This window comes from Cydia pomonella, chromosome 14, assembly GCF_033807575.1.
Source record: "Cydia pomonella isolate Wapato2018A chromosome 14, ilCydPomo1, whole genome shotgun sequence".
Taxonomy (NCBI): Eukaryota; Metazoa; Arthropoda; class Insecta; order Lepidoptera; family Tortricidae; genus Cydia; species Cydia pomonella.
In genome coordinates, this window is record NC_084716.1 from 13,364,914 (window position 1) to 13,500,315 (window position 135,402).

General features: G+C 35.8%; 5 protein-coding genes across 8 annotated transcripts; 2 read left to right on the forward strand and 3 right to left on the reverse strand.

Annotated features, from left to right (window-relative positions):
- Positions 1–902: 902 nt before the first annotated feature.
- LOC133524995 (uncharacterized) lies at positions 903–2,549 on the reverse strand. Its single transcript, XM_061861176.1, has 7 exons — positions 2,366–2,549; positions 2,067–2,205; positions 1,752–1,882; positions 1,534–1,594; positions 1,320–1,428; positions 1,138–1,230; positions 903–1,019 (listed from the first exon to the last, which is right to left on the reverse strand). Exons 1-7 carry the CDS (start codon positions 2,439–2,441, stop codon positions 972–974), a joined length of 657 nt encoding a protein of 218 aa, XP_061717160.1. The 5' UTR covers positions 2,442–2,549; the 3' UTR covers positions 903–971.
- A 1,448-nt stretch (positions 2,550–3,997) lies between these two features.
- Positions 3,998–5,599, forward strand: LOC133524994 (uncharacterized). Its single transcript, XM_061861175.1, has 7 exons — positions 3,998–4,174; positions 4,260–4,398; positions 4,527–4,657; positions 4,806–4,866; positions 4,974–5,082; positions 5,168–5,260; positions 5,429–5,599. The coding sequence occupies exons 1-7, from the start codon at positions 4,099–4,101 to the stop codon at positions 5,474–5,476; spliced, it is 657 nt and encodes a 218-aa protein (XP_061717159.1). The 5' UTR covers positions 3,998–4,098; the 3' UTR covers positions 5,477–5,599.
- A 6,318-nt stretch (positions 5,600–11,917) lies between these two features.
- On the forward strand, positions 11,918–21,063 carry LOC133524996 (beta-1,4-glucuronyltransferase 1-like). The gene is given in 5 exon segments (XM_061861177.1): positions 11,918–13,601; positions 13,603–14,033; positions 15,925–16,045; positions 18,375–18,500; positions 19,007–21,063. Coding segments are annotated over 5 exon segments (1,545 nt in total). The 5' UTR covers positions 11,918–12,935; the 3' UTR covers positions 19,208–21,063.
- A 19,587-nt stretch (positions 21,064–40,650) lies between these two features.
- LOC133524997 (uncharacterized) lies at positions 40,651–49,855 on the reverse strand. Of its 2 annotated transcripts, none has more exons than XM_061861178.1 (5): positions 49,744–49,855; positions 49,441–49,541; positions 45,317–45,490; positions 44,437–44,678; positions 40,651–40,738 (listed from the first exon to the last, which is right to left on the reverse strand). In XM_061861178.1, the coding sequence occupies exons 2-5, from the start codon at positions 49,531–49,533 to the stop codon at positions 40,717–40,719; spliced, it is 531 nt and encodes a 176-aa protein (XP_061717162.1). In that variant the 5' UTR covers positions 49,534–49,541; positions 49,744–49,855; the 3' UTR covers positions 40,651–40,716. The 2 variants fall into 2 exon arrangements, with proteins under 2 accessions (XP_061717162.1, XP_061717164.1); XM_061861180.1 differs by having other exon boundaries at positions 49,441–49,538; positions 49,744–49,846.
- A 16,373-nt stretch (positions 49,856–66,228) lies between these two features.
- On the reverse strand, positions 66,229–80,527 carry LOC133524998 (uncharacterized). 3 transcript variants are annotated; one of them, XM_061861183.1, is made up of 3 exons: positions 80,288–80,527; positions 67,671–67,896; positions 66,229–66,412 (listed from the first exon to the last, which is right to left on the reverse strand). In XM_061861183.1, the coding sequence occupies exons 2-3, from the start codon at positions 67,853–67,855 to the stop codon at positions 66,250–66,252; spliced, it is 348 nt and encodes a 115-aa protein (XP_061717167.1). In that variant the 5' UTR covers positions 67,856–67,896; positions 80,288–80,527; the 3' UTR covers positions 66,229–66,249. The 3 variants fall into 3 exon arrangements, with proteins under 3 accessions (XP_061717167.1, XP_061717166.1, XP_061717165.1); XM_061861182.1 differs by lacking the exon at positions 80,288–80,527 and adding an exon at positions 70,492–70,610; XM_061861181.1 differs by lacking the exons at positions 66,229–66,412; positions 67,671–67,896; positions 80,288–80,527 and adding exons at positions 69,072–69,647; positions 70,492–70,984.
- Between the last annotated feature and the right edge of the window lie 54,875 nt (positions 80,528–135,402).

Consider the following 135,402-nt stretch of genomic DNA (forward strand, 5'->3'; position numbering starts at 1 on the left):
CTGTATCGTAAATAACTATTTCTTATAAAAAACACGATGTATAAAGGACCAGAACGTTAGACATACAACACAATTTAGTTAATTGCTTAAGGGTTATTTATTTATAACTATGTAAAATATGAAGAAAATAATAACATGAAAATTAGAAACGTTTTACATACTTGGTGTTTCAGGTTCACATTGTGTTCTCCATCAGCTTACAGACTCCTCCCATGACAAAAATAAACTCCCACATCATTTCATTACCAATATGTAATACGTACGTGTAATCAGTGTGGTAAAAGCCAAACAAGTCGTATGACTTGTGGGAAGTTGAAAGAGGGATGATTTGTTGGATAAAATCGTCCGTCGAATTTCGATTGTTTCAAATCGACCGATTGTGTCCGACGAACGATTTTATCCAACAAATCATCCCTCTTTCAACTTCCCTTTCAACAGCTTTTGTTTTTTTAATGTACTTTATTATCCTGGAAGTTTAAAATCAAATGCAAAGGAATCATAAGGTTCTCCGCACACCTTTTTAAGATATACGCCGGCACGTTATCGGGCCCGACTGAAGAGTTAGCCTTCATTCGTTTAATATACAGCATATTTATTATTATTTAGTCAATATTTAGGGCTTAATTACCAACTTTTATTATGGGGCCAACCCCGAAAACACGAAAAAACAAACTATATTTGTTAACTGTATTATGACAGTTTTGGCTGGTCTGGTGTGGCGTTGAAGTTTTCTATGGGAGAGACATTTATTTTCATGATTTAGGTTGGCCCCATAATAAAAGTTGCTTAGTATGACCTGACCTAACCACGTTACTTAATATACTGTATACAGACAAAGGAAATTTAAGCTTTAAAAAAATCATTAATTGCTTCCGAGTTTATTTATTTATCGGTATAATAATAAAAAGCATACATGTCGGAATGATTAACATAGAAATACAATTTTCGAGGTAGTCCCTGGTATGTCAGATTCACGTTGCCTGCTCCAACAGCTTGCACAACTGGACCCCAAACTCCTCCTATGACAAAAAGTCATTTACATTAATTATACTGATTCTAACAAAAGTCAATTGTCCTACGAACTTCGATAAGTCTAAAATAAAATAAAATATATTAGGAATTTTTATTTTTATGTACCTTATTGTCCTGGATTTGCTTGTTCAAGGCTTCCACCACCCCGTTCACCTTGTAGGAGATATCGCGTCCATGCCACACCACTTTCAGGTCGGACTGAAACAAGAAATGTGTTTAAGTATTTCAAACTTGCATAATACTTATATTATGTTAGAAAGCCAGATCAGTGCAGCCATCATGCGTACCTCGATGTTTGTGCTCAAGAGTAATGAGCAGTCGATTATGCTGATGCCACTGATGGGTCTCGCGCGGACGCGCACGCTGCCCTCTATGCGGGTGTCAGTCATCTCCAGGCTATAAGTAGGACGGAAGCACGATATCATTTACTGACAGTACTGATATGTTTAGGGGTTTATTGTCATTGGACAATCATCAGCTATTAGTGACAGTCTAACTTACATTCCAGAATTTGATACTTCGAATTCGCGCCCGAGGACAGCTGCTTTAGCACCCTGCGATTCTGAAAAGATACAACTATTTTAAGAGAGTAATCATGAGAACGAGGCTCGAGGTAGATACCTACATTCTTATCCACAACTATAGTTATTGGTTTCAAGATATGCAAACAGTTTAGTTAACCCGCTCACTTAGTTAAAATAGTATAACCAAAAACTTACTGACGATACAGGCAATCCTTGGCCACACTAGGTCGAAGTTAAGGCGCATGGTGACCGTGTTGAAGCTGAGCCGGTCGAACTTATTATGGGAGGTCCCCGTGCACTCCATGCCCTCCACGTGTGCGTAGGCCCTGCGGCAGATCGAATATTAATCAGCATTTTACCTATAGTCGTATCCAGCTTTAAATATAATACTTATTTTATTGAGGAACGTCACAAAATAATATTTATCCAGACAAACATTCGTGTCCTAGATTTTTTTTATTACTGTCGTTTGTTTTCTAGTCTGTAACTGAGATGCTGTCATTTACTTACCATCCTAAGGGCGTGTTTATGCCGGTGGACCTGTAGGGTATGACCAGCGGGTCATACCCGGCGTCCACGATGCGCCGGTTCATCTCGTTGACGGCTCGCTGGATCCTGTTCGTGACGGTGATGAACGCCTGGCCTCCATCTGTCATCACAATTCTGTGATATATTATCTTCGATTTACAACTTTCTATAGTCGTGTTACATTAATGGGAGATATTTCGCACTCACTGAGAACACCGGTACCTTCCACTTACTACTTTACAAACTTAGTCAATTCATTACGAGTGAAATCCTGTACTTACCGAGTTCAAATTCATCCTGGGGCAGAGCACAGATACCGGCCAGCAGGAGGACAAATGCGACCGCGGTGAACTTCATTTTGGTATTGCAATGAAATAAAGAGTTAGTTAAGCACGTTAAGCAGCAAATATTTTTGTTAACAGCTGTACTGCTATGCTGGAAATACAAAGTTCTGATATGACGATGTCGCCAATGTAAGTGATATTTATACTCAAATATTATGAGATTGTGAGTGCATTTCCGATTCTTATCTTAAATAAATCGGATCTTGACCTGTGTTATCAAGGACCTTTAATGATTTATATATATATATCATAACGTATTCATTAAAGAATGTTTATGATTATTACGGAGTACGATAAAATATAGACCTTTGTAGGTGACATGTATTATAAATAAATATTATAGGACATTATTAGGCAAATTGATTAAGTCCCACAGTAAGCTCAATAAGGCTTGTGTTGAGGGTACTTAGACAACGATATATATAATATATAAATATTTAGAAATACTTAAATAAGTAGAAAACACCCATGACTCAGGAACAAATATCCATGCTCATAACACGAATAAATGCCCTTACCAGGATTTGAACCCAGGACCATCGGATTCATAGGCAGGGTCACTACCCATTAGGCCAAACCGGTCGTCGTATTATATAGGCACTGACTTCATATCTATATTATATCATTTCCAAATGTTGCATTTATCCTTCGTGTTCTAATATATATTTTTGACTTGGGACATAAATAATTGCTCTAATCTTTAACTTAAAACCAATATTAGACAAAATAAATATTCTACAGTTACAGGAAAGTAGCAAACAGCAGTGTAGGTACTTATTATAGTTTTTTAATCAAGAATTTACCTGTATCAGCTTTTTTTACTTAGGGTTTTAATTTTAATTTACTTAGTGTCAGCTTATTAATCTAACTAGACTAGTTCATAGACAAAAAAATCTAGTTACCTTTCTGTCCCCAGTTACCCCACGTAATGGTACGACACGTATCGTTAAAATCCGAAAGCATAGACTAGTTCATAGACAAAAAAATCTAGTTATCTTTCTGTTCCCAGTTACCCCACTTAATGGTACCACACGTATCGTTAAAATCCGAAAGAAATCCGAAACATTCGCAACGTTAAAATCCGAAAGCTGTTTTGTAACCAGTAGTAACTAAATAATCAGTTTATACTTACATTTAAAATATCACTTGTGAGTTATCGAAGCTTAAAATAATTCACGTACGTTACTAAAATACTAACAGCAAATAAGTAGTCTTAGTGACAACACAGGTAATCTGAGATTTACAAGTCTTCAGATACTCGTAGGTTAGGGTAGGTGGGTTAGGTAGGTATTATATCTGTTCAACAAATCTAAGAAAGAAGATGGCCATTGTAGTCTGACTTCAGATTCATATGAAGTAGGTATATGTAGCTACTTATCGTAATTAAAATCTGTCTCAATATTGTCTACCCGGCGACACATCATTAAGATTAAATTAGATCACAATTTTGCGATAAATGGTAAAGGATTCCCTGTCTTTGCCTATCATGTTTATTTTGATATAACTACAGCTATCTAAGATTATAATCTCAGATGAGTTTCATATAAATATCTTGTATTGTAGAGCCATACATCATTACTTGACGGCATTTTCTACGTGCATCATAGGAAGACAGAAATATTTGTTTCGCAATAAATTACCTACTTTATTCGAGCATTAAGAATAGTAAGATGAAGTTCATCGCAGTTGCTTTTGTCCTCCTTCTTGCAGGAATCTGGGCTCTGCCCCAGGATGAATTTGAACTCGGTAAGTCCGGGAGGTCGCCCATAATTAATTGTCTTAGTATTTAAAGTAGTAAGTGGAAGGTATCATGTGCATTATGTGCCGACAGATGGAGGTCAGACATTCATCACCGTTACAAACAGGATCCAGCGAGCCGTCAACGAGATGAACAGACGTATAGTGGACGCCGGGTATGACCCGCTGGTCATTCCCTACAGGTCCACCGGCATAGACACGCCCTTAGGATGGTGAGAAATAGGCAACATATCAATTAATAGAGTCGAAAACAAAATACAGTAAACCGACTTTATTCTAGAAACAAGTGTCTATGACTTAAAAGATGCTAATTGCTTATATAATATTCGATCTGCCGTAGGGCCTACGCACACGTGGAGGGCCTGGAGTGCACGGGGACCTCCCATAACAAGTTTGACCGGCTCAGCTTTAACTCGGTCACCATGCGGCTTAACTTCGACCTAGTGTGGCCAAGGATTGCCTGTGTCGTCAGTACGTATTTCAATGTACTATTTTAAGTAAGAGATCAGGATAGCTTAAAATTTATATATACATCTATTGAAACCAGATGACGATTGATGCCCTCAACGGCGAACCTCCTACAGTATCGTTCCTTCTTAACTTGGTTATATTTTTCCAGAGTCGCAGGGTGCTAAAGCAGAAATCCTTGGACGCGAATTCGAAGCTTCAAATTCGGGGATGTAAGTGAATTACACTGTTACCGACAGCTGACGCTTGGCTAATGAAAGTGAACCCCTAAAAATATCATGTGGCAGTAAATGATATCGTGCCTCTGTTCCACTTACAGGCTGGAGATGACAGATACCCGTGTGGAAGGCAGCGTGCGCGTCCGCGCGAGACCCATCAGTGGCGTCAGCATAATCGACTGCCTTTTACTCTTGAGCACAAACATCGAGGTACGCATGATAGCTTTGCTGCAACTAGACTGCTACTACAATAAATATGCGAGTTTGAAGTCTTTAAACACGTTGCTTGTTTCAGTCCGACCTGAAAGTAGTGTGGCATGGACGCGACGTCTCCCACAAAGTGAACGGGGTGCTGGAAGCCTTGAACAAGCAAATCCAGGACAATAAGGTGCATAAAAATAAATAAAATCCGTTAAGATGGCAGGGATAGTATCTGTTGGGTATATAAGCATCTAGTACAATAATTTATGATTTTAAACTGATTGTAGTTCGTAGGCGACGTAGACGATTGACCTTTATTAGAATTAGTATTAATGTAAATTAATTTTGGTCACAGGAGGAGTTTGGGGTCCAGTTGTGCAAGCTGTTGGAGCAGGCAACGTGAATCTGACATACCAGGGACTGCCTCGACAATTGTATCTCTATGTTATTGATGCCGACATTTATGCTGTTTCAATTTATATGATATTATTCTGATATATAAATAATTACAGAGTCTATAAATGAATTTTATTTTGAACTTATTTTTCCTGGGTCTGTTTATTTCGTGCCCATTTATTCTTTAATTTGAATAAACTTGATAACACTTGACATGAATACAAAAAGTAGTAGTATATAATCAAAATGGCGTTTTTACAATATAAAAAGTAAAAAAACCATGAAAAAATACTGCTTCAGGTTCCGACTGACCTACGAAGACTTATTAAGGCGGGACCTCAAGGCCGCTTCTAGGGTCGAGTCAGAAGCATGGCTACACGCGTTGCCTTCCCCCTCGCTAGGCACACTTTTAGATAACGAATCTCTTAGAATTGCGGTTATGGTCCAAGAGCTGGTACATATTTTGGAGGTATGTAGATATTTTGGTATTGAGTAGGTTCTTGAGGCAAACTAAAAATTTGTCTAATACTTCTCTTATCCAAAAAAAAACTTAACCGACAAAATAATAGCTATCGAAACTGCTTTAAAATTTTCACAGATCAGTTCAGAAATCACAGAAGCGGCAGGGAGAACAAATAAACTTAAAAACACATTTTTGTACGAGCTGAAACTGATACGCTTAGCTCGAGCTTCACACTCGCTTATTCATTCCAAAATATGAAATTCAAGTGTAAATTATTTTTTACACTTGAATTTACAAAAAGCAATATTTGCATACACGTCCGGCGATCGAACCCGGATCGTCGCTGTTACCACCTGCTTTTAAGCGACTCTTTGCCAACTGCGCCACTCAGTCGGTCAAATTATTAGTAAATATTTTCAAGTCGAAATTTAGAAACATTGTCTGTTGTAAAATTTAAATAAGAACTATAGTCTTGAAACGTTTTCTAGAATTACTTTCAGCGGTTTATTCAGCTCAGGTTTTACGACTGAGATAAGACCTATTTTTGCTATGACATTGCAAGGTTTGTGCAGAACCGCTAATTAGCTATCGCCGCTAATTAGCGGTCCTGCACAAACCTATGTAATTTTAATGGTTTCAAAAGTCTAAGATCATGTTACCAATTTAAATTATCAACATTCATCGAATACGTGCACACCTTTAGCTAAAAAGCTTTCGCTTCGCTTGATCTATAATGTTAATTTTGGTCTATCATGTGCAGAGAGGTCTATAATGTTAATTTTGGTCTATCATGTGCAGAATTTACAGGCAGTTTTCTTTAATATAAATTAATGCGCACTTAACATTTGTGTTCAATTGATAATATATTTTAATAACTCACCAACTATCAAGATTTTCAATGTTAAAGTTCAAGAATATAAGAAGCAAAATTACGAATTCTTTGTGTTTGAAATTAGCGAAAAGTTTTAATTAGTTGAAATCTATATTTATAATAACTTGCAACTGAAGCTCTTTGGTGGTCGAATTGTCACTCAATCAGCAGACATGTTTATGTAGATTATGAAAAATGTCAAGATTTTACGACTTTCGTGAACTCAAACAGTTACCTTCTCCCAGAATTCCATTGATCGTAAAATTTTATCAAACTAAAGACTAAAAACAAAGTTTTTTTAAACTATGAAGGTCTTAAGCAGTCATTAACGAAGTATCTGGCACTTGAAATACACGTAAGTAAAAATCTCCAACTTAGGCTACCTAATTCGTAATTTTATATAATATTTCTACATTTAATTTAGTATTTTTATAACAGAAGAAGTTGAGTAATAAAGAAAGTTTACGTGATTTTGTGCTAATTTTCCTTGAATGTTTGTAGAAGTGTTCGAATAAGAAATGGACGTGCCGCCACCGGTCCCACCGAGACCTTAGCCTCTAAAGTCGATGCGATTTTAGGAAGATTACCATCTGGACAAGAGAGAAAATCTGGGCCACAGTCAAAACAGTAAGTAGAGTGTGTATTATGTAAATAATTTCGCACAATTTGAATTCAGATATGCTGAAGAAAATACCAGAAAACCTTTTGTTCAGAATTTTTGGAAGCGGTTCATTTTGCCGAAATTTTTAATTTTATGCTTGTTTAGATATGATGATTCGTTAAATCTTATCGTGGACCCCTTGCTCAAAAAAGAAACTCATAGAGATTCGGCCGTATTTTTTTTTGTGTTTTTTTAATTTGGTCAGCATGTGTACGAATGTGTCAACTTTGTCCCGCCGAATTTGGTCTAAAGATTCAAGAAAGTCGAAATTGATCAATTTTAAATAATTACAGGCCTAACATGGAAAGACCGGGTACTTTTCTTCCGCCGAAGCCCGGAAAGGACAAAACAAATATGTTCGGCTCGTCGCAGCCCCCCCGCCTTCCTTCAGCAGCGTCGGAAGAGACGCATATGTATTTATATTTTGGGAAGTCTCAACCGTCTCAAAAGCCTCCCAGGAAATGAATAATGTTAATTGTAATAAATTTTTAAATTTTTTTTTTTTGGGTATTTTGAGTTGTCATCAGTAACCATAGATATCCCCGCCTTTATCAATTGGGTCACATGTTAATTAGTTGATAACCTTTTTAATAGAAGAGATAAACTTAACCGTTGTGTATTTAATTAGTGAATACTTAGATAATGGTACTAAGTTATTTTAGGGATAATTAGCTGAGCAATTTATTTGAAACTGATTTAGAGGCACAATCACTAAAAATTATGCAATTATTTATAAATAATTAGAAGTTGACACATTCCAATTATGATAAGAAATAAGATACTTCATAACAATATTCGGACCAAAATTTGAAGCGATAATAAATACTAAGTTTTTTTTATCTCTTGCTGGTTTCCCAGGTGGCCTCTATGATATACATGTACAGCCATTGTTTGTTCAGCAATGGGACGAGTATTCCACGGGTCGAAGACAATCTGATATCTTACCTGGCGCAAATAAAGCGAAAATATTCGACCACGATGGGACTCGAACCCATGCCTGGCCAGTGCTCTAGTCCAAAGTCTAGCACGTTAGCGACTCGGCTACAGTACTGGTTATACTCGTAAACACTAAGTTCTTAATCATCTGACATCAATCCATATGCATTTGTCTCCCAGATAATTGCACAATTTTTTTATGAAACAACGATTTTTTAAGGCAATGACTTTAACTATCTTCAATCCAAATGATTTGTGATTAAGAATCAAATTGAATTCAAGTAAAATATTTTGAAGTTGTCAAGTGCTTTCAAAATTATAAATTTCGACTTCGAAACTGTTCCTGGTTAAGTTACTTATTTTCGAGAAAGAATTTAAAGAAAAGGGCCGTGACGGAAGAATCTTTCACTGTTTTTCGCCTAGCGCCCATCCGCCCACCGCCCGATAAGGAATTTCGTTCCAAAAATAAACCAGAACATTTTGGTCGGGTCTTTATCTTTAAATCGGGTCGAAGACAATCTGATGTCTTACCTGGCGCAAATAAAGCGAAAATATTCGACCACGATGGGACTCGAACCCATGCCTGGCCAGTGCTCTAGTCCAAAGTCTAGCACGTTAGCGACTCGGCTACAGTACTGGTTATACTCGTAAACACTAAGTTCTTAATCATCTGACATCAATCCATATGCATTTGTCTCCCAGATAATTGCACAATTTTTTTATGAAACAACGATTTTTTAAGGCAATGACTTTAACTATCTTCAATCCAAATGATTTGTGATTAAGAATCAAATTGAATTCAAGTAAAATATTTTGAAGTTGTCAAGTGCTTTCAAAATTATAAATTTCGACTTCGAAACTGTTCCTGGTTAAGTTACTTATTTTCGAGAAAGAATTTAAAGAAAAGGGCCGTGACGGAAGAATCTTTCACTGTTTTTCGCCTAGCGCCCATCCGCCCACCGCCCGATAAGGAATTTCGTTCCAAAAATAAACCAGAACATTTTGGTCGGGTCTTTATCTTTAACCTTGCCAGGCGATCTAAAAAGTAACGCATGGCACTTGCACGGAAAATTAAGTTTGTCTACTATATAAATTGTATGCATAGCAAAGTCATTTTTGTAGTGCAGTAAATTAAAGGTACACTAGGATGTACAATCTGATTGTGTAGATGGTGTATATTTATGATACCTATGCGTAAGAGTATTAGTAGGATTAAAATAATAACGAACGAGTACATGAACAGGATCCAGCGAGTCGAGATAAACCGACGCATCGTGGAAGCCGGGTATGACCCGCTGGTCATCCCCTACAGCTCCACGGGCATAGACACACCTTTAGGATGGTGAGAAATAGGCAACATCTCAATTCATATACTCTAAAACAAAAGATAGTACAGGTAAACTGGGTGTACCTTGAATCGCGGGAAAACAATTATTTATCAATTTTTAAACTATACGGAATTGGTGTCTGAACTGAACGCTTTCATCGTGTATTTCTGTTAAAGTTGCCAACCAGAAATCATAAAATTCTTAAACATCCGTTCAAAATTCAACTCCCTAGTTCTCAAAAATCGATGATAAAAAATACCCAGTTTACCGTAATCCAAATTTGTTCGAAACAACCTATTTTGAATATTTATTTAGTTACAATTCATGCATGCATAACCTCCCATAACGAGTTCGACCGGCTAAGCTTCAACTCGGTCACCATGCGGCTTAACTTCGACCTAGTGTGGCCAAAAAACGCCTGTGTCGTTAGTAAGTATTTAAAATAAAATAAATAAATAAATATCTTTATTCAGTAATAAAGGACAATATTTGCTTACGTTTTTGTTTACATAGATATAGTTATTAATTAACTTGGCAAGTAGATATAGTACAGTACAGTTACATGGCCAACTACAGTCCCTAAGTCAATATATTTGGTTGTACTATTTTAACTAAGTAAGCTACACCTTAAATTTTTATTCTAATAAAGCTCTTAAACAATCTATATTGACTAACTAAACTAAAATATAATATTACAAAATTCAACCTAGAAATAAAATAAAATCATCTACTATAAAATATACTTACCTACAAAAAAAAAGAACCAATTACAAAGAGAATACCCCTTCTAATACCCCAAGCTACATAGCTAAAATGTATTCATCTCTTTGGACCAAATTACAATAGTTGTGTGTAACAGTGGACCTACCTCGTACGCATGATTCCTGTCTCGTTCGCGAATTTGAAGCTTCAAATTGTGGAACGTAAGTAAATTATAATGTAACCATTTTTGTTTTAAGCTGATGATTAGCTGTTGATAGAAACCCCCCGAAACTAATCATTAAAATGATACATCGTGCTTTGTTCTACTTACAGCCTGAAGAGTCATCTACCAGTATCAGTCATGATACCCGCTTGGAGGGCAGCATGCGCGACTGCGCGAGACCCATCAGTGGCGTCAGCATAATCGACTGCCTCTTACTCTTGAGCACAAACATCGAGGTACGCCATGATGGCTGCACTGCATTATAGCCCGCTAACTTAATATGCGAGTTTAAATTTTTTAAACAGATTGCTTGGCTTGTTGCAGTCCGACCTGAAAGTTGTGTGGCATAGGTGTGACATCTCCGACAAGGTAAACGGGCTGGTGGAAGCCTTCAACAAGCCAATCCAGGACAGTAAGGTACGTTAAAATAATCAGAAGCTGTTGGAAATAAAAGCCTTTAGCGGGACGTACCGTAACTTTCCATAAAATGTCGGCTACAGGCTGTTTGGAGATCGCAGTTGTTGCCTAGGAAAATTATTCGGCACTAAAACATGTATTAATGCATGCATTGTAGATTACTTTTGTCATAGGAAGAGTAAGGGCCTCAAGTTGTGTAAGCTGCTGGAGCAGGCAATGTCCGGAATGTAAATCTACGGCACCAGCAGGCTATCTAAATTATATGTCCATGTGAATACATTGTAATATAATAGTATACATTTTTTTTTTGATAAATAAATAATAATGAACCCAATTAAGTTTGGCTTGAAGAACCCTTTTTCTATACACCGTGTTTTTTTTGATTTGCGTTAATTTCGAGGGTGCATTCCTGAGCTTAAATTAAGTAACTTTCTCAAAGATACCGATATTCTAACTAACTCCATTTCGGAGATAATCAATCATAAATTTTTATATTATAAGGCCCTTACGAGCGTGTACACTTGCTTTAGGACCTGTTTACTTATTAGTTAGTGTTTAGTGCGAGTTCATACATTTGCTACTAAACGTACGTACTATCTCGGACGATCGATGTTAGAAATGACATTGATATGTCACAGTTTTCAATTGTTTGGTTGAGTTAAATGTAATGCCCGTGTTACAACAACGCTATATGCAACATTTAGTTACTTTTTATAAAAATAAAAATAGTAAAAAAAAAACAAAAAAAAATATTTTTTTTGAAAATTAACTATGCCATTTAGTTTCCTTAAACGTACTTACCGAAACCCCGGAGTTAACGCAATTCAATAAAAACACGGTGTATAACCTGCAACAGGCAAACGTCTCAAATCGATTGCGAAAAATTATAATTTGCCTTCTGTGCTCACTCGACAAATCTAAATATTGACAAAGATAAGAAAGCATTACTGGAGTCGGACCAAGATAAGTTGACACCGAATTTGACAGCCCAGACAGTGCAAGTGTTATTTGTCTCATTATAACGTCAAACTTCCATGAAATTTTGACGTTTACTTAACACTTGCATAGGATGGGATATCAAAATCATTGCTAAATTAGCTTGGTCTGATTCTAAGAATTTTGTATTATTTGTAATAGAAAACAATTTCGTGACATTCATTCTTCGCATAGAAAACCCACTCCTGAATAGCAACATGGCGGAGATATTGATTTCACAGCGTGCGCGCGCAACATCTGTCAAAATAAGTTTTTGTGCTCCAAATAATAAATATTTCAGTAAAAAGATCTGTAATTGTGAAAAATAAACTGTGATAGTGTACCTGAAAAAAAATGTGTACTTATTGTAAATTTGTAATTAATATATTTCAATGTGTTATTGATTTTATCTCAATGCAAAACTGTAGTCATTTGTTATTCCGTAACGTATTTCCGTTAATAGCGTAGTTTTTATTTATTTATTTCATAATATGTGTCATACTGCAAGCCTGTGTTACTATGGACTAACCAAATAAAAACAAATGAGCTGAATTAAACTATGTTCGATACATTGTCTTGGCAATAGACCTGTCAAAGGTAGAACTTTAAAATTGTGATTTTTGTTGTTCTAGAAATTTTATATTAGTACAGTTACTCGTATAATTTGTGTGTGTATGTGGTCACATACAATTTGCATTCATATACATCGTCAGTTAAATAAAGAACACATTGGTGACAAATAAACGGAAGTAGATTTGCTATCATATTTTATAAACAGACACATGTAATGATAGTAGCAGTTGTTAAAATGTTGAAGTCGTTCAAGTTTATATATCCAATGGAATTATCAATTAAAGCGTCTTTCTGAATCAATACAATGATACATAAACATGTCGAGATGCCTGAGGATCTTCGGAGCGTACTTGTACCGGCTAACGAGGCGACACTCCACCCTGCTCCTCATAGCGTCGCTCATCGTGACCCTCACCGTCATCTTCCACCTCTACACGCACAGGCACCATCACCATCACCACACGCTAACAAGGATCGGTGACTTTGACTACCAACCGGGCGCTTTCCTCAAGGGACAGCAGCCTAACGAAAACAAAACTTATTGCCAATTTAATTATGGCCTACCAGACACTCTTAAATGGGGAACCTTTCGTGTAATGCCTACTCCGGAAGCTGGTCTACAGAGCCCTTATAGAGTCATTTACAATGCTGTCAAGGGCACTGCGTACTCGAACCACAGCAAATATAATGCAGTTACATACGCTACTCAAGCGACGCCGGAATACATTTATCATATAGTCGAGATAGCCAGATATTGGGACGGCCCTATCAGTCTCTCAGTTTTTGTACCTGATTACGATTTGGATATCACTATGCAGATCATGAATCAACTCTGCCATTGCTATTCCGGAATGTCAAAAGTGTCACTCCACCTTTTCTATCCTAAAAAACATCCTCCTAAATTACGAAGTAAAGAACAACGCACCACGACGACAGAAATGCCGACAACTACTTCAAACATTACTATAGAAGAAATATTACAGAAAAAAACTGGATAATTACAGGAAATTAGATAATAAGACTAGATATGAATACATTCAACGAGCGAGGAAGAGTAAAATTGAGAGAATGATGTCGCGAATGCCAGCGAAAAGAATATTTGCCCCCAATTTAATGTTCAACGATTGTTCTGGTATCGATTATGGCATAATGACATTTAAGAAGGACAACAATTTGATTTATCACATAAACGTAGGTAGAAACGTCGCCCGAAATGCGTCAAGGACAAATTATTTCATTGTTTCGGACATAGAAATGGTGCCAAGTGACGGATTGGCGCCCAAATTTTTGACCATGGTTAGAAAACTCATGGGGGACAAGAAAAGAGATGAGGGTTGCATTTTTGGAAAGACTGTGTTCGTCGTGCCATTGTTTGAGGTCGAAAAGGGAGAGCAGATTCCGCGCGATAAGGACGCGTAAGTTGACAAATGAAGCTATTTACTTCAGTCGCAACAGTTGAGCGTTACTTTCCAAGTCTCGCCCACCTGTTGGACCGCTATTGTCCTTGTTCTTGCCCTTATTTTTCCTTTGTAAGATTTACTAGGATAATATATTTATAGTGTTTCTTGTGACAAATAACACTATGATAAATCGTTCGTGAAGACAAAAGATATTTACATAGCTATTGCCAATGTATTATCTTTAAGATAAGGAATAATGTTCGCTCCCCTGGCGTGTGTATTTCTTGAACCAGTACTTAAACGGCGCTAAAAAATACATGTTAGGTTTATTCCTCAGCGCGTAAGTTAGTAAAGAACGTTTAAATCAATTTGTTTACTTTCTTTCTTTGTGCATTTATTGAACTTCTCTAAAAGCACCTTTAATTATTTCTTCATTACATTAGTTAGATAAACGGTACAGTCCCAGTGCTAAAAGTCGCCTCTAACTTTTATCCTGAACTTGAAGGTACTAGGTAAGCGTAAAGTAATCATAAAATTCATAATAAATCTTCTCGACAACTGACGATGACGCCAGTCACCCAGAAATTCACCTCAAATTGGAAAAACCGCATTCAAATATTTTCCACCAAGGATTTCGTACTTATTATTCAGTTCACACGAATCTCCATATTTTTACGTATTCCGTAATATAATTGGAGAAACCGCCTAAGCCAGCACAGCTCATACATATTCGTCGTTGTAATATCATTTAGGGAACGTGCATATACTCGTATATCATAATTCAAGAAGCGGAATTGGCGGCATAAAATTTATTTTGTGTAAAACAAACTTGTTTTAGAATTTCTGGCTCACAACGTGTGGCTTCTGCTATCTTATTTATATTTATTCACAAGCAAGTGAAGTAAGCTACCAAACTTACATCGGACATATACAAAATTTGGAAATTTCAACTTTTGTTTAGAAATCGAAATTTTCCGTTTCCATTATTACATGTGAAATTTCCTGAAATCACAAAGGAGTGTGATCCAAAAGTGTAAACGATATCTGACATCGTCTGTACTTGACCAAAATCAAACCACACGAGCACTAGTTTCGATTTAGATTTGACATTATTTGCAGTGCATTTCGCCCATATTGCTTAAATTAAATCTAAATCAATAATAGATTTTTAAAATTCGGATGCAGTTGCTCTTAGGAGGTTTTTTTTAATTAACTGACGTAGACGTAAGTCAGTTGTTTAAAAGAAGACTGATAAACGTGGCATACGTATGAGAGTATTAATACTTTAAACTTAAGGCAGGGACAAACTGAGCCCGCATACGCACCGTATGCAATTGCAATTGAACCATTGAATTGACATATATTATATGACATACATTGACTGCACGATTGGCTCGAATTCGTGTGTGTGATACCGCTGTATTGGCCCTGTTCTTATTGCCCGTAAGGCCCGTCATTAGATATATGTCAATGAATGGAATGTATTGGAAACTTACTTATCATACGCAATGCAACGCATGACGAGTAGGTACGTTTCCAAGTAAATATACAAATTTCAGAGTTCAGAGGACTTACCGCGAATACCGAAGTTCGCAAATTGCGGGCATCTTTCCCTTTTACTCCAATTAAGTCGTAATTAGAGTGACCGAGAAAAGCAGTTTGCAACGCAATCTTTTAACGCTTTAGCTGGGAAGAATTATTTGCTTAAATAAATGTAGGTAGGTAGGTTTATGTTGGCACTAAAAAGTGTGTAAAATATTATCAAACCCTTATTAATTTTATTATTTAGCTATAGGCTTGACTGTCTTATTCTACATATATGGTTCCTGGTGGTATAATATAAAACTATGTCTGTAATAAATGACAATATGTATTAATATTCGTATGTCATTTATTTTGTCCTCAGATTGGTTAAAATGGTGGCCTCGAACCGTGCTATGTATTTTCACCAGAAGTTCTGTTCACACTGCCAAAGGTTCCCTGGTTTACAAACTTGGCTCACTCGACAGTCGCCAGGAATCGTCGAGGTAAATTTATATTCGTTTCGATATTTAGTTTTTTAGCATTAGAAATAACTTCACATAAGTCACCATGAAATCAGGATATTAATTAGATATAATAATGAAATAACTTTAAGTGGCGTGATTTATTTATAATTTTACTGCGTTAAAGTACCTTACATAAAACCACATACATACTTCGCGGAGTTCTTTCTAATGCTCCTTAGCCTAGTTTAGATTGTTCCCAGAGTCTTATTTACTGCCAGGATTCTTCGAGATTGGCTTTAGGTCACCCATCATCAAGTTGATAGCCTCCAACCATGCCCAAATTCCCACAAATTTTGCTTATATATCTGATAGAGGTTTCTGAGTTTCAATACCTGACTGCCCCTCTCTCTACTCCGTATCTTTAGGTATTTAAATAAAAGTAAACAAAATCTACCCTCAAATGGCTCCTTAAGCCAGTTGAGGGTAGATGAAAACATTACATGATCAAATAGTAAAATGTGAGTTAAAATCAGGTCGTTCAGTCAGATCTAGACGGTTTTGTACTTGGTTGGTTGACCACTAAAAGTTATAACTACCCGAAAATGTATATAATAGCTTTATAAGATTCCTCGCTTCAACAGACCTTACAATAAGTTTAAACTGTGAGGAAAATAATGTTTACTTTTCTAAACAACTGCAAATCAATATTCGAATGGTAGTATTATGGAAATTTCTAGTCATGATTGCTGTAAGATACTCTATAACCGTTACGTGACCGTCTCTTCCATTATTCCTTTTAACGTTTCTTTCAGACATTCGTGGGCGTCTTAGTAGCATTTGTAGCGTATATTTCAAAGCAATACTCCTACATACTTTCTAAAAGCATCATTCTTTTCACTGTCAAACTTGTATGACGTAAATGCGAGGGTTAAATATGAGCTATTAGTTACAAAACCCGTTTCTTTTATTATCAAATAATATATAACACCCTTAAGTATACGATGTATTATTGTGAGTTAATTGAAGGTTTACTGTGTAAAAAATTCAATATTTTCAACACACGTTACACCATTATATTTACACACGCTCTTGTGATCCCGTAGACCGAACATACGCAAAGTGCGCAGTGATGCGTGCCTTGTCGAACCATATTTCATAATTTTAATAACAAAACTTCCGTGAGACACAGACATATTAAAGCGGACTCACGTATTTTAAGTCGATAATCGCTCGACAAGGTTGGAGTGAAACATGTCGAGCGTTCGTTTTGATACGTATTTTATAACTCGTTACTTGACATTTATTATCTTACTAAGTACGTATAATTTTCATACAAGAATGATACGCGCCCTGAAACCTCAACTTTCTTCAACCAGATGAACAGATAACAATTCGGAACTCGCAAACTTTCATTAGCGCCTTGTTACACAAACCCCGCTCCAAATTTAAAAGACCATCAGTCCCCTTTCGCAAAGTATTCGCCGCGTAATTTTCCAAAGTGGCCCAGTTAGGCGCCCCCCATAATTACTAACCGATTAGAGGGGGGTTAAATTCGTTAAAACCTCGGCTGTCACACGCGCGGATCTCACTGTCGTTTGAAATTGGAACAGCAAAGTTGGTGCAGCGCTGGGTGCATGTAGAAACTTTGTAACAAGACTGACGTTTAAGTTTCTGTTGTATCACGGTTTTCGTAAGTTGGCCCTGAAGTTGTACGCTCACATATGATTCTAGAATATTAAATGAATGTCAAATGCTTTTTTTTCGACATGACGCATTGAATTTATACAAAATACTCATAAGACATTGTTACTCATTGTAGCTGCAGAATGTACATTCCTATATATATGGGTCACATACCTACATCGTTTCTTGTAATTTATTTCCCTCTTAGAGAAAGGCGTTATTGGACTCGAAACAAATTATCTGCGTCTGTTTCAGTAAGCAAGGCGCGAATTGAGTTTAGCGCCAATTTGCATGTGACAATGAGGCCTAAACGGAACGAGATCTTGCTCAAACGTTCTGGCTCTGTATTCCTAGTGCTGGTACGATATGAGAAAGCAATGTAATTACATAAAAGTACCAGTATCATAATACCATCGTTGATCGTGGATTTATATCCGTGTTCTTCTTATAAAATATGTGTACTCATGTATTTTTGCTAAGCTGGTTCCCGAGGAACAAATGTTGGCTGGTTAAGATCTTAATGTAGTGATGTGGTCGGAGTTTGATCAAGAAATATCAGAATTCGTATAAATGCACAGAGGTAAAACTTGTTACCAATCTCAATTTCCGAAAATACCATAGAATAAATAGGTACACCTTTCTTTTGAAATATGTTGTACGATGGTAAATTAACATTTTGTTTCAGCCCATGCTGATAGCACGGCGAGAGTACCCTTTCCACAGATGGGAGCCGCTGTACTTCGGCACTCGGAAGGAGCCGTGGTACAGCGAGTCACTCTCGTGGGAGGGACGGCAAGACAAAATGACACAGGTATTTGATACTGATACTGATCGCATTTTGCTGGTTTAGTCCAGGGTAACATCTCATACAACGGAACATTTTGCCGACTAGACATGGTCACACTTGCCACTTACGTATAATGACATAAAGTATAGGTACTAAACAAAACAGTTAATGTCTTATTAACGCGAGGTAGTATTCGCTTTTTTATTTAGTCTACATAAGTAGGCCTACATACGTCCCGCTCTGCAGGTGAAGGCATAAGATGGGTGACTTAGAATTTAGTAGGTATCACATGACTGTAATTTATTACCGACCCAAATCACAGGACAGGGACAATGTCAGTAATTTATCTCCGGCCGTTTACGGATTCTCGAAGCGAACGTTTGCCTTATACATTTCGATTGCAACGGTGCTTTTCACAACTAATCCAGATAAATAAATGTGCTTTGCTCTTGTAGCGTGTATCTAAACTTGTATTATGCTGTACCTTCGTACGAAGACAGACTAATCTATAAAAAATCAATTTTGCCTAGATGCTGGAGCTCTGTCTGCAAGAGTACCGGCTGGTTGTACTTGATGGAGGGTTCCTCTGCCACGCGGCGGCTCGCGCGCCGGCGCGTCATACCCGCGCCGAGCGCGCCAACACGCAACAATACCTTAAGATCATCGCCGCGCTTAAGGCTCAGTACCCCGATCGGCCTGCTTGTAAGCTGATGTGGGGCTGTAATACTTGAGCATCTTGCTCTGGGAAGAGTACCGTCTGGCGGTGCTTGACGACATTTTTTTTTTAACAAAGGGCACCAACTAGCATCACTTTTCATGATCTTCGCTGGTGCGCTATTCATGATGAAAATTCATGTGGAGCTGCGACTCCTGTTGACATGTTGATCTGACTGATTGTGCTGGACTGTGGGTAAAGTCAACGACGTCGACGTTATTAACTGGTGGTATAACAACAGAGTACAGTAACCTTTTTTCATATCGCTGACTAGTGAATCACGAAACCGTGATTTCAGTGTTGCTATTACACTGTATAAATAAGTGTAGTATATAGGTATTTACATCTTTATAATATTGAAATGTGTATATCTTTGCCTAAATAAATTTGATAAGAATGCCGGTGCCATTAAGTAGCCGGATTGTCACGTCTGCATTGTATTTGTCGACCAATCTGTTTTTATAAGCCCGCAGACCTACAATTAGAAAATTGCTACTAATCAAAAATGCGTGCATTGTTTACGATTGTTACAGTAGTTTGAAGTGTTATCATTGAAATTGTCTAATTAATAAGTTTTATTATGTTTAATATTGCACCGGTCACCCTCTTGTCCAACTGATAGCGGACTATTAGAAGGATAATTATGGGGCATCCCATAAAACAGTCAACTTCATCTACCTTAATAAACTTCAGATATGTGTATGTCGTTGAATTTAAAGCTAGGTTATCAATCGTTATCATGCCGAATATCGTCTTCTTAGCTTTATCAGAAGTTTAGCACTAACGATCACGGAGCTTATCCTCGAACGGACAGACAGACATGGCGAAACTATAAGGATTCCTTGCTGACCATGAAACCCTAAAAATAACGTCACATACCTACCAGACACTTTTCTAGTATGCCCCTTTTACGGTGCTTTAAGTTATACATTTGATCACTATCGCCTCTCGCCACTTCGTGTCTTGTACCACCTGTTTTTCTCACACTGGAATACGTAAATAGAAATAAATCGATAGCGTTTGTGGCGTACCGGTGCTGTACATTTTCGTTAACTAGCTTAGTTTTAGTTTTGACACAATAGTAAATACGTATATTTGTAGGGTAAATCGTGTAGTATTTATAAAATATATTTTATGATTTAATATGATTGCGTATACCTTGTATGTATTTGTAAATTAATTGTTTTAGAGTTCTTGTGTTCACCTGACAACCCTAATGAAAGATCAGCATTGTTCAAGAGGCCCTCATTTATCCTACGTCTCTATTGCGGTGTATTTGGATTTAAACGTAAATATTATGGAATTATCTTTGCACGATTCGAATTATTCTCACTAAGTAAACTCTATCTTACATAATAATATGTAAGATAGAGTTAAATCCGAAAAGTACAAAGAAAACATCTGTTTCCCAGGGAAAAATACAAATCAGCCTACTTTGTTGGCATTGAACAAACACATAAACAAAAATAAGTCATGTTCATTATAAATACCGGTACTAAATATGGAGAAGCATGTTTGATTGAACCTCACTGTACCGGAAATTTATAAGGGCCGCGAGAAATCTCGTTGGCTCTCGAAATTAACGGAAATGACTCTCTGATGGCGCCGCGCGGGGGACACAACCTACCTACAACCCTTTACGTATCAGCTTAGCAAAAAGAAAAAAGTGTGTGTGTTGTGAAACACTGGGATGGAACTAAGTTTTTATTGATAAACGTAGTATATTACTGATTATAAAATACAAATCAATTTAATCGATAAAATAATAATTATCGAAACTGCTCAATAAATTTCACAAATCAGTTCAGAAATGGGTAATTCCACGAGATTGTAACGTCAGTTATCAATTCTTTCGTGTGTTCTTACATTAATTAAGCATTCTACATATATATATATATATATATATATAGGTCTATAACGAAATCAATCCATAGCTATTAGCTAAGTTGCTCATATGTTTATTTTAAGACTGTCTGTTTCTCAATAAAATTAAAAAAAAACAGGTAGATCTACAGGTAGATATCTGGATACTTAAATTTGCTTAATTAATGTAAGGACACACGAAAGAATTGGTAACTGACGTTACAGTCTCGTGGAATTACCCAAATGCGATTTACAGGCAGGGAGAACAACTATAAACACTAGAAAACATTTTTGTACAAGCTGAAACTGATACGCTTCGCTCGAGACTCACACTGGCTTAGTCAATCAAAAATATGAAATTCAAATGCAAAAAAAAATACAAATAGTAATATCTGCATACACGTCCGGGGATCGAACCCGGATCGTCGCTGTTACCACCTGTTTTTAAGCGGTTGTTTGCCAACTGCGCCACTATAGGAAATAGTGTTAGTCGGTGAAATTAGGCTTATTCTCGAGAAAAAAATTAAATAAAAGAGGGCCGTGACAGAAAAATATAACATTTTTTTCGCGATTTCCGATAAGGAACTTCGTCGATTAAAATGTTGTATACTGCTCACTTTCTATACTGCACTTGCTACTCACTTAGCGCTCATCTCCAATAATCGGACAGCTTCCTAACAAATACCGGCTTAAGCCAGCTCATATCTCAGGGTCGGTTTTATAAGTTATTAAGGCCTGGGCACAACGGATGCGCGTGCGTAGACGTGTAAGTACATGTGGGCGTTGTAATATACAGATCATTATGAGAGACGGCACACCGTTAGCGTGAAGTGTGCGTGCAAGGCTCAAACATTTTAGCGCACGTGCACATCTACGCTCACGCAGCCGGTGTGCCCTGTAGGGCTAAGATGGTCGGCTCTTTATCATTTGTCACCATGCCTGTCACGTTCTAACAAGTATGTAAGTGCGAAAATGACGGACATGATATAGGTTTTTAAGAGTTACCGCTTATTAGCAGTTAACAGCTGTCGATATTTCACTATTAGGCATTAGTTCATCTAAAATGAAAAAAATGTGTCTTACTTAACCCGTGACCCAGCGTATTTACATATTTAACAGTCGTATATAAATATAAAGTTATGTGTCGATATAAAACAGTTATTAAAATCAGTTAGAAATGGTATAATTTGGTCCACTTCTAGTTTGCAATGTTTCGAAAATGTTCTAGATACCACTTTGAATGGGTTGACATAAAGGTATCTTCATAATGTATACAACTTTTGTCTGAACATCTAGATTTACCAATGCTGGCATGAATCAAATGAAAGAACAAATGACCTTTATCAACTTCTACATTTTTTCAATACTTTGACGTAACTCACGTCACGTAATAATCTCACGTCAGCTTTGGTCGTCATCGACATAAAATGGACCTGTAATAGTAATAAATGGAAGCTGACAAACTATTTTTGAAAATATAACTGTGATTATGCTGTTGTGAAACTTTATACGCATGTTAATATCAGATTAGTTTAAATGATTATTATGTTAATTTTAATAATATCAGATTTTGTTGAATTACTTAATATTATTAGTCAAAAAACATTTATTTGATAATTATGTGGTTTTTTAGCAATTTAAAACTGCTGTTCCATTTCAAACTGAATACGTAATTAACTAAATAATAATTATTAGATATAGGTATTATGCCTCAACTTTATATCATACTTGTAATAGTTAGTTATACGCTGTTATTGGTGGCGCTAGTGTGCTAAGTTTGCTTTCGGCATTAATGTTATTGTAAAAAAGAGAACTTCTAATACGAAATTAACCAAATAGTAAATTTATAAAATTGCGGGAAGTTTCATATTCGATTTTTAATGTGAAAAATAATTACGTTTTATGAAGTCACAACACACTATTACTACATAAATTTGTGCGCATGCTACTTTCGAATACTCGTTTGCGCTAATTTGATAGAAAAACTTTGTTTCATACAGAAATCACGCAGAAAACGTTATTTTGGTGTTACATTGATAAAAATTCGAAAGTATTCGAAAATAGATAGATGCGCACATATTTATGTATAATAGTGTGTAATGACTTCATAAAACGCAATTGTTTTTTGTATGGAAAGCGAACCACCATAAAATATTCTAGACTCAAGAATTCAAAATTGTATTGCGTTTCAAATGTCATTTTTATCAATTCGTTTTAATCCGTTTCTTTATTTCTGTAGCAATTGTAAATATTTTTTTTTATATGGCCCTTCATTTCTCTCGGCGGCCAATAAGTCACCATCAGAGCTTTTGTAAAAAGGTTAGTGCTGAAAGAATTTAGGGCAGCAGCGAAACCAAGTTAGTAAGTTAAATGTTCACAATAAAAATATTCTAACATCGTAAACTATATTATATATGGCAACTCGATATATTAATGTAGTATTTATATTTTAAAGAACGTTTGATTTCGATAAGTACTTATATACCGCAGAAGGGGTAACCATTTTAACAGTTATGTATAACAATGTAAATTATGTAATAAGTATCTTCTTCTTCCTCGATTCCCCATGACTGAGGGTCGTGACCACATGAGATCATTATTTTGTGCACCAAGGCTCTCCATTCTGCACGATTTTCCGCCTTCCTAATAATAGACGCCTGTGACGCAGGCCTTCTTTATAATGTCCACCCAGCGGGTTGGTGGATGCACAAAACAGATAGGTACAGAAATCAATCTGTTCAGTGGACGATTGTCGTTTTTTAAGCTACCAGTGGTTTTATTTTAGAGAGGTTAGTAGGTATCTGCTTGTATTTCGATGATTCGTTTTAACGTTCAAAGGAACAGTAGGTGGGTAAGCGCCCCGCCCCGGCCCCCGAAGAATATATCTAAGATCGTTTTATATAATAGTTTCTTATTTTTAATCAGTGTAAACGAAGTATCTGAATTTTTGTTAGGTCATGGCACCTTCTGTAAGTACGAAAACATGTTTTTTTGTTTGTGTAGATATTGTGTTGTTTTTAGTGCTATTTGATAGGTTTAGATCTAAAACGGATAGGACAATGAAAATTGTGTAACGTTTAGAAGTTATTAGGGATTTTCGATAGTGAACATTGACAAAAGTATATGTATGTATGTATGTCACGTAACAGTCACAACAGGTTAACATAAAACAGACAAAACAAAACAAAAAAAAATAGTATAATTTTGTATGTTTCTGTACCGTAAACTTTATGTATTGTAATAGTAGGCAGGTTTATTGTTTTGTTTTGTAGGATAATTGTACATGAGAATTCGTATTTATTACACTTTAAAATATAATAATCGTGCATTTTCTGTGACAAATTTGTAAACATTCAACAAGTAACAATTACATTAAAATAAAAATACTTTAGTTATTATTAATTTATATTTCCATTCATCCCATTTTATTCTCAGCAATAAAGTAAACAATTAGATATGAGTGCAACTACCACGATAGTTTTTTGTGCATAAGCCATAGTCGACAACCCTATAGCGACCGCCGAGCGTAGGTATGAAAAGTGAAGTACATACATGTGATTGACTTCTGTACCTATCTGTTTTGTGGTGGATGTCCACTACCCCGTCCTCCATCCACCATGCCAAACATAATGCGCTTTTCTAAGATGTCCGGCTACGTGTCTAAAGTAACTAAGGATCCGCTGGAGACAAATGGATGACAACCGGCACTGGATTTTTAATTCCGTCAGGATAGACGCATTAGTCCGGTGCGCCGTCCAAGAAATCCCCAACATCTTGCGCCAACACCACATCTCAAATGCGTCAATTCTACTACTCTTCAGAGTATTTTATTTTATTTTATTTAAGGCATTTAATTCCTTAATAATGGGTACATTTCATAATTAAATTTCGGGGTATACTTACCTATGTTTAATTCCAACAGATAGCTTGGTATTTAAGTGTTCTAACTATAATAACATATTTTTAGACCTATTTTGCCCAAATTCGATTTTATTCGATATAAATATTACATGTAGGTATCCGTAATACAATCGTCTGCCACTAGCTTCATATTTCTCGACGTCCTTTAACAATGTCCTCGAGAAATGTATTCCATACCTAAAAGGCACACAATGACATGACAGTTCTATTAACGTATAGAATGGATACTGCCAAGCGTATAAAGGGACATCAAAGTACCTCATATAGGTACGCAACATTGGACGATATTTACGTAGGCGAGGGCAGTCTTGAAATGCCACGAATATAAGTTGATATTGAGACCTATAATCATGCCTTTGAATTTTCGATTTGGATTCCCTAGACAGCAAAAGTATCTAGACAGTTCGAAATTGAAAAAGACCAAGTTTTGTTGACAAAGGTCTGCGTGTCTGACGTATTATTTGCTGTGCGTAGGCATGTGAAAAGGCAAAAATGATTTATTAATATGTATTTTACTGACAAGGGTGCTCTGCAACTTTACATAAAACATAGCTTTAAATATTTGAGTAGCATTAATAAAAATAATGGTTAAGAAGAGCGCTGGTAGCCTAGCGGTAAGAGCGACTTTCAATAAGGTTGCGGGTTCAAACCCCCGCGTACCAATTACTTTCGGAACTTATTTATCTACATAAGTTCGGACATCTGTACGATAATATCATTTGATATTTACCAATCGCTTTTCGGTGAAGGAAAACATCCTGAGGAAATCGGACAATTTCAATAAGGCCTAGTTCTCCTCTGGGTCGGAAGGTCAGATGGCAGTCACTTTTGTAAAAAAATAGTGTTTACGCCAATTCTTGGCAGTAGTGGCCAAGCGGACTCCAGGCTCTCATGAACAGTGGCAAAAAGACACCAACGCGAGGAAGACGATGACCAATAAAAAGAAATCTTAAAGCAGACGTTTAAACTTTTAAATCGTTGTTAACGATACAAATTAGATACCGCACTAAGGTCCTTATTCTAAAAGACCAATCCTTATTAGCGTAGGTACCCCGGATAGACGGGGGCAATTTAGGTTTGACAATATTGCCAAGGCAAATGAAAGTTGAAAATCAAGAAGATATGTCTGCATTATTATTTAACTTATTGTTATTTATTTAATTTGAGCGTAACTTCGATTGTATGGAATCGGCTTTTTGGTGGCGGGTTCGTGTGACTCATGAGTACTCGGGGTGGTCCTGGTTCATCTAAGCCCTAAGGGCTTAAGTAGTAAGGGTTGCGGGTAAAGCCTTCATCGAGACTAATAAATGCTCATTAGTCGATATTCTTAGCCTATTCTCGAGCTAATGGAATATACCTACCGCCTGTTTAGACACAAGACATTCGTCAGCGCTAGTTGCGAGTTATCGAAGTGAGTTACAAGTTGCGGAAAACTAATTCACAACTTGCCTAGTCGCTTATGCTGCACTGTATTAGTTTATTTAGTTACCGAAGCAATTATGGCAATGTATGACTAACCTAAATTTAATGGCGGGAATGATTATCAACCGCTAATTATACTTCAATTCTCGCAGTGCGGGACTGTGATTGTCCTAGATAACTCATTACTTGTTTATAAGTTTTTAAAAATATTATGCTTTTGATGAATTTGTAAAATTTTGGCATGAAATTAATGTATCATTTCTACTGACCGGAGCACATTTTCAATATGCCTATACATTATGTATGGCAGAAGCGATGGCGTCTTTCCGGAGTCTGTCGCTTCCGCGAGGAGCCGACCGGCTTGCGGCCGTATAATGTGAAATGCGCGCCGACTCCGCCTGTTTGTTGGGAATCACACTTATATGTAAATATTGTAAAACTTTTGAATAAACTTAAGCTTACTTACTTTTTAATAAACTTTTGTAGGTATAAAGGATTTGATCGTACTTATTGTCCATTATGTAACTAAAAAATGATCTTGAAAATTAGCTACTCAGTACTCGGTAATACCTATTACCAGATAACTTAATTGTGCACAACTATGATATGGTGGTTAACACATTCACTGCTAGTCACCAGGCGGGTTCCCTTTTCGTAGGCGCTTTTCGCTGCATACGGTTTTCCCGTGTTACCGGCTACGCTCGTTGCGCGTAGCTCGCGCTGGTAGTGAATGGTTTAACTCATCATTCACCGACAATTATGACACGTTGTAGTTTTGCCTTGATTCAAACTTTAAGATACGATAAATATTAGGTATATATACGTCAGTGATGTGTGTGACGTTTTTGTTTGAAGAAACGTCACTTTTGACACTAACATATCGGATCCATATCATATCTAGACCTAATAGACCTAATATTTGACGCATTTTGAAGTTCGAATCGCGCCGACATACCGGGAAACTCATGTACGACTACTACGACGTAGCGCTACAACCATACCTCAGCGGTGAATGTGCTAATCGCTACGCCAAGGGGAAGAATATTTACTTACCCGTACAACGTACTACGGCGTAGCACTACGATTGGAATCATGTTTTAAAAGCTTTCGTAGCTAAACAAGTGCCATAGCACATAGAGTAGGACCGAATTTTGTGTCGAGTGCCGATGATGTCAAACTACACATAGAATCATTTCAAATCAGAACAAAGCTTGCTTCAACAGATTATGTTTGTCAGAATTCGCGAATTTGCGTAGTCACATGTTCGTTTTAGGCTTGATTTGTTTTGGACACCTGCCACAATTTTGCTTAATGAATAAATGAAATTTTAATATATATATATATATATATAATGAAACAAATATTACATGGTTGAGAACTTTAATTGGTCTTAATTTTAATTGTTTCCATTATGTTACTAAAATTAGTCTTTAAGACTCTTAATTTATACCGGTAATTTTGGTAACACATATTAACGCTTAATTAAGGTCTGTACTATGTACCAAAATTTTGAAATTCACCCTTATATTTCTTGTTAGACCTAAATCTGTTTAAAGGATGACTCACGCTAGACCGGGCTGGGCCCGAGCCGAGACGTCCGACATGTCATTTTCTATGACGGCTGATCGGTGATCACATGGTACCAGTGTTAGCCAAACGTGAATTAGAATTGAAAATATTGAAAATTAACCATTAAAATTTGAACCGTAAACTGTAACGGACGGTTACAGTCAAAAGATTTAATTTGTGACCCATTTCGTACTTTGTCACAGTGACAATAGTATGAAGTCGCTAGCGAATTTCATGTTGTTTGTCACTGTGACAAGGTACGAAATGGGTCACAAATTAAATCTTTTGAGAGTACTATCAATAGAAAACGAAGCGCCGGAAGCTTCGGCGTGAATCATCCTTAAGAGGGAAGAATAGCTTTGCGATCCTTTTCAACTAACTAAATATTAACAAATCACTTTCGGCCCGATTGGAAAAATTATTAAGACACGTTTAAGATCTTTAAAAGATCGATAGCTAAACGACTTTTTAAAATTGATGTTTATTTCGATTCCGCTGTGATCCCAATAAGATCTATATACGATATTTCTAACGTCAAAGTGACATTGGTTGCCCGAATCGAGCTGCTTCTGTCAATTATACGACATACAACCGATATCTAAATGAGAACTTATCTAAAATAGAACTTATCGTTATCGTATTTCATTGTTCAAATCGAGCCGCTAGATTTTGATGTCGATCGCTTCAGCATAATATATTCTAGGTTTATAATTTCGATTTTTTTTAATATACTTTAATAAATGTATTGCAAATTTAAAAAAGAAATCCTATAAACTTAGTTTTTCATTGTGTCAATAACATACTAAAAAATCACAGAGAATGGAAAATATTTAGAAGTGGAAAAACGTTTTCTCAACGATCACGTTGTATACTGCCCTCTTAAAAGGGTAACTTTTGTCAGTTGTAATAAGCCTCGAAACACTTTTTACAATAAATGTATCAATATCATCGATATGTTATTTCGTTCAGATCCCAAAACGACCTTCGTGGTCAGACCAGAAAAAATAGAAAAATATTACAATAGAAATAGCTTTAAGTGGCATTATTATATTCAAAGATGGGCATTTAAGCAGAACAGTGAGAGATAAATATTCGTATACCGACCTTATTTTCCACGCATTTAACATCCAACGCAAAAATAGAGATAAATGTTTTAAGCAAAATCCTTATCGCAAGAAATGAAACAAGTAAGTTTTTCACTTTCATGTTTTTTCGTCCATAGAAGTAAAGTAGTATTTTCTGTAAAAGGTACATAATAAGGTTTCTTAAATCTTGTTAAAATTCAATGGCCAAAGTTACAAAACGAAGCGAAGTTGAGTTTTGTAAAGGCAGGTCCGAGAATTTTACATTATGTAGCGTTATTTTACACTATATTTTTTATAAGACAGCCTAAAATTATAAATGAAATCAAAGTAAATATTGGTTTCTGTGGATCTTGTCTAGAAGTCAGAATTAAAAAAAAACAAACAGTTGCATAATATTGTACGAATATTAAAATAAAAAATGCTTTTAGGACCTTTACAACATTTAAGAGTGCTGGAGTAGAAAATAGTAATTTGTTTTACAAGGGGGCAAAGTTGTCTAACCGTTCGTGCTAATATATATTGATAACCGAGCAAGCGAAAGATTCCAAGAGAGGTTTCAAGGCACGAGGGTTAAAAACAACTTTGCCTCCGAGTGACACAAAAAAATTCAATACAACAATCGAGCGCATCTTGGACCCTTCTTGGAGTCTGTTTCGTAAAATATAACTTGACTGAATACACCAATTAGCCACGGTCCTTTGCTCATAATCTTTTTGCGACTTAGTATTTAGACGACACCTTTCCGATGGGCGTTCAGATGCAGCACATTTGAAAGGTATGTGGAAATAGCGGGACGAGCGCCGTTGGCTAACACTACCGCAGTGTTTTACCTATACCAAAGCGAATTTTAGTAACTCACGGCATAGATAAATAAGTAATCTTACACAGAGACCATAGAGTGCTCACTCCATTTACAGATAAAAACCCTTTTATAATAAGTTTTATGCAAGCTTTGCGAAAATGTATTTGTAGTTATTTTTGAGCTAAGTATTAACTTTAAGGCAAGTTTAAAAATTATTAGTAATACGTTTTACCTAGGGCAAAGTGCAGGGACAAAGCGAGGAAGAAGACATTACAACAAATCAAACCAAGTACAAACATACATTTTGGTACTATTCATTTTAGTTCAAAGTATATTATTTTACTTTGAACTAACCTTTGTATAAACCTGTACACGTGATTCGTTTCATCCGAATCACTATCTCCGTATCAAAGGTTGTATTTCAGCTAACAAATACAGTACAAGCATTCCCTAGGCATTTACTGTAATGTCTTCATCAAAACGGACCTAGACAGAATGGCCCTTTGCAGCTGTTTCGTTCCCACAGACAATAACAATATGAAATGGAGGAAATACCTCCCACGGAATAATGCTGGTAACAAATAGTCTGCGACTATTATTAAATCTGTCTCTGGGCTACTATTTATTGCTAAAATATTTATCTTGACGTCATATTTATACAAGTACGAGTATCTTTTTTGTTTTAATTCAGTAATAACTTACCTACTTAAGGCAGTAAATAATGTCTGAAAGGAATTCGTAGCAGGTCTCGGAAATCGTTTTAATTTTCAAAGCGGTTTCTTTCATTCACTCTGGAATGAAAAGGATTTTGTTACCGTTTGCGAGTATCAGTTAAATAACTGTTCTATTAAAATACTGGTTTATGACAAATTAACCGGTTAAATTGAGAATATTGAAGCGACATAGAACAAGTAAGTATTGCCATATCTGTCACCTATAATAACGAGTTTTACTGAGTCTCCGAAAGCCGAGAGTAACCGGTATTATATTGTTCCCCGCGAACCATAACATTCTGTGCACTATTCTTACCGGTTAGGAAAGAGAATGGATTTTTTTAGTTTGCTTTCCATCAATTAATCAGTTTAAAAAAATAAAAAATAATATAACGGTTTTGCAACGATAATAACAGGTATTTCAATACCGGTTCCGAGCCCTGTTTCATAGATAATTGAGCTAAAGTTATTCTTTATACAACTATCATCAATTTTGGAGCTGTAGCTCTGTAGTTCTGTAGAACGCTCAAGAATATTTGAACACGCGTTACTAACGCCTTGACAATAGAGTTCCTCCGTGCCTACTGGCCTTTATGTAACTACAATTTTATGCTTTCTCCTAGAGGCTGAAGTGGTCAATCCCAAAATGTTAAGTAAAGTCAAAGCTGAACCAGATTATTTTTAAGGTTTCGAACCGAAATGCTCTAAACCCGACGCTCATGATACATACTAAGACAGCTAAAATGTTTACAGAGACTGTCTATATGTATTACCAATAATACAACAAAATTAAAAAGAGATCTCCAAACAAAAAACTCGACTCTCTCGGCATTTTGTTGCATGAAAATCAATAAAGTGCCCGGTTTTTTTATTGAACCTTTTAACCGCTTAGAATTTTTCATCGAGCGTGCTCGTGTCGCCGCCGGTTACGAAGTTACACAAAATTTTATCTTATATATCAAACTACGGCGGTTAAAAGGTTAAATACCGACTCAGATAAAAGTACTGTTAACTTTGTGGACTACAAACTTTTTGTACAACGACTGTTTTAAACAACACTCGTAATAACTGAAATACACCTCCAGGTACAATAAAATTGAATAGGTACTTCAAGTTATCATTAGTCAAGGTACTTCAAGTTACCAAGTCCTTTTTTCGGAGCAATGAGGTATACAATAGGTTATTTTAAGTGGGTGTTTCGAATTAAGAAGAAAGCCAAGAGAGTCACAAGTGCAAGTTAGGTCTCGAGACAATTTTCTTTTAAATGTCAAGTGATATCGTCATTTTTGCGTTGAAAAATTATTAGGGTCGGACGCTCCAAATCTTCTGCTACCGTAAAAGCGTTCGCTAATTATTATTCTAAAGGTAATTAAAAGATTTTAGCGTTGATCAGTCCGTTAGGTAATTGTGGTCGGTACAAACTGCCCTTTAGGGTCAGTTTCACCAAACCATCTGTCATCGTTAAAACGTTTGCTAGTTTATATTGTATGGGCAATGATTTTTTACATGTGTTCATCCTAAACGCAAAACCTAATGTGTGATTTGCTGAGTTGATTTTGAGCTTTAATTAAGTTTTAGAATGACACATTAATTGTAGGCCTAGGGGTATTCAACAGTAAACAAATGAACGAAACCATAACTATACATGCCGGGAAGTCTAAGAGAATCAAATCCTGATTTTGATAAATTACAATGTATTTATTTGAAGAAACCAAAACATAGGCTGCGTATAATTTTGTTTATTATGGGTACCTATACAAATATTTATGTTTCGCATTAATTCATGCTTGTTGTATCCCTTTGAAACACACTTTGTGAATGTATTTTGTTACCAGACGTAATGCTAAGACCTCATGGGAAATATACGAAAATTGCACAGTTAATTATGAAGAGTGACTTTGTTGTTAGACAGGTACTTAATAAACCTCGAGGTATGAGTAAAATAATGATTGTTTTAATTGTTCGACCTGTATGTGAACTGTGAACATACAACATATAAGTTGTTTTAAGTTTTTTTTTGATATATGGGTTTCGATTGAAGACATCGTGCTCATTGTTGGCTAATAGTGGGTTTAAGTTTAGTATTTTATAACTAGATAAACTAAACTTATTCAGTCCTTGTTTCATTGCTCCATTTATGTTCAAAATATACAATTATAAAGCGCTTCTTCTTTGCTAACGTGTTGTTTAATTTTTACAGTTTTAAACACTTTAAAGCATAAATTAGGGGTTAACATTTCTTTTATGTCACTCGTGACTGTAACTATCAGCCGTTCCTTTAATTGTTTTTTTTTTGCATTAAAAAGAAGGTAAGCGATTTTGACGTGTCTTTTTATTGAAAAACACTATTGAAAAATAAGTCACGGCAAATATGCAACAATCATATACGATCAGTTACGTTATTTTGCTTTCAAAAGTAATAGTTACTGATTTTTAAAAAGCATTTTTAATAAAAAGACACGTCAAGATAGTTTACCTTTTTTCTAAAGCTAAAAAACGAACTACTTATAGTACGGGCGGGTACATGATAAAGCTGAAGAGTGACCAATACAGACCTCAACACAATTGAACTAATATAAATAGTTAAAATGAAAGTGGATAGTCCGCTCAAAAGGTCAGGTTTGGTTGGGTTATTATTACGCTTTCAAAAATTTGTATGTCATTCGTTTTTCTCTTCTAATTCTTCAAATATTTTAAAAAGTCAAACGAAAGGGCATAGATATGATTAACATACATCAAATGATGTAAAAAATGTTTTCCATAACGTCAATATCACAAGAGATTTGTATGGAGAAGCGGTGGTTCAATATCCTCTTAATTACGTTATAATGAAACGAGACTCATTACGAAAATTGAAAGTTCTTTTGATAATCACAACACTCTTCGAATATGTCATCATTTTTTTAGTTTTCCAATTGTTCAGTATTATTATAAGTACGGAGGAGTTTTTTTGTGACTAGTAAATACTTTCTATATGATATTTCCTCATGTATCTCTTGTAAATATCCTCTTAAAGACGTTTCTTTCGACTCAGTAGCCCGGAAAATCCAATAAATCAACTAAGTATTGACCGTAACCAAACTAAAAGTTATAGTCCAATGCCATACGGCTCAAAATAGAAAACGTATGGCTTCTCCAATATTTATCAACAGGGCAACACGCGTTGGGAGAAGAAAGTCGTAATATTGTATAGTCCTTACCGACTTATGATGTTTTTAGGGCGTATAACCCAGCCCTTATTTCCCACATGTCACGTTTCAATAAGGACCCTTTCATATTATCCTACGGAATATGTGATATCGGCGCTAGAACCGGGATAAGTATGTATAATATTATTCTGTTTTTTTAGGTCGGCATCGTACTTGTCGGTATTTGATTAAATATCCGTGTACCTATATAAATAACATGACGTATGCACGTGGTTCATTCACTTCACGAGTAAGTAAACCTTCTAAAGAATTGAAAAAAAAAACATAATTATTTGGAAGCTCCAAATTTTCACAATAATTAATAAATCTAAAAACAATAAACAAAAAGCGTAGCTTTAGGGATAATAATAGACATTCAATTGTGTAAATAATAAATATATTTTCTATAATGTTAATATCCAGTGAGGAAAATGGGGCCTAAGTTTGTATGTAGAAGCGGTATTTCACTTTCCTCTTCACATCTATAAGTGTTACATTCTAGAATCGACGGAGTACCCAAATATCGTGATTTACTTAGAATCCTGAAATATGTATTTTAATATTTATAACAAGTAGTCTATATATCAATTCTCAGACATCTAGCATTAAAATTTGCGGAACTCTCATACAATACATAGTGAGTGAGTGAGTCAGTGACGAAATCGTTTTTTTTAGATATCAATAAAATCTAAAGTTTTATGTTTAATAGCTCCACTATCGACATCATATCCCGAGAATTTTGTTTATCTTGGATAATCCAAACCTAAGTTATGAGGGTTCAAAAAACGACGAAGCGCTTCGAGAGAAGGTGTAGGGTAGTGCCATGCGCTTCGCTTTTTTTGTCTTGGCGAGATACCTATTCTGTTCCTAGTGTAATACCTATGTTCGGGTGTCACCAACATGCTGTAACCGATATCGTATTAGACCAATGTGAAAGGGGTCTAAAAGTAGTTCAACATTCCGTTTGCTGGGCAAAGTTACTCCTTTCTTTTATTTTTATATTCATTACCAGCCTCTGCCTACAACTCCACACGAGTATATAAAAGTAACAAAACTGATGCCTCCCCAACGCAACCCTCGTCAGTACTCCTGTAATAACTTGTACCTCCTATTTACTAAGGGGGTAAACGAGGAGACGATTCCCAGGAAAGCATCCTATAAGTTAATTTAGATTTAGCTTAGGTATCTGTATGTAGTATCTGTATTCCCTGTACCATCTAAATCTGTTGTTTTCTGCGTGATAACACTCGCAAATATTAGTAGAATACTTTTTTAAAGATATATTAGCAAGTTTTTCCTCGAGCTTTGAGGCGATGTTTGAGCGAGACAACGCTATATGCATATTATAACGACATCCGCTCGCACATGGAGCGACGTGCGAATCGCAATCAGTGTGATAACCGCCTAAGAGGCGCGGCACGAACCCACTGTCAAACAACATTTAGGAATGATACATTATCTTATAAAGTTATACATGTGTAACACGTTTTCTTGGGAGTTTGAAGTTGGTGAGGTGTAAGATGGGTTTGTTGGATGAGTTCTAACTCTGACTTCTGAACTCTGACTTTTAGTTCCGAGGAATTCTGACAGCTGTGATAATTTGATATTTTAGGTATAGTAATTTTTTTACTGTACATATTATTGTCCATTATTATTATATGAACTTAATATGTCTTACATGAAGTCTTCGACACACATTTGCGCGTTCAAGTTGAAACTGATAAAAGCGGAATGACATGAGTCATGACGTAACCAGTTTTGCAATTTGTTTGAGGGGATATTTGACAGCTAACAGTGACAATAAGTTTGTATCTTTTTACGAAACTGCAACACTGGATTTATTATTCGCTGGACAATATAAGTAATTTTATTATACTAGCCATTTATTTCATTAAACTCAGACGTAAGTAAGTAAATATTCTTTTTTGCACCAACAATAAAATTAAACATTTTACATTCATGTAAAACTAGAAATAAATTTTAAAGGAAAATAGAACCAGGTCATGTCCAAACAATGCACTTTAAAAGTAAATCTTTGTTTTTACGAACATAAAGTATTATTATGAACGTAAGTAAAAAAAGATCTCAAAATGTAATTCCAATATTATATTTTGGCTTGTAATTCTCACAATTTAAGGAGTATTTTTTTGCCTGGCAGTAGCAGGAAAAGTCAGAATTTCACGGAACTAAAAACTAGAGTTAAAAAAACATTACTGTCCGGTTTGAAATAGAAATAGTTTATTTGCTGTACAATGACACTTAACCTCTTATTCTAGAAAAATGCCATGGCGCTGGTTTTCAGAGCAACCAGAGAGAAAAACTCAATAAAATAAAATATAAGTAACTAAACTAAGCTAGAATAATTTACACTCTCTGTTTGTATGAATACTCAATAGTAAAAATTTTGATGAATACTGTTTTTACTGGATAATGTCATCCAGTTTGTAGTGGCAAAACTGAACAGCAGATTTCGAACGGATAAGTTTTTTATAGGATAAGGACAGTATGCAGCAAACAGGATGCTCGTGAGAACGTTAATATGTAAACACATACAGTTCTAAATGGAATCCTGCAAAAAACGGGATCTCGCGGTGGGAAATGGCTCTTGGATTTGGGACGTACGGCCCGATTCGAACAGTGATTAAGACACGTTTAAGGTCTTGGATAGATCTTTAAAAGATCGATAACTAAACGACATTTCAAAATTGACGTTTATTTCGATTCCGCTGTGATCCCAATAAGATCTATCTACGATATTTCTAACGTCAAAGTGACATTGGTTGCCCGAATCGAGCTGCTTCTGTCGATTATACGACATACAAACGATATCTAAATGAGAACTAATCTAAACCAGAACTTATCGTTATCGTATCTCATTCTTCGAATCGGGCCGATAATCTAGTTTATGTATCGTACTTACAACTTAACGGAACACAAATCAGTTGGATATCCCAAAGCCTTCCAGTTTTTAGTTACCTAACCATAATAACTTCTTACCACCTTTTCATTTTAGAGTCGAGGTAGCTACATTTATAGTATGTTTACTATCGCTGCGGTCTTGTGGTAGATAATGGCAATGCATCTATCGTTTATCACTCTCAACTCCAGCAAAACGTTTTTGCAGCCTTGGCTACGGAATTCTAAAAACGGGGTGACAGCTGGTGCTGAGATTGTCCCCAATCCCCATATCCACGTTAATGATTAAGGGTCACCCTTAGGCCCTGAGTTTATGCGATACAATGCGCAGAATTGTGTTCAATTTGAGCCCTTTGTCAGTAAATTGAAGGGAAAGGAAAAGAAGGAAACTCGCTCAGTTGTAATTAGTACGAAAAATAACGATGCGGAGTGGCGAAAAAAAGGTTATACTACTAATATTATTAGGTAAGTATACTTGTGAATGTTTGCATGTTTGGTTGTAACTTACTCATGCAAAAATGGCTAATCAGGGTTGGGTGTAATTTAGCATACCTGCAGCTTATAACAATACATACATATATAGGTATAAAAAAATCCTTTCAACTTTGCCACCGACGCTGATTTCGGACACTTGTAAAAAAATAAAATTAAAAAATCACTTTCAATGCGTGTAGGTCAGCCATCTTTATAACTTTTTCCCGTTTGCTATTTATTACTGTTCGTTTTTTTAGCATTAGAAAAAGGGTGATAAATGTTGACGTTTCTTTTTCTTGAATATTATTCAATAACGCTTTTTAAAAACAACTTTATATTACTTATGAATGCAAAAGTATGTATATAATCGTATATTAATTATATTTATTACATATTTCCTGTGAATTATTTTTCAAAAGAATATTTTAAAGAAAAAGACACGTCAAGATCGTTTACCTTCTTTCTAATTAAAAAAAATCAAACTATATGATTCTAGAAACTTAGGATTTTGTGGCCATAGTAAACATATTTCGTCCGATTTCACTTTTTACCGGTTGTAAACAAAAATTTCGTTAATTTAATTCTTTCAAATCGACGTTTATTTACGCCAAGCATGGCTCATAAACTGACTTCCAGATGAAAAGTTTGTAGGTTTCTCGCGTCTGCTTATTATATATAAATATATAATAAGAATGAAATAAAAAATAGTCTATAATATAATGTTTTGCGAAATCGATTTTTTACAGGGCTATCACGTTTCCACGCGATATTATAACATTCGTTACGATAATATAACCGTAATAAGCTACTTAAGTTTATAGTGTAACGGTATGTTTTATTTTCCTGAAATTTCTGTTAGGTAGATCAAGCTCAATGTTGTTACTATGAAATCGAAAAATATTGATATAGGTTCAAAGTTTATACAGGTAAAAAACTTTGTTAAATCCCCTCTTACAGTGTGAGTAAAGTGTTCGAATAAACATTCCGTTTTTGAAATGTGTAATAAGACGTTTGCAAACACATATATTCGCTTATATTTCAAGTTTGATTATTCATGTCCACTTATGATTCTATTTAAACTAAAATTCATATACATTCTCACCAATTGATAGATTTTTAAATCCACTTCGCTTACCATCATATCACCTTCAATTTAATCCAATTGAAAATATTTGGGGAACAAACAGTCAAAGGATTTGTTGCCAATTTAAATTTAGCAAAGGAAAAATGGGAGTTATAATTCCGGAAGAATGAAAAAAAGGATGCTTTATAGTAGTGTTTCATTATAAGTGTTTCATCGGAAGATAATGACAGTGACATTGTTTCTGTACAGTTACATAACTGATAAAAGGGCAAAAGGTATTTCCAGAAAAAAACATTACATTTACTTTTTATCGAAAAACTATAAACTTTTGGGTTATATCTTACTATGAATCACTAGGACTATCGATTTACAAAAGAAAAAAACTGTCCGAAAGAAATGACAGGTTTGTGGCGTGGCGCATTTTCAAATACATTTTGTTTAAACCGTCACAAAACTGATCCCAAATTTTGTATGAAAACTGGAGACTATTTTTTTTTTCTTTGAATCGATAGTGTTCGTGTTTCTGAGTCGAAATAATTCAAAAGTTGATAGTGTTTCCATTAAAAAGTAAATGGTTATTTTTTTCTGTAAAAGTTGTCTATAAAACATATTAAATATTTATATAATTTATTATAATTATGCGTTTTTTTTGCAAACTGTACAGTACTGTGCAAGAAGGGCTCTTTTTTTAGTTTTTTACCTATACGGAACCTTCGGTGCACGAGTCTGACTCGCACTTGGCCGGTTCAATCACGTACACTATTTTAAAACCCTTAAACCTTAACCTTGTTGTTTTGACCTTGTTGTATGATTTTGTGACACACGACGTGGTATAAACTGCTAAAAATACACTTTATTACGCCCTCGAAGATAATATTTTATATAAAAAGTAGGAAGCTTCATAAGAAGTCATGAAATAAAAATTATATTTAAATCAAAGGCTACCCACGGGTGAGACTTAATTGGTTTCCTTCACGACATTTTCCTGTTTTTCACGACACTGTTCAGTTCAAATACACGTGTTCTTTTATTTAGCAATCAGGACACTTTTCTTGTTTTATCAAAAAATAAGCGCGTAATTTTTGAAAGTGCTACGGTTTTCCCTTGGTGATAATATTGATGTACTCGTAGAAAGGATCTGGTCGTATATATCTTTACTCATCATCATCTTCCTCGCGTTGTCCCGGCTTATTGCCACGGCTCATGTGAGCCTTGGGTCTGCTTGTCACCTTATCCTGATATTTGACGTAGGCACTAGTTTTTACAAAAGCGACTGCTATCTGACCTTCCAACTCAGAGGGTAAACTAGGCCTTATTGGGATTAGTCCGGTTTCCTCACGATGTTTTCCTTCACCAAAACGACTGGTAAATTTCAAATGATATTTCGTACTTCTTCTCTCTTCTTCTCAGCATATATGCGTCCACTGCTGAACATATGCCTCTTTCATGGATTTCCATGTTGTTCTGCATGCGGCGGTTCTATGCCCTGCCGTCTTTCTGATATCATCCGACCATCTGGCTAGTGGTTTTCCGTCACCTCGGCTTCCCAGTCTCGGCATTTCGCACTTAGTTCCGAAAAACTCATTGGTACGAGCCGGGGTTTGAACCCGCAACCTCCGGATTGAAATTCGCGCGCTCTTACCGCTAGGCCACCAGCGTTTCATGTTTTGTATATATCTTTACTGTATATAATATAAAGTAACTGACTGTCTGTTACTTTTACCTCTTCATTCTCAATCCGTTAAACCGATATATCCGATTCGAAGAATGATTAAGACACGTTTAAGATCTTTAAAAGATCGATAACTATACAACATGTCAAGATTGACGTTTATTTTGATTCCGCTATGATCCCAGGAAGAACTAACTACGATATTTCTAACGTCAAAGTGACATTGGTTGCCCAAATCGAGCTGCTTCTGTCAATTATACGACATACAAACGATATCTAAATGAGAACTTATCTAAACCAGAATTTATCGTTATCGTATCTCATTTTTCGAATCGAGCCGTTAGATGAAATTTGATACGATTATAGTTTGAGGCCTGAGGCCAGACATAGGGTAGTTTTTATCCATCATCAATCATTCCACGCAGAGTCGCGGGGAAGAAGCCAGTAAATAATATTTACCGATACCGAGTTCTGAAATAAAAATAATGTAAAAATAGGTACTTACTGAGCAGGTTCATTTTTATTTCAAGATAGACAACATTAATACTAGTGTATTAATGTTTATATATTTCCCAAAACCAGGTATTTGCGTTATCGACATCGTCAAGTAAGTTCATAAGTAGCTGTCTTATAACATAGAAATAACATGCAAGTAACAACGGTAAGTAATCTATATGTATAAAATACTAGTGTGTATGTATACTTACGCAAAATAAAAGGAGTGGCGAAAATAAATAAAACTTTAGTTAATAACGGATCAAGTGATTTATTACGGGTATAAAATTATAAAATTATTCAGAATTCAGTAAAAATAAGCTACACTCGTGTGTCCGGTAAACTGTAACAAAAGAAAAGCAATAAAATATTAACAAATATTTTTACATTAAATGCATTCCTGGGTCCTCAGTGACATCTTGTTGCATTAAATTAGAGTTGATACTCGTAGGTTATGCCTGACAAGATTCTGTCGTCATTAGATATATCGGAGCAGCCAAGGTGCTCACAATTATCTGAACACGCCTCTATTGTCAAGGTGTTAGAGTGCGTGTTCAGATATTTTTGAGCCGCTCTACCTCTCCTATATATCTGATGGGGACTGTATCGAGGTAGTGTCGCAATGCAACAAATAGCTTACACGTGGCAATAATATGCGAATGTCGTATATAACAATAGAAAATGTCAGTACCGGTCATGTCTACGACCCATGTCAAAACATTGTTATTACTATATTGGAATCATTGGAATGCTACGCAATCCCTTGTCCTTTTTTGATGTACATTCTTGATTTTGTTAAAAAATATCTTTTCTTGCATCTTTGGGAATATTTTTTTACATTTATGTTGTAAAAATCGTTTATAAATTCGAAATATTTTTTTCTTGTTTACATCGGTGAAATTAAATCACTTTCAACGTGTTATCAAAAAGTACTCCTTGCCAAATTTTGTCAGGCTCTAAATCCTGAGCCTCCTATATTATCTTCATCTATTTTAAAATCTAAATAAATAGATTTTAAGATAGATGTAGATAATGTAGTAAATGTGCTATGAGGAAACAGTGAACCTGGATTAACCTGATTTAACGGGGAAGCATCACTATGCGTCCGACATTGTGAACGTGGAACGTCGAACGAACCTCTTTGTTCACAAGTGTTGAGCACCTATATTAGCATTGGCATTTTGAAAGCACATTGTACATTAACATTAAAGCCTGGCAAGGTTCTTTGGCCTTCGCCATATTGCGAATTTTCATCGGTACTCATTCATTTTAAAAGTGATCGAATTTCACCAATGTAAACAAGAAAAAAAATAGCAATTAGGTATAAATGATCACACCGCAAATATGTCAAAACGATTCTCAAATATGCAAGAAAAAATATTTTGAATATAATAAAATATTATGTGCAATAACTACCCACTATTGCTTTTGTGAATGTTGTTATTATGATATTTGTAAATAATATAAATCATGTAAGTATAAAATCAAAGCACACGGGCGCAATTGCATGTCATGTATGTAAATAGTTTTTAAGTCTCATGAAGTGAAATGTTAATTTCTTTTGAGATTAATAAATATCTTTAACCCGAAATATTTACATTAAGAACTGGGTCAGCATTGCAATTCCAGCCGGGGCAATACGGCCAGCCTGCTGGGTACCCTACTGAGCGACTTAAAGTCCCTCTACTTAGGTACAAAATAAGTTTAAATTAATGTCAAAACCGGCCTCGAAATCACTCGAAATCGACTGATAAAACTAGTATTAATAATAATTAGAACTGGCCATTAGCTACCTATAATCTACAGCATAGCGTAAAATAAGCAAGTCACAATCCATAAAAAAAAAACGAAGGAATTAAATAGCATTTCAATAAACAATATTTTAAAATTGGTCATTGACATGATCGATAATTATATTTTATTCGAATAAATGTACGTACGCACATTACTGCTATATAAGTATGTAAGCTGTTTTTCTGGTTCTTCTTTTCAGGTTTACCTACTGAATGAATGGTACCGATATACTTTGGCACTCAGTCCCTTCAAGTATAAACATGAAAGAAAAACCGAAGTGAGAAATCTCACCCGTGTCAATAAAAAGACAGAGATTAGAGGATTTTACGAGATATTATCCTTCCCAGCAACCCGCGCTTCAGAGATAACTCTCCGCTTCTGAATCCAATTTAAAAAGTTCTTTGAGTCAAGGAGGTTGTAAACTTGACTCAGTGTGTTTGCGGAAGGGGAACACGAAGAGGTTATCTCAGTTTTAAGGGTTATGTCTACAAAAACAAAGACTTTGGGACATCGGAGTTGCTAAAGTGTCACGATTCTGGAAATTCATTTAAGATCAGTAATTATAAACGTGTTTGACGTAATACGGAAATTCTGAGGCAATATTTAAGACGTTTAAAAACAAATTAGGATACAAGTATTTAATAAGATTGTGGTAAATTATAAAAGTTGGTTTTTAAGGTTCATGTATAAATTATCACAACACACTTGCCAAATACTCTTTAAGGTGGTATGGGCCAACCCTGTTATTTTAAATTTACTTTTGAGAAAAAAATAAGGCATAGGTATTTATTGTATTTTTCATTATAACATTCACTCAATAAGTAGGTACTAATAGGTATGCAATTACATAAAGTTAGTTTCGTAAAAAATCAAATCGAAAGTAGAATGTATCCGCCTAAAATGGAATAATTATTCGCTTGCAAAATCAGCCATATCATAGAAGAAAAATTTTGAACGGTGGCCAAACGTTGGGGCTGGTTTAGGAAATTATCCGACTTTGTATAATACTGAAAGATATTAATACAGTTATAGTACCTATCCGTGTTAGCACAAAATATAACTCTCTTTAAGATAAAGCAATGCCTACTTGTTAAAAAGGATTAGCAGGTTATATTATACAAATATGAATACTCCTATTACCTACTCCTACAGCTTTAATTTGATATTTAAGATGTTTTTCTACCCAATTTGTAACCATGATACCTACAAATACTTGAAATATATTCACAAGAATTTTTAATTTGCGGTAAAAAATTAAAAGAGATGACTTTCGAAGTTTTTTGCCCCTGGGACGAGGACTCAGGTAAACGATGTTCAACTAATTATCAGACTAAAATGTTGTACCGTTCTTTTGAAACTAAATATTACCTTATTTTCGCAAAGGTGACATTTTGTACCTCTACAATTTATAGGAATTTATTTTCTGAGAGTTTGTTGAACTATATTGTTGACATACGATATATTTATAGTTTAACATAAAAGGTCAGATTGAAATCATATGCTTGGAACGTTATTACCCATTTCAAAGAGTAAACATGTATTATGTATTTTTATCAATATCGGGTACTAACTTTATGGTATCAACGTGGTTTAATTAAGATAGGGATCTTATCTTAATTAAACCACGTTGACGTTCTTTATTTTGTTGAAAAACGTTGACACATGTCATCGACATTATGTTACATACCTTTTACCAATGTCTCTTACGTGGTCTTACGTGTTTTTTACGTTTTGGGGGTGGGATGATGAGATCTGCCATTTCAATGTATTTTGTCTTTTTTAGTGTCCAAAAGCAAAATGATAATATAAATTGATATATAAGGTGTGATCACTGTGTTCAGTGAAACAGTTTGACACCATCGTGATATTTTTGGAATATAGTGTATTGGTGTCCGTCTACTACTATTAGGCGTGCCGTATACAAGGCGTAGGTAACAAAAATAGTGGGGATCCGTGTTTTCTTCTGCTTTTTCCTAATCAGAACATGATACCGAAAATGTTCTTAAACGGATTCCCACTATGTTTGCTACAACTTGTATACGGCAGGCCTAATGGTAGTCGGACACCTACGCTTGCTCACCTGTGCTTAGCGTACGCGCCAATGCGGTGGTTGTTGTGTATCACCGATCTGGTAAAGATTGCAGGAATCTTTGAAAGATTCTCACTCGTTATGTAGATTTTTGGGAGATTGATTTTCAGCTTGTATGATGATCAACAAGGAAACAAATATTCAATAAAGATACTTACTTTGGCGACATAAGATGGAAGGGCATCTTCCTAACTGCTTCTTCAGCCAAGTCAAGTGGAAAGGCGAACTCGATCATGTTCTCATTTAGGCAGTCATTGTAGGTCGAGGCGAGCTGGCAGCGGTCCGACAGGCCCTCGATGGAGTCTAGGCACATTCGGGAGACGCTGTTCAGCTTGCGCACTACGCGAGACTTCTTGCCGTTCACTAGGCTGGCGAGGTGAACGAGGAGCTCACGGTTTACCTGGGGACAAACGGAATTTTATATGACTTGTAATGTTATCTACTTTCAGGCGCATCGAGATCTGGCGAATGTACCGCGAATGTGCTGCTGTGCTAACAAAGGGCCCGCTAATTCTCTCGTGCATTACATAGTTCGTGTACGAATGGCGCATTCGCCAGATTTAGAAAAACTGTAAAAAAACACTCGGCGTCTTACGACTATCGAGCTTTAGCAAACTTTACACACTGCACGTGTACCCGCGTACCGAACTTTTTATTTACTTTGTAATGGCGCATGCTTTAAGCTTCACAGAAAGTCAGTCCAATATTGATCCAGCGAATAAGTGACACACTCCCAGCTCTATTTTATGTCTGAACTAACCTTCTCATTGGTGATGACATAGCTCTGCTCTAGCTTTCACGCAGCAAAACACAACATGGGTGCGGAATTAGTTAAGTAGTAACACGCGCCGCGTGCATGTCTTTGAAACAGGCACAGCTAACTATAACTGAATATACGAGTACCTACGTAGCGTACTGTGAACGCTAATCTACATAGCTCTTTACAGAGTGAGGATGCGTAAAGGAGCTTCACTGCCTGACTTAGTAGTGTCAAGCAGGTCAAAACCTTTTGTTTTAAGTCATCCTCAAAAGACTAACCTTCCCATGGTTGATGACATCGCTTTGCTCAAGCATGCACGCAGCGAAGCACTGCCCGGAGCGGGTCACGGGCGCCGAGTTAGTAAAGTAAGCGCGGACATCCTTGGGCGTGGCACGCACTCGGATCACACAGGACTGCGCCATGCGGACTAGGGCGTCTAGGTGGCCCTGGACCTGAGGAAAATACTTGGGTTAGGATAACTCTGTCATGAGCGATATTAATTAAACTACCGACACACATCCACTAAAACTATGTTATTGTTTTCAATAAACATTATCTATCGACATATCTATCTTAACTAGTATACGTGTATTACTTAACTTGACAGTGATTTTTTTCCACTTTTAATTTACTATCAAGCTTAATAGAATCGTTTGCAGACGTTTCTGCTTAATATGAAAATAATCTTTTTAAATGTTTCAATTTAGCTGAAAAATAAGTATAATATTGGCAGGTGATTCCTTTCTCAATCAAAATGTATGGTATCTCAGCATCAAAATGGATTTTAACGGCTTGACCATTATGTCTACAAAATGCCTAATGTACAGTAAAAATGAGCAAGAACGTAGTAAGTATTTAAGTGAGGTTGGAAGTGGCCAGTGCGATTACGCAATTTTTTATTTTCCTGCTTGCCTTTCTCTGTTCAGCGTTTCGCTAAGTACGGTTCTTTCACCCGAAAGTCACGAAAAGTACTTGGAATTATTTCCGGTAATGTAAACACCGGTGGGCGCAGAGCAGGTGTACGGGTGGTTTCGGCGTGCGACTTTCAAATTAAAATCTGGGGGAAAATAGCCTTGTTAACCTCGAACTTATTTAAGCGCTCGTGTCTTTTTTTTTTTAGGCTTCGCAAGCGTTCATAGTACACGGTAACTGTACTAACTAAACATGTGCGTGGTAGTCCGAAGGATTGAACCGTGTAACCTTAATAATACGGACTTTTCGTAGTTAACTAGCCGTCCTTGGGTCAAAAAACTGGGCAGAAAATAGCCGTGAAAATCGTAGTAAGTAAGTTTCAAATATCTCTGTTACTCTAATTACGCCTTCATTGGAGTAAAAGAGAAAGAAGCCCGCGATTTCTGTTATTCAGTGTTCGCGGTAGGCCGTTATTTAGTAAAGTATAGAGTATTTTGTTCTGGAACTGTTATGGATTTAATTTGTCAGAAATGAAATTTTCGGACCAGTAATTAAAATCAGAAACGGGATCCAGTCCAGCTGTCTCCAGAATCTCCTGCTCCTCCTTGGGAGGCGAAACACGTGTCGGGTTTTGGGCATTCTTTTGGTAGTGGTTTGTTATATATATTTGTTTCTATTCGCACAGGGAGAGTGGAAACTTTAATTGTATGAAAAAATATGCGAGAAAATATATTGGTTTAGCACTAATTGACTCGCACGTTGAGGTCACACGTGATAGGTACAATTTTAGGCAAGCGTTTACATCTATTATATTATTGAAATTGCTTACAATGTCAGTTAAAGGATTAAATTCGCTGTATTTTTTAAATTATGGTATCTGAAGCTACTTAAACTAAATACAGGTATGGATATAACTTATCCTATTCTAAGTATAAAGTATCGGAGCAATCTAGGTAGTCGTTTTAAAATGAGAGCATAACTACGTTTGTATGGAGAACCGAGCTTGCTGCGGACTCTGTACAATTCATCAGACTAATTTTATCTTTCATTCTCAGCCTCGTTTCTCTTCAACGATAACTGTTTATGTTATGAGTAAAGAGTAGCCTCAGGATGGAAACGAGCACTATCTTATGCAAAGCCCTTTCAAGAAAGGTCTTACTGGGGAAAAGATAATCTATCCTACGAGGCATAAACCAAAGAATAAACCTAAGCAAGAGATTTAGAGTCACGAGACATTTTAGGCTTCTCGAATAAATATTTGTAAGTTTCTGTACGTTTTTTGACTATTTTTCTTTGCAACAAAATAATTTATGAAATTTAATGTAATTTATTTATCATGAAAGTTCTTTAAAATTAGTCAGGCAGTAAGAGCTTTTTAGGGTTCCGGTAGTCAATTAGGAACCCTTATAGTTTCGCCATGTCCGTATGTCCGTCCGTCCGCGGCTTTCCTCCGTGATCATTGGTGCTAGAAAGCTGCAATTTGGTATGGATACGTAAATCATGCTTGGCGACAGAACGGTAAAATTAAAACAACCATCCAAATTTTTTTTTGGCTGTAACCCAATGGCGTGGAGTATCGTTTCATAGGTCTTTTAAAAGGAATATGGATCTTCAATAACCATTTTGTGATAAAATGAATGTTTTCGGAAATAATCCGGCTCAAAAAAATATTTCCCCCCTTCTAACTTTTGAACCATGGGTCCAAAAATTTTTTTTTTTAAATAAAAGCTCGACAAGTACTTTCAATGAAAACCACAGTAAAGATGATCGGTCCTGCCGTTTTTGAATTATTGCAAAAAGTAATATAGTAAAAAGACGTACTAAGCGCTGCGAAGCTTGCTATCCATGTATTTTAACCGCATTTTCTTCGCTAGCCGAAACTGACGACGTACTTACAGTGCAACTACGGAAGGTGGAGGTAAGGAAATAAATCTCCATGTACCAAAAAGTGTCATCAAAAAACCTTAAATAGGTGGCGCTATAATACCTAGAATACTTGAACAAAAAAATCAAATCATAGACAGCGCACTTCACTCCGTCAATAGCGCCTAGGTTCTTAGCTACTCTAGCGCTACTCTGGAGAGATTTGGAACTATTATTTATAGCTAACAGCTGGACATTTTTGCAACAGTTCTACCATAAGAGATGGCACTCCTTTTAATTCCACACTCCATAAGTGCAACCTTGTTATAAATCACTAACAAGTTGTATATGAGATACGATACTCTGTACTACTGCATACTCGCGAAGTAATGTGTTAAAGTTCGGAAACGCGATAGTTTCGAAAATCACAAGTATGAAACTAAAATTCACTTCGAAACCATTATACCTCCGCAATGCAAGACTTCTTACTACTTACCTACTTGTTGCTAGATTATAAAGTGCTTCTAGTTTAGTAGCTTTTACTCTAGCCAGACGTTTCAATTCGTGGAAATGTAAAGTAGCTAATATTTAGAACCAGATATAATAAATAAACTGATGTTTTTCTACTCGTCGACTGTAATGGTTGAATGAAGATGTCGTATACCAAACTATAATTGCGTACTTTTCATGTATGGGCTCCCACTCAACTATAAGATTCATTTCCATACGCTGTAGTCAACAATAAAAAAAAAGATCAATCACGTGCCGCCGCGCTCCCATTCCAGTCGCGCGTTGCTGTCTATATTTTTGTCTACCTACTGAGATACTTGCTAATTTTCATAAATTATTTAGGTATTATAGTAAAAAAGTATTATTTTAGATGACTCGTAGAAAAAGTATTGTATACAATATGATATAATACAGATTTTTAATCTTGTACGTTACTTAGGGAACTCAGCAAGCTTCGTTGCCTAAATACAGTACTCGACTGAAAAGCTCTCTATTATATCACGATTGTATAAAATACTATTGCGAGCGTGTACGTTGTTGATTTAAAGTTGTATGACCAGGCTCCATGTTTTCTCAATCATATTTAAACAAATATAAATATATTAAAAATTTACCTATTTGCAGAATGTTGTCAGTCAATTAGATTGCCTAATTTTGCGGCTGTAGCACGGTCACATTTTTATCATTTGTCACGTTCTAACAAGTATGTAAGTGCGAAACTGACATAGTGACAACTGATAAAAATGCGACCGTGATTCTACAGCCGCTGGAGTGTACTTACTCGTATATGATACAAGGCCAAGCCACACTGGATACGAATGCGGCACGTCTCCGACTCTCTGCATAGTAAATCTTTTGCGTTGCGTGCCGCATTCGTTACGTCTGCCCGTCTTAACTCATTCATCGCTGAGCTACGGTCGTAGCGCTACGTCGTAGCCGATAACATGGTTTTCCTGTTATGTAGAGGAAATGCTTCGTAGAGGCAAAACAACGTGTCGTGATTAGCGGAGAATGGTTTAAGGCAGGCGAAGCCGTGCTGCACACGCAAGCCATGTGCAATTGTGCATCGTTCCTTACGAGGCGTGGGCATTAAATCTGTAACTAATTTGTTAATTACCTTAGGATCCGAGAAATCTACCAAAGCTCCTCCACGTGGACCCGCAAACGCAAGTCCTGGCAACAGGAAAACGAGGATCCTGATGAACTGCATCGTTGCTGCTGCATGAAAGTACAAATATTAATTATGTTTTTATTGTCTTTTTTTTAAGGAATTAACACATGTTTTTCTATTTTGCTCTGTTTGCATAATATAAGTATTAATTACAAACAGAGCAGATACAAAAGAACCTTAAAGGTCACATCTTAAAGGTCTTATGGAAAATTATCTGCAAAAGGCAATATCTAAAATTAACCAAAGTACCTTTCAAGATGAACAGCTTCAGAGAAAAAATGTCACGGAGAAATCTTAAGAGAAAATTTACAATTTCCTGCAGGCGACGGTAACGAAATAAATGTCTGAAATGAAGTTAGCTGAACGCCCGGCGACACTAGGACTTAAATGCTCTACGAACGAACAGTCGAGACTATAAGGAACGGGACACACGGAACGGGGCGGCGACGTACACCAGCGATACGCTGAGTGCGGTTGAAACGTTGCATGTATGAAATCAATGTTCAATTGAATAATATTTTTTTTACTATTCTTTTTCTTCATATAGTATTCTGTAAGAATTTATTTTAGGTAATAGGATCTGAATTTATAAAGTGGATTATGATGACTCTGATTATGGGAATATGGATAATTTTGCAATTTCAGTTTGCGTGTTCCTGAAGTGCTGAAGGGATGGTGTGTTTTTCGTCAAAATAAAAAAAAGGAATATCTGACTCTTATTAAGTACTTACATATTTAAAAATTGTTGTAGAGGTTGTTCTCTACTTTTATTTTATTATTGTTGTTTTTGTAGGTGTTTAATTTTAATGAGTTGTGTCATGTGTATATTATATTGTTATTATTTCGGTAGTAGTTGATAAAGTATTATGTACATGTAAAAACCGATATTAAAAGGAATATATTTCATCAAATTCACGATAGTTTAAATACGAGGAATTTATTTCCTTTTAGTCAACGTGATTTATCCACGTGCTAAAATAACATTCACTTGGGAGTATAGTATCCTCGGTGTCGACATTTTCAGTGACGTCCAATTCCGTAGCCACCTGGAAGGAAAGGCTGCGCTGGCAATGCTGGCATCCAAAAAACTCGGTGTGCTCAATAAAGCGAGGCGATACTTTACTCCGGGGCAAAGACTGCTGGTTTATAAATCGCAAGTCAGACCCCATATAGAATATTGCTGTCACCTTTGGGCAGGAGCACCTGCAGGCCAGCTTGGACCATTCGACTCAGTCCAAAGGCGCGCTGTACGAATCGTCGACGATCCCAAACTCACAAGCGGTATTGAACCTTAAAAAGTCTAAGGAGAGACTTTGCCTCCTTGTGTGTGTTCTACCGCTTGTACAATGGGCTGTGCTCTGCTCTGAAGAATTGTTTGACATGATGCCAACGGCCGCTTTCTATCACCGCACCGCTCGCCGTCATCAGGGTGTTCATCCGCACACCCTAGAACCTAAATGGTCGCGTACTGTGCGGTTTAAGAGGAATTTCCTCCCGCGAACGCTTCGACTGTTGAATGAGCTTCCTGCCGAGGTTTTCCCGAGGGGCTACAGTATGGGGTTCTTTAAAAAAGGAGTGTACAGGTTTTTAAAGGGTCGGCAAAGTGCATGTAACACCTCTGGTATTGCAGGCGTCCATAGGCTACGGTGACTGCTTACCATCAGGCGGGCCGTATGCTTTTTTGCCACCGTCGTGGTATAAAATAAAAACTTTTTAACATCGAGGGATTGAAAGTAACTGACACCGTTTTATCACGTTCTCACGCAGACAAGAACGACCATAATCCCGTACTGCGATGTGCAGCGCAGAATCGTTCCGTGTGTTCTGCGCCTAAAGCAAGAACAATGAGGATTGTGCTAATTCTGTTGCCTTTATTGTGCACCAGATGCACACATTACGTTTCGGCTGATTTTCACGTAACTCCGCGTATTAAGGATCTTTTTTTTGTGTTTTTAATTGGACATTCCAGAAAGGTTGTAAGTATTTGCGCATTTGTTCTGCGTAGACCCTTTACAATGTTGGTAGTGTTCGGAATTTATATTTTGAAATGAGCACTTTGCCCGTTTTACCCATAACGAGGTTGACTGTCAAACTTCTCAAGACAGCATACCATTGGATGAAGTCAGAGTACGACCGGCCGTTGTGAAGATTCTTGTGGGGTTTCCTTTTCCTCCTGTGGACGTCATTCGGCTGGTACAATGTGACGTTTTCAACTAAAAGGTCAATCACTGTCGGTTGTCAATAAGGTTGATGAATAGAAACTTTAAGCAAATAGCGCCTAATTGACAAAATACAATAAGTACCCTTTTAGTTGAATATAGCACAATGATGATGAAAATAATCAAGGCGTAACTTAATAGATATCTCGTATTCAACATCTTATGTTAAATTGTGCTATGGTCATCCACAATGAAATCAACTTACGTTACATCCTGCTCGCAAAAGAAAAACAAAATACCCCGTTGTGGTATAAAAATACGAGAGCACGTTGGTACCAACAGAAAGAAAAGAATTACGGAGGTTTATATCTTTTCAGCCGGCATGTGCCAGATGTGCCAGCCAGTTGTATAATCGAAATAATAAAAGGCATTTAAGAGTAGCGCCTATACGCGCTCAACGGTAAAATGAACGCCTGCATTTTAGCACTTTTAGACCAGTTAGTGAAGAAGTTGAATACGTACGTATGGCAAAATGCCCGTATGGCATATTGTCCTACTACGGACACATAATGAGGAGGTCTCCCTTGAGCGTCGAAAAGCTGATTATTGTCACAAAAATATTAAAAGACAGAGAGAGATATGGCAAAATTTACGCGTTTTTGCCAGTGACATTGGTATATAAAATATAAAAAATCTTTTCACATTTCTAACAATTTGTATTTATATAAGTAGTGCATCCGAATATATACATATCTAATGGATTAATTGTATTTTTAACTTGAATGCCTCAAGATGGTAAAAAGTATTATTCAATATTGCACGAGTGTGGTTAATCTATTTGGGAAACAGCAACGTTAGACTCACCATCAGTTTAATGACGACTACGGATATTTTTAAGAAGGTACAAGTAGATATAGTTGTTGGTCTGCACCTATGTCCTACGTAATTACCTATAAATTTCACTCGTAACATATATTGCCAGGCAGCATAATTTTTGGAAAATAGTAGCGTTTTTTTTATTACAATACGCTTACCAAAAATATGAATAGAAATTTAGAGGCCTTACTCTAGTAACTTCATCGATTCGTAATCTGATTAAACAACTTTTCATTAACGTCTAAAATGCACTATTAAAATTGTAACTATTTTTGGACAAAAGCTAACGAAACGTTTCTAAATTTGCGTACTTTTATTGTTGATGAAAGAATTAAAAAAAAAAAAAATAGTTTAAAAACAGTGACCGGGCAGCACGTACCTTAGTATACAAATTAATATTCTAAAAATGTTACATGTTCATGAATTTATTAATTTACTTTCACCGGTATCAGCGTTCACGGTAAGTAACAGATAGGTTTTGACCCTTATTGATTAGGGTATAATAAGCGTGTTAGAGAGTCTCGCCACGTTTGGGGTCTCAGTTTGTGGCCATTTTCGTAGCAGATGTCTTCTTTTGAGGCTTTCGATTTTCATTTACATTTTTACACTCGTCGCTCATAACACTAAATACCTCTACTCCATATAACTATATGTATTACATACGGCATTAACGCAGCAAATAAATATAAGTAGGTATGTTTAAATTGAACATTACATTCGGTGTCAATAACATTCGGTGACCGTGTAATGATACCATCAAGCTAGTCTGATGAGACATGCAATGCACAAGAAGTAAAATAAAATATGCTGCAAAAAATCTGCTATTACCGTGGGTATTAAAAAAATACTTTCACGTGGTAACAGGTAGGTACTTAGTAAATGTACCTATAAACTTTTGAAATCAATCTACGTTCGTCATCGTTTACGGTCTAGGGTTTTCTTATCCAACTCGATATGAATGAACATAATAAATAATCGTAGTAAGTACCGTACTTTCCTCCTCCAAAATTCTAAATTGTTTTTTAAACAATATATATACAGGCTTATATTTGTATATATACAGGCTTTAATAATAATAAAATATTAATTATACTCACGTCCGACAACTGAAACATTTCAGTTGTCGGACGCGGTCGTCAGACCGTTAACATCTCCAGCATTTCCTGACGATGCCTCGTAAAGAACCGAAACACGTGTCGAGTTTTGTACTTTTGGTCGTGGGTTGTTAATAAATAATTTGCTTATTTATTTTTTTAACATTAATTGAATTGCATTTCGAGGATTAGCAAAGTAATATTTTTTGTTTTAATTAGTATGGATTTCCGCAAAGTAACGCCTGATTCTATTCATCAGGGTGTAATCGTTAAATATATACATGCGATTATTTCGTAAATATACCATATATTAGATATTTCCCATCGAAAGTACTTTACCCAAGGGTAAAGGGTTTTTTTTAAATAAAATTTGAAGTATCGAATATATTAAGCTTAAACACTCCCGTACATTAAGTACGACGTTCGCTAAGTGGTTTAATTTATCTGCAGTAAGAGATATGATTAATCTGATCTGAATGTAATATAATTAATTGTTCACATGATTATTCTTTAATAAACTTTTTTTTTGTGGTTAAATTTTTTAACAATTTCTGAATCATTAAAATTCATTGATAACGACTAAATTACTAGGACTTTTAAACTAAAGCTTCAGCACTTTCATACTAAATATACCGTTTAAAGTTAATGATTTTGAATTTTTATTTAAAAAAAAGTTATTGATGTGATTGAGTAACGTACTCTCGACATAAATGAAACGTTTTTTAATATATTTTATATTCACAGAATAATGGCCTGTAAAGACTTGACACAATTACCCAGTGGGAAGCACAATTACCCAGTGGGAAGTAAAGTAGGTACATTTTAAGGTAAACTTGCATCCCACACAGATTCCAATCAACTGTATATCAGTTCATGTCAAATCAGTCGGAAATACGAGTATTCGGGTACAAATATCCCCACAACGTGGAACGTATTTGCTAAGCGTCAACATTTTTGGAGGACAGAGTTTTTGATTGCGATTTGCTTTGTACGCTCGATTGGTTCTCTTTATGAAGTTATGAACCGCCTGGAGAGATATTTTACTTAGTGTTCTAAATTGAGACTATATTTTGGACAATTTTGTGGTGTAATGTAAGCGAGTTAGGTTAGAACTGCGACCACACACAGAACTGACGTATTACCAGAAAAGCTGGTTAGGTTAGGTTAGAACTACGACAATTCAGTGAACCAGAAATGAAAATTTGTTTAAAATTGCTACCCCACGCAGAGCATTAATATGAAATAATTTTGTGTGAAGTATACTTACTTACTTACTGCTGTAGCGCAGCTACCCGAAGTGGATCTTGGCCTCGGACACCAAAGACTGCCATGCTTCTCTGTCAAAAACCGTTTCCGTCCAGTCGACGGCGCCGAGTTCGCTAAGGTCTTTTTGCACTTTACATCTCCAGCGCTGCGGCACCTAGGGCGTCCAGATGGTCTTCGGCCATTTGGAACTCCAGAGTACGCCCTCCAGACTGCACGATCCTCACCCATGTGTGTGTGCATATGTGTGAAGATAGGGTCATATAATTTAAAACAATCGACTGTTCGATGAAATGGATTGTCGATATAATGTAAATATTTGAAACGTTGTCGATGAAGGTGGGCAGGCAAGCGCGCCATTTTCTTCAATTCTGGAGTAAAATTACGGTATCCTTTTTAATTGTCCACCCTGGCAAGTTTAACTGCAAAAACGGTAGCATACAGGGTGTAAAGAGTGTCGATGAAGTGATATTCGAATAGATAATTGTTTGTCGGCGATTCAAGGCACGTTCTTGGCAAACTTTATTATTAAACCATGCCACATTACCCGTAAACTGACTCCAGACTCGGGAAATATGTATTCATGAATTGTTAAGTAAAACTCCACCAAGTTTTGTTCGAAATAACGTTTAGTTACAGCTTTTAACGGTAAGTTTAGACTTGGTTGAGTCGCAAACTGCGGTTATCATTAGTGGTTGGTTGGTTACCCTTATAAGGTCTCAAAAAAATCTATAAGATCATCTTTTTGTATTATTTTCTTGTACGGCATTTTTAAGACCATAAAAATAGTATAAAAAATATAAATAAACCTATTAAGACCTCGTCACGTACAATCAACCGGTAGTTCACTCGGTAGATTGACATTCGTGTAAAACCGAATAACCACAGTATTCACACAGTTGTCACCGTGATTAGACATCAGTGAAGGATCACGACCCACCTTCACAGGATCCACGCGGAATCGATGGCAACAAAACATAAGGTTTTAGGTACATTCTATAAACAAAGAAGCAGAGCGTAAATAAATAAAGTTTATCAATTCGATAAAAAACGTAGATATGACATCGTGCCGTATAATGAAATGGAACAAAACTACTCGCCACTGCAAACCAAATATAAAGATCATTCGATATGCTTGACAAATCCGGTGAGTATTCGTTTTTTTGTTGTACAAACGATGTGTGAACCTATGCACAAAGTATATGCCGCTATTTATTCATTAAAATGTATACTGCAAAAAAAACGTGCAGGACAATGCCTTGTGAACGCAGCCTTACACTACAGGGCGGGCAACTTGGACGTATATAACTATGTTTGCCATATAATAATTAGAGCGTGTCAGTGTACAGTGTAGTATAGGCAAAGCAAAGCGCACCACCTACCTTTTCTCGAAGCGCTTCGTCGTTTTTTTGAACCCTCAGACTCAATTTATACCAGATCCACTCACTCACTGATGATCATCAAAACCCTTAGGGTACTTCCTGAAATCCTAGAAAGTTTGGTATGTAGGATAGTATTAGTGCACAAACAAAAAAACAATTCGGAAACTTGAAATTTTTAGCTACTAAGGGGGTGAAAAGGGGGGTGGAGTTTTGTATGGAGAATTACCGATTTAGTTGAAAGGACCATGCGCATTTTATATGGATATCTGGGCCATGAACGAACACAAATGAAAGTTATGTACATGATTAGGATTCTTCGTGACAAACAAGGATATGCCAGAGCTATACTAGAAAAATCGGTCCTTTAGAGAGAAAACAGTTATACCTAGGGAAACTTCTTTTCTGCACCCAGAGCACCTCCTCGTGGAGACGGTGGTAACAAGCATCGCTTGGCTAAGTCCCTGGTGTACGCTACGCCGTCATGGCAGAAAGAAGATTCGAGAACGTTGACAACGATCCCTCTGGAGTTCACCCTGGAGAAAAGATCATGCGAGCGGTGAATGTATCGGATGGGGAACGCCTTCAAATCACTGTGGGTCATGTAACAAATATTTGAGACGCGGGATAGGCGACATTCCCTTCAAGGCCCCGAAAATATGGCAGCATTTGCATCCTGTTCAATTTTCAAAAGAAGTTCAATTAATCCTGCTGATGCTATTTGTCACGCTTGCTGGTGTAAATTCCTCCGATATAACACATCAATATCTAAGCCATCAGAACAATCAGCACAAGCAATTCAGTCGAGTAAACCCAGAGCTACGTATAGTGAACAAAAATGTGTTTTTGGGTTGCAAGGAGTCTGGACGTGTCGTTAGTATCTATTTAGAAAACGTCAAGAAACTTCACATTTTCAAGCAGATTTTATGGTACTATATAATTGTACCATAACTATGTCAAAGAGTGATTTTTAAGGACAATGTCTTACAGCGGCATGCATAATTTGATAAGACCTACACTTTACTATAGGTGTCGTCTATGTTCGCTCGTGGCCCAAAATGCCCATCCTCCTTTGGTATGTAGATAGTTTTTATTATAGGGAAGGATTTAAAATAGTTTGCAATCCCAAAATCACCCCGTAATTGTGAAAAGGGGGAAGAAAAGGGCGTTAGAGGGGAAAAGGGTAAAGGGGGTTAAGTTTGTATGGGGAATCAGTAAAAAGCAGATTGTATAAAAGATGCCCCCAGATACGTATTTCAGGATATTTAATAATAAATCACCCCCAACCCTTCAAATTAAGGGTTGGAAAATTGTCACAAGCAGCTTTCAAAAAGAAGTGAAATCCCATCAAAAACATTTTCACGTAAAATGTTGCCAAGACAAAACCATAAGGCTAGCACTGTCAAAAAGTTATCAGATCTTTTTAGAGCCAAGCTTTTAACTCTCCAAGCCCTAACTTCACAAACTCTACACCTTAGTCAAAATATGCGGCTTGCCCATTTCGTTACTACAAGAAGTAATTGTATAATAAAAAATATTAATCATGAATAAATTTTTCACCTTACGCCCATGTGACGGTACCGAATAATGAGCCCAAACTCGATGAGGGATGTGTTGCTTTATTAGCGAGATACAGCTGTCACGTCCAGTTCTTATATCACAAAGGCTGTGAGGTTTGAACAGTCGAATACTGGCCATCATGTTTATGTGGGTTTTCAACCGAAAATAAAATTGAGTTAGTATAAATAAATAAATTAAATTCATTGTATTTAGGGACAATCTTACACAGATCGACTTATCCCCAAACTAAGCAGAGCTCGTACTATGGGTACTAGGTCGTCATCTAGTACGTAGGTCGGTCGTACCTTTCATATATCGTCATATACATACGGATAATAGCTAAATACGTACGTATTTATATACATAGTGTGTAATATAAATGTGTAACATTTTCTTCCATCATCATAAATAATTTTATCTATAATCAAAACTGTCTAGCTTAGGTTTGTTAATGATTGTAAACAATTTGTTATCAAATTTGTGAAATGATCTGTATAATGCAAATTTCATGTAAATTGAACTTAATGAATAGCAAAATTATAATATAATATAATAGGTTTTTATGTTAATGTACCTATCATACTTAATATTTTACGGGCCCCTAATTTAAAAAACAGCCTTATTTTTTAATACAAAGTGGTGCTTAACTGTATGTGTAAAAAATGATTAATTTTTTATAAAAACATTATATGGGATTTCATGGCTTGACATTAAATATTGGGTGAATAAATGTCACTTTTAACATGTATCAAATGCAAAATGAATAGGTATGGGTATGGGTAGGTTAGTAAATAAATAAATATTCAAACTGCGAATAATAGTAATGTATTCGTAATATTTATTATTTACTTTTTCCACAATATCTTAATCGTCAAAAATCACTGAAGAAAAATCGGATGGGTTGACGATAGCTTGTTTAGTGTCTTTTTTATACAGTGCAGATAACCATAGATTCCTACTTAAAAAAAACTTAAGCATGGTACCGATATAAGCGTTGAATAAATTAAAAAAAGTTTACAAAATTATAGGTTAATGTCTCTTTAACAATCGACATATTATAGTCAATTAATGTTTCATAACATCCGCCATGATGGAAATATTTCAAAGCAATTAGGAAACTTATAATTGTACCTACGTATATCACTTTGATAACATCAGTTTGAAATTGAGCTCGAAGTTAAGTTTGGAATAAACAATTTTATATTTGGTGTTTACATTAAATAATTATTTAGGTAGATGTACTACGTACAATCACATCAGAAAATATCGATACGAAAAATGTGCCAAAAATATATATTAATATGTGGGCAATAAAGTTGTGTATACATATTTCTGGCACTTTTTTTCGTATCGATAGTTTGTGCCAATAGTAAATATCTATTCATAATTAAAATAAGTAAACTGAATTGGATTGTGTATCTCGGTGAGGACTGTTGTGAAGGAAAATCCATGTTTTAGTGTGTAAGTTAGTTTTAATAGAACCTTATGTACATTTTACTTCGTTTTTACTCCTAATAAATAAAATAACATATTTCCTACTAAATAAAATATATATACTTTGTCCATAATTCATCACAGATCAAACTCCTGCACGGATACCACGAATCAGCATTTGACATTGACGCCAGCGTCTGCGTGAACTCGCTTGCATCTCGCTCGCATTGATGTATTGGTGCGATGGAGATGGAGGATGGATTATTATATATTTTTTCTACTCGTCGACTGTAGGTAATGGTTGATGTCAATTTCATACACCCAACTATAATTGCGTACTTTTCATGTATGGACTCCCACTCAACTATAAGATTCCTTTCGATGCGCTGTAGTCAACGATAAAAAAATTACCATTCACGTGCCGCCGCGCTCCTATAGAAAATACTAAAGGGGCGCGGGGCGGGAGTCGCGCGTTTGTCTACATTTTTGTTGAGATACGTACAAATTTTCATTATTTAGGTTTTATAGTAAAAAAGCATTATTTTAAATGATTCGTAGAAAAAGTATTGTATACAATGGTGATATAATCAAGCTTTTAAATCTCGTACCTTACTTAGGCAACTCAGCAAGCTTTGTTGCCTACACATGGTACTGAACTGAAAAGCTCTCTATTATGACGATCTTATTAAAATACTATTTATTTTTATACCAATTACTTTTAAACATAAAATTAATGGAATCGTCGTTTCAGAAATTTGATAGTGTTCTCTGTCCCATTTTATGTTCACAAACTGATTATAACTTCAAAATGTTGTTTGCGAATCTTTGAACACTTCAGCCTGCGGTCCAATTTAACTTGTTTTGATGCAAACCGTTCCTAGTTGCTGGATGTTGCCGTTCACTTTAATTGCTCCGCTTTGATTATGCGTCAGATGTACTTCAGGGGAAGGTACTTTCATTGGGAAGTAAGGTAATACGGGTTTTTAATGGTCTGAACAAAACTTTGTTCACGAAGTATTTACAGCCTCACTTCGATATTGTATATCTATCGGTTACAGGCGTTTTTCTCAGGAATCGTTTGGCGTATATCTTCCATTTAAGTGTTGTGTGGAAACTCGTTACACTCGTGGTTCAATATTGGAATCTTTCGCTTGCTCGTGTATCAATATTAGCACGAGCGGTTAAATAACCACTGGTAAAGTAAAACAAATAATTAATATTTAGTATCCGGGATTTCCAAGCATCAAGTTATCGTGATCGGTTATCAATGCTGAGTTGTCGTTAGCTTGGTAGATTAACTTGAAACTAAGTAAGACAGTGTATTCACTCAATTAGCTCTGTTCAAAAGCGTTAGTCGATTGGCTGATTCAAATTTTGATCAAAATCAAATGTTGATTCATCGAGTTAGACTTCATTAGCTTAGTTTGTATTTCGCGTTATTGACACTTTGGAGTTAATACTTATGAGGCAATATCGTTTTAGATTATTGTTCTGTTCGTATTTACCATTTAGAAAGATTCTTACCTAACGGGGTTCTAAGGAAATAATATTTAGTAAAATAATCTTTGGTTTGATAAAGAAAACAAATTGTTTGTTATGAATTCTTCCCAATTTCACACGATATATTTATAAGTAAATAGTAGCATAATATATGTATTTCCAAGTACCTATTTCAACATAATACCGAGAAACCTAAATTCAAATAAAACCTTATTGCCGTGGCGCCATCGACAAAACGTGTACAAACAATGGAATTGTTTTTCTGTCTAAATTCTCAAGCCACATATAAGATTAGGGCGTGCCATACGTTCAACATAATCCCGAGGAGATCTTCACCTAAATGACATATATCAAGTTAGTTAATTTATTCTGTAAATTGGCCTTTCTTACACATTCATATTATGTACCTACTTTCGTGCACTAATTAAGTACCGCGTATTTGTATATAATAATATGTAACAAAGAGTTGATAAAATCGCAGATATATGACCTATTATTATACCTACTTAGAGTAGTCGGTACTAAAAGTGAGTATTTCTTCCTGATTGGCTCGAAAGCACTGAAACGGAATACTCACGCGAATTCCCGCCAATTATTAGTGGCTAAATGTCGCACCGAACCCTTTCTGCCAGGTCGGGAAAGGGCCGTAGATGACATTTAGTGATCCAAACCCGACCTGACCTCTGATCTGACCTGCCCGTGAATCCAGCTTTAAGGGCACACCCCATTGATTGCTATGTAAATTGGTTGTAGGCCATGAAATGAAAACAACATTAAAAACTGGAACTGTTAATACCAAATATCAATTTGTATTCGGTGAACTTTAGCAAATAGGAGCCTTGTTTGTGTTTGTTTAAATACCTACATAGTGATTGGCTATTAATTTTTATTGGCCGTGTTAATAATAAAATTAATTGAAAGTGAAATTAAAAAGTATAAACGCATACAAAGTTCTATTAATGGCTTCACACTCTACCTACAGTCAACATTCTCTCAAATTTCTTATCTTTAAGACGGAAGGGGATGGCCGTTTCTCCATACAAACGAAGTTCCCCTATTCCTCTCTGGATATTGACATTATGGAACATATCTTTACGTAATTTGATTTGTATTAACCATAGCTATGCGTCTGACTTTTTTCGATTTTTGGATTATTGTAGAAATTAGGAGCGAAAAACAGATTTAAAACAGTTTTTTAAATATGATAATAAAAAAATCTAAAAAAATCAAACGTGTGGGCATAGCTGTGGTTGATATACAACAAATTGTGTCAAAATATTTTCAGTAACGTTAATATCCAGAGAGGAAAATGAGGACTACGTTTGTATGAAAAGGCGATTTCGCACGGGTCCTCCACCTTCGTCTTAAAAAATATAAAAAGTGCGTCAAACGATAAAAGTTACATACGGATTGCGACTTTAACAGAGTTGCTGCTGCAGCGGGAAATGGACGATAAAGTACGTTACTGTCATTGTCGCTTTGCTGTCGCAATTAGAACTTGCAATCTGCGACTTATTCTAACAAGGACTGCGACTACAAACACATTTTCAAAGAATCTTTCCAGTCTCGTACAATATAAGTTCATTTGAAGTTCCTAAGAAGCACTAAGTACATATTTGCGCTTTTGTCTGGGGGTAAATCTTATGGTGCATCCAGACGTATAAAAATAGAATAAATAAATATTCAGGGTTTCGGAGACAATCTTACACAGATCGATCTAGCCTTAAATTAAGCAAAGCTTGTTCTATGGGTACTAGGCTGCAATATACATGCGATATTTATAAACACATACATATATACTTCACAGATACATTCTTGCCCAAGCTGAGCCCTTTGCTCCGCTCAGTTAATTCATAAGGAAGTTCGTTTTTGTCTATGGCTTGTGTTATTATAGCTTTTGGTTCCCCTAAGCACTACGCACATAGACAATAAGAGAAAGCATTTCTAAGGCGTGGTTTGAAATCAAACGTTGAGTTTAGAAATCTAGCTCGCAGTTCTTTTTAAGAGGGTCAAAGTGTACTCCACCGCCTTGTTGATGGCAGCCCTTGCTGTTTGTGCACTCAATACAAAAGTTAGCTGAGTAAATTCAATTCCCGGCTAGGGAACTTTGTACGTGAAAATACATTAGTTTCTTAGCGAAATGAGCTGTCATTGAGCAGTCAAATTAAAGTTTGTTTAATTTATTTTACGGTGTTGACTGATGTCGGTAATTAGTATAAAGCTTTGATTCCGAGGAATATGATTTGGGGAAAGCGTAAATTAATTTGAATTGGGAGAAAACTAAACATTTCCCAGCTCCTGCTTTGGAGTTCAGAGTTTGCGGGTCAAGTCAAGCTCCAAGTATTCCGGTAAAATATCTGCTTATCTACAAAACATCGCACCCATTTGGTTTTCAATTATTTTGTAGGGGAATTCGGCGATCACCGTTGCCCGTGCCAAATCTGATATGTGCGCGATTTTTAATTAAGTAAATTAATTAATATCATGTATTTTGTTGCTAGCTAACTCTTTGTCAAATCGAGTAATATCAACTTTGGAAAGTGCAATATCGTAATGCAGTTGCAAAAAAAACTAGACAGTGAAATAATATAATTATATATATAAAAAAAAACAAACGGAAATTGATAATTAAATTCGCCATCAGTATCATATAAAATAACAATATCCAAAATTGCTATTATGAACCAAAAAAGTGTACGTATACCATATTTATTTCCGCCAAGATAAACATCACAATTATGGTTATTACGAGACCATCAAAATCCGTTCATTTCGAACCGCTCTTTCGGATATCAAACACGAGTTTAAAAATTAAATAAAGAATCCAAAATAAAACGCAAAGTTTTAAAACAAGAAGTAACCAAGAACGAATAAAATAATGAAGGTAATCTCTAAGTTGATTTTGGTAGGAGCGGTGACAATTATCTTCGTCTCCTTCGCGTGTTGCCAAGACGATGCAAACGCAGCCACGACGGCTGCGACCACAGGAGGGGAGGAGGAGGAAGAAGAACCTCAGAAGAAGGGTTGTTCCATCTGGTGCTGGATTCAGAAGATAGCCATGTTCGTTATATCTCAGTTGTTGAGCGGTTGAGCTTTGGGTAATAAAGGCGTTTTCAATTTCAGTAGCATTTTTATATTAAAAACTGCTGTCCATTAAGCCAAATGAATAGTAAAAAAAAAAAATCGCTTCTGTAGATTTTCCAGTATCTTCATTCATATCTCAAAGTTTTACTATACTATACTCATACTATATACTACTATAATATATTCATACTACCTATCTACAAGTTTGTTATGCTAATATGCTAAACGTATTAGTTAACATCAAGAGTTAATTTACTTAGCATCTGTTGCGGAATATCCTATGAATAGTGATTGTTCTGGGTGATAAGTACCGCACTATGAACTCCGACTTAAGAATATTATTCTGTATATTTCGCTTTAAATTTATAAACTGGAATTTCTATACTCGTGAAATCATAATGATATGAAAAATCTCAACAGCGTGAAAACCATGTTGCTAATAGGTAAAACCTCAGCAACTTTATTCGTTAGTATTTCTATAAAACGACGATTGGAATATTTGAATTTTTTGACATTACATTTATACATCACTCATGTATAATCACTATAATCAGGCTAATGTATAGATTTTAATTCACTAAAAGTCCTTTAATAGCGGGATAGACGTAAAATATAGCGTAATTTGGAAGAAAAAGTGGCGATTCGTGTAATAACTAATTGTAATCTCAGACGAATCACTCAACGTATCTTACTATATATATGTGCGGCGGGTAGCGGATGTTGAGGGCGTTACGTCTCAACTATCACATGGCCTGGCTAATTGCATATTATGGATGTTAATTTCCTTGTGATCTAGCCACGTCTTGATCACTGAGCGTAAACGATTCGCAAGCAGTATACATAATTGGGAGCACGACATGGTCGGACATCAATAAAAATATGCTTACTCATTCTTATTTAAATTTGAATTGGTATGTAAGCGATTGATATCACATCACCAACAAGATTAAAGTTCTACGGACATACGACAAATCAGTCTGCTTTGTTCGTCGCAAATAGCTGCCGGGGGATAGTAAATCTGAATACAGTTTCCATGTAAACTGAGCTTAATCTACATGAGAACTGCGCCTGTGGTCGGTTCTACCTCACTACGTATAACATCCGTAATATCAATTGAAATAGTAATTCAATTGTTTACCGTTTTCTAGGAGTACAAATAAAATATTCAGAGATACATATTTTTCAATGGCTGCTACAATTGTTATGCGTGGCGTGGTGGGTCAGTCTATTTATTTATTTATTTTATATTTAATCTTACAGTACAAAAGGCGGACTTAATGTCTATCACAGGATACCTGCAATAATAATTATACGTCGATGTGCGTGAAAGTAATCTGGCACAACCCCAGTTACGAAACCTTAAGAGCGTGTGACATATTTTAAATAGTGTAAATACATTTTCAATGTGTACACCCTAGAGAATCCATCAAAAATGGAGGTCCAATAATGGTTACTAATTCGGTTTGAATTTGGATTCCGAACGAAGAACCGGATATATCTTTTTAACACAAAAAATTAAATCCGCTGCTTACCATAATTCTCAATAATTAGAAGCCCTTAGTTAAAGTTAACGTCTTAAGATCTTAAGGTTAAGTTATTTTAAGACGTTTAAATTTAAAATTATATTGTATACTGAATTGATTTAAGTCTGTCGTCTATCGAAGCAATAAAACCAAAAACAGGCTCCTTAAAGTCCCGATGTTATAAGACGTCGGTATAGAACTGATTGTAAACCGATCTTTTGATGTGTAGCGTGCTCGCTGAACCTTGAATTCACCGAATCCTCTTGAGATCTCTCGGGAATTAGCTTTGAGCGTCTGTGTTTGGCTGTTGCCATATATGTTGGTGTGAGTATACTTATACTATATCTACTAGGAAACGTTGAGACACGTTTATTTGTAGGTACCTACCCGACTGTACGGCTTCAACAAATTAGTATTAGTCGTTTGATTTTACTGTTTCGAATCTTGACATCAGTTTAATAGATTTAAATTATTGTGTCTTATTTTTCCCGTACACGGGACAATGTTGTTCCTGACTATTTAGGGGACTAACGGAAACGTTTTTGAAAATTGCATGAAATGTGTGGGGTGCACTAAGAGGATGGTGCCTATGCCCGTGCCAAGGCAGCACCCGCCAGGGAACTATTGAGAGGTAATGGAATCAAAATTGTATCTACTTGACTTTTTAGTAAAAAGGGTGGACTAAGTATCGGATAAGAAACAGGACGCCTACCTAAAAAAACGATATCCTATATATATTATTTCTGGCGCTCAATGACTTCCCCTCTGTTAGATAAAGAGCGAGCTTAGATAGCTCTATTGCGACACCGGTGATAAAGGCTGTATAAAAATGTATCACTTGAATTTATGCAAACTGGTCAGATAGGTGTTAAAGTTTTTATTGTTATAACATGATCCTGTATAAATGCGTGCAGTCGTTGAAGATCTTGGCGATTCGACAGACGTCCTGGTTGTGCGGCGATTCTTTGGCGAGCTTGATGCATCGAGCGCCCACGTCGGCGATGTTGTTCAGCTGAACCAGTTGGTGCGCTGTTTCTACACGTTTTCTGAAAGATAGTTTGTATTTCTTTTAATTTTGGTAGTAGTTTACATAGCACAAACTTAAATTATTTAACCACACTGGGTATAAATTAATTCAATAGGTATACGGAAAAATGCGCTTTAAATCAGTTTTTGACGAAATATATAATTTCATCTATAAACCTCTATTTCATCTATTTCCTCTATGATGCGTTCAAAAACCGCAAATTACGGCCAGCATAAAGATAAATTGTTTTGTTATAGCTAATTTCTTAATTATGTAGCAGTCACGTATGTATCATGGGTTAATTTACAGCATTTAGAGGAAAGTTTAGCGTAGGCCGCTACTCCATGCAAACGTAGTCCCCATTTTCCTCTCTGGATATTAACACCACAGCTATACCCCTACGTTTGACTTTTTTCGATCTTATGATTATTGTAAAAATTAGGAGCGAAAAACAGATTTCATACAAATTTTTAAATGCTCCTAACTCTTATAATAATTAAAAATTCTAAAAACAACAAACTTAAGGGGCATAGCTGTGGTTAATACACAAACATTTGTGTCAAAATATTTCACAGGCATGTTGTGAGCTTAATAATTAAAACCGAGAGTCAAATAAAGAAACAGTAATCAAATTACATGCAATCTTCCCCATCACACTGCGGGACTGCTCCCATGAGATTGCTATTTCCATTCCCTCTGGATTGATATTTACATTATTTGAGCAAGAAATAAGCCAGTCATGATGAAATTTATATCACAATCTGACAAATCTACTGAAAAAGAAACGACCTGACACTTAAAAAAATGGCTATAATTTTTAATAAAATTGAATAGCATCCAAGTTAATCACTCCAAATTGATCCACAGACAATCAGTGAGTGTATGAGAATTACACGAATGATTATTGTTCTATAATCGTAATCAGTCTATGTTTTTTACATAAGTACTCGCATAAGAGTATTGGTCACTATCCTCTCCTAATATACGAGAATCGAGATATTTAGTGTCTTAAGAATAATGGCAATTTACAAACCTATAGATTTTTCTGCGGATAAAGATAATATTCTTATAAAGTTTTTCTGAATTTTCACTGAAGAATACTAAGTAAAAACGTTTTATTAATGGCCTTATTCATGAACACGCTAGAAGCCTCAATTAGCAATTAATAGTTGTTCTTAATCAGTCCTGTTGATTTATTTATTTGGAAGAAAGGGATAAAACATAAATGAACTAATTATAAATAACCTTACCTTCTCCTCAATAGTATCTCAACTTACTTATAAACATCCAGATTAAACAACCCATTCGGCGTCATAATCCCGAACTTCTTAAGCACACAGAAGATGATGCACGCTTCGTCAGACTCTTGAAACTCGACCTTCTTCGGCTTAGGGAACATCTCGGAGAGGCAGGACTCTACTACCATATCGCTGAGCCGGTCGTGCGTGTACATAACGGACATTTTTGCCGACGCACAGCTTGCTAGTAGTAGGAGGAATAATGCTGGAACAAACGTCTTGTTCAATACTTACGTAGTAGTACATTGCGCTCCATGACTATAGATCTACCATTGACTGACGCGGTTGGGAAGAAGTTATTATGGTCAGCTATGGACTGGTTGAAGGCTTGGCTGCATGAAGTTGATTTTTATTAAAGTAGCTAAGTAAAAATGTAATATATAAACTATTTTACTCCTTAAATCAGCAATTTTCTATAAGAAGATCGCTGCGAAACTTCTTAACCAGCTGTCTAAGATAAGTGGGTAGACAAGACATATAATATTATAAAAGTAGAAAACATGTCTTTACCAATTGAAGAGATTTTTAAGTCAAATCATGGTGAGTTTCCTCACGATGACTAGGATGACTCAGGTAGACTGGGTAGGGGCCGGGCCGGAGTTTTCTGCGCTTCGTTTTCTATGGAAAGCACCGCGTGATCACCGATCAGCCGTCATAGAAAGTGACGCGTAGGAAGGCTCGGCCCGGGCCGGTCTAGCGTGAGTCATCCTTAATGCTGATGATATTTTATTAGAACACAAATCTGCTCCTTTGCATTCCCCCAAATTTGTATTACAATACATACTCTTCCATTCAACACCCAGATATTTTATGATACATATGTTTTACCATATTTCCTACTCTATTCTCCTAAACGTACTGGTATTTATACATATTAATAAGTAAGTACCGACAATATCTATTGAATTGGATAATTTATTCTTAGGCGCGAAAGTCCAAAGATAAAGATAATATTATATAGATTAGCTTGAAATAATTTATATTGTAATTTAATATTATGAAAGAAATAAATCTAAATCTAACAAACAGGAAAATAAAATTTGCTTACAACAGGAATATATTAGAGAAGTGATTGATTCTGACAAAAACATTGTTTATTTTTACAGTCTTATTTGATGACCTAATTCACTCCGATTGCCATTCAAGGAAAATTATTGTCGGTGTACCAAATAATAAAATAATTATTATGGACAAATAATATATCGAGAGATAGGTACATAAAATAACTAACTAGAATTGCTACAGTTTACCTATACATATTTACTTATCAATCAGGTGTTAATGTTGTTCATATTGCTAATGCATTTTCTTTTAAGGTAGGTAGTTTAATAATAGAATTGTAATAAATAATAACTTGTGACTAATGAAAATCATTTCCACTTCAAGTATTTTTATATATATAATAAATTTTGTTTCTGAGAATTATATTTTATTTATAAAACATATATAAGTACGCATTACAAAAATCTTATTACGAAATCATTCGTTTCATTGAGTACACAATTTAATTATAGTTTTCCGTTAAGGAGATGGCATATAACTGCGTACAGTCGTTAAACACTTTTGCCTTCTTACACACATCATGATCTAAATTCATATTGTTAATGTTCTTCGCACACGTGTCGCCCACATCCGAAATGAGAATCCGCGGGTCATATCTATGTATAGCCGCCACTCTTCTGTAGTAATTTCTTACGTTGATCACTCCATCGTTGGTCATAATCTTGAACTTCTTGAGCACACAATGTATTATGCAAGGTACGTCGTTTCTATCAATACGTAACGGATACTTGTAGAGCTTGCGCGGATACATTTCGCTGAGGCAGTCTTGAACCACCATGTCGCTGCTTTTGTCGTGAGTATACAGTATTGATAAGGATGGTTCGTTGTCCAGCTTATTCGAGAAGAACTTATAAGCGTTTACTGATAAGGCTAAAGATAACACCACGATGATTTCTGAAATGGTTGTTAGAAATAATTATCCTGAACTTGATGGCACACGTCTCAAATGTTATACCACTTCGCCCTGAGTAACCATTTGCGGGAGCGGTTACGGTAGTAAAAGTTATAAGGCAGAGGGTTATACAAAAATCTCTTAGGTAGGTACTATTAATGATACATTGATTGAGCAAGATGTGTATAATCTAAGACAATTTTGTGCTTCGAATTTGACAGGTAAACTATCTAGTTTACCTGTCAAATTCGAACTCTGATTGTCAAAACTTGACGTTTGACAATTCAGTGACCGCAAAACATATGGCGCAGTACAGCGCCATCTGTTTTGAATGTCTAAATAAGGGGCTCGTTTATTTCTTAAGACTTTAACCCTCTTACAATCAATTCTCTTTGGTATTATTTAATATTTTTGTTTACGCGACGCTCAAACAGTAAAAACTGAAGTAGCAAGAAATATGTTTTTAGGTTACAAAATTCATTATTAACAGAAAAACATAAATTCTGAAGTAATTATTAATGTTACAATCCATAACGTGCAATAAAGTACTTGCAATATTGCTATTTAAAATTATTATACTGATGTAACTTTACCCAGAGCATAACGTAACACAAATGGATTCTCTCTAATCTCTAGGAAACTTTCTTATGATCTACTACAAAAGAATTAATCAAAAGTTCCATTTGAACATTAAAAAGATTCTTTTGTTGCCGGATTTTCCCCACGTTCCAGCGTCTGTTTAAGTCGGAATTCTTTTACGATTCGCTTCCATTAAGTTACATCATTTAGCAATAAAAAAGTATCATTAAGATTCCGCATTAAAACTTTCTTAATTGTTAAACTTACTTTCCATTTTAACTTTTCATGTATTCACTTTTTAGCTAGCACTGCATTGTACCCTCAGCTCAGTCACGGATATTGTGCGAAGTTTTCTTAGCTGTGTTTAGGCTGTAATGCGTTGTTTCGGAAACTAGGGCTTGTTTTATGTATTCTTGAGGGTAAAGGAAACAATGTGGCATTGTTAGCGGCGATAAGATCGGCTTGGCGACGTAAAATAGCTTGCGCAGGTGTAGAGGCAGGTGATGTAACTAGCGTGTTTCTTTATGCAGGTTTAGTTAAGTTATGTAGTTTGGGTTGCGAATAGTGATTATTGGTGGTATTATTGATTGTATGTTTAAACGATTGTCAAATATTTTTTGCACGGTCCTCAGTCTTAACGCTATGAATAAAATGATTAGTTTTCCGTCAGGCGTAAAAATTACAAACTCTATCGCTACTGAAATTTAAAGTATGCGGTGAATTTAAATAAATAATAGCCTTAACTCAGCATTAGGTATCAATCAACATACCTATTTTTATGTTAATTATGCATTCAGTTTTCTTTACTTACTTCATTGCCTTTTTTATTTTCTACAACGCCTTTTTTATCATAAATTGATTACTATTATCGTAATTGCAATATTTCCTATTGCGTTTTACATTTTCCATGGATTTTGGATAGTGGTACCATCGCCCGCACTGTTAACAGACAGTTAGTAAACCTTATTACAAAAGGCATAAGGTCCACCAATTGTTGCTGTTTGTATTTGTTATTGCCTAAGTCATAACTTAGGTAACAAGGAGAAAAAATCAGGCTGTTAGCACAAAATTATGGCGGACGTAAATCTTATTTAATCATCCTTAGATAACCAGCAACAACCTGTTTTTTGGGAAATTATATCCCCCTTGGAGTCTAAGTAACTTAAGATGAATTGCCTGTAGGAGAGCACATTAATATATTCTGGAAGAAAGATATTAAATATAGTCCAAGAGCTTAGAACAGCTTATTCATGTGGAAAACAATCGTCAAAATATTATGTTCGCAGTATACTATGGGAGGATTGCACCACTCGAAAATTGGAAAATTGAATAACGTTAAATATATGCACCCGGGTATGTCCTTCAACTACGTTCAAAAGAGAGGTATGGGTACTGTGAATGTGTTTGTGTTGTAGGGCATAGCACAGCAGATGTCATTCCAGATCTAGAGCAGAGCCCAACAACTAGGGAAGTACATCAACCTTACAGAACCAAATAACACTAGACCCCACTCATAGTGTTGTGTTCTTGCTGGTGAGTAAGGTTGCCAGAGCTGAACGAGCGTACATAGGCTAAGGAGACTGCTTACCATAAGGCGGCTGCTTAGAATAATATTAAAAAATATGGCGCATAGAGAACCGTAAAATTTTAAGGACAAGTAAATTACTTAAATAAAATATGACTGACTAGGTACAGAGGGTTTACAGCAACCCGCTCATAGTCAAGGTCATACTCGTAATATAATATGTATAAATAAGACATTTTTATTTGTAATATTGTCTTCGCTCTTTACAGCGTTCGGGGTAAATGAGCAAACAGATTTTTTATTCATAGTAGTATCTGAACATTTTTTTTGGTAATTCCCTCTCGTTCGTGAGAGATGGCCTCAGTGGGACGTATACCTAACAATACCGTTAAAATGTACAACATTGATAATTGTCCTGAAATATATATAACTGATTTCCTCTCATAAACATTCGAAGTTCCCAAAAATTGATAAATATAATTACATTATCTAAATCTGGCTCTCGGTCTATAACTGTTTTTGTGAATGCGTAACGTTGTCATGATATCGCTATTCTAGTCTGCTTTATTTATTTGTATTGGGATTATCTCTTTTATGTTTTTATTTTAACTATCCGTGATTTATCGAGCATATCTGAGCATATCCTAGCATTTTTTGCACACATCATTGTGTTATATAATAAGAAAGGAATTATGCTGTGAATTATTTAAAGTTTATTTTAGAGAATATACTTAAAATACGTTTTTAATTAACGCTTAAAATCTCATAAATAGCTCAAGCATGTTGGCAACCTTTCTAAATTAAGTACAGGATTATGTAATTGACTATTGCTAGACAGTAGTCTAGCAATATTAAATACGTAACTAGTTTGAATGTTACGTGTTAGGTAAATTATGTAACGTATAGGTACATGTACGTAATTTTAAACAATAGATACATTATTTGTGATTGGAATAATAATTTGTATTACCATTATTGTAGAAGTCTGACGCCATAGAGTTAAAGGGTGGTGAGACAGAATTATAGAGAAGACCTCCAATGCTCGAGCGGGTTCGTTTCGTACCGGCCGGGTTCGTACCAACGTGGCAACACGGGCGCGGCAAGTGTGAGGTCATCTTTGAACCCGCTACAGCTCGCGGAGGTCTTTTTGAATAAAATATTATATTTACCATAGCAGTTCATATATTAATTTAGATATCTTTGTTATATTTCTGTGATTATATAAGGTATAACAAAAATAGTGGGGATCCGTATAAGGGCATATTTGGTATTTGGTATCATGATCTGATTAGGAAAAAGTACCCGAAAAGTTTTTTGACGCAATTTTTTTTGTACGGTAAGTTGACCAACCCTCCATAAGAAAACCAAAACTTTTCGCGTCAATTTTTTTTTCTTGTCTTTTTCCTAATCAGAATAAGTTGGTATTCCGAATATGCGGTCTAAAGGATCCCCCCTATTTATGTTACACCTTGTATGTAGTATCATTAATTTTACTTGAATTGTGTTTGGATTATTATATAAATAAAGATATATAAATAGAAGGCACCAAAATCATCAAAAAAATTATTTACTATTAAAAGAAAAACACTTTAAAGCTTTATTTTCTATCAATCATCGGATATTAGTTGTTGTATAATATAAAGAACAATTCGTTTTAATTTACAGTAACTATCACATCCTTTCTTCTGCACCTGCACACTTTTCACAGTAGTCGTAGTTTCATAGTGATCTATGTAGCACGCTGATGTGTATATAATAATCGTTATACATAATACAAATGAAATGGTAAATCTGTTTCTAGTCCGCATAATGTTTTTCAATATTATATAATAATGATACAAAACACGAGTAAAATACAATATGATATGATTTTCAATTAGATGAGTTGATGAGTTATCAATGGAAATCACTATTTCGTTTTTTTCTGGAGTTTATGTAAAGTGAATACAGGAAATGAAGCAATCATTAACATTGCTCTTCACAAAATATTTGAATCAATCATTATATCAAGTACAAACAGGAATCACAATTACTAAAAGCATACATAGCGCAGCTTATTTGACAAACAGTTTATTACAACTTGAATATAGTAATAAATAAAGTATGTACAATTTACAAATCAGGTAGAATTAACAATTTTTTCTGTAGTAAAATGGATGAGACTCAGCGAGCTAAAGCTAATTAACTAACCAAAGTGTTTTCAAATGGTCTTATGACAGCATGCGGAAGCGTATTCTGAAACAAATAAAATTAATAATAATAAGTAGGTACCTAAAAACTATAAGAAACTGTATAGTAAACACCTCTATAATGGAACAGACAGCAGTAATGGGATGGTATGGACTGTAAACCAAGTATTTAACATCAGTTTTTAAACGCAGGCAACATTTTACCGTTAATAAGAGCTGCTTAAGTTTAATTTTTTCATTGAAATTTGTTAATTTGACATACATCCCATGACTGGAGCAAAAAAACTTAGTTTTAATTGATTAATAATATTGAAACCAAATGCAGTGGCTTACATTAAATACATATAGAAAACATAAAGGAAGAATTGGACATTCAACTTTTAAAGCATAAAGTGGTAAGTAGAAATTTTACAGATTTCGGTGAAATATCAAAAATAATCCAAAATTTTTCTTAAATGTCCTATGATTGGTGCCGTTAACATAATTAAAAAAATATTAATATTATAATTAGAGCCATTTATGAGTTTTCCAAAAAAATATCTTCATATTAAAGCATGTAAGTACCGGTCTTTTGCTTGTATAGTATTTTATATCGTACGAAGGTGCTTGGCTGTTTTTATTATAATTTTTTTTAAATAATTGTTGTTCCAGAATGTTACAGTACAGCCAATTGCACTTTCCTTTCAATAGTCACCTATTACGATTTTCAAGATTTACAATTTGCAAATATGGAACACAGCTTACATACAAAATACATATAGTTATATACAAATACCACCAGTAGAATGGTTGACACACAAATTGATCGCCCATCAACCAGTTACTATTTTAGAAACGTCACTTCAATACTTTAAAATCAATTAGACGTCTAAGCACTTCGTTGATGAAGTCGTTCGAGATGATTTACGTTAATTGCAGCTGTCTTTAGTCTCCGTTATTACGAAGGACTGATGTTTATGAATGTTTAGTGCTCCTTCAGGTCTTGTTACTGTCAAAGTATGAAATACTGTTACAGACTTTAGCTTTTGTCACGCCGACGCTGGTAATTTATGCCTCCTATTACAAATAACATGTTTTCTCTAAAGAAAATCGATCTGAAAATTACTTGGAAGTAAGAAAATAAAATACTGCTACAGTGCCTAGCCTAGACGTTATTTGTATCTGTATACATAATGATATTTATCGTGTAATTAATTGTCTTAAAATCTTAATACATATAATATCTAAAATTTGGCTTATATAATTAACTAACTAACTATTGTGGCGCAGTGATCCAAAGAGGGTATTGTCCTCCAAAACGAGAGAACGCCACCTGTCCCGATCCTGTGCCACTTCCTGCCAGTTATCGCAAAATAACTAAAAAAAAACTAAAAACTAAAACTAAAATAAAAACAAATTAAATTAATTATTAGTTAAATAAAAACTATCTTAAACGCAGGCAACGCAGCAGAAATCCTCAAGAATACATACTCGTATGCGCAGAAAATAATAATGTCGCTAATAGGCTAGATGTCATTTTTTTTATTATTGGTATCAATCGATCAGGTTTGTTTTTAGGATCAAATCCATAAAGGCATGGGACCCATTGCTCTAAAGCAATACAAAAATCAGAAATGATAGTCAAAGTCCGACAGTCGTACTTCACTCGCGAGACGCTCCTAATAAAACGATAAGTGAACGTGACGTCACGGTCACTGAGAGCCTCTTGAAGTATGGAAAACAATAAAACTGCGATTTTGTCTGTGAAATATTGCCATCCAATCTTTTTTGAATAAAATGAAAGGAATCGATCGTACCCTTACTTTATTTTATTCCTTTTTGGAACTTAAAAAAACTTAAATTTTGAAACTTTCAGGTCCTTTTTTTTATTATTTCCATACATTATTTTAATATCCAACTTATTGCGATAAATTGATATTTATTTTAATTATTTAAACAGTATTTACAATAACAATATACATAATGGATATATCGCAATCGGATTGTATAATCCGCCGTATTACATTACGGCTAGCTGTTATCAAAAACAGGGCCTTTTTGAAATGCGGCGGTTCAAAAATTAGCCAGATTGTCATTGTGATACGTCCGTCAATAAGGCGGCCCACGTTTAGCCGCATCGCACTACTATTTAGATTGTAGGGCGACCATACTTACAAAATTACAAAATAAAACAATGTTTAAATGACGGCTAGCCATAATGTACAAACGACAGATATATACAGAGGATTACTATAACTAGCTTAAATCTAAAATAGGCCCTTGAGGATTGTACCAAGGATGCTCGCGGCATTTCCTCGTTGTATCGCAATACTGACTGATACGTTGTGCGAGGAAGCCGCCAGCTCTTCGGTCACCAGTTCTGCAAAAACTTGTGCGTGCTGGGACCCCAAGGACCTGGAGTTTCAACGCCAAATGGTACTCTCTACCGAGGCTCTTCTATTCAGTATGTAAATACTATCTACGCCATCCCTCGTCCAACATTGAGTTACTTTATTTTCGACGTTAAAAATATCTGTATTTGAATATAACAAGACATCGAAAACTTACGATATTTTTCTTCGTGTATGACCGTCTTCAAAAGCACATTCCTCTTGTCAAAATGTACTTTTGAATTGGCCTACTTTACGTTTCCGTTTCAGATGTGAAAATTGTGAAAATGTATTTTAATATTAATAGGTAGAACTTTAGGTAGTACTTACATTAATTGTATAGGTATTTTTAGAGCTCAACGAGGGTGTGCGTGCAGTGTTAGGGTCAGCAACGCGCATGTAACTCCTCTGGAGTTGCAGGTGTACATAGGCTTCGGAGACTGCTTACCATCAGACGGGACGTATGCTTGTTTGCCACTGACATGGTATTAAAAAAACGGATAAGTTACTAGTAGGTTAAATAAGGACATAGTAAAATTAAACGGTCAACAACCTAATATCCAAACTCGATACACAAAAGTAATGTTATAACACTTTTAAGTAAATGAAAGGTGACATTCGGATGGCAACTACAGCACCATTACTGTTGCGACATTACTGCTGCGACCTTAACGCGGGCGCTGTATCACTTCAATATCCTTGATAAAATGACTGACGGATTGAACGTTCTAATTGCGTCAGTAACGCGGCTACGAACGTGACTTATTTTATCAAGGAAATTGTCGTAGCAGTAATGCCGCAACAATAATGCAGCAGCAGACATCATGAACAGTAATCGCGTTAACCTATGAACTTTCATCTTATATAATCTCTAGTATGATAAATTATGCACGTTTACAGTAATATACAATCATAACATTTTAATTTCGTTGGCACTCAGAAAAGTATATATTCGGAATTTATATTGTGCAGAATCCCGAATAGAAAGAAACGCGATAGTGTAAAAATAACGACTGTAATCAAATTCATGTAAAGAATGTTGTGTGGAATTCATTGTAAAGGTTGTATTTTAATATCATTTATTATTGTCTATGTTACTTTAAGTTCTTTTACTATTTCATTTTTAAATAATTTGAAATATATTTGATGACCGGTCTGGCATTGTGAGTAGTGAACTAGTGACCCTACCTATGAAGCCGATGGTCCCGCTTTCAAGTCCTGGTAAGGGCATTTATTCGTGTGATGAGAATGGGTATTTGTTCCCGAGTCATGGATGTTTTCTATGTATTTAAGTATTTATAAATATTTATATATTATATATATCGTTGTCTAAGTACCCACAATACAAGCCTTATTGAGCCTACTGTGGGACTTTAGTCAATTTGTATAATAATGTCCTATAATATTTATTTATATTTGTTTATTTATAACATTATGGCAGTCAGCGAATAAGTTTGGTGCTGTATAGTTAGTCTCTAAAACTACCAAAGCCCCTTTTCTTTATTCAGAATCGCGAATAGGAAGAAACAATAATGACATAAACATCGAAAAATCCGTAAATCACAAAATGTTAATTTCTTGGTCTCGTGGGCCCAGAACAGTAGGCATATTTTCGGAATCATTTTTATAAAGTCTCCGAAAATTGGTTTATATTAATAAAATTGCCTGGCTCGTTTTAATTTCCGCTCCCAGTGACATTTTTCCGATCCGGCCGACCTTCTGGAAGCTTCGTAAAATTTGCTATTATTTGACTTTTAATCTATTGTTCATAGACATATAGTCGATAATCCGTTGGACTTTCAAGATAGTTCTGATGACTTTTTATAACCGTGTTTTGCGGTCAACCTAATAATCGCTTTGTTTTCTTAAGTAGGTACCCTGCTAAGTCGTTCGGATAAAACTAATAATCGGCCAAGAGCATGTCGGGCCATGCTCAGGGTAGGGTTCCGTAGTTACCCGCCAGTCAGAATAAGTCAACTTGGGATAGTTCAGTATGGTTTGGTTGCGGTGGATTGCTTATGTCAAATTTTGACAGGAGTGGATTCGATCACTAAACTTTGTCTATGGGCTTTGGCGAAATGTCGGTCTCTCATCGGTCTATTCAGCCACCAAAAACGGTATCTCTGTGGTACCACACCATTAATCGTCTGCAATAGGCGAAAGGGCCAATGAATGCCGAGGTGCATTGATCAGTCGTCGGGTACGTGTGGTTTCAACAACTTCTGCAGTGGCTGTAACTATTTACAAAACCGATTTAATGTCTATGAATGTTAATCGATTTATTTATATTTTATTTTGTGTGTGTGTAAAACATTAAATAATATAGGTAATAAACACAAATTGACTAAGTCACATAGTAAGATCAAGAAGGCTTGTGTTGTGGATACTCGGACAACGATATACAAAATCTTTAAATACATAGAAAATACCCCTAACTCAGGAACAAATATCTGTGCTCATCACAAAAATACCCCTTACAGGGATTCGAACCCAGGACCATCGGCTTTATAGGCAGGGTCACTACCCACTAAGCCAGACCGGTCGTCCTTATAATAATGAAATAGTATAAATTTATATTTTCCAAAACGCAAAATAAGATCTAACATTGTGATTTTTTTATTAAGGGAGTTATTGAAACTAATGAAGTTTAAAAATACGAGTAATCTTAATAAAAGCTCGTTAAATTTCCAGCTAGTATCCATGTCCCCGTTCAAACAAACTTTGTGTAAATTATGTTACAAATTAAAGTTATATCTTCGTAATATCAAAAGATACACGAAGAGATAAATTCCCTCGTAACAATAAATCGTGGCCTGTGTAGTTAACGCCCGCGCAAATAACTCCCACGCCCTCGTCAGACGTCAACACGGGCTGAAAGTGCATATTCATGTGTCCACGCAGGACAGAGGTAAGTAGTCCGATTCTGATTAACAATTAGTTACAGTTACGATCCTATTTTGATACGACCTCCAAGATCGTTCACGCTGATTGGTGCATGTGAAAGAAGTGAAAGTCGAGCGTGAGATGCGCGCCAATCGCCAAAATGATCGTCAAAGTCCTAATATCAAAACCAGTCTAAAAGCAAAAAGAATGCAAATTGTTAATTTAGAATTGACCTCGAAGTCATAGTCTCAATTTCCATAGAGTTTCGTCTGAAGTTTTGGTCGTAGGTAATATATGTATAATACTTTTTCTACAACAACTGATCGCATATTTTAAGCCTTTATAAGGCGGCGGGAACATATTTCCCACATGATTTTGTACGTTGTTTCAACGTGATAGGGTCAATTTTGCATAATTTCTGACACTTATAAATAAAAATAATAATTCACCCTATTTACTTCCCACTACTGGGCACAGGCCGTAGAGGTAGAGGTTACATTGTGTTGTGAGATAAGTTTAATGTCGAAAAGGTCAAATCATTCTGCATATGTCAAAGTATTTTACAGATGGCGTTAGCATAGGTTTTACCCGTCAATCCTACGAATAGTGTTGAAATCTTTTTTTTTTGTATTTTATAGCCTGGCTGTTTGCTAGGTCATAAAATATAAATGCATAACAATATTTAAGCGAATTCTCATAAAACAAAACAAAAGACATGTTAAATGTGTCTTTCAATGGAGACTTCTCTAGACCCTCTCCTTATGCTCCTAATGTATACCCGAAATAACAACTGTTACTTGGCAACTGTTGAAACTAATAAATTGTATCAGGATTAATATCTACAAATGTACACAGTATTGCAATACAACATACTTATTCGTATTCTCATTCCTTGTGATACATGTGCATAAAGACCATTTTCTGATGGAAATGTCCTTGTACACATGAAGCATAAGGACTCTTCTCTGAGGGTAAGCCATCAATAAAAATTGACAGTTGCCAAACTCATTCAGCACAACTCCGACTCCTTTCATATTACAAGTGCCACACACTGTACCCTCGCTTTCCTAGCTGTATAGAAAATGGATTGAACTCACATTTATGTTTCTCCAGACGTTTCAAACGAGACGTTTCATTGTCTTGTTGCTCGCAGGAAGGCTGGCGCAACGGGTATCACGTGATGTTGATTTTATGTCAAAATGCTTACGGAATCACAGATAATGTTTCTCTGAATTCCAAGAGCAATGTATTGTGACCAAAATTAACATTTCGGTAATTTCGTCGCTCAAGGTGTTCTTCCAATGGCTTACCGAGTCATCGAGTACAAAATTCAGATGGACCAGTTACTGGTACTGTACTTTCAGTACTGTACTATTAAGGTTACAGTTGGGTAAGTGTGATGGTTGCTGGATTTGCTGATGAAGTTTTACTATAACTTTACCGCGGCCATACCTATAGGGTATTGAGCATCTGATTCGTGTACGCTTGGTGAATGGTATGAAAGCGGCCAGGCATGTCGGTCAGATATCAATCGCACTCTGTAACAGTTTCCGTTCGTTCCTGGTAATTTATGTCGGTTTTGAAATATCGTATTGTTATGAAATATTTACTGTCTGATTTACTTTTAATTAGTATTAGAAATATTTTGATAAAAAAGTCAGCTTGAACGGATTACTCCTTAATTTATGATTATTATATAGGAAATTGTATATGAAACTGTGGCTTTCCAACAGAGAAAGGCCTTCCTTATGCTTCATGTGTATAAGGATCCTTCTCTGATGGAAAACCACTAATAATCACCAACTTTGAGACGGAGTTATTCATAAAACTATAAAAGCCTCAATCAATTTACTTTATGTTTTATCCCTTTCTCACTAACACAAAAGGCAAAATGACAGATCAAGACAAGCGATTAATAGCTAATTGAGGCTTGTAGCGTGTTTAGAATGACGTCAATAGAAAATACTCAACTGAATTATAATCTAGTTTTCATTGATAAAATTTTCTAAACATTTCAACAGGCTTTCACCATTAAACTACCACGTCTGGCAAGCCACTTTGTATTCATTTTGCCCGGTGAAATAATGGGAACTACTAAAACTAAAGGGTATTGAAATGCAAAAGGCGCTTCGCGGAGATAAATGGACGGAAACAATTAGAAACTTGTTTCATTTAGTTATTTAGCGACGACAGAGTAGTGAGAAACACAGAAGAAATTGTAGCTTCACTTTCAACTAAATAGAATATTGTTATATTGTTTAAAATAACTTGATTTGTGTTTCATATTCCCTCTCGTTGTGTACAATCCTGCACTAACTGCAAGTTTCTGTTTGACCCAATGGTAGACTGGTAGAGAATGCCTTAAGACATTAAGTCCGCCATTTGTACAATTTTATATCGTGCAACAAAGCTTAAATAAATAAATAACGAACTAACTACCAATGGCAACTTGCAAGTCGATATGAAACTTGGTGTACGTAAACCCGATGATCCATACTAATATTATAAATGGTGTGTCTGCCTGTCTGTCTGTTACTACTTCACGCTTGAACCGCTAAACCGATTTAGTTTTTAGTATAGAGATAGTTTGAGTCCCGGAGAAGGACATAGGGTAGTTTTCATCCCGGAAATCATATGCTCAAATCGAATGATGGCCATTACACATTACCTAGGCGTTATTATAGTTGTCTCTCAAATAAGGGAGTCTTTATGGGGAATCAATAAAAAGCAGATCGGATAAAAAATAACCTACCAAATTGCTGATTACACGCAGATGAAGTCGCGGGCAAAAGCTTGCAATACAATAAATAAATAAATAAATATTATTACACAAATTAACTAAGTAAGCTATACACCGTGTTTTTTTTTTGATTTGCGTTAATTTCAAGGGTGCATTCCTGAGCTTAAATTAAGTAACTTTCTCAAAGACACCGGTATTCTAATTAACTCCATTTCAGAGATAATCAATATTTTATTTTTATCTTATAAAGCTCTTACGAGTGTGTACACTTACCTTAGGGCCCGTTCACATATTGATTAGTGTTTAGTACGGGTTAATACATTTGCTACTAAACGTAAGTACTATCTCGGACGATCGATGTTCGAAATGACATTGACATGTCACAGTTTTCAGTTGTTTGATTGAGATAAATGTAATGCCCGTGCAACAACAACGCTATATGCAACATTTAATTACTTTTTATAACAAAAAAAAAAAAAAAAAATTAAATAATTTTTTTTTTTTAAATTTAACTATGTCATGTAGTTTCCCTAAACGTGCTTACCAATACCCCGAAGTTAACGGAATTCAATAAAAACACGGTGTATAATATATAATTATAAATACATAGAAAACACCCATGACTCGGAAACAAATATCAGTGTTCATCACACAAATGTATGCTCTTACTAGGATTTGAACCCGGGACCATCAGCTTCATAGGCAGGGTCACTACCTACTAGGCCAGACCGGTCGTCAAAACAACAACGATAATTTGATACAATCGTCCTGGGGGCCTAGCCAAAGTGACAGACGCAACGAAAAGTCCTGTGATTGCTCCAAGGTTAACTGGAAGAGATCCTTTAAAGGCATAAGTTCGCCTTTGTACTAATGATACATGTTTTTTGTCCTGTTTTGTTTTCATTTTTGTACATTAAAGTCTTTTACTACTACGTGATCATTTTCATACATTCAGTTTCGTTTGGTATTTTCTATATACGATTGTTACTTGGCTAAGCCCCCTGATCTGATGGGGTTGAGAGATGGATAGTTGAACACGTCGTTAGCTACTACTAGAAGTTGATGCGTCGTAAACAGAAAAGTCTGTAAACATCATAAAATAAATGGGCTTTGAAGTCTTATTTTCTAAAGATAGGATGTGGTTTATACATATACTTACAATAAATTGTGTCAAAATATTTTCAATAATATTAATATCCAGAGAGGAAAATGAGGACTACGTTTCTATGAAAAGGCGATTTTGCACGGATCCTCCACTTTCGTCTTAACAGCGCGGCTTACGTGGGCGATGACTCGCGATTCTCGCGAATGCGACGCGGCGCGGCGGCCCATTGGCATTCGGAGATCGCCCACGTAGGACACTTCCATAGGTATCAAAGGATTGAATTCGCCCGCGCCGCGCCGCGCCGCTTCGCGTTCGTGAGTTATTCGCTCAGGTAAGACACTGCCTAAGGGTTAGTTAAGTCACCATTCGACATAAAATCTTGTTAGCATTTTTATTTTTGTAATCAATTGTACCTAATTATTTTTTATGATATAGGAGGCAAACGAGCAAACGGACCATCTGATAGTAAAGGAACCTGATAGTAAGATTCATACATAAAAGCAGAGCAGCTGGGAAGGGTCAGGTGCGAAACATTTTGCATCACACTTGCTCGAAAAAGATCTTATTTCATGCAGGTGTACTGAAGGACAAAGGCCTAAATTGTTTCCACGGGAGTTATACCTTAACCTTAAGTTGTAACTCCCTAGGGAGTTATACCCTTTTTTTCTTATTATATCACTAATTCATACAAACCAAGTAGCGTAAATGAGTTTTACTTTTTAAATACTGACGTTTATAATTGAATACGTGGAAGTAAGAAATAGCGTGAGTAAGAAGTATTTCGCTTAAAATTTAGTGTTTTCTTCGCAAGTGTGATGAAAAACATTGTGTGTAACTCCGGGGGTAAGAATATTGCAAACTGCGGCTGTCCGGAATTACCTTCCTCGCTTCCAAAATTTCACTTACCCCTCGTTGCACAATGTACTATTAAATGGCCTTACTGTTCTTCATCTGTTTTACTACTTTTGTTCACCGCTAGAACACAAATTGGTTCTCTTAGTACCTTTCCAAACTTCTTGAATATTCATTTAGTGCGTCGTCGTGTTGTATTCAATGAACAAGTAAAGAAAAATAATGACCTATTTGAACTATGGTCGTTTATTTAAAAATAGGAAGAACATCATTTGTCGGATGTCTGCTGATGGGTTTTAAATTAGTTGCGTTTTTTTATTGACGAATATACATAGGTATGTGGTAGGTATATCCCCATGTAGTAACCAAAGGGCATAATAAGATTTACCTATGGAAATAGGCTATCTAGTTTTTGACATAACTGTGGCCCTAGTGAAAAAGGGTACAAGTCTCTGGCAGTTTAGGTGTATAAGGGCATAAGTGTTACGTGGAACTTGCACCCCTTTACACCTGCGCTGCCAGAGACTTGTACCCTTTTTCACTAGGGCCACAGAATTATGGACTTTTCATTAACCGACTAAAGTTCGTTCATCTACGATGACGCGCAGTTTTGTCAAATATAACCTTTAATTACATGACAAAGTACGCGTAAATGACACGATCTATATCCGATAACTTTTAAGTAAACAAGTTCATGAGTATGGAGAGTGAAAGAAAATATCAAATTTAAAGTGAACCGGCGGTCGCTGTCTGCAGTCGAAAATAAAATGATACATTTGGGCATATCTCCGAACTTGAAAAAAGAAAAATATGACTTTGGGAGAGATATAGAATTAAACATTTTAAAATCGTTTGCTTTTTTTAAAAAATATGTTTTAAGCAGCTTATACTTGAAAGTGTTCTAAACCACGAAACTAATATCACAAGATGTCAGGCGAGAAGCGACAGCTAACCGCGGATGTAAATGTTATCTATCGCGAACACTAGGAACTAGTCGCGACTTGTAACTAGTTGTAACCGAACGTGTACCAACTTGGCAGCCATTGAAGATTACTGGGGAATAAGATAACTCACTCCTTTCCTCGAAGGTAGGTTAACCAGATTAGTTATCAAAAATAAACGCAATCAATAGGTTCTATCTATTTTAATAACAAAACATCCGTGACCACACACACACACATTAAATAATATATATTAAAACGGGTCACTCACGTATTTTAAGTCAACGGGAGCACGCATCGATAGACTGACGCAGACTGCGGGCTGCAGCATTTCGCAATCGATTGCTCGGCGCGGGCGACTTTGAGGGCTCCTCTACACGATAGCCCATCGTACGCCAGTCTAAGGGACGCAGCTATGCAGCGGAATGAGATAGCAATATCACTCGCTCCCTCTAACGCATAAATGCGTCCCTTGGACTGGCCTACGCTGGGCCATCGTGTAGAGAAGCCCAGACGGAAACTACCCTCATTATCGGCATCATTGTCAAATAAGGGGTTGCATACTACTCTTATTCTTAAGGTTGTCTGGAAGAACTCGGTTTTTAGCGATAAAACCGCTTGTTATTACCTGGTTCTATTTTCCTTTAAAGTTTATTTGTAGTTTTACATGTATGTAAAATGTATAATTGATGGTGAAATAAAGAATATTTACTTACGTACTTACTTACTAAGTCATTCACTAAAGGTTTGTCGACACTAAAACGTGATCGACCTGTTATAATACATTCTAATAGGTGAAAAAATACCACTGATTTCTATGCGACTGGCAATTTTTTCTTCGCAATTACGGTATTGGTCCCATAATAAAAGCTGATTAGTATGACCTATAAAGTCACTACGCAGAGTATGGCTGGCAGAGAGAACTACTGTCTTATTTCATAGGTATTCTGTTTGCCTATCAAATCAACATACTAATGCCTAACAAGTGTAGGTACTTTATTTTTAATGGAATCACCTCGCCTATTCTGGACTCAACTCGTCCTCGACCGTAAAAGTTAAATCTGGCAGTAAAAAGATTAGAAAGAAAAAGTGGATGTAGGTTGGTGGTGACGAAAAAGGTAATGGTCTCTTAAACAACCACTTATTTGCAGCGTTTGCTGTAGAAACCCTAGGGCCGCGGAGTAGCGACGCCCATATCCTTTTCCAGAGTTTAAAAAAAAAACTGCCTGAGACTGGGTGACCCTAGGGCTGACTCATTTTTAGACTAATGAATAGGCATCGCTATCCAGCGGGGTAATGTAGCCATGGCCTCACGGGCACTCTTCCGCCGAGATAAACCTGGGGGACTTTTTATAGGGTTTTTTCTTTATTTTGTGAGATTTTATTTAGTTAGTTTATATTTAATTTGATTGTACTTAATAACCCGCAAAAACGTCGAAATCGAACAGATACTAGCTGAGCCAAATATCATGGGTGTCACAAAGATGCAAAGGCTGCGGTGGCTCGGTCATTTAGAGCAAATGGGAGCCGATCGGGCGGTGAAAAGAGCGTTTGAGGGAAAACCGATAGCACGCCGCCCGGCCGGTCGTCCTAGGTATCGATGGGCGAATGTGGTGGCTGGTGGACACGGATCTGCGCGAGCTCCAGGTTGAAGACTGGCGAGAAACTGCACAGGACCGGGATCGGTGGTGAGCAGTCGTGTTGGCCAAGGTACACTTTGGGTTGCTGCGCCATAGGAGTAAGTAATTAATAATTAAATATTCATGGACTCAATGAATTTTGCAAAGAAACTTCTTCATCTCGCGTTATGCAATGTAATATTATGGCAAATGCGTCACCAGCGTAATATACCTATGCTTGTCTACCTAGACAACTTTCTTTAGTGCGGTATTCTGTAGTTTGCACGTGGATGTGTCCCATAATTCAATTTCGGAGAAAGTTACCGAAGTTTGATGGCTGACTATAACCAGATAGGGTAGTAGGTAGGTATATATATTTAAGTAGGTACTATAAAACTAATCTAATGATGAAGCAATGAGGACACAAACACATAAAGTAAAATTGTGTATTGAACAAGTATTTTATGACAAAACACTTATATTACTAGACATCTATTTGTTGAAAAATTTATTTCACAGTAAAAGGCAAAAGGTGTACAAAAGGCGAATCATCAGATTTTCTCTACTAGTCAACCCTCGGATCAAACAGAGTATAAGACGTGTACCAAGGCAAATCTAAGCTATCTATTTGTTAAGTTTTGTAGCTAAATACTATCCTACACTTAACGTAGTTATTGCAGTCACGGCAGGCGCAAGGCGTTCGCTATAAAGTAAAAAAATATGCCGAGTACTACAGCTTGCTACGAAGCGTTGAAGTTAGTGGCAGATAAATTAGCTAACTACTAACTCCTTTGCAAAAATATTTACAATAATCGACGTTCCATCACATGTATTATTTTATGTCTTTTACAAAAAGATATTCTGAACCACAGCAATCCTTACAAAGTATAAAACATATTACTCGTATAGTATCCATTACTTTAATTGAGCTTACCGTATCCTCAATACAAGCCTCAGTGTTCCCATAATTATTAATTATTTCTATTCAGCTTTTAAGCTCCGTTACTAATAAACCTGTCTATAATAGTAGCTTATCTATTTACCAACCTATGTAACTCATCTGTCGTATGTGCCTTATATAATTTGACACTTAGATTCGTAACAATGATGCGAAGTCAGGTATAAGATTTATACTGGATATTAATAAATGAAGAGGTTAAGTCCGGCACGGGTCACACGTTTAGATATAGCCAGTGGTCAAAGCCGCTGTGACGCGGGCACTATCTTTACTTCACAGGCTATAAAAGACCGACTTAATTGACATTTAGGCTTGGCTGTTTAATATGTATTTAAGTATAGGTAGCAAGACGTGTTCATAATAGAAGTTGCTATTGTTTACAGTAAGTTATCCACCTACATACTAATGGCTCTAGACCTCGCAAACCCTTGGGGTTATGGGGGTTGTTTTAGAGCAAAATTTGACCCCCTTGGCAACCGTACATTTGGAAATTATGCAAACAATAAACTGACCAAATATTTTAGGTAGATACATAACTACGCTCAAAAAATTTCACGAGAATCGGTTCTGTGATACAGAAAGAGTACCTGACACTTTTGTCTCAGGAGACGCCGCGCGCTGCTGTTGTTTCTAAAATTAATAAAATTCCTTAGCCCCGTGGTAAATATTTGAATACCCCCAAAAACACCTGGAGAACTAAACTTCATCTGATACATAATATTGTAAACTCGAGTAATAAAAACCCTCTCTTACATCTTCTAATTTAGTTATTTGACTTTTTTTCGAAAATTCGCCATTACCTCACATATGCGGTATGTACGTATTAAATACCGCACAGAACACATTACCTTTTATTGATGCTTCTTGTTCTTTATTTAATTTTTATTTTGGTGTTGCTATTGTTTATATTATTTTTTGTTTAGATGTGTGTATTGTGGCAAGCGAATAAATGGTTTATCTATCTATCTACGTTTTTAGGGTTCCGTAGTCAACTAGGAACCCTTATAGTTTCGCCTTGTCCGTCTGTCTGTCTGTCTGTCTGTCTGAGGTATTGCTCAGTGGTCGTTAGTGCTAGAAAACTGAAATTTGGCATGGTACATCAATAAAGCCGACAAAATCGTACACTAAAATCTAAAAAAATATTTTTTTTAGGGTACCTCCCCTTTACGTAAAGTGGGGTTGTAATTTTTTTTTTCTTCGGCATTACAGTGTGGGGTATCGTTGGAAAGGTCTTTCAAAACTAATAAGTGTCTTCAACAAACATTTTTTTATAAAATGAATATGTTCGGAGATAATCGCTCCGAAAGAAAAAAAAATGTGTGTCCCCTCCCCCTCTAACTTTTGAACCATAGGTCCAAAATATATGAAAAAAATCGTGGAAGTAGAGCTTAAGAAAAACATTATATGAAAACTATAGCGGACATGATCTGTTTAGCTGTTTTTGAGTTATTACAAAAAGTTTAACCTTTATAGTAAAAAGACGTACATCCACAGTTCATCCCTTGGTTAACAATCTACTATACTTTAAGCTCCATTTTAGCTTATTGTGACGGAAATGTAACTACGGAACCCTACTCTGAGCATGGCCCGACATGCTCTTAGCCGGTTTTTTTATATAATGTAGGTACTATCTGATTGCACTTAGGATGAAAGTTTAGAGCATTTAGACTTTTTCAGTACAAAACTGCCGTTTTTTGCAGAGAATGGGCACGTCAAATATATGGCTATTTGTATGTAACGTAAAATAACCATGTCAGATAAACGTCAGTCCATACTTAGCATAATAGGCCTGTGTCGTAAATTTCAAAAATGGCTTATTTCGATAGTTTAGTATCTGTATTACCCCAAAAAAATAATATTTCATGATAAAAATTATATTTAAAACACATATTTTAAGTTTGAAAAAAATATTTTTAAACTGACGTAAAAACACAAGAAAGTGTCATGGCATCGTGAATGACGTCACATAGTTGCAAGCGATTGTGTTCACTTACGGCGAAAGTTTGTTTTGTTTAAATAAAAATGGAAACTTCGTATTTTAAAAACTGTATAGTGCCCCAGTGTATAAATACAAGTATAAAAACTCCGACTAAATTATTCATACGTGTTCCGGTCAAGGAAAAAATGCGAAGAAAGTGGTTAAAACTGGCAAGGAGGAAAGATGCTCATTGTTTATCAACAACATCGAGAATTTATTTTTGTGAAGATCATTTCGATGTAAGTATTATTAAAAAAAGTAGTGACTACATATTCAACTCGTAAATCTTAAGAAAAACCAAAGCTTTTTTTGTTGCCCTGGGAGCAAACAAACAATTATTTTCTAATTCTTACTTTCGAAATAGGCAATTAAAAACCCACTATTCCACAAACTTGCGATAGGGCTTAAGACACTAAGACAAAGTAGTGTCTTTACAATATCATCTCTCTATATTTACATTGTAATTCTAACCTCAAAATCAATTAATTTGCAATTGGTATACATTCCTTCAAATAATAATTGACTGCATGCTAAAGTGAAATATACGTGAAAATGATAATAAGCAGTATTTTAGTATTGTTTATACTTACATAGAAGTTTTAACATTACGAAATTCCGATGAACAAAAGTCAGTGTTCGACGCGAAAAATCGGCCTAGCATAACAGCGTCAATTTTGGGTAAATTATTGCTGTTCGCTTTGATAAATCCAGGTTCCATGGCAGTTTATGCTAGTATTATCCGATATGGGTGGAAATAACACTCTCAACTTGTCGAAAAATGATAATAATAGAAAAAAAACGAAGTGACTTGTGCTGTTGTATGAAAATCATAACCAAACGTCAACAACAACAATGGCGCATATCACCATGTGACGTAATACGTTCTAATTGGCGTTCACGGCGGAGGGGCCAGGGGGGTATTTTTTTGATTTTAATTTGTAAAAATAAGAATAATCTTATTTTTTTATGAGGAATTATTTCAGTTTTCCTTGATTAAATATTACAATTTACGCCTAGAAACATTCATCCATTGGTTTCATTGTTAGTTGACACAAGCCTATTGTGCAAGGTTTTCGGCAGAGGGGTAAGCTCTTAAAAGCGACTCCTGTCTATTTAGAGCTCTAAGTATGGAAGTCTCTAGTAGTCATGTACTTATTTAAAACCTTAAAATAACAAGAATACAACGAGTAAAGTCAATTAAGTATACTTAATTCATTGTTTTGTGTTATCATAAATTCACCTTACTCAGCAAAAGCGATAATGCAAACGAATACCACGCGTAATAGAACGTGACCAGCCGTCTGCTCTGGGGATCGCATTTATTATCATACCTTTATGCCCTTTACACTAAACCATTTAAAAGCTTTTAAATTAGTTCGCTATATCTTATTACTTTCACTTAGGTGCATTCTTTTAATAAAATAGCCTGTTATGATTTACATTTTAGAAGCACTGTTATATTTTATATGTTTTTTCAATACGCTTGCTCGTAACGTGGAACTTATTGAGCCGCTTTTAGGCTCATAACCCTGGATAGTACATACGGCTGCTTTCTTATTACAGCGTGTATTTTTGATACAACTGCATAATCAAAGGATAGTTAGTTTAGGCTTTAATTAACACACTTTCATTAGTTTTATAAAAAGTGGACGACTTTTTTGTCCATATACCTAAATTAATTCAACAGCAGTATCATGGTCGTGTCTTTGTCACTTGTCGTATCATGCGTCACTTTCGCACTTACATATTTGTAAGAGTGATCTTAGCCTTGCAGAGTATAATAGAAATCATTTATTGTTTACCTGTATATTAAGATGGAATACAATATTATACACATAATAGATTCACAACAATGTATCAGTACTATTCACTACTTTGTTTTAATTCAAAACGTCGCATTTAATGACGCGACGTTACAACTGTCACAAGTAGCCATGATATATGGTGAAATACTTTGCCGGTCAAAATATTTTAAAAATTAATTAGGCTCTGATAGTTAAGACTAAATGAAAGAACTCTTTCAGAATTGTTTTATAGCATTAAAACCTACGTCTAGTTTAAGTAGCAGTTATATCAAAAATACACACTGTATTATCGCACTTGAGCGCTAACGTATGATAATCCGATCGAGTTAAGTTTGTAGCTAATTGGTAATAATAATAATATGTATGGAGACGTAGCCTTCCTTCGTCGTGTACATTTTACAACATGGACTCGGCCGGGCCGCCAGCGGCTGGCTCGATGGGCCGGAAGGCAGTATGCTGTATGACAGATACAACACTGCATACTAAGTGTTTTAACAATTAAAATTTCATGAATATGACGATTTCATCTTTTTCCTCGTAAGTGTGCTGAAAAACGTCCTATGAAACGCGTGTACAGTGGTAATTACACACATCGGCTTTCTTATTGCGCGCTTGCTTTCAGCTCGCGCTTACAATATCGCCTCGTATGTTAAGACCAGCTTAGCACACTTGTATCACAATGTACTATTACACAATGTTAAAGCCTTTATAATTTACTGCGGTAAAATACCAAAGAAGTACAAAGTGCCGATTGTGAATCACAAGCAAGCGAAAGATTTTATAATAAGTAGAACTGGAGTATATCGAGTTCTACGGTAGTTACCTACTCATTATTCCACAACAGGCTAGATGATAATTCATTGACTGATCATATGTTACTTATGTGTCGAATAATAGGTACATGGTTAACTATGAATTATCATTATATAAATAAAATAAAAAAAAAACAATTATTAAAAAATAACTATAAATAAAACTAAACCTAAACTAACCTATAAAAACTAGTCAAACAACTCACCCCGCATTGCTCCTAACGCAAAGGTGCCCATCACGCTTGCTGCGTTTCCGCGTTGAACGGCGATGGACAACCTTTGCGCTAGGAACGACCCGAAGCGGGGGTCGAGACCCCTCTCTTGCAAGCGATGCCCCAGTTCCCCAAGAAAAGATTTCGCCTCCGCGCACCAACACCCTGACGTCTCCACGGCAAGGGGAACAAACACGTAGCTTGTTGTGTTTGTTATTGTTGTGTGTGTTGTTGTTATTAGTTGTTGTGTATGTATGTATGTATGTCACATTATTGCACATAAACAGGTTAACATAAAACAGACAAAAAAAACAAAAAAAAAATGTACTAAGGCGAACCTATCTCTAAAAGGGATCTCTTCCAGATAACCTTTGAGAAAATGCGAAAGGATCAAACACTAACAGGTGAAAGACAAATCAATATTAACGTAGCAATATGAGAATTTTGGATACACATAAAAGTAGCACGAGAACAATCAATAATAACAAAATAAAATTGCTCTTGTATACGTCCTTGTGGACCGCGAAGTGCCGTACTACAAGTACTCACCTGCGCCAGTTCTCGAAAATGGTCGTGCCACGCTCTCTATTGGGATCGATCTATTATCGCTGACAGGACTATTGTAGCCAATAAGCCTGACATCGTGATAATAGATCGATCGCAACGCCGGGCCGTGCTCGTCGACATCACCATTCTCCATGATGAGCATCTCGTGAAAGCCGAGATAACCGCCATGTGGGATGTTGATTCGACGATCATTGTCCCGATAGTCGTTTCAGCGAACGGTCTTATAGCGAAGAATCTCGACCAACACCTTGAGAGACTCTCGCTAGGTGGTTGGATTAAGGGTCTGATGCAGAAGGCGGTGATCTTGGACATGACGCGGATAGTCCGGCGGTTCCTCTTTCCGCGTCTTATATTATTTAAGTTATCTTTCAAAAATATTTTTTTCTTTGATTGAATACTACGTTATTATTATTTCGCGGATTAGCAATGCAATATTTATTGTTTTTATTAAGAAGGATTTCCGCAAAGTAACGCTTGTGTCTATTAATTAGTTCTTGCGAGTCTTTATTGAAAAGAGGATACATTGATAGAATAAAATTAAATTATGACTACTTATAAAATTAAAGTACTAAAACTAAACCTACCTAGAAAAAATAAAAATAATTAAAACAAACCCTGGCCTCTTGGCAGGGTGCCCATCACGCAGGCAGCATTCCCGCGCTGTATCGCGATGGCAAGCCTTTGCGCGAGAAAGCTGCCTGCGCGAATTAATTAGTTGTTAATGTTGCTATACAATCTATTTTTTTTTTAATGTAAGGAATCGAAAGATTTGGCGTCTTATACTATATTTTTTTATCATTTCCATAGAACTATTTTGTTTATGTAATTTTCTATCTATTTAACTAGATTCGTTATAAATTTTTACATCGTCATCCCTATTGAAAACAGTTTTAATTCCTCATAGATACTTAGCATAAACTTAATCCTTAAAGCCGATCCGAAAAAACAGTTATTTTAATTAAAACACCTTTCCTACGCTATATTATTCATATAGACTAGATTTTCGTTGCATTTTACATACAAACAGCAGCCCGCATTAGCAATTTTAATTTAATAGGGCGACACGATAACGAGTTTTCTCAATATATTCAAAGGAAAAGTTTGCAAGAGATAGCACTTACGTCTTACTAAAGTAAATTATTCAGAAATTGGAAACTTCTATTAGTTTAACTAAACATATGAACACATATTAATGTGAGAAACGTTTTAAATGAAGTCTTCAATACATAGACGGAAGGCTTAAAATCGACTAGCTGGTGAATAAGTATATTCACTAGACCTGAACCTTTACTTCACTTAACCAGCCAAGTACGATTCTGAATAATAAATCAGTTATCTTCTTCTACTATTTAATGTAAACCACACAATCTGACTGAACTACATGTAAGAGAGACATTCTATTGATAAACTTGTACACCTATAGATATTATTTCCATATTTTAAACTAAATCTTTTTTCATAGTTTTTCGAATCTTGTTGCAGGTAATCCGAACATGCCACTGCTATCGGATTCATTAAGCTAAACCCTCATCTTCGAACCCCTTACTCGTATTATCCAGAATATCCAAATTACATGTGCTCGAGATATTTTCACTCTATATGATAATTTTACGTATCTACCTATATCCCTATATGCTTCGCTTGCCAAGCATTCTGCCCAACGCCACAGCATAAATTATTTGCTTTAGACACTGGGTCATTGTTTGAGAATGTAAGTTTTCCGTTTGGTAAAATTTTTGCCTGTGATCTTTTGTTGGTGGAAGTAAGTTAATATAGCAGGTAAAGTTTGAGGCAGGACTTTCGGAGGTTTCACGCGGATAAGTAGCTAAAAGGTGTTTAATAATTAGGTTGCATGTAAAATAATATTGTCCTGTTCGGGACAGTGTTGCACATTACTTGTGCATTGATTGTGTAACCGTTAATTATGCTTTAATTTTTAAAATGGTACATAAAATGGGTGTAAGCTGCATTTTTAAACCGATTTCAAAATTTTGAACGACGATGGTTTTAATACAGATGGATTCTGTTTTCATAGCATGTCTAGTTTTTACGTATGTATGTATTTTCCTATTTCGCAGAAATGCTTGATTCCCTAGATTTCGGAAAAACCAGATTACGTAATCAGATTTTGGCCTGACAACTAAAATATAAATAAAATACCAAATTCATCCAGCCATCGTTGATAATTCGGAGAAAGTACATTACCAAAACTTCTTCGAATCTTTGAAGCCGATTAAATGTAACTTAAGACACTTAGGATCAAAGTGAAATAAAAAATAATAGTAATAATAAGCTTGCAGTTTGTCTTAGATATCTGGCATTAAGATGGTCCGATAGTACCGGATCACGGCTGAAAAATGTGTCCTATCTCGCTACGCGGCTGCAGCCTGAAAGGGGTCCGGTTGCTTGTTCCTGCTGCGGTGAGGGCTTTAGACCATCTTGCCAGGACCAAAAAACATTTCAGAATTAAAAAGAGCATTATGATAGTAGTTTGAAAGCAAAAAAAAATGAATCTATACTGTCGATGATTTAGCCAACGTTAAAATGGGATCCACGTGGGACCGTAACAATATCTTAAGTTATACATAAATTTCAACCATTGTACGGTACAAAACTATAAATTATGGTCTCTAGGGCCCTAGCCATATACGGTTAGAGGTAAAGAACACCAAATACTTCCATCAAATTTATGATGAATGTCAAAAGTATGAGGTAAAATATATATTTGGGTTTTTGGGGACCATGACAATAGACATACCCATAACTCAATAACAAATATTAGATCTATAATATAATCTCAATAGCTATACGCCTGCTAACGTCAAATTACTATCTTTAATTCTGGATATCAGTGCTTCATTTAAATGCTGAGTCAAAGCCTTTTCCTTACTGCGCATATTGTACTTATACTCGTAGGACCTAACATGCAATTTTCTGTTTAGGTGTATATAATTTTGTCTGTTGCTTTTGTATTTTTTCTTTTATTTTCTTTTTCTGTGTCTCTCTTTCTATTAGAGTACTTATACTACCTATACGTACGTAAACCACAAGTTTAGTGTTAAACAAATATTATTTTTACTTCTACGAGAAAACTTAAATACTTTGTGGGTATAATCCAATGTCAGTAACGTTAGTTTCAAAACAAGGATTACGGACGTTCCGTATTTGCGACGGAGTACAAAGAAGAATGTGATAAATAGATCATCTTTCTCTAAGAAATATACAGAAATAACCTTATCTACTTTAATATTTCTTTTTTTAATCAGCATTTTTGGCAAACTATGTTGATGTCAAGCAAATAGTATCGTAGCCGTGTTCTAACAGACCGAAACTACTCAAAATAAAGCTTAAGTACTTGCTTTAGCCGTCAGGGTAATTCAGCATGGTTAGTTGCCTTTACCTAACAAACTTCAGTTAAGTTAGACAGAGGGTCTTAAGGATCTGGTAAATAAGGTACTTTATGCGATACAAAAACTATACGTAAGCTGTTTTATGTAAGAGCGTAAAAATAATTTTCGCGAATATAGTTACGTAGGTCGATATTTCGCTTCTGTATACCCTTTCAGGTAAATATCATTGAGTTCGTTGAAATCGCATATGAGAACGATGCTTAGTATTGGTTATCATACATACCACTATTTTTAACCCATGACGCTAAAAGAGGGGTTTATATATTTGATGTCAATGTATGTCAGTCTGTCAGCCTGTGGCATCGTAGCTCTCAAATTGATGGCCCGATTTCGATGCCGTTTTTTTAGGCGAAAACGAGTTTCCTTGCAGTGGTTCTTAGATATGTTTGATAAAAATCGATCAAGCAGTTTGAAGACTATCAGCTCTTTTCCAAAATGATGTAAGGCATTTTTGGCATAAAATGGATTGAAATTTCTTCCTTTTCCATACTTGTAGCTGGCATTTACTTATATTTATATGTATTTTAATATAATCTCTCATGATTAAAAAAATAAAATAAAAAACAAAATAAAACTGCTTTTAATATATGCATGTGTATGTATTTATATATCTTTTTTTATTTATATTTGTATATGATATATTGTTTTGTTTTGTGTTTATTTTTTGCTAGACTTCTTTTATTGCATCTGGAACACCTACTGACATGACATTAATTTATTTAATTCCGCTACTTAAAGGTTGTCTGAAAGAGATGGCTTTTTAGCGATAAGGCCGCCTGTTGTTTACCTCTTCTTAATGTGTTGTATTATTTGTATTGTTTCTATATTAAGGTGTGCAATAAAGAGTATTTGTATAGTATTGTATATATTTTATGATCCTTACGAAATTCACACTCAATGCGCTAGAAGCACTATTTAGGGAACAACACTTCGTTGAAAACAAGTGTAAGTCATGCGTGAATAACGTGAGTGACGCGTCCTCGAGCATTTTCTCTATAGTAACCAGCCTAACCTGATCCCTTTCTAAGAATTTCATGTCATGCCTTACTAAGAATTTTGTATTACTGTGAGAGGCATCACAGAGGTCATATAACGCTTGGCAAGCTAATAGATTGTTCTTGTAAGATAAACTGTCGCCGTTCTTTCCGTAACGTTTGTGTAATGGATGTAAAAGTATTTTGAAAATAAATCTTGTTTTTGTCAGTTACCAAACTTGTGCTGGGTAATCGTTAACGAGAAGGTTTTTGTAACAAAACATCTTATATCGTATACATAAATATATGTACTAAGTGTGTATCTATTCGAAGTAATTCACTAACGCTTTTATAGTACTTATATCTTAAATTATCACTTTTGTTAATGGTAGTAAAAATCAAAAATATTATGAAAAGGAACTCATTTCTGTCGAGGTAGTTTGGCGCTAAAACGCAGTGAGAGCGCCAATAGTCCGAGGCTGAAATGATGCCTTTGATCCGAACTAAGCACTCTACTTTTCATTTCAAATACGAGGAAAGTAAAATACATGTGTTTAAAAAAACATGACTAAGTGCCTTTCTAGCATTTCTTCACGGTACTTTCAATTAACAATTTAGGTAAGAGTATCGTTTTTTATGAAATGGGAAGTTAGGTACATATCAAAATGGAAACTGTACAATAAATCCATTTAAAACCTAATTTTAAATGCTTATCGTAAAAAGGAAAAAAAAGCAATTGGAAAGTAAAATGATCTAGAGCAGAAATATAAGTTTCTACACACTTTATAGAACAACAACGATCTACTTTCAGAGCATGAGAAATGAAATAGTACATTGTGATATAAGTGTGCTAAGTTGGTCATTACACACGAGGCGATATTGTGCGCGCGAGCTGCACGCGAGCGCGCAATAAGAAAGCCGATGTGTGTAATGACCATAGCTCACGCGTTTCATACGACGTTTTTCAACACACTTGCGAGGAAATAGAAGAAACTTTCATACTAATCAAATGTTAATTTTTAAATCGGTTAGTAAAAGTTTTGTATCTGTCATATGCCTGCCGCCCCTCGCCCCGCCGCCGGCGGCCGGTGGGCCCCGGTGGCCGGCTCCCGCCACTCCACGTTGCAAAATCTACTCGACCAATTTAAGAGGGCTCCGTTTCCATACATATTATTAGCAATCAGTTACTTACCTTCTTTTATGAGCCAAAAATCGATGGAACAAAAACGCCGTTTTGAGCAAGTGTGTTGAAAAACACTTTAACAACTTCTACGCGGACCAAGCTCCATGCAAAATGTTTTTTTTAATGATATACCTAGGAGACAAACGAACAACCGAATTGATGGTAAGCAATTATATACCGTCACCTAATACGTCACAATTGCCACACCAGAGGAGTTGTAAGTGCGTTGCCGGAATTTAAGATGGGAGTTCGTTCTTTCTTGAAAGTTTGAAGGTCGTATTGGCGCAGAAATACTGCGAGAAACAGTTCGTTTCACATTTCAGCTGTGTGAAGTAAAAAGTTTCTGGAGAAACGCACAGTTGAGGACTAACAAGCTACCAACCATCTGTGTTAAAGATGGAATTGTTGCCGCGTGGAGCGGTGGTCGAAAAATGCGGTTAGCAGAGAAGAGGTATTTAAAATATGTACGTATGTACATATAAAATATCATAAATATTATATGTATATATAAATATTTAAAACTAGAAACACTTTATAAATATTTCAGCTAATTCTTAATTGACTTGATTTTTTAGTACATTTTTAAACATTGTAAATAACTTTAATGCACATATAGTGCTGCTTTACCGCACTAGTGCGTTAATTAGGTGACATATATTCTGTAAAGTGTTGTAGGATACATGTGCGAATAGGCAATTTGCAACTTGTGTCGATTTAATTTATGCCTACTCGTTGCGAATTTCCTATTTTTCGCACTTGTATCGTGATGTACTAATGAATACATTGCAGTAAACATCTCTAATTTTATGCAAAACAAATAAGTGAACATCAAAGGCATTCTCGTTGATAAAACAAACAGAAAGATAGCTTTAAAGTCAACTAATTTCTCAATCCGAAAATTCTCAAGTCTCAGAGGCTCTGAACAATCATTGTGTGATCTCATAGCGGTATTTGACGCGCCTACCAAGCACATCGCCTAAAAAAACCAGTATAGGTAAAAAAGGAAAATACACAAAATGGAATTATTAATAAATAATTAAATGAAAATCAATAGCTGTAATATGGTTATTTTTAGGAAAGTAGGAAATTCGCAACGAGTGGCGATAAATAAAAACACGACCGAGGGGAGTGTTTTAAATTGAGACGAGTTGCGAATTACCTATACACACGTGTATCGTACAACGTTTTACAGTACATATGACCCTTTAAATTTTCGACTAACGCACGTGTCGTGCTAGCTACTACACTAGTGCGGGAAAGTAGCACTATATGTACTGTAAAAGTATTTTATTATTATAGGTAAGCTCAAATATACTTTTTTGAAAACTTGACAAAACAAAATATTTGCTCGTTTCGGTCGCATAAAAATCTCGTTCAACACTCCTTTTTCACGTCATAGCTTATTTAGTTTTAATGTGATCTTTGCCTACGAAAATAATACATAAATATAGGTATTATAGGTAGTATGAGAAGATGGCGTCCTTCCCTTTGACAGTTTTTTTTTTCATTTTTAAAAAACAAGTTAAGCCAGGGTCAAAATAAATTGGTTATAGCTTAAAATAAAGACAACACGCCTTTCGAATCAAGTAGCTGGTCGGTCTATGTACCGCTTCCTATGTACTGCTTTGAGTCACCATTTTCCTGTAACTAGACTCCTGAATAATTCAGAACGCGAGCGAGTAACGTTATAATGAAAAGAATTCGAGTGTAGAGGCGCATTAATGAGCCGAGGCTAAGTATTGACGTTTTTGGTACTATTGGGAACCAGGAAAACGGGAACTTTTATACAGATTTTAACCAGGAAAATTTTGGATGTCCTATAGAAATCAGCGGCATCACATCACATCAGCCGGAATGTAGTTATGAATTTCTCGGCATTAGTCCCACAATAAAAGTTGTTCAGTCATCACCTTCCTTGCGTTGTCCCGGCATTTTACTACGGCTTATGGAAGACTGTGGTCCGCTTGGCAACGAATCCCAAGAATTAGCTTAGGCACTAGTTTTTACAAAAGTGACTGCCATCTGACCTTCCAACCCAGAGGATAAACTAGGCCTTATTGGGATTAATTCGGTTTCTTCGCGATGTTTTCCTTCACCAAAAAGCGGCAGATAAATATCAAATGATATTTCGTATGTGTGTTCCGAAAAACTCACTGGAACGAGCTGGGCTTTGAACCCGCCACCTGCGTATTGCAAGTTGCACGCTCTTACTGCTAGGCCACCGGCGCTTTTGATAATAAAAGCAATAAAAGTTGTTCAGTATGACCTATACAGTCACTCCGCAGAGTATGGCTGGTGGTTAAAATTTCAACCTGTAGGTATATAGTTTTTGGTCTTATTGAAGAAGTACTTTAGTTTTAGGAGCCTTTAGGTTTCACATCACAGTGCCTGCATCATACGGCTACATCTCAAAAAATCAACTTTCAGACGCTTGAGTGTGCATTCAATAAAAGGGTCTAACTTCGTTCATTTTGAGTCGATCATGTTGTTATTACTGTTATTAGGCTTGATTTGTTCCTGATCATATGATGTTTAATATTTATTTCAAATTGAGGAAAACATGCGCTTTTTTATAGGTATTTAAAGTTGGATATATTGCAAAAACATTTTATTATTATTTTGAATATTGTATAGTAGAGTTAAATGAAATATTTACCAGTAACTCTTGTATTTTGTTATTTACAAGTTGCCAAAATGTATACGTTCGCCTTTTTACTTCAATTACTGTAGATTTTATGTAAGCCTGTGTTGTGTACAATAAAGTGATTACTAATGTAGTTACCTACTAGTATTACTTAAATAGCTTCGACGAGTAGGTATACGACTGCATGTAATTACAATTGCATAACATGTAATTGCAATTGCAATTGCATAACTGCAAGAATAATAATAACTTACGTGCTTTTATTAAAACTAATTTCTCAGCGTTAACCTAGGATATGAGAGCAAGCGGTTTTGCCACAGGAACTTATTACGGCAGTAATTTTAACCGAAGCGGAGTATCGTCCTAACGTCGCTGGCAGAAATTCTGCACTTGCACGCGTATCCTTTTTATTTTTGTATTTATGTTAACATACGGTAATAATATTAAAATAATTAAATACAGTGATCAAATTCTGACATTTTAAGACACAGTTACCTACGACATGTCCCAATTTTTTGGATACTTTGAGACTTTTTTGGATACTTGTGAATCATTGATTTCCTTTGGCAGGATTGGTCCTTAGATACTAGTTATGTATTCTGTAGCATTAGTTTATGAGACTGCTTGTTTAACAGTCCAGACCAGACGCGATTTATTTATTCAGTATAAATTTTATTTTGACACTTGGAGAGACTTTACACTTCCAAATCTTATTAGTATTAGTACTCTGACATTGGGGACCTTTTACATCTCCAGATTTAATGTGTTTTTAACCATAGAGACTATACATCTCTATTGTATTGTAGTAATTATTTATTTTAAGATTATTATAATGTAATGTTTACCCAGGTATTGGCTGTTGTATTTATAAATGTTGTTATGTATTTTCATGACACTATATGATGTTACTATAAATGTTGTATTGACTTATAAAAGAGCCCTTGAGGCCTACTTGCAGGATAAATTTTTGAATTTTGAATTTTTGAATTTTAGGACCAATGGATTGATATAAAAGCGGAGCTCACAATGTTATGTTGATATATCTACATCAGTTAATCTACTAGTTCAAGTTTGGTATCGTTTTCGTATCAATCCGGGGTGCCGAATTCATTTATGGTATCACATTGACACCACTCCGAAGTTTTTACTTATATACATATAAATATAAACCTTTTTTTGAATTCCTCCACGCTTAAACCGCTAAACTGATTTAGTTGAAATTTGGTTTAGAGATAGTTGGAGTCCGAGGAAAGGACACAGGATCATTTTCATCCCAAAAATCATTTCTTAAGGGTGTAAAAAGGGGAGTAGAAGTTTGTGTGGGGAATCAATAAGTTGAACCGATTTAGATGATCTAGTAGAAAATTGATGTTGGTCTTCATAGATTTAGTAGAAAATGATACCAAACGTGACTTAGAACCTAACTGTCTTGAACAATTATAAAACTCACTGTACAGCTTCGGTGTACAGATCTGTACATTATTCTGTCTTTTGGGGTGACTTCTTAGATATTGAACTACTTAGCGAAATTCAGTTTTTTATAGTACTCGTACCACGGCCATATAATTAAACATAGAACAAAACTCGTTCTACTGCCATTCTGCAAATTACCAAACCAAAGCACGGAGTAAAAACACGCAACGGACAATTTAAATTCTAAAAACCCCTTTGCAACTTTTTACGGAAATAACCAAAAGTTTTCCAATTTTGTTGTGAACGGGTAAAAGGGAACGCAACAAAAAACAATATTAAGCTCATTACAAAGTGTGGGGAGGAAACTTATGCAGGAAATTTACACCACATCTATCGTACCTAACTTAGGTAGATTGTAAATTATATAGATTTTCCCTCTTATTCATAAAACTTTACGGGTCTGATTTAGTTAAATTATGTTTTATTCCTTTCTTACAAATACAAAGTCAAAATGACAGATAAAGACAAAGGATTCATAGCTAATTTAGGCCAGTACCGCGTTTATGAATGAATAACGCCGATAGAATTTACAATTCCTCAGTAATTGCCTGGATACACACGTCCTAAAACCTACATCCGCCACTCGTCAACTGCGTATTGTCAATTGAGGAACATAGTCATTAGAGACAACAATATTTTTATGACAGAAGCATTGTCAACTGATCATGAGTAAATTGTAAATTCTAAGTCCTTGTAGTTATTCACTTCATAAATGTATGCTCTTTATCGAAGCAAGATAAATTAATTATTTATAAATATTTAATTAGTCCCAGTTGACGTGCCGAATGCCAACCGCCAAACATTATCGAGTTTCCCAAACTCTTTGATAGCAATTCCTTTGAACTTCGAATTAATTTATTTACTTAATCCCTAGTACTTGAACAAAATAATTTGGTATTTTGCAAACCGCTGAATCGAATAAGCAACTGTTTCATTAGCTTTCTTCCGTGGTTTTGAAATAATTGGGATTAATAATTTTGGTCTTGACTACTCTTGACGATGTTTCGTGAACTTAGGGTTCACAGGGCGCCCGAGAAGATCCCATAGGGAAATTGTTTAGGTGTCTATGTGCGCATGATATGTCTGTTAGTAACATGGCAAACCTGCATGGCGCAGCCACCGCACGCACTGCACTGGCCGGTAATAAAAAAATATGCCCTTTTCGCTTGTCTTTTGTTTTTTCGGGGGAGTTATCTCAACAATTTAAAGGCGAATCGCACAACTCAAATTACATTTTTTTACGTTATTCAAAGCTTAAATGCTGTATTATTATTGAAAATTACTTAGTACTTTAAGTTCTGCTTGTGTTTAAACCTAATCCATGTCTTATTTGTACGTCACTGGCTCGTGTAACTGAATGAGGCTTCCGACCCAAAATCTAAGAACGCACGATTGTTGCAGCCCTTTCTTCTGGTTTAAAACTCAAGACACATGAATGAATAAAAGTACTTATTTTCTTGACATTCCCTGCTGAAGTTTTTATCTGCTTGCGCCTGGTGAGCACGTAGTGTAGCACCCGCTGCCCGAATTCATCATTCGGCTCGACGAAAATTGGAATTCGAGAATATTAAGGCCAGTGACGATATTTTATTGGTTTAGACTTGCATACTGACGGAATCAGTTGATTTTATTGTACATTATTTTACTATTATATTGTTTTACTAAAGAACCTAGTTTTCATTTACTGCCGCTCTTGTTAGCCGGCTACATGTTTACTATTCAATATGTGAGTGTGTAAGTTTCATAGGTTAGGGCACTGTGTTAAAATGATTTTGGCGTACGTGATGGTTGAAGTTGATTTTTGTATGTCAACTACAGGTGTATAACTTACTCCATAAACGGTAACGAGCGTCACTCATTTTATCAATTTTTCAATAACATAAGCTATGCATGGTACTGTTGAGCCCGTCGGTTGGTGGTCTGAAAATGCTTACTGAGAAGTGTGAGTCTTATGCCCTAACGCATAACCTTTTTTTATACTACGTCGGTGGCAAAAAGCATACGGCCCGCCTGATGGTAAGCAGTCTCCGTAGCCTATGTACGCCTGCAACTCCAGAGGACTTACATGCGCGTTGCCGACCCTAAACCTTACCTACACTTACCTAAACCTAAACAAGAGCGAGTACATGGTCTTCAAAGCGGGAAGCAAGTGCCTATCACACATCCTACCCATTAGTTTGAATGGCATGCAACTGAAAAGGGTTTCCTGACAGAGACCTTAGGGGTTCCATGAACGCTCGATTTTGTAACTCGAAAATCTGTGGAAAACGACTAAATGCTATTTTTGAAATACGGGCGATAGAAATTGGGAACACTCGTTTTCTATTCTATTAGTAGAATTAAATCTATTCTATTAGTTGAATTAGAAAGAAGCGGTGGTGGCCGAGTGGATATGACGTCCGACTTTCAATCCGGAGGTCGTGGGTTCAAATCCTGGCTCGTACCAATGAGTTTTTCGGAACTTATGTACGAAATATCATTTGATATTTACCACTAGCTTTTCGGTGAAGGAAAACATCGTGAGGAAACCTGCATACATCTGCGAAGAAATTCAAAGGTGTATGTGAAGTCCCCAATCCGCATTGGGCTAGCGTGGGGACTATAGCCCGAGCCCTCTCGCGCATGAGAGGAGGCCTGTGCCCAGCAGTGGGACGTATATAGGCTGAATTATTATATTATTATTATATTATTATTATAGTAGAATTTAAGTGCCTAGTAGTGGAGATAGTATTGAACGAAATACATGACATCGAGCGGTCAAAACTCAAAAACGGCCCCCAGAGGGTATATTTCATCATAAGAAACGTTTTTGTTCCTTATTGCGATAGCGTATGCTTTATTTGCCTATTCGTGCGTTTTTAAGGCTTTAAAATAAATGCGGCATTAACCTAATGTTTATGATTCCAGTACAAATGTCTGTCCTTTTATTATAACCATTCTTTCTGGATGTTTTTTTTTAGTTTATTCCCCTAAATGTTTGTAAGTAGGTGTATACTTATCGTGAATAATATTTTATGATCCTGGTACGTACGAAGATTCATACGAACAAATAATTATAAAAGATCTATGTTCTTATACTCTATGATAAACAACATTAGTTAGAGAGAGTATAAGAGTATTATTAAGTAGTATAAGAATATTCAAAAATTGTCTAAGCGAGCGTCAACAATGTGTTGATTTGGGTGATGTGGTTAGTGCCGATCTATCCGTTATTTATGGAGTGAGGTTCTCCAAGAGGAAGTATCTTGGGTCCTACCTTATTTCTCATCTTTATAAATGATCTCTGCAAGCTGGACTTACCGAAAACAAAAATATTAACATATGCAGACGACACTGTACTTCTTTTTGCTGAAAACACCTGGGAAGATGCTTTTGCTAGAGCTCAGGAGAGTTTCGATAAGGTAAATTTTGGCTAGATCAAAATTGTCTTACCCTTAAGTTCTAGCGAACCACCAGAAGTATTACAACTAGTGGCTCATCAATGTCAAACGCCTGGTACGATGCCTTGTGCTTGCCAAGCTCTTACGAAAACTACTACCATATGATACTTGGGAGTTATTATTGACTCTAACTTAAATTTTAGAGCTCACATATCGCAACTCAGTGGTCGGGTTCGAAAACTAATTTATGTTTTTTAAAAATTAAGACATGTTGCGAACAGTTCTTTGACTAAACGTGTTTACCAGGCCCTCTGTCAGTCACTTCTCACATATTGCATACTTATCATCTCGGGGAGGCGCGTCTAAGTCTAGTCTTATAAATCTAGAAAGGGCACAGCGAGCAGTGCAGTGTTAAAAGTCATGCACTTCTTACCATTCTTGACCCCCACTGTAAATGTATCTACGGCAAAAGTCCTGACGGTTAGACAACTTTTTATATTACATTCAGTCCTAAAATTTCATTCGCCTCTGACTTATAACAATCAACACCTTTCAAATACCCGGCGACCATATGTAGTCGGAATAAATAACCGGCCAAGAGCATGTCGGGCCATGCTCAATGTAGGGTTCCGTAGTTACTCTTCCGTCACAATAAGCTAAATTGGAGCTTAAAGTATAGTAAATTTTTAACCAAGGGATGAAACGGTACCTTTCACCCGAGTTAAACAAATAGGCAAATTTGCATAATCAGTACCTAATTAAAGTAAGTCTTTTTACTATGAAGGGAAAACTTTTTGCGATAACTCAAAAACAGCTAAACTGATCATGTCCGCTATAGTTTTCATTTAATGTCTTTCTTAAGATCTACTTCCACGATTTTTTTCATATTTTTTGGACCTATGGTTCAAAAGTTAGAGGGGGGGGGACACATTTTTTTTTCTTTCGGAGCGATTATCTCCTTATATATTCACTTTATCAAAAAATGTTTCATGAAAACCCCTATTAGTTTTGAAAGACCTTTCCAACGATACCCCACACTCTAGGGTTGAAGCGAAAAAAAAATTTCACCCCCACTTTACGTGTAGGGGAGGTACCCTAAAAAAAAAAAAATTTTAGACTTTATTGTACGACTTTGTCGGCTTTATTGATTTATATATCCGTGCCAAATTTCAGCTTTCTAGCACTAACGACCACGGAACAAAGCCTCGGACAGACAGACAGACAGACAGACGGACATGGCGAAACTATAAGGGTTCCTAGTTGACTACGGAACCCTAAAAAGGACCACAAAGTTTTATACTTCTTTCAGTAGAAAATTCTTTACATTTAAAGGTTCATATGTGTACAATAAAGTCAATAAGAAATTAAACGTGTATCATAGGACTAAAAGGCAATGCAAACATTCAGTAACAGACTGGCTTTTAACTAAAAATTACGAAGAGACTGAGAATATTCTCAACATAATAACATGAGTAAGGTTGCCAGAGCTCAACGAGGGAGGGGGTGTTCCTTTTTCTAAATTGTATGCTGTTTTACTTTGTCATAACATAACCTCATTATCTTTGATCATGAATCTCTTAACTTGTTATTGTAATTAATAATTATATTTAAGGGGAGGGGCACTGTTTATCCTAAATCACAGGTTCGCCTACTTAGGAAACAGACCTTCTGGTTTACTTTTAAGAATCCTTTTGTACAAGTTTGTTTATGAAATAAATTATTTATGTTATAAATTATTTATAAATTAACTCAACCATCAATAAAATGTAGCACTGTATACTCATACCCATTTCACTTCACACATATAGTACAATGCAATCATTTAACCACCTCGCCTAACGTGCGATCAAATCATTTAATTTGTAAGATTTTTCTACTTTTAAACATTTATGTGTAAACTTTAATAGGACATTGATTTCACCCACACTAGGTAAAACGAGGCGCCCACTGTAGTGTAGAAATGTGGGGCTTCCTTCGCAAAGGTCATTCCAGATTGTAGACACTAACTAAGTTTCATTTTCACCACCTCCTACTTAGGTATTCCTATTTTTATGTTATCAAAATCTCTCACGCAGATAATCCTTGTAAACACCAAACTTGTATTCTAGATTGCTTACCGTGCATTCGACTTAAGCAAACAAAATAACCATGACCTCTTGATCCTAAAAACTACATGTAGCTGGTGGTCATAATTAGATTGGTTTGCGTAAGATAACTAATCGCTTGGTTGTTTCGTTATATAAAAGTTCGCAGCCTGATCCTGGGAACGGAGTTTTAATTACATTTGTTGATGCGTTTAATACTCTCCGGTTTAATTTAAATGTAGAAGGAACCCGTCTACAGTCGACGCTTGTGATGCGAATATTTTCATGGTAAGTATAAGGCTGCGTTGTGCCCGAGCTGTGCGAGGCAGCTGAGCGGTGTGAGAATGCGCAGCGAGGATGTAGAACGTTGTGAATATTTCCACCAGAGATGTGTGGGGTCGCTGAGCGGTGTGAAGATGCGTAGTGAGGGTGTGTAAAGTAGCGGGCTCTTTTGAGTAAAGCGGGCGGTTTGCAGTGAGAGTGAGGCGGGAGCGGAGCGCGCATTAGAGCTGCGCTGAGTGAGGATAGGTAAATGAAGTGTTTCTATCGGTTCATGACAAACACATCCCTCCCTACGCATGCTCGCACATTTCTGGTGGAAACGCAGCGTTAGGCAGTCTTCATATGATTTGCTCCGGTGTGCGAGCGGGACATGGCCATATACGTGCGTAGAGCTGTCTTGCTCGCACACTGCAGTGGTGTGCGGATTCGCATCAGTGTGACAACCGCGTAAATTGTCGCTTAGTAGTCAAAACACAAGCCTTGAGTTCAAGAGGTCAAAAGTGACTTCTTTTGAAGGCATGTCACTTTCGACAGCTGACAGATCATATACATTAAACATTTTTATCAAGAAATTAATATCTGAGTAAAACCTCCAAGTATATAGGGACTTAGATTGTGTTTAATAAACATGATATTATTCATATTTTTTCGTTTTTAGGTGAGATGAAGATGTCTATTAGATTTGCGGAACAAACACTGTCATGAATAAGAATCATATTAATAAGTATTCAATTTTTCGTTCCCTCTAGATATTTCTTTAATTAAAAACAAAATATGTATTTTATTTAAAAACAATGTCACGTCACTAATCGTTTGCTCCGGCATCTGAGCAATTTGTGTGCAAAGCAACATAATGCTTGATTAATTCTAGTTTAAAAGCTTATACGGTACGAGTATGCAGATGTTTTTTTTATTATTTAACTTTTTATAACATTCGTTAAAAGAAATGTGGGTTGATAAAATTTAATAAAAGCTTCGCTCTTTATGGACTTTACTATTAACTAGTTTAAGTTTCTATATTTAAAGGGATCCATTGCCTATACATAGAGAAAAAAAAATGTTTGGTAGTCAAAGAAATAATATATGTTTAGATATTGCAAGTATTCGTAATATTCTGACGAGATATTCTAATATTCCAATTAAAATTCGAATATTGTAAAGAAATAAGATGATCGAGAAATCGGTTTATTCAAAAACTACTTTCACATACTGAAAAAAACTAATGATATTTAGCAGAAATCCACTTAATTGACTAGATTTCAATATTTCTAGATAAAACTTTTAATGAATTGTTACGCGAATTAATATTATTATAACTAAACTAACCATCCAAACACGTAGGAGAAAAAATATTTTTAGCAGGTAACTATTTTCCGATTTCAATTTAATATTTACTTCTAGTCACTCAAATGCATATAAAAAAGCCTTTCATTCATTTGTATTTTGAATCGCTTTATGAGGATTCCAATGCTTGTTTCGAAAAGGGTGTTAGGCAAGGATGTGTAGCGTCGCCGTGGCTGTTTCATTTATTCATGGCAGTAGTTTGCATCATTTGAGAAAGGATGAATGTGGGCTGAGAATGAGTGGCTTACTTGTCAAAATGTCTGTCAGCGTACAGGCTGATGACCTGGTATTGCTTGTGTCATCGGGTGAAGAGTTGCAGAAGATGGTAACTAGAATGCATGGGTCTTTTGAAAGGAAAGGGATGAAAATAAATGTAAGCAAGGCGAAAGTAACGGTATTTGGAAATGGAGAAAATATGAAAAAATGTGAAATTTCGATTGGCCAAGAAAGAGTAGTAATGTTCCTTGTATTTTCTTTTATTTTGTAGTTGCACAGTGCCTTGGTTTTACTGTAATGCTACTTATTTGATCAAAAAAATAAATAAATAAATGTTTCACTCTATGCGACTGACTTATATTTCATTTGCTCAGTAAAATTTACCAGCAAGTAAAAGTTTCCTGTAATAAAGCTAGAATTTTCGGCTTAAATATGCCCCCAGTCATCAGAGCAAAAGTTATTTTGTCTTAATAAAGATAAATGGTCGTAATGAGAAAATGTGAAAATGTCAGACGGTTTATTTCGCGTTCCCGTACCTTAATGACGATTTTCTTCATGTGTAATGTCCCCATTTAGTTTTCATATACCGCTGCCGCTGCACAGTGGTACACTGCTTTGAAAATTAAAGGAGTGTTTTAAAATTAGACACGTTTTAGATGTGTTTTCATTAGCCTATAAGCGTATGCTGGGCAAATGCCTCCTCTCTTTCCCGCCATTTGGTTCTATCCAATGCACACTCCCGCCACTCTTTACGACATTGTTTAAGCAATGAAAATATCCAGCCAGGAACTAAGTTTAGGATACCTATTTATTAATTTCGGATGGACAACAGGAATATTAATAAAAAAATAAAAATAAAAATAAAATAAAAAGCATTTATTTCGGACAATATCCATAGGTAATACACAAAACAACAAACAATCAAAATATTTACATATAAATTACAAAAAATAAAATAAAAATATGAATTAAATTAAATTAAAAATACGGATAAATAAAAGAGCATAAGAACATGCTTACAAACATTTGAACACCTAGTACATACATACCCACGGAAAATATTTAAATATTTATTTAACCTTTATTGCACAAAAGAAAACCTTATAGTACAAAAGGCGGACTTAATGCCATGAGGCATTCTCAATCAGTCATCATTTAGGCGAAGCAGAATTGTGAATATCATAATTTATAACTTTTAAATCTGGAATTTCGCGGAAGTCAGGTAAAAATAATATTCGATTTAAAAAAAATGTCTAGGCTATAAATACCTAAGAATACTGATACGATTGAGATAGATTCTGTTTGAGTCTGTTGATGCCTAAATGCGTTTTTTATCGCTACTATGCCAACAATGTTTTTGGTTAACTAGTTATGATACATTTTATTTTAAAACTACACCACGTAAATAGATTTAAAAACTAAACTTTAATTAAATCTGGAATTTTCAATTTTAGACATTCCAACCCTCTGTGCATTGTGGGCTGGCGAGGCTTTAGTCGCGATTTAAAAGCCTGTTAGGCTAAATAATGAGTGGGAGCTTACAAAAAGCTCAGAGCCGCGTGAAAGTGTTGGACTTTACTTTATAATTTAAATCGAAAATTAATTACACGGTAAACTTTTTCCATTAGGCTCGGGCGAGCTTGCTTTATTTGTTCCGTAGGTGTTGTTTCTTGTTCTTATTTTCAAAAATCAAGGTGTGTTAAGAGATGTAACTCATAATACTTTTATATTTTGGGTTGCTACTTAAGGAAGGTTTACTACGTAGTGCTCGCATTTCAAAACAAAATCAACAAGATCTCCCAGCGTTTGTTATCCCAAAACTAGTCCCGGAAATTTTTACTGCCCGCGAGAGAAATGGCGGTTCCGTTTCTGCTTACAGGCCGACAAAGTACCCTAGTGCAGTAATGACCGGGTTTCCAAGAATGCTCGTATCCCCTTGTGGCGTTTTTCGCTCAAGGCCGGGAAATATGACGCGGACTAAATCACTTCATTTAGGCGGCACACAAAAGGATAATATTTTGGGTTTTACTGAGAAAGTTGTTTTGTGTTGAAGCCTGTTGATATACAGGGCTATTTCAGAGGTAGTATAGAATGAAAATTTCTGGAAAACACATTATTCCTATTATTTGTCATTAATAACAACATTTCCAAGCAAAGAAAAAGAATAAAAAAACACTCAGAACCATTAAACAGAACACTAGTACTATCGGGGGATTTATAGAATTCGGTTCGTATCTACTTGCTTATTTAAACAACGACATGTTTCGAAGCGCTCCAACAGAAAGTTGTACTGCCTTTTAAAAATACTATACTTTCTACTTCACTACTCTTCAAACTAGACCTATTAAAAAAAATACTTCTATACCTAACTGTATGTGGCATGGGCAACTGGGAATGAATCCATGTAAGAACATAAATAAATATGTTGAAGACAAGGAATATCTTAGCTGAAATTTGTTACACTTTATGTTACGTTTATGAAATATCCTTGAATTTTATACTATAACCAAGCAATTTTTACGTTCAAATCTTGTTCTCAAATGTTTTTATTTGCATACATCTCAGGTGTTTTGGTAAAAGTTTTGCGAGAAAGATTTACAACTAAATGTGGATTTTTCGGAGTTGCGTAAAAAATTGGAAACTGCTTTTTTACTTCAGTATTTTTTCTACAGACTGACAGAAATTGTTTCGCGTTTAGTTTCAAAGCAATTTGTGAAACCGACAGTCAGAAAGCTTTTCATTTTACGAGTTTGATTTTCTCAAAGAACACTGTGGGTATGTAATATTTTAGAAATATTAAAATACAGGTTTACAGGTCAGTGAAGTAAAAATTTCATTTTTAAGCGAATCTAACAACTATGACTATCGGTCTGGTGACCCTGCCTATGAAGCTGATGGTCCTGGGTTGGAATCCCGGTAAGAGCATGTATTTGTGTGATGAGCACAGGTATTTGTTCTTGAGTCATGGATGTTTTCTATGAATTTAAGTATTTGTATATTACGAGTATATATATCATTGTCTGAGTACCCCTAAGCCTTCTTGGCTTACCGTGGGACTTAGTCAATTTGTGTTAAGATGTCCCTATAAAATTTATTTTATTTATTCTTGACTATATTCGTATTGTACTTTAGTTACCTTTGAGTCAATTAAACAAAATGCACTTTACTGTGCAAGCAATTTTGCAAAAACAAAAGCAAAATGAATTAATCCCTTTGTGCACGCTAACTGACATAGTAAATTGCAATTAACATTGTAAGCTTTTTGAGAGGTGAAATATATGGAATAATAGAAAATTAAACAGAATCCGAGGAACAGAAATGGACTTAAATTTCAACATAATGATTTACCTGGTCAGTTCCATTAAAACATTTCATTAAACACACAACATTTCAGGATATAACTATGAGATAATTATGTCTATTTCGTTTTTTTTGAAGTTGGAACGCCCTTTATGTTACGTTTAATTCTACAATTAGGCTAAGCTTTATCACTAGAAGACGGGAGCTCAGGAGTAATTCACGATGTTTAAAAATAGTACATTGTGTATTAAGGGCGGTAAACAAGAATTTACGAACAAGTGTTAACGAGTTCGTAATACTTATACCGCCCGTGCCACACGAAATGTATTTTCATCACACTTGTGAGTAAAAAACTATATTTTACAGAAAATAATTATTCTAGGTATTGTAGCGCCACCTATTTAAGATTTTTTGACGGACACTTTTTGGTACATGGAGATTCTATTCCTTACCTCTACTTTCCATATAAGGAATATCGAGCCATCCGGCATTCAGCCACGATTGAAATATACAATATTTTAAATGGCTATTAAATTAATATAAAATAACCCAATAACCTCATAGTGACAGTTATCCCACTCGACTACCAAATAGGTAAAGTAAAAAGACCAGATAGTACCTATGATATGCCTTATGGTTACGAGTAGTTAATATGGACGTTCTTTGAGTTGTTTTTAATATCATTTCCTAGCGTCACAGTTCGTAAAATACCAAAGTATGGGTGTGTTTGATTAAGACACGTTGGAATTTGCTCATTTTCCGCTCGTCACCCGACAAAGGGGCAATAAAACCAGTGAGTTTAGAGTCAATTTACCATTTTTAAAACGTCAATCGTAAATTATTTTATAACGTGAGCAGTAGTTTCGCGCGTTATAGGATATTACTGAAATTAAGTTTTCGAAGGTTATATAGCTGCGAAGTTTAATATTGATAGGTACCTCAAATACAATTCTCAGACTGTTTTTGACAGGAGAAATATTTGGTTATTATGTTCTTCAATGTTCTTAGTTCACCCCTTTTGATATATTATCCAATATGACGAGTATATCGCAATTGAGAAAGGCCAAAGGTCAAAATTTGACCAGACTAGAAGCATCAATATATATGCTAATAGAGGTCTTTCCTATTTTCATCAAGGGTGCAGTTTATAAAACTATACAACACGTCTTAGCATTGGTTGAAATTCAAATTCAAATGACTTATTTAAATTTGAATTTGTTCTTATGTAGCTTTTGAAATGGAGTCCAGAATGATTATTATATACCGCGGGCCAGGAGCATATGATAGTTTAGATGCTGTTTTAAACTAAAAAAACCGTCAGCGGGTTCTATCGCGGTGGAATGACCGTCAGCTGTAAAATGAACGTGTAAAAAATATGCGCCTTACCACTTTATGCGCCTAATGTGTAAATTGCGTAATCCGTTGATGGCTTTTCAGGCGTTTATGCCTGATGAAAAGCTTTATCATTTGTTATTGCTATCATAAAAGGTACAGCGCTTATTTTTTACATGTTCATGCGACGAGCTGATGTTCTTACCATCGCGATATAACCGGCTGACGATTTTTTAAATTAACAACAGTATCTGAACTATCATTTAACAAAGTATCAAACGGGAGGCGATGACAATTTTGTTTGTTTTATGTGTTTCGGTGGCTGCCATTCCTCAACCCACCAACGGAGCGGCAGCTGACGTCCACGAGGGTTCATCATACCTAGTACCGTTAACTACTACACGAGTTTTCAGCCGGGAGGCGATTGGTCTTGGAAATTGTTCTTGGCTTGCGGTCTATTAAACACGTGGCCTATTTCGTGTATAAAGTCTTTGGCTTAAGGCACTCAGGAGGTTGGAGGGTGTGCACAGAACCTGGGACTTGGCGTTGGGATGTGGGTGGTAACAACGGCTCATTTAGTTACTTTAGACTTCATACGTGAAATATAAAACCTTATCAACGGTTTTGATGTAGCCTCAGTAAAGAATGCAAAGAATCTTAAATACGAGTATAGTCCGAAACCGGCAAAACGTCTCACTTTGTCGTTTGCCATAAGGACGCCTTGACAGGTTATTCGTATATATATATTGCTTGTATCTTAAGCAAATCTCGTTCTTATGGCAGGCGACAAAGTGGGACGTTTTGCCGGTTTCGGTCACATTAAGAAAGGTCCATCAAAACATGTTTTGTAAGATTGTCTGCGAGATATCACTTTTTAGCGTTAAGACCGCCTGTTGTTTACCTCTACTGTTTTATTTTACTGTTTTTTTTTGTTTATTATTGTGGTGTACAATAAAGAGTATTTGTATCGTATTATACATAAACCATAACATAATAAAATAATGCTGGTCATGCCGCGTCCATGGCAGACGACCTTAAACGCCGCAAATAAGTATGCCACCCTCGGCAGTAGTTATATTTTTGAGGCGTTTGGGGTCGAAACGGTGGGGCCGTGGGGGCCAAGCGCGCGCCGGCTTTACAAAGACTTAGTTAGCGGCACGCCTCATAGACGCCACAGGTGACCAGAAGGCTGGCCAGTATTATGCTCAACGCCATTGCCATTCAACGTGGCAATGCGGCCAGCCTTCTGGTCACACTGCCCATCGGTAGTGACTTGGAGGACGTGTTTTATTTATAGAACCTTTATTTTAAGTTTATTTATAGTTTGTATTATTATTTTTAAGTTTATGTATAAGTTATTGTTCCATATTTTAATTATACTTACTAACATAATTGGCACTGACTTCAAATATTAGTTGGTAACGCATGTACCTATTTAAAAAGGATATTGTTTTATTTAATCCTTTTTGAACTCGTTTTCTTGTTTCTCTAAAAAGTTTTTATAGCCCATTTGCTCCTATCTCCACTTCTTGAACCAAGGCAGAAAAGTACCTAATCTCAGTAGGTATATTACTAATCACCTTAATGTTCATTTACCTATTTCAAAATAATGTACCTATCTGATTATAGCCGATAGAAATAATGTAAACATGTATAATGTTTTATAACTTTTCAATATATCATTATAAACTACAGTGACACGAAAATATTTAAAGAAACTTACCTACACTTATTTGCAAAAATCAAGTTTCTCGTTTTACCCCAATTTCCCTATAATTTTAAGCTCCCGAATAATTTACGCGAGAAATGAAAAACGATGTTAATGACGCTTTGGCGCCCAGCTCGAGAAAACCGCCGGATGAACAAGGAAAATTTGGTGGGAGTAATTGTAGTAAACGTAATTGTGCGAAAAGTGGTGGTTACTTGCCTTTTCCCTGGTTGTTGATGATGGAGTTGGTTTTTATGACTACAAATTTATCGAAATTTTTACGCTCAAAGATGACCCAGAACGTGCAAAATCCCGCCTCGTGTAACCTATTTTCCATTTTATAAAAAAATAAGTAACTTATTTCTGTACATCCAATGGAAAATAATCTCTAATAACGATGAAACATTAAAATTGCAAGAAGGGAAAGATATTAAAAACTGAAGTATTCGTGGAAAATTACGTCGCAGAAAAGGAAACTAATCTAGTTGAGAATTTACTTTGATAACGAGATTTCACTTTAGTGGAAATTTAATGATTCTGTCTATAGAAATCTTATTGTCTTTAGTTAAGTACTGCTCATTTTGTTCTGTCTTTTAACTCCTCTTCATCTTACTTTTTGTTTATTCTGTAAATATTTTCTACGGTATACGGCAACATACGGCCTTTTGGTAGGCAGTGAGCGTAGCCTATGGACGCCGGCAATTCCAGATATGTTAATTTTTTATATATACTTCAACGGTAGCAAACTAGCACACGGCTCGCTTGGTCGTAAGCGGTCACTGTAGCCTATGGACGCATGCAACACCAGAGGTGTTAAATGCGCGTTGCCGGCTCATTAAAACTGTACATTCCTTTTTCGAAGAATCCCATACAGCCACTCGAGAAAATATGTTACGGTTAGGATCTTATTTTGAGACGACCTTGAAGATCACTAATATTGCTCCGTGCGAAATGAAGTAAGTAATTGGGTGTGTGTGAATATAGGCTTCGTAACGTTTTTGCAACACCTACTTTTTCGATTGATTTCTCTGTTTCCGCTACTCAATGGTTGTCCGGAAGAGATCCCTCTTTAGCGATAAGACCGCCTGTTGTCTGCCTCTACATTTAATCAATTGTTTCTTTTCTTTTCTTTTGTATCTTTTTAGTGAGATGTGCCAATAAAGAGTATTCTATCTATGTTCTAATTCATATCAGTTGTTTGTTTTTTCTCTTTTGTTTTAGTTAAAATCCTAAAATATCCTGCGGCTGGGCACTAAAGTCAAAGGTTAGTGAAAGCGGTTGCTCTGACCTTTTTACTAAAAGAGGTATTTCGGCATTATTGTGGCCTTGTGGCTTTCTTAAATCAGAATATGGATAAGTGTAGTCTTCCAATATTTTACTAGCTCTTCCTAGCTTTTATTATAAGCACACGCTCCAAACCGCGAGCGTCACATCGCCAATTGAATAATCGAGAAATGACGTTATTCACCGTAAACAGTTGTTACGTGTCAAGTTAATAAATAAATCACCAATAAATTCAGATAAGCATTAGGTACAAGTAGGTCTGAAAATATCGATACGAAAAAAGTGCTAAAAATATGTATACACGTCTTTACTGCCCATATATTAAGGTAGTGTATACATATTTTTGGCACATTTTTCGTATCGATATTTTCAGACGTGACTGTACGTCATATGACGCATGCGGAACGTTACCTACATTTGAATACACTATGTATTTGTGACGTTTTTAACCAAAAGGTGCTATATTGTCGGTTGTAGACAAGGTTGATTTCAAATTGAAGCTATATGGAAATAGCTCCTTAGACAACCGATAATAAATACCCTTTTAATATAAAAAGGCATATTTTATTTAGTAGTTTGGAGACATTTTACTTCTATCTTTCACTAGAACTTAATCGGCCTAATCGATCAAATTAATCCATCATGTAGTTCAACAATAGACCGGACTAAATATATTTACCGCTATGTGTGTGATCAATCATATTAACTATTAATTGAATTTCGCTTTGTACTGCGTAGCAAAGGCACTAAATAATGCTGTGACGAACAGCCAACACAGGCATTGTCAATAATTAATAGTTTCGGGTCTTTTCAAAGTCCAAAAAATTAAAAGTTGGGTTTCAAAAAATATAACTAGTGAAGTAAACTGTAATTAAAATGACATTAAAAAAAACTTAATTAGTTTTCATCTAGGCATTCAGAACACTAGTTTATTTATTCAGATTCTGAATGTGCGTTCAGCTTTCATTCGATATCACATCCAGCAGATCATTGTTTACTCCGAATTCTGTATTTGGGCGCGGCGTTTCAATTCGTCGCTATGCAGATTGCGATGAATATTAAAACATACACTAGATATTGGAACTCTGTTACTCTGTTGTTGTGATCTGACACCGGTCAATAATAGGTGTACCAGATATTCATAACATGTATTTTTTTTTATACATTCTGTATGCAGAGATGCTAAGCTAATATTTGCTGACTACCTACATGCTGAGGTGGACTTTGTTAGGTTAATGAGAAGATTTTTATGCATAATAAATTTCTATTATACGTATTAAATTACATCAGAACCATACGTGTAATGTAAATTTATTATGTAACAAAAACTCGATCATCTCCCTATGTTCAAACGCCAATTACCTAATAACATGCTTATAAGTATATTAATTGGGGTTTGAGCATAGGCGTACATGCCGGCATAGTATGGCGACTTTCATATGTACCTACCTAATTCGGTTGCTTTCGTATTAAAATTAAAATAGTACATTACGATACAAGTGCGAAAAATAGGAAATTCGAAACGAGTGGCGATAAATTAAAACACGACCGAAGGGAGTGTTTTAAATCGACACGAGTTGCGAATTACCTATTCGCACATGTATCGTACAAAGTTTTACAGTACATATGGCCCTTTAAATGTTCGACACAGTAACATAATATGCTACTTCTCGCACTAGTGCTATAAAGTAGCCCCATATGTATTGTAAAAAAACTTTTTGAACTATTTTAATATGTTAAGACTGTCGGCATGTTTGTTTAGCATTATAATGCGTGAGAAATTATTAGATTCGTCATTTCTCTGAAAGTAATGTATTATTTAGGTAATCAGTGTTTGTTAACTTCCCTATTGATAGTTGTTTTGAAATATTAAAGAGTAAATTAAGAAAATGGCATTTGGGTTACTCGTTTTACAACATTAAAGATTTTGTCGGCTTACCTAATAATGTATAAATGCAATTTAATAATTATTATGAACTAAAAAAAATATATGAGAATCTCTAATTCTATTTAATACCACTAATTTAATTAATAATTTAAGTGAATAATTGACATTGTACCTATCCTAATATTTAATTTAATTGAAATGTTAAAATGTAACTAAATAATGCCTAATCTAATTGACTAATTGACATTGTACCTATACGAATATTTTAATTAAATTGAATGTTATATCGCAACTGAATGCTGCCTTTATTATTAATAACCTGATATGTACTATTTACAATATTATAAATAATAACTATGACTATGTTCAGTTATTTTCAATTCGGTTTTTTTTAATGATATAGCTCGCAAACGAGCAGACGAATCGCCTGTTGGTAAGTGATTACCGTCACAACACCAGGTTGTACATTTAGGTAACATTTTCTGTCATCGATACCGCTGTCGCTTAGTTTCCAACTCAATTGTGCCGGATGAAGATGCATCATCCACGCTAAATTAGACGGTATAAGCGGCACCATAGTTGCTTAGGAAGGTCGAAGTCCATAAACTTACATGTTGCCTTATATTGTATTATTGTTTGGTAATTTCATTATGTAGCCATACGATTAAATAATAATGTGTAAGCAACAACTTCTCTAAAACAATTTGACTTGATACAGTAAACTTAGTTCTCATAAGGCTTTTAACACAACGGACCGGCTGGTCTGTGGGCCTACCGCGAACCACGTTCGACGTGTTGCCTCCTTGTCACACTTATGTACGAATTTACAAGTGCGACAGAGAGGCAACACGTCGAACGTGGTTCGCGGTAGGCCCTCTGTTCCGGCCGAAGTGAAGTGATTGATTGTGCTGACCTATAAAAGTGGAGCAGGGACGCTGTGGCTTCGCAGCCTCGTGTGATGCTCCCTTGTCATATTACGGGTCAAGTGCAAGTCACATGTCATAATGAAGGGTGTAATGGAGTCTTCTCTTTTGCAGATGAAAATTAGTTCATTTAAGATCCTAATAAGAAGGAGGCGTGATTGGTATTTATAAAATATGATATTATTTTATTTGACTTTGACATTTATGTCACAATCGCGATTACATTTGATCTGATGTTCAATTTGCCAATATTTTGATAAATTTATTCAGTAATTCTTTGAAGTTGTCTTGGTAAGTAGTTGACTAAGTAAAAGTGTCCGCAATAATTATTTTACGTATATGAAATAAAGATGTTGACAGTCTACCGAAGTGTCGTAAATAAATTAAAATAATTTATGTGTTCCAATGTTCTTAATAGTCTCTGTTTAGTTGTTAGTAATAATGTATTAAAGTATTAAATACGCATAATAACTACCAAAATAATAATCCTCAATACCTTAATCTCGGTTGGCCCAAGTTATTAAATATTTTATTAATCTAGTCCAGCGACTGAGATGGACAAAATGGAACCAAACATGAATAACAAATTAGAATACATAATAATGCCTATTTTGAAGTAACGAATATTAGTTTAGGATAAAGTCTGTATTCGACATTTACATGCAAGTCTCACTACGCAGTTTTTCTGCGACAAAAAGTTTTCAGATTATTAAACCAGTTATTTTAGTGAATACCGGGGGGTGTCCACAGAAATCGATTTCTACCGATATGCCTATTTTAAAACCGAATCAATATTTTTATTTTTCGGAACATATCGTCAGGTGACTAGTCAGAACTCACTAATTAGATCAAAGGGTAGATTAGATTCTGTAGTTCTAAGATACCTATCTTTCTATTTTTTCGTAGGTTTAGAAATAGTATATAAGACGACGATACTTTTCAATAAATGTTCATTATTTAACTGACTATACCGCTGTTTACACTTGACTCCTCCTGCCTGGACTCCCATACCACCACAAGTTTATATTACTACTAAAATAAAGTTGATTTTAGTTTAATTATTTTTTAGTAATTAGTCAGTTTTGCTTGTCATCTGACGATATATGAGATGTTAACGAAAAGAAAATCAGAGCCTTCGACTAAGGTCCCTTGATCCGATTGATCCTTTAGTCCACTTATTTGAAGTGAATACTCGCCTTTGCTCAAAGAGCTAACACCATTGAAGTCCCTGAATGAACCGCAAGAGCGTGGTTAGATGTTGAACTACTATTGAAGGTATTGATAGCTGGCGGGCGCTCACCGCACTTCTAAGAGCGTAAATTGATTGCGTTGCACCATGAAAGAGATATTTAGCTCTAGTAATGGACATTGGGCCTTATAATTAATGTTGGTTTGAATGTAGGGCAACCAAGGGCAATACGGGCCTTTTAAATGTATACTGTGACCTTTGGTTTCAATCATCATTTGTTTGCCCTTTTCCCATCACTTGGGTTTGGCTCAACGTGTTTATTTCCTCCACACCTCTGTTGTTCATCATCTCATCATTCACCTGTTTTCACTTCTTTCTCTTGGTATTCAATTACAGTGTAAACTCTATATAGCGACACTCAAGGGACTGGACGGTTTATGTCGCTATAGAGAGTTTTCGTTATAGAGAGAAATTTAAACACAAATTGACTAAGTCCCACATTACGCTCATTAAGGCTGTGATGTGGGTACTTATACAAACATATAAATATTTATAAATACTTAAATATCTAGAAAATACCCAATTTTGACATGTTTAGTTATCGATCTGTTAAAGATCTTTAACGTGTCTTAATCATCCTTTGAATCGGACCGACAGTCTCTATTTCATTTTACATTTAGTTTAGTTTTATTGGTTATTTAGTTTACTTATTTTATTTTAAATTTTACTCTATATTGTCATTTTATGTTACCTTTATATATATACAAGCACCTATAAGTTCGTTTTTAGGGTTCCGTACCAAAACGGGACCCTATTACTAAGCCTCCGCTGTCCGTCCGTCCATTCGTTCGTCCGTCCGTCTGTCACCAAGCATCTCATGAACCGTGATAGCTAGACAGTTATAAATTTTCAAAGATGATGTATTTCTGTTGCCGCTATAACAACAAATACTAAAAAGTACGGAACCCTCGGTGTGCGAGTCCGACTCGCACTTGTCCGTTTTTTCGCATCAGCTCGTAAAGGCTCTATTTATTATTCAATAAATGACAAAAAAATATCCGAAAGAATAGCAAAGTTGATGAAAACTTTGATTGAATTGACTTTTAAATGTTGACTTTGAACTAGAAATATCTAATTTTCCTATAAATGTTTTGTAATAACGTGAAATGAGACGATCATTTAATATTTATGAATTGTCATAGACCAAGCTTCGCGACCTCGTCAAACTAGTCACCTAGATACGGTTGTTGACATATTTAGCATGTCATTTAATTGAAAATATATTATTATGGTTATGAATGAATAACATTCGTGTATATAATTTATTATTTAACATGAATCTTTTTGATAGTTGCCCAAGCGGAGCGAAAGTCTCCGTTTTAAGTTGGAAAAAAATATTTCGTATGTCCGGATTTTCTCGTGTACAGTGTGTGTCTTGTGAAATTTTCTGAGTGTATACAATCCGAAATTGAACCGATTTCTTTTTAAATTTAGCCGTAATCTAAGGTTGCAATTAATGTTTGCTTTTTTTCGAGCGGAAATGTATTGCGTACATAGTCATACTTGTGACAGTTGTGACGTCGCGTCGCGACGTTTTTAAAAATGATACATTGCGGGCTTAGAATATGTGGTCTGTGTGCGGTCATATCAAAAATACTTAAACATTGTATGATGTTTCTGTTGATTCAGTCTTTGGAACTTTCTGTAGCTCACATATCCACCAGTGATAATACATATATAAGATTTCTTCGCAATGAAAATAGATACAGATACAGGTGCATACTGTGAAGGTTGGAAACCTTCACAGTCTCTTGATACTTAGATAACTGGCAACAATTACTTGAATTCAGAACTATCGCCCTGCTAATGGAATAAAGATCTGCAGGCGATGCCATTCTGAAAATGGCAAGCATCGGAGTTAGACGATATTGCTGTGATTAGTTTTTGAATAAAAAAAGATCATAATATATTATCAGAAACCTACTTTGAGTGTTTACATTCCCCACCTCTGCTAGACCGTATCTCTTTTACAATACACATACACCTATTAACATTTACACTGAAAAGTCGTGCGAAAATAATGACAGTGTATGTTTTATATGTATAAAATACAGATAGGTAAAAAAAAACTGCATAAACGATGCTCCTCCATAAATAAAAATAGAACCTATTTATAATTAGCTTAGTTCAATGTAGGCTCCTAGTTCACCAAAGAAAATAAACGATTAGCTAATTAATGGGACAAGTTTACCGATATTTCACTTGCGTTGCACAGCCTGTATTTACTCCCACGCCACTTTGACGTCCACCGTAATTTACGGCGTAAATTCCACCATCGTACTAATGAAATACAAACATCTGGCCGAGTATAATTTATATCGCAGCGCGTTGGATGGATACGAACTAGTAGTTATATGTTATGCTCGGTCTACTGTCTCCGATTAAATTTTTGTTCTTAGAAATCTTGAGGTTAAACTTAAGGCGAAAACACAATAGAATCGAGATGCAACGCAACATGTATAATTATTACCAACACACAATAGGCTCACAAATTATTCGGATTGCAATAGTGTGTTTGCACTTTGAGGTCAATTCAAATTAACACCTGACATCATAACGATAGGTATCTAAATAATATAATTAAAAAAAAAACTAAATAATATCATTTTGTTCTCATTCGGTCGTCTCGCTTGCGTTAATGCATGTACACTTGTACAGCCAAGTCCGAGTGAAATGAACGCGCGAATGGTAACTAACTGTCATCATTTAGACATCGACTTGTCAGGTGTGCGTTCGAATTGACCTTTTGTCGCATTTAGTGGTAGCTGAAATAAAGACTGCGTCGATCTGGCAGGTGGATCGGGTTGTAGTATGTTTGAATTTTGTTATTATTTAGAAGTAATATTAAAAAAAAAAATGTTATAGATTTGATCCAACTCATAATTCATCGTATTTTATCGGGTCGCGTGGCACTACGCTGCCATAATACTGGTAAGCCTGAGTTGACCTCTAGTTACCTCTTGGTTGGCGATAGGAATATCAACTCTCTGTAGTTTCATTTGAGTCCCTGTAAAATTAAAAATACATCACAAAATAAAATTAAATATATTAGTGTTTATGAAGAAATTGAAGAATCGTTCTCGTGGCTAATTGCATTTTGATTTTTCTCCGTATTATTTTCAGTTGTTTTCAAATGAACCTAAAAATTGTATATTTATTTGAAAGAAAACAACTCAATGTCACTTTTAGAGTATCTATACCGCTATTAGGTAATACGTAGGTATTATGAGACGAGATTACTTAATTATTGACGATACAATCGTTCTTTATAAAAATATAACAACGAGTTTTATTGAATATTCATTATCATTATTACTTTAAGCAGCGCAATTGGAATGATGTAAACTTTAAAACAACGTAACCAGTTTTAACCCCACGTTTCCAACTTTTATAGTACAGTCAGCATCAAAAGTAGCGGATCATAAGTATCTACCATTCTGTAATGGCTTAACAAAAAGTGATGTATTTAATAAAGAACAACTAACACTGTAAAAGATATATTTTTGAACGCGAATTTTAGAAAATTATCTACATTTGGAAAAGTTATACGGAATATCAGATACTTTTGGCGCGCTGTTTCATCCGCTACTTTTGATGCTGACTGTACTACGACAACGAGATCACAGTATAAGTACTCTTTATATCAAATCCCGTAGTTTCAATTAGAGCGAAGACTCCTTCATATTACGTCATGTACAACAGTCAAACTGCCTCAGCCTAATCTTGTTTCAAACGGTGCCAAGCAGATGCAGGCTCAAGAGGTACTCGTGTATAGGTATAAATAGAATTACCAACTTAGGCTTGGCACAGCTCCCAAGACGGGGTAAATCCTTTATGCATATGCTAAATTTAGCCGTACATGATTCGAGATTTGATTTCACGAGGCCTGTAGGGTGTAATTGGAGATGGGGGCAAATTATGCTTGTTATGGTTTTATCTAGTGAATTTATAATGAATCCATTAAGTATCCTAATTTCTTAATAACTTAGTTAAGCACAGAGGGGTAATCAAGTAATCTTTAAATAAAGCGAAAATTAAAACAGTATCGCGCTTATCTCCAAACGGTACTTCATTGCCAATAAGTCTTTGGCAAAAAATTCATTTTTGGTACAAGCTTCTATCGCTGACTGTATTTTCCTTTTCATAGGCAACTAATATTCATCGAGACAATTTTAAAAACCCCAAACACAATTAGGTTGCGTTGTTTTATCACAGAGTTCCTATGGCTACCTCCTATCTCCATCATCAGATCAGCTCGATGGTACCGTAATATTGCATTGTCACCCGACTTACATATGTATGCAAATTTTCAGCTTCATCGGAAACCAAGAAGTGGGTCAAATTTAACTTGCAAGATTTGACCCGTACATACATAGGTACAGTCACGTCTGAAAATATCGGTACAAAAATATGCTAAAATATGTATACACTACCTTAATATATGGCCAATAAAGTCGTGTATACATATTTTTGGCACTTCTTTAATACCGATATTTTCAGACGTGACTGTACATTGCAAGTTAATAAAAAGCTTGTAATAATAAAAAGGACATTTGACTGTTACACCTGTCACATAATAGTATATGTACAGTCAGCGTCAAATACTTTGTAGCAACCAAAGTATCCAAATAGTTCGGTACACCATATATTTAGTATGGTGTATCGAACTATTTGGCCACTTTGACTGCTACAAAGTATTTGACGCTGACTGTACATGCGGTCCTGGAGGTCGCTTCCTTATTGTATTGAACATAGTGATAAATTATAGATAAGTAGGTATTAGTTCCTAACAAACCTAACTTATCCTATATTCACTTATGGAATGAATAAAAATACACCTTATGGAATGAATAAAAATACACTTCAGTTGTATAGGTAATATAACACGTAACACTTCTTTATTTAAGTCGATAGAAAATCTTTAAAAGAAAAACTGGTTCGAAGCCAACTAAACGGTAGCTACTCGTATGATGCAAAACAGTTTCGTCAATATTCAATGACTCGTAAACTAAAAGAGAGACGTTCAATGAATATTCCAGAGCCATTGAGGAGGTTTATTGCTTTTTAAAAATAGTAAAAAAAAAAAGAATTTGGAGACAGAAAACGCTTTCACAAAAGAAAATGGTTCACTGCTGGGTGTAGATGTATATTTATTTCATATTTTCTAGCAAATAGTTAATCGAGCGAGTGAGTTTTTATTTTGCATACTTTTACGTTTACCGATGCTTTTCTAATATCTTCAAGCATTATGCATACTGTTTTAAATTCTACTTTACTGAAGTATGAATCAACAACGACTAAAATAACTTAAAAGGTTGTAAGGGAACACTATTCAATACTTCGTTTTGCCGTTTTGTGCATAACTGCGTAGAAGGAATATCTTTCACGAGATAAATGCGGCACGTCTCGCGAATGCTCTTATTAGATTCCTTGACGCGTTTCTCCGATACTTCTGTAGTCCTCGTCTTCAATGTTCATACATTTCATTACCGTTTAGGTACCTATCTACATGTGAGCAACGAGAAAATATGGGATATAAATTTTATTTTATTACAAAATGTTTGTCGAGGCGGTTTGTCTTCAAAACGTGACGAAAAACGGAATGACGCCAAGTGACATTGGACGTTGCCTAGTTAAAGTCGTTCAGGCTACATTTTGAGTTTTGAGGATGATATATTTTTGGATGTTGGTAACTTTTATTCGGTCTTAATAGAAAACTGTTTTAAACAATACTCACATTAGTGTGGTCACCAGATAACTGAAATGTTCGTCTAGCACGTTTGTCTCGCGTTCTATCGCGTAGCGACTGGTGAGTGGCAACACAGTCATGCACAGGGTATTCGTACACTTGTGTACATGAAAATGCATTCTAGTATATAGTTATCAAAATATGCACGATGGTTCAAGCGTCCAGTTGCACAAATAATTAAATGAATTTATTAACTTCCGCCACCTAAAGGTTCGCTTTTTTAACGATAAGACCGCTTGCTGTTTAGCTCTGCTTTTGGTGCTGTTTTGTATTGTTGTCTTCTATTGAGGTGTGCAGTACAGAGTATCTGTATTGATTTGTAAATACTGATTTTTGAACAATAACATATTATTAAAAATCATGGCTAAGAAATTTCATCGTATGAAAGCATAATCTGTTAACGCATATTATTAATATTTTAAACAGCAGATTTTGTATGGCCAAGACAAGTCGTCGGTTTTCTGCCCCATAAGTCATGTCACGGGATACCAGTACAAAGGAAAAATCCTATGAAGGAACGTCGGTACCTATTTCTGAGGAAAGTCGGTATACTCATAATACGTTCAAAGGCAAACAAACAAGTCAAAGTAACGAACCACTCCATAAAAAGCTAATACTTAAAAGGTCACAGGCGCTTAGTATTGACATCGTCTACATGTCAATATGTAATATCGTATTATTTAGATATTTGAGCTTCCAGATTACCTATCATTTACAAGATATTGCATTTTTAATATATTGGCTATGAGTGAAATTTGTGCTGGCGACAGTTAATTGAACATCAGCGCGCGCTGTGCAAAACAAAGGTTCACAATGTGAACATGAAATTATTTAATAAATATTTGGGGACAAGGTCCATACTACGCAAAGCTTGTACCTACATACTACTACATATAAATAAACATATACTTAAAAACATAGATAACTTCAATAACTCATAAACAAATAATCGTGATGAACACACAAATAAATTGCAGAGTCACTATCGACTATTTAGGCTAGTACACAATTCAACTAAATTGAAAATACATGTTAAATTGGCTGACAAGCTACCTTAAATAATGTGTATCAACATAATATTAAAGCACATCACTATACAAATTAACTATAAAATTATAACTGAAGACTAGCTTAAGCCTAGTCAAAAAGTCCGCCTCTAGTTGTACCCGGCGCAAAGGTACCCATCACACTAGCCGCGGTTACCACGTTGAATGGCGATGGACCTTTGCACCAGGTACGAACCCGTGCGGGCGTCAGACCCCCTCTCCCTAATTGTACGTCCCACTTCAATAGCTTCCGACCCCCAGCACCCAGTAGTCTCAAAAGCAAGGACTACAAAATAATAATTACCGCTCAGGGACGCATATTTATCGCGCTTCTTGACTGGGGAAAATTTGCAGCAGCACCAGCTGTCCGTACAGGTCGGCCAAGGTGCGAGGCGGTGAAAGTACTGACGCACATGGCGTCCCATTGCACGCACTTTCGCCTTTGCCACGGCACCAAAGTCAAGCCGTCTCCAGCCGTTTACCATCGGCGCGGCAGAGGCCCGGAGGCTCCAAGGCACAGGCGATGTTGGCGGATATTAAGGCCCTCCTTACGATATCATTGAGAGCGTGGTGACATAATATTTAGCGAACAATTAGGTTGCGGCAACTAGGTATCTATTCGAGTAGATCCTGTAAACAATAAATAAAAATATGGGGCAATCTTACACAAATTAAGCTAGCTAGGATTTAAACTCCGGACCTCCTGCTTCATAAACAGGGTCACTACCGGAAGTCAATACAACTCTGTCGCTCCCTATTTTAAGTTACGTATTACTTCCAAGTTTTATATTATAATGCCCTATGTGACGGAGAAATCTATGTTCAACTCCTGTTGACAACCTTCCTCCAAAGCCCTTCAAGTTTCATTTAGCAACCTCTTTACGGAAATATGGCAATATTCTGCAAAATACGAACGAGCACTGAAAGGTGAAGACAAAGTTGTTTGTCAATTACGTTCCACGTAAAGTTCAGCTTTAATCAAAAGTTAAGTAGCATTAGTCGTTTGGAGATGGTTTTGTAATGAAAACTTTTTAAATCCTTATAAATGCAAACCTGTATTTGCGAATTAGAACGTCTATGGGGAAAGTGGCAGTTGTAGGTAGAGATACCGACACGGCTACCACGAGTTGCCTTTTAACATTCACATAAGCGACTGAATTCGGTCGTATTCCCTCTCTATCGCACCAAAGCATCAGTGCGAGCGCGATGGACTGCGATCGAGTTTACGCAGTCGCTAACGTAAACGTCAAGTGACAACTCGTGGTACGGCTACTAGTGTCATTTAAACTTTAGACATATGTTACTGAAATGAATACACAAGTCGTCAATACATAAGTATGAGCGAGATGCATGGGCAAAATGTGATGATGTTGGTATTGTAAGATATATAATAAGAATCGACATCCTAGTCGAGTAGTGTGTGGTAGACGACATGAATTGCTTTGAGTATTAAATATGAAAGAAAAATATTTAGATTAAAAGTTTTCAGGTACTTATGTTGCAGGAGATGAATGGATCTTAGTAGTACTATATCACTGCACTTAAAATTTATTGTTGTGGTAGGTTGTTTGCGTTTTTGCAAATGGAACCTCAATTTATGTACGCTTAGAAAAATAAACGTAAACCTATTCAACGTAATTAACAATTGGAAAAGCCCTCTTTAACGAAGTAAAGCCAGCGGACCATTTATGTACAAAAACATCTTTCTTGCTAGCAGTAGTAAATCGCTTGTAAAATATCTTACACTCGTTGCAATATTGTGAAAAAGGAATATTTTTAGTTCGCGCTAAATGGAGCTAACAATGTTACGCTTGGTAGCTTTTATCCCTCTTTTTGCTTTTTCACAGAATGTCGAACGAGAAAGTGCTGTGGCTGAACATCGCTTTTCACACTTTGTAATCGTTTTGTTCAAAAATACATTAACATTTAAAAGCAATAAAAACAGGTTTAAAAGTAAATATTTATGAAAAGTAAAGATTTAGTTTTAGGTGACATTCGGGTGGCAACTGCAGCTGCATTACTGTTGCGACATTACCGCCTTGCGGCGGGTGCCGTATCTGTCAATTTCCTTGATGAAATGAGTGACGGATTGAACGTCACCCATTTTATTAAGGAAATTAATGGTACAAGAGTTTCCATTTCTTTGACTAATGGTCAAAAATATATGCATAGAAAAATAATCGCCTGCATTGAACGCCAAAAAACAAGACGCAACACAGGAAATAAAATGCGTCCGTATGGGACAGCCCGTGGAATGCTTCTACTGCAGCGGGATCAACGCCGCAGCAGTGATGTCGCAGTAGCGCACTTGCAGTTTCTATCGGTATGTTACCTTTAATGTAGATTAGATCACATATTTACCTAAATCTACCTACTACAAAGATCCGGAAGTTAAGTACGAATTATACTGTATTTACCTACTCATATTTTGTTTTTGTGTATTGAACTCTTGTGTATAAACAGAATATTTTTGTCGGGCCTATTTTTATGCGATCCAAATAATGATAATATTTGATAACAGCCCAGTATACAAGTCAATGCTATCTAAGCTATCAATAATTGAATTGAGTGGCCCAGGAGACAAACATCTAGACACGCGGTAGCGTGTCCAGCCAAGTTCAAAGAAAAAGGAACTGGCAACGCAACCATGTGTAATATTACACGAACCATTTAGCTTACGCCATATGCATGATTATAATTATTTACTGAATTTCAGACAATAGGACAATCTAGTGGCTGTTAACTAAATGCCAGTGTTAATGCAATTATCGACTAGCGCGGTTAATTAACACATTCAGTGTCAGCGCGTGCTACGCGCTACGATCGTAGCCGATAACATAGGAAAGTGCGTATGTAGCGAAAAGCAACTACGGACTGAGCGCCCGCCTGGCGGGTTGCTGGCAGTGAATGCGTTAAATTATGTTGCCTTATGTTACTGTATTCATAGCAGTTCACTTCGAATAAAACTTCATTTCGAATAAAACGGCATGTCAACTAATATTAGAATAGAGACCAAATCAAATTTCTTTGTTTCTCAGAGCTGTTCTAAATTTGAATGTAATTAAGGTATCTGTTATCGTTGAAATAAAGTTTAAATTACGATGCACCCAATGATACAGGTTTGTTAATATAGGCCGTTAGTTTATCGTTTCTAAATATCTTATTGGGAGGTTATGATATAGGTGTAGACAAACAATATTACATTTAAGCCGCAACCTGAATTGTCGATTTTTGTTTTCAGAAGTTTACAGATTTTGGTGGATCTCAAAACATAATATCCCATTTCCAAGTATCTCAACAGAGATAGTTATCAGTATATGTTTTTTTTTAATAAACATGTTTATTCATTTGTATGATTGAGTTCCATGTTACAAAATTTAAGTACTTATTAGTCGAACTTAAACTTCTTGTTCATACAATTGTATTCTAGTTTTCAAAGTAAATACAACTCCATTAAATATTTATGTATCAATTGAGACAAGTAAATATTATGGATTGCGCCGTCCAAACATATCAAAGCTGTGCCATTAATTCTTAATTTAATGAATATTTGTTTTGGAATATTAACAGAATAACAACGATGAATCATTTCATCATTTAAAGACTGTTAGTGAAACTGGGGGAGAAAATTTCTTAATGATACCGGAACAACGTAAGAAGTCTACGACACGGTGGATCGACGATCTGATATCAAAGATCGAGTTAGATGGAAACAGGGCACAACTGGTTGTCGTGGAGACCCATATAATAGTGAAACTGTGATATATTACAACGCCTGTTCTAAAGGCCGTCGGTTCTACGGCAGATGTAACATCCACTGTCCTATCAGTGTTTTGATTTATTTTTATGTTCGTTAAGGTCCGTACGGAACTTACGTGCAGGTTGAGCCATAAATCAATAAGCCGAACGTTTTGCTCGCAATATCTCTTATCATGCCTTTCTTTTCGCAGTAGGTAATCCATTTTATTGTTATTGTCCTAACTGCACATCGATATTTGTCCGACTTTTGTTACGAGTATCACGCCAAATCAGCACAACGCCCACCAATACTCGTTGTGTGCTTGTTGAGTTCTAGCAAGGGACACAGAAGCATTGTGCAAGCAAAACAGCGGCGTTTCTAATCCAGATGTGGAACGAGCTACGTACAGTTCAATTAACTTCTGGTTTCTAGTTAGCTTTTCTCGGTTTTTTATCGGCTCTGGATTGGAAATGAAACTGGCACAGAACGCATCCGTTCGTTTGTTCCCCGTACAGGCAATTTATTTCATCTGACGATAACATTATTAGACAACAGACTTACGAAGTTACATTGGTGTATTTCGTTAGCCGATATAAATACATATTGAAAAATTTATATAAATATATTTTGATGACATTCTTTACCGACATACATAGACAAATAGAAAGTCTTTTTTGAACTATCATTAAACTTACAAACTAATTATGAGGAATGTACATACATACCGGTCAAAATTATAGCCCTTCTTTTGCTTTGCCAGTCGGGTTAAATGCGCTCCAATAGTACCGTCTACATTTCCAAGGCATGGTTACAGCCTAGATAAGCTTTAGTGCGTATTTACGTAGGTACTATACTATATTTCACTTAACAAATCGTAAAACTGAAAAATATCCGCGTTTGTCAACTCATTTTCGACTTTATTCCTTACCAAATAAATCACATGTTGCCTAGCTACGTTTCAGACTCAATGCTAGGTACATTAATTTAAGATCCACTCTAAAATCTAGTAAAGTTTCCCGTAAAAGTGCTGTGTTGGAGCCAATTTTTCAAAGCTGACTTGAAAAGTGATAAAAATTTAGCACTTCGATAGAAAGCGGGTCGTTCCTAACAGCGTAGGAAGGAAGCCATTTGAGACCGCGTCGCTGCGTTGTAAATGTCTTGATCTAATACGGTAGGTACCTAATTCGTATACGTAGGTAGAGGTACTCTATTCCATATGGATCTTAAAAGAATGTAGGTAAACAAAAAATCATGTGACTTTATTTTTCGTCCAATGACATAATTCCATAGATATGAAATATTGTATGTAGGTCATTGCTTTAAAGATAGAGTCACGCGGTTTTTAGTTTATATCATTTTAAATCCATGTGACATAGACATAAATAAGAGAAAGGCGTTTGAAAACGCGACATGTCATGTCGCGGCACTTCACCCGACGTCGCTGGCGACACGTATCGTGGGACAATTGTCTCGAGGCTTAAGACGGGATTTTTTCAAAGAGCGCCCGAAGTGTTGAGGAATAATTAAGTTAACAATTAGTTACACAAGTCAAGCAATTCTACAATATATTACTAATTTCTCTTGCGACGGATCCTAGATAAGTAAAGGCCTTAAATTGAAAACAAGGTATTCAGAAAAGGCGCTATTATACCTAAGTAGGTAGGTGAGTAAGAAGCCGTGACATATCGAATAATGTAGGTACCTACACACAATGCACAGGAGCAGAAAAATAACGAAAAGTGTTGGAATATCTGGAACAGCTATTCAATTACACGAGCCATCACGAGATACACGAGAAACTAGTGATGTGCCGTAGTCATTACTCATATTCGTGGAAATACTGCCACCCACTACAACATCATTATTGCCGTGTTCAAAGGTAGCACGCTGCGTTTTAATTGCAAGTTTAACTAACTCCGGTTGACGATCGATAAACAACTTGAATTACGCAAGTAACCCGGTTTAAATAGAACATAACAATTTATAAAATACTTCTTTCAATATTAAAAACCCACGCCAAAATTAAAACATCACTATCTAGTGAGTTGAAACCTATCAAGAACCATCTCGATGGACAAGATTTTTTTTATACTACGTCGGTGGCAAACAAGCATACGGCCCGCCTGATGGTTAGCAGTCTCCGTAGCCTATGTATTGCCTGCAACTTCAGAGGAGTTTCATGCAAATATAGCATGCAATAGAGCTCTGGCAACCTTACTCAACGACAGGAACACAACACTATGAGTAGGGTCTAGTGTTATTTGGCTGCGGTTTTCTGTAAGGTGGAGGTACTTCCCCGGTTGGGCTTTGCTCTAGATCTGGAATGAGATCCGCTGTGCTGTGCCCTACCACACAAAGCGAGATGACATTCACAATGCCCATTCCTCTCTTCGAAAAGTCTAATTTTATTCGTTTGGTCCGTCGGAGAACTACGATACCACAAACAGACACACGCATACTTAATATTAACACTCTTTTTCGTGGGGGGGGGGGGGGGGGTTTCTCAAGGGTCAAACTATAGACTGATATTCCAACGGATGTTACGACCATAGTTGACGGCAATATTCCCAGGCAATATTCTCAAGTACGGCAAGTAGGTACAACATTACACACTATGTGCAATTCCTTGCACCCCGCTGTCGAGGGCGCAAAACGGATGAACAACGTTTTGGGCCTTATGTATTGGAGATAAAATCTAAAGTAAATTTTTAAGGGTTCCTGTAGCTGTATAAGTAATTCCTCGTTATAGAGCGAAACATCTCGAGCAATCTTCGACTTGATACATGAGTGATCTGCTTTAATATATTTCATAACTATCAGTTTTTTTTGCGTTCGACGCATCAGCTTTCTATAGAAAGCGTGATCACGATCATCCGTCATAGAAAACGAATTCTTCTGAAGGGGATCATCCTTAAACATTTCTGATTAATATTTCTCTATGGGTTTTTGTGGCATATGGAAGAGAAGAGACTTACGAGTAAATGGAAAGCTTATGTGGTCTACCTTTTACTGAATATCATATTATTTCTAGTAAGTACTGATATATTTTTTGTGTCTGGTCCCTTTACTATACCTATTTTTTCTTGTAAGTACCTTTAGAGAAATACTTAGAATGTAATTGCATTATCATCAAAATAACGGCAGTGGGCCGAATATCACCCTAATCTTCAGCATTTTTAAATAAAATATTTAAGAAAATACATTAGGAGTGTAACTAAGCGTATTGTATGTAAACACCATCCTAGGTCAGTTCCAATCTAAACGTAATTATCCTGATTCTATAATATTTTCAAACATCCGTATCCGTATCTAAAACAGGATTAAACTGATTCAATGTAACTCAAAATCGTAGTAAGGCGGACCTGTCAGGAGCTCAAGAGAACGCTATTATTCACCCGGTCCACAGACCGTATTA

Bases quoted from the DNA above. Each gene is read 5' to 3' on its own strand.
- LOC133524994 (XM_061861175.1), top strand. From the start codon at position 4,099: ATGAAGTTCATCGCAGTTGCTTTTGTCCTCCTTCTTGCAGGAATCTGG. The intron at 4,175-4,259 runs GTAAGTCCGGGA...ATGTGCCGACAG, and splicing joins CCAGGATGAATTTGAACTCG to ATGGAGGTCAGACATTCATC. The intron at 4,399-4,526 runs GTGAGAAATAGG...GATCTGCCGTAG, and splicing joins ATAGACACGCCCTTAGGATG to GGCCTACGCACACGTGGAGG.
- LOC133524995 (XM_061861176.1), bottom strand. From the start codon at position 2,441: ATGAAGTTCACCGCGGTCGCATTTGTCCTCCTGCTGGCCGGTATCTGT. The intron at 1,595-1,751 runs GTAAGTTTTTGG...GTATCTTTTCAG, and splicing joins AAGGATTGCCTGTATCGTCA to AATCGCAGGGTGCTAAAGCA. The intron at 1,231-1,319 runs GTACGCATGATG...TTCTTGTTTCAG, and splicing joins TCTTGAGCACAAACATCGAG to TCCGACCTGAAAGTGGTGTG.
- LOC133524997 (XM_061861178.1), bottom strand. From the start codon at position 49,533: ATGCAGTTCATCAGGATCCTCGTTTTCCTGTTGCCAGGACTTGCGTTT. The intron at 45,491-49,440 runs GTAATTAACAAA...TATTTTCCTCAG, and splicing joins TAGATTTCTCGGATCCTAAG to GTCCAGGGCCACCTAGACGC. The intron at 44,679-45,316 runs GTTAGTCTTTTG...GTTTGTCCCCAG, and splicing joins ATGTCATCAACCATGGGAAG to GTAAACCGTGAGCTCCTCGT.